This window comes from Pinus tabuliformis, chromosome 3_1 (genome assembly GCF_031772625.1).
Source record: "Pinus tabuliformis cultivar Carrire ecotype Pingquan chromosome 3_1, CPIR1, whole genome shotgun sequence".
Taxonomy (NCBI): domain Eukaryota; kingdom Viridiplantae; phylum Streptophyta; class Pinopsida; order Pinales; family Pinaceae; genus Pinus; species Pinus tabuliformis.
In genome coordinates this window covers 67,737,112-67,881,290 of record NC_142301.1, presented here as the reverse complement: position 1 = coordinate 67,881,290, position 144,179 = coordinate 67,737,112, and the positions used below count along the sequence as shown (strand labels likewise).

Below are 144,179 nucleotides of genomic sequence, written 5' to 3'. Positions count from 1 at the left end.
AAATTAGGCGAAGAAGGTAAAGGGTCAACAAAAGGTTGGTGATGTTGAGATGGTGAACTCTGTTGAGGTGAAGCATTCGGTTGAGGTGGAACAATTGGAGTATTTGGGGCCAACGAAGTTGAAAATAACCATATTGGTAATCCTATTGTAAATCCAGGTAATGAAAAAGTAGCCATATAAGGAGGACCAACATTTCCAAAGTAAGGAAAAGTACTAGGATTCTCGTTAGAGGGGTTCCTAGGTTGGTAAATTTCGGAACATTTGCCATTATATTCAACTTCAGTGAATTTTATTAACAATTTAAAACTAAAATTAACAATTCACAATTCACACCTAACAATTAAAATTCACAAATCACACCTATGGTCTCTAAAAGTAAAAACAAACAAATTAACACGCACTATCAAATCTAGGAGTCAAACCACACACAAACAGTAACTTTCCGGACCGAAAACACTAGTTGGTGATGAAATCCAACATCGCAGAATTCAGTACAGAAATGGCGGGTGGAACAGTTACCCCGGCAACCTGCTTAACGAATAGACTGGCACAAGTTCCTCCACTTTAACCGTCTCGAGTGAAGTGAACCCCCCAGAAAATCCAAGTGAGTCTAGCCGACGTCTGCTCCAGGTACAGTGGGATCTTCCCACCACTGTCACCTTAGGAAGAATCCTAAAGAATATGGCCACTAAGGTTACCAACTGAAACAAATATACCTGGGGGAACAGTCTACGATCCGATACGCACGCAAGGGCAGAGTAGAAAGCTCAATCCCCTTGAAGGCTCCTTGACATAATCCAAGGTTTACCAACAAGTGACCCCAGGCTCCTCGACAATGGTTAATCCGAGGTTTACCGTTTTTAATACGTGAATATCTGGTGTCGTTCCCAATGATAAAGGATTGATTCCCACACTGGTTCGGACACGATCTCGTGCTTCTCCTTTAAGAGGAGCTTTCCCAGAGCATAAATGCAACAATTGGATTTATCCTACCACAAGATAAGCTACTTGTTTGGTTTTACTGTCTTGGAGAGTTAATTACTCTCCTACTCCAAGACACTAGCCTAATCTATATTGGTGTATCAGAGCCCTAGAAATGTAAAAATTACTAGATGAATTTTAATTAAGCGCTGTGTTATTTAGGCTGTTATTACTCAAAGGGGTAAATGGATACGAAACCAATGGTGTTATGACCCGACTCAAAACTGAATGCAATCGAATATGATAATGTAATCCTTTCAATTCGATGAATCCTAACTAAAGTAAGGAGAGAGATTCCATTCACTTCCAACAATGCAAAAATTGATCACTAAGAGAAAATATAACAAATTCTCTAATGCACTAATTTCATCAAGAAAAACTAATGCAAATCAATTCCAAACCATTTTTTTTTTTTTTAACAAAGCATGAAAAACTACTTAACAAAAATCAATTTTAAGATCTATGAAAATCTAAGAGCAAATCTAATGAGGTAAAAGCTTACAAAATAAATTCTAGGATGTTTTACTCAGTTACAATTCAACCAAGGACTAATTCATGCAGAATCATAAACTAGTCAAAAACAAAAAACAAAAAGTTCTTGTTCTTTTTCTTAAGAATGAAATTCACAGCTTAACCAACAAGCCTTCTCGAAATTCCGCAAAGAGACAACACAACGGTAGGTTTCTCACAAAGGTGGATTTTACGAAAGGTCCGACTCCTAAGAAGATTGAAAAGACCAGGGAGATCCAAGGTTTTTACAACTTCTAAAGCCAAAGTCACTACAAGACCAATGCAAAAATCAAACCTAGGGCTAGAATCTCTATGAACTTCACTAAAACCCTTGACGCTAATGAAACAAGCTTAGATGAAAACTTTTGACAGGTAACCAGTGGATCTGGGCAGCAAAAAACAACTAGAAACAAAATCTAAAAGGTAAAAAGGAAAAAATGGAAATTTTCTAGACTTTTGACAGGGTACGCAGGCAGCCTGTTTGCACAGGTGAGGCCACGCTCTGTGTACACAACAAAAGTGCGTACAGGTACACACTGTGCTTAACGCAGAGGGTGCGTACTGCTCTCAAAATCAAGAAAAATAAAAAACTGATTCAACCCTAAGCTACTCCACCCAAATTCACAGTCAATCAGTCAAAAACCAGAAAGAAATCGACTTTTCTCAAATCAAAGTATCAATCAAAAGATAAATCAATCAAATCCATGGATTCCCCAGCGGAGTCGCCATTTTGTCATGCGGAAAGAGTCAATTTTGCGGACAAAACCGACCTCCCTAGAAGCTAAGGCTTTCTAGTGACAAACAAAACAATCAAGCACTATCTTTCCCTAAATATGCATTTAGAATAAAAGCAACCAGGTGTTTAAGGCTTACCTCTAGTCTAACGCTTGTTTGCAGCAGCCAAGCCTCTCCGATCCAGATGAGCTCCTCCTTCTCTTTGAAACCTGCATTCACTAACAAGCAAAAGATTACATAGCACCTGAATAACTCATATAATAAAACATATTCATCATAAAGACCAAGGAGTTTATGAAAAAAATTATATATAACAACTTGTTGAGAAAAATGAACTTAATTGTATTAATTGGAAACAAAAGAAACCATTACAACCAGTGCCTTGGTGTTGTGCAGGTCCCTCCCAGGGTCCAGCAAGAGTTCTCCTTTACTTTGATCAGCTCACCCACTTCCAAATGAAGCTAAGAAAGGATTGGAATCTCTCCTCTCAAGCTCTAAAAGGGAGTCCTAATTTCAGCAGCATCTACCCTTAGGAATGTTCAGCTTTCAACCTCTCCTCCCTCTGGCCCAATGCCTGTATTTATAATGCTTTGGAGGAAGTTAATCAGGTCCACCATCAATGGGATAAGCTCCTCTTTCAAAGGGGTAGCTCCCCTCTTCATGGGATAAGTTCCTCTTTCATTGGGATGCATGAACCATCTGGAGGCGCTCAATACACGTCAAACCATCTTCTAGAATGCTCTAGAATCGACCACAAGTAACTTTTTTGAAGTAAAACTTGCGCCTTTTGACCTTTACAGGAGTACGCACCCACCCCTTTACAGACAGAGCGTACAAGTACGCAGGTATTATGAACTTGAGGTGCGTGCCCGCAGGTAAGAGTAAGAGAAACTGCGTAACCAGAGTTATATTGACTTTTAAAGACTTTTCTCTCTTTCTTGGAGTTTGACATGAGGAGCAGAGGTATAAGACTTGCCAAGGAGGACAGTATGACTATTGATGGGGCCATACTGACTGCAAATAGTCATGGTGACAAATTTTAGTGTAACACGCATGTACCTCCTTTTAAATTTAAAGTATCTTGATTGGTTTACATATTATGACATGGAAATTACATGAAAATTTCATGGGCACTTTTAGAATGAAATTTCCTCTAATGGTTGACCTCTTACCTCGAGATGAAGGACCCAGATTTGATGCATTTGGTCAAAAGAAGCATACTATTCAGATCCCTCGGAGATTATTGGGATGATGGAATGTCATTAAGAGTTTCAGGCTAGATAGCTTATTTACTACAGTAACTAGAAAGCTGCAGTGGCAAAGGGAACAGTTAGGATTGCCACGGCATGATCTACTTTAGTAAGAGCACCCAGATAGGGTATCTGGAAATCATCTGATCAGCTTATGGTTGAGCAACATGTGTTGAAGTAACAACAAGGTACAAATAGTTATGGAACAACTAGTTATGGTTTGAGATATGTCTCAAACAGTGAAGTACAGCTGCAAGGATACACAGATTCAGATTAGGCAGCGTTAGAGAAATTTTGAGGTAAAAAATGGGCCTCAAAAAAATGTACAACAAAATAAACTTTATAAGAACCAATATAATTCAATATGATGATGTCAACCATCATTGGGGGATGATTCACCATTTTTGGAGTAAAAAAAAAAAAAAAAAAACCACTTTTTCAATTTATCTCCTTACGATTTTACTCAAATTTCAAGCGGGAGCACTCGTTGGATGTGGGATTTAATATTTCATCCAAGGAGTACTCATGTTTCATACTTCAGATGGTGATCCAAACTTATGCAGGAACACAACAAAATACATATATACACATAAACACGGAGATGCAGCAGAAATACAACTTTATTTCATTAATATCAAAGAACTGAAATATGCTTACATACAGAAATGGAAATAAACTAGCTCATCTGATGGTAGCTTATCTCTGAGAAGATATGTAGCAGTTACATTCCTCTGAATTGTGTTACAATGAGGCTCAAATGCCTATTTATTATTGAGAAACAATGCAAAACCCTAAACATCCAAAAACCTAACCCTAGGAGATGAAGTGCCAAAACTGTGGGCCCCGTTTGGGTAAATTGGTACATCAACTTCCCGGGGTCGTAACTTTGGCATACAATCTCTGTTTGGCTATCATAATACCTTGTTTCAAATATCTTGAAGAGGAGGCCAAAAATAAACAAAAAAAAATTGGACTTTTTTGGTCTCTTCGTTTTCCCTAAAAGCGTATTTTAGTCCCTCAAAACAGCTCTGAAAGTTTAGGACCCGAAAAAACTACCAAAAATAGAAAGTTGTACGATAATTAAGGAAATTGAAAATAAACAACAGTGGGGGTCCAAGTGGAATAGGCGGGTTGCCACCAATATCAACCTGGATCAGTCCTCCCACCTTAGGAAGATATGGTCCCCATGTAGGTTTTAACCCCATATAGAAATTACCTACATACGAATTCTAGAACACAGAAAATAAGCAATGCGAGAGCATAACACATAAAACACATATACACAGAGATTTTCCCCTGGATCCCAAAACTGGGACTACCAGCTTGATTTTTCATTATATTCCTTTCAATGTTACAATACATATTTATACATGCCGAAGCATCCAATACCATGGACCGAAAACCATCGCGTCCAAAACCATGGACCGAAAACCATCGCATCCAAAACCATGTGCGAAAATCATGTACAAAACCATAGGTAGGTCCGCCCAACCTAACATAGGGTCCAAAACCAAAATTTTCCGGGGCGCTGCCCCGGACCCCATAGAGTGGGGTTACCTGCACCCCTCAAACCCCCTGTGACTCCCCCCGCTACGCAATCAACGCAACGAAGGGGGGTTCTGCCCCCCTTCTAACCCCCTGGTTAACTACGTGGGCTAGTCGTGCAAAGAATATAACACAACCCAACATTCTCCCACTTGTTGCTTTCTTTCCACAAGGGACCACAAGAGAGCTTAGTCATTTACCCAACCCTGAAACGCCCATTGTTTCTCTACACCAAGAGAACTTCTCAGAGCTCACTAATTTTGTCAATGCATATGCAGTATTCTTCAAAGTGTCCACCTTTACCAACAACACCTTTTTGTCTTCTATCATATCCCTCACAAAGTGATATTGAACATCAATGTGCTTTGTCTTTGAATGATAAGCAGGGTTCTTTGCCAATAAAATTGCACTTTGGCTATCACAGACTATCCTTATAGCTCCCTATACTAACCCCATACTTGAACACAATCTCTACAACCAAATTGCTTCCTTGATTGCATGTGTGGTTGCCAAGTATTATGCCTTTGTAGTTGATAGTGCCACTATAGATTGTTTCTTACTCATCCAACTGATTGCACCTCCAAATAGGTTAAACACATACCCACTTGTATATCTTCTCTGATCCAGATCTCCAGCCCAGTCCGCATCAACAAAGCCACGGATATCCAAAACTTTGTCCAATCCTGGTCTTCCTTGGTAGCACAAACCATAATCACTAGTGCCACACAAATACCTGAAAACTCGCTTCATTGTTGTCCAATGCTCCTTCCCTGGTTTTGACATAAACCTGCTCAATACTCCCACTACATGTGCAATGTCTGGTCTAGTACAGATCATCGCATACATCAGGCTACCGACTGCACTTGCATATGGAACATGGGACATATCCTCTTCCTCTTCTTGTGCCTTGGGACACTGTTCAACAGATAACTTTACACCTATAGGAATACGAACCGTCACTAGTTTACTATCCTGCATATTAAACCTCTGCAATATTGTCTCGACATACTTCCTCTGGTTTGACCAGAGCTTCCTCTTTGCCTGATATCTTTTAATTTCCATGCCAAAAATATAGTTTGCAGCACCAAGATCTTTCATGTCGAATTTGGAGGACAATTGGGTCTTCAAATCCTGGATAATTTCTTTGTCATTTCCAACCAGCAACATATCATCCACATACAAGACCAGATAAATAACACGGTCACCAATTAATTTAAAATACACACAGTGATCTGCTTTGCTTCTGGGGAAGCCAAGTCCCCATATAAATGTATCAAATTTCTGATACCACATCCTTGGTGACTGTTTGAACCCATACAGAGACTTCTTTAACTTGCATGCCAGTTCTTTCTTACCCTTCACAACAAAGCCTTAAGGTTTCTTCATCTAGATCTCCTCTTCCAGATCCCCGTGAAGAAATTTTATCTTCACATCCATCTATTCTACCTCAAAATCAAAAGTAGTAGCAACAGATAAAAGTAATCTAGAAGATACCTTGGCAACAGGAGAAAAAATATCACCAAAATAAATTCCCGGCACCTGGGAATAACCGTTTGCTACCAACCGAGCTTTGTATTTCTCCACCTTTCCTTTTGCATTTGTCTTCTTCTTGAACACCCATTTGCTGCCAATGGGTTTCCTTCCAGCCGGCAACTCCACCAGATCCCAAGCCTCATTTTTGTGCAAAGATGCCATTTCATCAACCATGGCCCCTTTCCAGAGTTTTCCATCCTCTGAATCTATTGCTTCCTTCACAGTTCTGGGATCATCATCAGTAATAGATAAAGAAAAATTTGAATAGAAAGCAGATGGACTATACCTTTCTGGCTGCCTTCTTTCTCGAACTGATCTTCTCACACCCGGAGTTTGTGGCTCTTCATCTTCTGATTCTTCCTCTGTTGTAGAGTCTGATTCTTCCTCCTTTAGCTCAAACTCTATCTTCTCAGGTTCCTTTGGTTGGACTTCATGTTTAATAACATCTTTCACCTCTCTGAACACCATATCTTGGTTGTACACAACCTTCCTTGTTACTGTGTTCCAAATCTTATAATCCTTTAAACCATCCTTATACCCAATAAAGATGCACTTTTCAGATTTACTATCCAACTTGGTTTTTTTCTCCTTTGGAACATGTACATATGCATCACATCCAAATACCCTCAGATGTGAAAGAGAGGGTTTCTTACCAGTCCATACCTCTTGTGGATTTTTATCCTCCAACGCTAATGAAGGTGATCTGTTGACCAGGTAACATGTTGTCTCCACCGCCTCTGCCCAGAATTCCTGTCCTAACCCGGCACCACTAAGCATGCTTCTTGCCCTTTCCATCAACGTTTTGTTCATTCTTTCTGCAACTCCATTTTGATGAGGTGTATATGGAGTAGTCTTCTGCCGTGCTATACCACACTTATTACAGAATTCTTCAAATTCCTTACTGCAAAACTCTCCACCGTTATCTGTCCTCAACACCTTTATCTTCTTCTCTGTCTGGTTTTCCACCAGAGCCTTGAATTCTTTAAACTTGTCAAAGACTTCAGATTTCTTCTTAAGGAAATATATCCATGTATTCTTTGAGAAGTCATCTATAAATGATACATAGTACACAGACTTACCCAGTGATGGAACCTTCACAGGTCCAAACACATCACTATGCACAAGCTCTAATATATGTTTCTCCCTCTTACCACCAAAGGGAAAACTCACCCGATTATGCTTCCCATATACACAATTTTCACAAAAATCAAAATCCAGAGAGCTATTACTCATACCTTTACCATCAAGTATTTGAAGGCCCTTCTCTCCACTATATCCAAGCCTTTGATGCCACAGCATGGTCTTCTCTCCAGAGACCACTAGATTTTCTACTCCACTTTCAGGAACCACAAAATTGTTGCACCCATCAACAGTCGTGCTACCTTGCAGCTTGTACAGAGTTCCAATCCGAACTCCCCGCATCAATACCAGTGCTCCCCGAACCATCTTGCAGGTATCCTTCTCGAACACTGTTTTTACACCTGCATCATCCAACTTGCTTACAGAAATCAGATTTCTAGCCAATGCAAGAATATGCAGAACACCCGAAAGTGTTCTAACCCTTCCACCTTGCAACTTCAACTTTACTTTTCCATGACCAACGATTCTAACCTTCCTATCATCCCCTAAGAAGACATCACCACCATCGTATTTCTCATACTCGTAGAACCACTCTCTATGGGAGTGAAGTGAAAGGATGCACCTGAGTCAATCAACCATGCCTCATGATCTACATGTGTACTTGACGAAGCCAAGTACACATCCCCACCTTCATCTGAGGTTGTTTTCGCCTCTACAGAAGGAGCATCATCATATCCCTTTCCTTTATCAGGAGCTTTAGATTTACAATCCCTTTTGTAGTGCCCTTCCTTTCCGCATTTCCAGCACACCACCTTTACAGGTTTTCCTGGAGATTTAGATCTCCCTCTAGATTTAGATCTCCCACTCGATGACTTATTTTTGTTTCTGTTCTGGGACCATCCTCGTACAGACAAGGCATCACCATTCTGGCTCTCCATATTTTTTCGTATCATCTCCTCCGTCAACAAGGATGAGACTATTTCATCAAACTGCAAGGCAGTTGCATTGCTACCTATTGCAATAACCAGACTATCCCACGAATCTAGTAGAGAACACAACAAACTGATGCACTTATCTTCATCTGAAATTTTAATATCAACAGATGCTAACTGACTTACCACAGTATTAAATGCGTTCAGATGCTCTGTCACTAAGTCTCCATCTTTCATCCTCAGGTTATACAGCTTTTTCCACATGAACAGTTTATTCACCAGAGACTTAGATTGGTACAAAGTCCCTAACTTGTCCCACAAAGCCTTCGCCATAGCTTCCCCTGATATATTCAACAATACTGAATCTGAGACACACAATCGTATTGTGCTCTTTGCCTTCTGATCCAACTTCTTCCATTCTTCATCGGACACTCTCGTTGGTTTAGTACCCGGATCTACCGCGATCCACTGATCTTTATCCACCAACAGATCCTCCATCTTGAGTTTCCACAACTCAAAATTATGACCATTAAATTTCTCGAACTCTATCTTTCCACTGCTTGCCATCTTCTTTCACCACCAGAATCGATCTCGCAGATCTCCCACTGAACAGGGTCTACCATAGGCCCGAGTGAAACCCCTCAACAACAAATGCATCCCCTTGAAGCCAAAACTGCTCTGATACCAAATGTAGGTTTTAACCCCGTACAGAAATTACCTGCATACGAATTCTAGAACACATAAAATAAACAATGTGAGAGAATAACACATAAAACACATATACACAGAGATTTTCCCCTGGATCCCAAAATCGGGACTACCAGCTTGATTTTTCATTATATTCCTTTCAATGTTACAATACATATTTATACATGCTGAAGCATCCAATACCATGGACCGAAAACCATCGCGTCCAAAACCATGGACCGAAAACCATCGCGTCCAAAACCATGTGCGAAAATCATGCACAAAACCATAGGTAGGTCCACCCAACCTAAAATAGGGACCAAAACCAAAAATTTTCGGGTCGCTGCCCCGGACCCCATAGAGTGGGGGTACCTTCACCCCTCAAACCCCCTGTGACTCCCCCCGCTACACAATTGGTGCAACGAAGAGGGGGCTCCGCCCCCCTTCTGACCCCCCGGTTAACTACGTGGGCTAGTCGTGGAAAGAATATAACACAACCGAACACCCCATTAGGTTGAGTGCCTCCATGAGATGGGGAAACTTCTGCTGAACTTGGTCCCTGGTGAGCCACTTGCCTTGGGGCAGGATTTGGTCAACTTTAACAACCTGATACAGTTGGATCTTCTGTTGGTGAGTATTTTTCATCTGCGTGTCCATGATCTGATCAGTTGTGGCCTGTTACATGAAGTATGGGTTTAACTATGTTGGTGTGAGTTGTTCTGCAATGTCTAATGTGTCCAGTTTTGGTGGAATGTATGGTTGAAGGCGGTCCACGTTGAACATTGGGTGCATGTCAATGAATGGTGGAACATTGAGCTCGAAAGCATTGTCGCCTACAGCCTTAGTTATGGTGTAAGGCCCATATCGGAGTGGGTGAAGCTTGCGGTGGGGCTCAACGAAGCGCTCCTTCTACAAATGTAACCAAACTTCATCGCCCACCTAGAACTTGCGTGGCACCCGATGTTGATCATGGCATTGTTTGTACTTAGCATTGGCTTTGTCCAATATGTCATGGACCTACTGGAGGATGTGTTGAATGCACTCAATGAAGTTTTTAGCCCTGTCAGCTTCGAATTGGACATGAGTTGAATCTGCCTGAGTAGTTGCAAATGTTATGGCCACATCAATGGGACATAGTGGTTGGAATCCCAACCCCACCTAAAAGGGGTTATGCCCAGTTGAGCTATGGAGAGCTTTGTTGTATTTATGTTGGACATAGGGGTGGCTATCGTCCCATGTGCGTGGATGCTTTAAATTGTACATACGCAGAATGTGTACGATCATCCTATTGACAACCTTTGTTTGGGGGTATAAATTCATGGACTTAGTGAGCTTGGTATCCAACATCGACCAGAGACTTGACCAAAATGTACTTAGGAACTTGTTGTCTCGATATGAGATAATGGAATGTGGGATCCCAAAGTGTACCCACACTCATTCAAAGAAAAGCTTAGCAGTGGCTTCTGATGTGACACTCTTCTTGCAAGCCACCAAAATGGCCATCTTAGAGAATATGTCGACGACCACAAAAACACAGTCGTTGCCATGCTTAGTAGAAGGAAGGCCCAACATTTAATCCATGGAGATGGATTCCCAAGGTCAACTAGGAGTAGACAAAGGAGTGTATAGGCCTCACTTCTTAATGTTTGGTTTGGCAATGATGCAAGCAGTGCAGGATTTGATGTACTTCCCACCATCATGTCTAAGGTTTGGCCAATAAAAATACTTCTACAACACTGCCATTGTTTTCTCTACCCTAAAATGTCCAACAACCCGAATGTAGTGCACCTCCCAAATCACCTTGCCACGCTCGCTTGAAGTAACACAAAGGTGTCCCAGGTGGCATAACAGTTCATTTTGGAGGTGAAAATTTGGGACTTTCTTGCCTTTGAGGAGCATCTAGTATGTGTTGTCAAATTCTAGATCGCTCTTATAAAGATGCGTCCACCCCGCAGTCTCGTGCTCACAAGAGTCGAGCACAGTGGTCAGCGCCATGACTGGCAGTCGACTAAGGCAATCTGTAACATTGTTGGTGTTTCTCTTCTTGTACTTAATGTTCAAATGTAACTATTGTAGGTATGTGGACCATTTATGATGGTGATCGTTCTGCAAATTCCCTTGTGTCTGTATGAACTGCAGGGGTCGGTGGTCTGTGTGGATGACTGTTTCCTTTCCCATAATGTAATGATTCCATTGTCGGCAGGCCTGCACAATGGAATACATATCTTTGTCATAGGTGGGATACTTTCGGACTGTGTCTGAAAGTGTCTCACTGTGATATGCCATGGGATGCCCCTGCTAAGTAAGAACTGCACCAATAGCATAGTCGGAGGCATCTCTCTCGATCTCGAATGGTTGTTGGAGGTATGGTAATGTGAACACTGGTCCAAAGCAAAGGTGATGCTTCAACTCGACAAACTCCTTATGTAGGGATTCAGACCAAAAGAATTTTTCTTTTTCTCCTCCCTTGGTGACTTCACTCAAAGGCTATGTGATATGAGAGAACCCCAACACAAACCTGCGGTAGAAGTTGGAAAGACCCAAAAAGTTGCGGAGCTCTGTTAGAGTGGTTGGGGCTGGCCAATACCGAATGACTTATATCTTGGCTAGGTCCACATGCACACCCCACTCATCAGTGATGTACCCCAGATATTGAACACGGGTCATACCAAAAGTACATTTCTCCAAATTGGCACACAGCTTGTGTTGTTGCAGGGTTTGGAGGGCCTGTCGAATATGGTGGAGGTGCTCTTCCTAACTCTAGCTGAAGATCAGAATTTCATCCAAATACACCACCACGAATGAGTTAGTGAAGGGCTGCAAGATGTTGTCCATCATCCTCATGAAGGTTGTGGGGGCATCCGTCAACCCGAAAGGCATGACCAGCCATTTGAAAAGGCCCTACTTGGATTTGAAGGCAGTCTTCCACACATCGGAGGGTTCGATCAGTACCTGGTGATAACCAGACTTCAAGTCAATTTTGCTGAAATATTTGGCCACCTCGTGTTGATCCAAAAGTTCATCAATCTATGGGATTGGATACCTATTTTGGACAGTGATCTTTTTCAATGCCTGATAGTCAATACAGAGTCTCTAGGTCTTGTCCTTCTTTTGTACCAACACAATCGGACTCCCAAAGGGCGGTGAACTTGTCCTGATGTGCCCTTTCTGCAACAGCTCCTGAATCTGCCTCTTGATTTCATCATTCTTCATAACAGAGCGTCGATAGATCAGTCCATTGGGTAGCGACGCGCCCAGGGTGCTTGACCTAACAGTGTAGAGGTACCCTTGTGGGTGAGGTGAATATGTCTTGTACTCCTCCACAACCTTGTCCATCTGCTATTGTAGTGTGGAGGAGCCCTATCTAGAGGTTGTGGCCATAATATTTTTCTTGCCCTAAGGGCGAATCATAAGGAAAACAAATTTCCCGATCTAAGAAACGATCTTATTGCATTGCTTCGCAGTGATCAAATAAATGGAAGTAAACAGTGCTACCTTTGGTATCTTGTACAACTTATTGCCCAAAGTTATAATAACAGTGCGAGGCCTAGACTCATACACAGCGTGTCGCTTCCACAAGTATGGTTGGCCTAATAATACATCACAAACATCAAGAGGATCAACATCACACAGTACCTCATCTGTGAAGGGCTTCATGTTGTAGGGAAGGTGGCATTGTTCACTGACATGGAGATCTTACCCTTGGTGAAGCCACCCGATGGTGTACAGTTGCAGGTGTGGTGTGGTCAGTAGGCCCAACCACTTCACAACCTCTACTTAAATGAGGTTCTTTTGGCTCTCGTTGTCGACAATGAACTGCAGCAGAGAACCCTTCACCCACATCTGTGAGTGGAAGATTCTCTTGCCCTCCTCTGGATCTTCGAGCTCATCCTTCTAGATCTTGGTGGTGGCAATAGTGGCACTAGGCTCTAAATCGGTAATTTCCCTTTGCCATTCCCTTTGTCATTCCCCTTGTCAATTTCTAACTCCGAGTCAGAACATTCATCTAATTCAGAAGCATTCTACTTGACCACCAATGACTGTTTGGCTCAACACTCACTTGTGTTGTGAGTGGGGCTCTTATGGAATTCACACCATTTCCATGTGTCCTTCTTTGTCTTTGTGGCGTTATTCTTTGCTTGTGGCTTCAGCGAGTTGTTCTGGGTCGCCTCGCCTTGGCTTTGTCCTTTGTTATGTGGTTTGGGGGCACATTTCCCTTGCTTCATATTTGCAAATCCAAAGTCTCACCTCTTCTATTTAAATTTATGCTCGATCTTGACAGCGCATCGATAAGCAACGCCAAGCAAGGAGATGTCCAGGAACTCCATCTCATCCTGGATGTACTTGTGTAGGCAGTCGCAGTACTTGAGTACCAAATGTCACTCAGAATCCTTGATACCCAGCTTCGTACGAAGGGTATGGAAAACATTTGTGAACTTCAATACATCTTCGTCCCTTCCCTGCTGTAGCATGGTCCACTTTATATATTTATCATCATAGATCTCGACATGGTAATATTGTTCCTTGATGGCGTCTCGAAAAGAATTCCAAGTGGTTGCGGCTGAAAACAGTAAGGATTCCCTCTCATCCTTTTGTTCACAGTAGGTTTCCCACCAGTCCTTGACATGTGGGGTGAATTTGAGGAGTGCAAATGTAATCTTTTCCCGATTGGAAAAGTTATGAACTAAAAAATATCCTTCCAACAGATTTAAACATCTATCTACGACATCTGCATCTATCTGATCTTCAAATCTGGGAATTTCATAGTTAACTTGCACCTTAAAAGGAGTGTCGCCTCCAGAGTGGTTGTTGGATGAAGATGTGTCGCATGTGGGTAGTCATTTGAAGGGTCTGGGAAAAGTTATCCATCATCGCGTTCCTTTGTCGCTCGAGGGCTTCCTTGAGCAATATTTTGAAAGGATCTCCTACCCCCTCATATTTCTTTTCTTCCGCCATGGGAGGTCGTTGGGGTTTGTGATGTTGGTCTTACAAAGATTCAGCCAGTTCGAGCCCTAACTCCCTATACCCTGACCTTGTTGGGGACATGCAAAGAAAAATAGAGAAAGAGTAAACTGCTCTGATACCACTGATCCGAACTTATGCAGGAACGCAACAAAATACAGATATACACATAAACACGAAGATGCAACAGAAATACAACTTCATTTCATTAATATCAAAGAACTGAATATGCTTAAATACAAAAATGGAAATAAACTAGCTTGGGTGATGATAGCTTATCTCTGAGGAGCGATGTGGCGGCTACATGTCTCTAAATTGTGTTACAATGAGGCTTAAAGTCCTATTTATTATTGAAAAACAATGGAAAACCCTAAACATCCAAAAACCTAACCCTAGGAGATGAAGTGCCAAAATTGTGGGCCTCATTTGGGTAAACTGGTACATCAACTTCCTGGGGTCGTAAGTTTGGCATATGATCTCTATTTGGCTATCATAATACCTCGTTTCTAAGATCTTGAAGAGGCCAAAAATAAACTAGTAAATCAATTTGTGACTTTTCTGGTCTCTTTGTTTTCCCTAAAAGCATCTTTTAGTCCCTCAAAATGGCTCCAGAAGTTTAGGACCCGAAACACTGCAAAAAATAGTAAGTTGTGCTACAATTAAGGAAACTGAAAAGAAACAACAGTGGGGGTCCAAGTGAATAGGCGGGTGGCCACCAATATCCACCTGGATCAAATGGACCCTACTACATGAAAAATGTGAAATCTCTCCTATTTTGGAATCCATTTCAGAACATCTAAGGCTTATTTTGGATCACAAGGATGAAGTTTTGTGGCATTATCTGAAGAAAATACAAGGATGAAATCTGAGGCTAAATGGAAGGACAAAATCTAAGGATGACTGAAATTTTTGAGGCACCGAGGGTAGTTTGCCCAGGTGTGACCAGGGCTATGTTACTAGACAATTTTACTTTATGTTTGACTTGAAGAATCATATGTATCTTTGTTGAACTTAATAATTTTTCTAAGGAAAAGGTTGTTGGGTTTTTCCCCCATGTGGGTTTTCCTAGGGTATAAGTCTTGTGTCTTTTGTTTGGTTGTCTCTTTATGATCCCACTGGCATTTTGTTTCTATTCTGAGATTTACTTTGTAATTGTTTTATGATGAATGTGAGTGCAAGAAGGATTAATATAAGAAACCATAAGAATTAATTATTAGATTAGAAGATCCTATGAAAAATCAACAGTGACAATCAAATAGACATAGTAGTACTTGGGTGAAAGTTTCTTGTAGAAATGGAAGAGTGGATGGTTAAAGATCACACAGAATTTAAAGGAAACACAAGACAAGGAAAAATTTATGTAGGTAAGGCATGACACCAAGGGTTGAAAGTTGAGGAGCATGTTTCTTAAAAGTGAACCCAAAGAAAAGTTCATTGAAGTTGGGAAGTTGCACCAAGCTAGCAATCAAATATTGTGGTCCATTTGAAATATTGGATAGAAGATTACTAGTTGCATGCATGCTTGTATTGCTTGCTTCCACAAAACTGCATATGTCATTGTTAAAAAAGCATGTGCATGATCCTAACTATGCAATTGACTAGAATTTGATTAAGGAGACTTTCAAGTGCAATTAATGGGTATACTACACAAAATTCATGGTACTCCAAAGCATATCCATACATCAGGTAAAGGTCCAATGGACCCACTACAACCCTCAAGAATTGACATGGGAATTGGAGGACACAATGTGAGAGACATACTCACCCTTTTTTCTCCGAGGAAATATCAGGGCAGATCCACCCAAAGAGATCACTTCCCTCTGGCTTATTAGAAGAATCTAACCCCGAGGGCCTCAAGGAGAATTGACCCTGTGACCTCCCATTAAGGGGGTGCTTTTAGTAATGGGAACTCGTCTAAATAAGCTAACCCTATGGGCTAAGGCATACTCACATTTATTTAGACACTATGTAAAATTTATTATATATAATAATAATATACATTGAGGACAGTGAAAATCTAGGGAGAGGAGAATGTGACATCCATGAGGAATGGCTAAAGGCTTAATAATGTAATATGTAAATGGTATATTGAATGACAATAAAAATGCATCACAAGCTACAAACAATTGAGGATGAAATAATGAGGGGCTATGACTCAACAAGAACGGAAAGTGGGCTTCAAGGCCTCAAAGAGGCCAAAGATATATAATATTATTTTATTGTGAACCTAAGTCCTTAAACCTTAGCCTAATTAAACTTTGCTTTATGTATCCCATGTTCTATCAACCTTGGGATTAACTGCCAAAAAAGAGATACATGGGCTTCTTATAAAGGCTCGTGGTCTCTCCCATGCATGCGAATACAATATATGAATTTTGGCCATGAATGGAGGATTGATGTTCATTCTCTCTGGAGTGATGTCCCTAAAGCCTAAGTTACTTTATGAATGTTGTAATAAAATATGGAGATGGATGGAGATGGTTCTTATGAATACTATAGGGGATCCCAGTTCTTGACTTATCTATGCTGATGAGGAAAGTGAGTTGGTGGATTGGGATTGTAGTTCATCAATGTGAGCTTTAGTTCCCATTTGGTTGCTTATTCAAATTATGTGGGTAGCTTTGTAGATAACTTTGAGATACTCCCTCCTTAGAAGCATCAACTCAAGAGGGGATAAAAGAGCGAATTATAAAAAGATCCATCTAATTATATATAAGTTGTGTTGTCTCATAGCAAAATGCAAGTGAGATATTTTTTTTACTTATTTTGAATGTGTTTGTGCCGTGAAGAACTACTTCAATGCAAAGTTGAAATGCAAAAAAGATAAATTTTATAATTTTATTTTCTTATAAATGGCTCAAATGAAAATCAAATTTTTTAAATACTTAAAATTGAGTATTTAGTATTTTTTTAGTTGTAAATTTGCCATAAAAATGATCTTTAAACAATGTTAAATTCAAATTCTATTAGCAATCCAAATCCATTAACCAATATAAATGTGGTTTTGTGGGTTTCTTGTATTATAATTCAATTGAGTAAAAATCAACATCTATTTCAAATACTTTTTTAGATATCTGATTTTTAGGAATGGTAAATTTTTCAAGAAGAAACAATTTTTAAATAAAACTAAATCAAAATTTTATTAATATTGATCAAGATAGGTGAAACAAACTCAATTTCTACCTTCATATGGTTGTATTAGATTAAATTGATGAAGTGGTGATACCTTTTTAAATTTTAAACATGATTTGTGTATTTGATATCATTGAAGTGTTGTTTAAATTTATGTATTTGTTCAATTTTATTATTTTAATATTTAATGCCCACATGGCGTAGAATAGATGGCAATGGGGTGTACTGTTAAGGAACTCTATGATGTGAAGGTCACCAGTTTGAAACTGTGTAAAAAAACCTAGTCATATTAAGGGTTGGTGTGGCCTAAGCCATGTGCGATCCCCAAGTGATTTTGACAGCTTAGATACCCCTAGGTCGCGGTTTCTCAAGCCAAAGGTTAAGCGTGTAGTCATCTCAATACTCACACAACTTAGCAAACAAAAAAATATATATATTTAATATTCTCCTAGGCACTATACATGATCTTTAAGGGAATGATTTAAAGTATGGTATATGATTGAGCATTTTTTATAATGCTTGATATTAAATACTTCTCTTGTAATTGGATACATTGTGTTGAATATCTTGAATTGTTTTTCATCCTATTTTTATATCGTATTAGGTAATTGTCATCCAAATATACCTTTTATTGGGCCATTTGCAATGTACCTATTAAATATTTCAAATTTACATGTCAATATTTGAAGTTAAAACATTTTCTTGTATTTTTGCTCTAGATTTGATATCTGTCTAACAAAGTAGGACTAAGGTATCCTTGAAATCTAAGGGAATATCACGTGATTGAAAATCTTTATTTTACCAAATTATATCAATGAAGTGAGAGCTACCCACTTTTGGATATTGGATTCTTTAAGACTAACCTAAAGTGAAGAAACTTGAAAATCCTTGACATTGTTTCCCAACCAAGAAGGTTTTAAGGAACAACAAAATGTTAAGTTACCACCAGCATCCCTTCTACAACTCATAGATTATCTTGTTCTTATCCTTATAAACTATCGTCTATAAAATATATCCAATCTAATGGGAAGTTGATTATTCAAAACGACAATGTCATTGAAGAACTTTTGTTGTATGCTTTATGAGTACCTCAACAAATTAATTTGTTGCATAAATCCACCTTAAAAGTACATCTAAACCACATGACACTATATTATAAATCAAATTAAGATCTACTCTATCCTTACTCTATCCTTATGTCTTACATAATTGTGTTATGGAAATAAAGTCAAGATATAATGTCTTTTTATTTGAGACTACTAAAACACTAACCCTTAACATAACAAATCCATATTTTGCATTAACACAGATATACTTACAATCTATATAAATAATTGGAACCAATAAAGACCTATTTATTATCTTCCATTAGTCACCCCAAATTACTATGTTATTATTTTTCATGTAAAACATGACTAAGGTTGTAAGTATGTTGCTTAGAAGAGTGCTTATCGTATATTAAAAATGGTTATATTGCATGAAGCGAACAAAGTTCCTTCTTAAGATTAATTACTCCAAAAGACTTGGAATATCAAATTATCCATTAAGGATATAAATATTATATTAAATATGTGAATAAGAATAAGAATGATGATGAATTACAATGAGAACAAGAGGCTTGCTTATATACCATGCAAGTGTCTCTTCATGAAGAATCATGTCTTATTAGACATGCCTCTTCAACCTAATTACTACTTAACTAATAATTAATTATGATTATTATCATTTACATTATATTTATATTATTTATATATTTTATTCGTTACATTGCCTCCTTCCTCAAAGAGCTTTGTCCTCAAAGCTTGTTGATGAAAAAAAAGCTTGATCTCTTTTTCGGATTTGAAAGTCTCTCTCTTGGAACAGTCATCTTCGTCGATACAAGCTAATATGATCTTCTTAGTGACAAACAAAATTGTCGCACTGAGAAGGGATGAAACCATCCCAAAGTAATCTTCTGTATAACATTCTGATCACTAAAATTTTGTAACGACTTGTCAGCATAAGACAGAATTGATGTTACGTCATTATTCTCTGAAACATTAATTTGTTGTCTTGGTTCTGACTGGTTCAAATATGTAGCATGGTTGATTCGTCTGTTCTCATGATTCGAATGCCGATATGGAACTTTTTTGGTTTGATTTCTCCTTACTGGGCATGTGCCAATTTTTATATTTTCTTCTAGCAAAGATGTTGTTGAGATGGTTATGGAACATTCACTTGGGATGTTCATTGTCTGAACTGCAACATCTAAGTGTGTCGTTTCTTTAACTGACTTGTCTTCTTGAGTTGTCATATTCACTCGATCGGTATTTGTTGTTTTGTCATCAACTTGAATTCCTACATTTGATGCTTCTTTCTCGATAAGTTGTTGTACCTTGTTTTCTAATGACTTCTTATCCTTCTTAAGTTTCTTAATTTGCGACAGTAATTTTTCGCTATGGTTTTTAAATCGAGAAACTTCTTCATTTTTGTCAACATTGATTTTGTCAATTTCTTTTTGCATATTTTGTAATACCTTTTTACCTTCTTGAGACATTACTTTTGAAATATCTGAGATATCTTTTGGTGTTACTGAATTTGGTTTTAGTGTAAAATCTTGGAACGTTATTTTCTTTTTCTTGTAAGAAAATGTTAAAAACTTCTTTGTATTTAGAATAAAGGAACCTAGAGTTTCCATCCAAGGTAACCCCAAAACAATGTCACTATCAATGTCACTATTGTAAAAATGTAAGGTTTTCACGGTGAATTTTGAGGTAAAAGTATAATCTCCAATATTTAGGTGTAAATTGCTTATATCGTATTGTTTGCCACAAATATTTGTTTCAACTATATTTGATTCAGGAATCACCAATTGGTTAGCACATTTAGGACTAACATAATTACTTCTTTCAACAGAACAGATAGAGATTATGGAGATTATGATGTCTCTTCCTGCAAGCGATCCTTTGATTTGAAATAATGTATCAACATATTTACCAAAGGTTTCAGGAAACCTTTCATTACTAGTCTCCATTTTACTCTTTAAGTATTAAATACATTTTTAAATCACTCTTTTTTTTTATAATAATTTTTTTTTATGTAAAACCCTTTTTTTTTCTTTTTTTTTTCTTTTTTTTCTCTTAATTTATAAAATATATTAGATATCATTTTTGGGATTCAACTGCGTTAAGTAAGTCATTCAAACGTATGACCATTTCCATGAGAGATAGTCGTAACTGAAAATCTAATAAAACTATAAGTGATTTAAAAATCTCTGCGTTAAGTAAGTCATTCAAACGTATGACCATTTCTCTCTTATAAAAATCTAATATATATATATATATATATATATTTATTTCAAATATTCTCTTCTTCTTCTTCTTTTTTCCACTCTTTTAATAATAAAAAATTATATAATAATAATTTTTTTATATATAATTATAAATTATATATATTATATAATTTTAATTTACATATATTATAAAATTATAATTATATAAAATTTATATATACTTTTTTGAGACCCACTTTTCCATGTAACTATATAAGGCTTATATAATATCTTTTTTATAATTATAATAATATTTTGTTCTCAGAAAATTTGGATGAGACGTGACTCTTGGTACGGTCACAATCTTTAGATTTGAACGATTAAAATTATTTATATCACACATTTTTTCTCCAATGTTATCAAAGTATTTTTACTTTTAAAATACCATGGGCAATTACCATGGGTTGTTTTTAAAACCACAGGCTTCTCACGTAAAAAGTTTTAAATATCACTTGGTATGAGATTTTGTACCCTTTTGTTTTTTATTTTACTTTTACCACAGGAAGTTTTTAAAACCTCTTGTAAAAAGTAATATTTACCTTTCCCGTAAGAGCTTTTGTATCCCTGTTTTTTCTTTAACTTTTAAAATACCATGGTCTATTACCATGGGTTGTTTTTTAAAACCACGGGCTTCTCCACATAAAAAAAATTTAAATATACTTGTTATGAGATTTTATATCCGTTTTGTTTTTTCTTTTACTTCTTTTCTCCTCTTCTTTTTTTTTATTTACTTATATATATATATATATATTTTTTTTTGGTTAAATTTTTCTTTTTTTATGGCCAAGCCTAGAAAAATGGAGAAAATGAGAAACTCCCAAATTCTGAGCAAAATGCTTCAATTGTACGGCAACAATGTTGACGAATTTGGATAGCCAAGGACCTAGATAGGAGAATGAGCTCTGTGCACCGGTTAAGCAACCTAGAGGACCGAACTGCTCTGATACCACATGAAGCGAACAAAGTTCCTTCTTAAGATTAATTACTCCAAAAGACTTGGAATATCAAATTATCCATTAAGGATATAAATATTATATTAAATATGTGAATAAGAATAAGAATGATAATGAATTACAATGAGAACAAGAGGCTTGCTTATATACCAAGCAAGTGTCTCTTCATGAAGAGTCATGTCTTATTAGACATGCCTCTTCAACCTAATTACTACTTAACTAATAATTAATTATGATTATTATCATTTACATTATATTTATATTATTTATATATTTTATTCATTACATTGCATGAATAGTACTAATATACTCTTCAAATATAAATATTCCTTGTTAACATTATATGTGATCTCTTCTATGAATTGGATGTAGAGAAACTCACCCACCTAATTAGACACTTTTTTAGGTCATTATTATTGACGGATATTTTGTCCCATCCAAGGTTGATATTATTACTATTAAACTACATAAAGATAAATAAATATCTAATTTAAAAATAACAAAAGGAGTTTGGATTTACCTAAATATACTTCTTAGTGTATTGATGGATATTTTGTCCTATTCAAAGCTAATATTATTCCTAAAAAAAAAAAAAAAAAAATTTGGTGTTTGGATTTTACACTTTGACATAGCTAAGTTTAATCATAGTTATACTAATATTATTTTTATAATTTTACTAGTAATGTTTTGTCCTATTCAAAGTGGACATTATTCTCATTCAACTACATAGAATAAAGAATAAAAAATAGTGCAACTTTACATTTTCATAAAGTTAAATTTGATCATAACCACTGGTAATATTTTTATGATAGATCAATCACATTACCAAATTTTAGACTCGTGTATTTAAAATACACTGCTCAAATAATTAGTCAATGTTTAATTGATTACTATTTTATTTACACATTCAAAAAATACTGTGACTTTACATTTTGATAAAAGTTAAATTTGATCATAGCTACTAGAAATATTTTTATGATCTACCAATCACATTACCAAACTAACCAAATAATTAGACAATGTTTAATTGATTACTATTTTGTTTATACATTCAAAAAATAGTGACTTTACATTCTGATAAAAGTTAAGTTTGATCATAGCTACTGGTAATATTTTTATGATCTACCAATCACATTACCAAATTTTAGACTCTAGGTATTTAAAATACACCACTCAAATAATTAGTCAATGTTTAATTGATTACTATTTTGTGAATTTTAGACTCTAGGTATTTCTAGGTATTTAAAATACACTTGGTCAATGTTTAATTGATTACTATTTTGTTTATACATTGAATGTATAGCAAAAAATAAGTTATACATCAAATGAACATGGACTAAAATTTTAACATGGAATGAAAATTTGGTATAAATTATATGTCAATTAATCAACATTGGATTCAAGACTAGATCTAGATCTAGATCTAATCTTATCTTTTGCTTTTTTTCTGTTGCTGAGTTCTACGGGCAAGGAAAATATGACTCCCAGCTTCGCGAAAATAGCTGCTAGCTCATTTCCGTCCGCTTCTGGAGGGCAAGTTCCTGCCCATATCGTTAGTGAAGCCCCAGCTCCCACTGTCCAGGTGGTCCAGGCCTCACTCGATGAGACTTTGAAGTTTTCCAAAAGTGCCCTAATCTATCGGTTCAATGGTTTTTGGTTGCGGCTGACAGCTCTCCACAATTGGATCTCGGAAGTATGGAAGCCTGTCATTTCTGATTAAATTAATATCTACCCCTATGCTAGGGGTTTCTTTATAGTAGATTTTGAAAATCCTGAAAGTAGACAATGTATTCTAAATTCCGGCCCTTGGTTTTGGATAAAATCAAGCCTATTCATGAAGCCATGGAATCCATCAACAGCAGTGATAACCTCAGCACCAGTTTGGGTGAGATTGCCAAGTCTACCCTTGCATCTCTGGAACCTCTCCTCGCTAAAAGCCATTGGAAATGCAATTGGGGAATTTTATTGCAGGTACCCAGAAACAGAGAAATATGCTAGAACCACCTATGCACGCATCCGTGTGGAAATGGACTTCAGCGCCGGATTCCCAGTTGAAATAAACCTAACAAGTAAACACTGTGTGGAACCAGAAACTCGATTATGAAAGCGTCCTCTTAAGATGTCGATATTGCTTTGAGACAGGCCATCTAGCCAAAAATTGCCCAAAAGCCTCCGAGAAAAATTCTGCTAGAAAAAACCACCACAGATCTACATGGTGGGAAGGAGCACAAAAAGAACACTACACTGTCATCAAAGAAGAATACTCTATAAAACACTCTAAATCACAAGAAATCGGGCAAGAAAGAAACAACTCTCAAAACAAGCAGGGAGAAGGCCCCGCCCAACAACAAAAAAGTGAACTCGACAACCCTTCAAGCATCAACAGTGATTAGGATTCGAATACCGCACAAAATAATCCTTCATTTAATAGCAAAGCAGATCTCCTAGACCAAACTTCTTCTCCGACTACCTTCAAAAGGACGAACACAATGGATCATGAAGCTAAGACACCAATGTCCCAAGAACCAGAAGAGATGAAGGAGATGCAAGATAAAGAAAGTTGGAAGACTGTAGAGAAAAAAAAGAAAGTTACAGCACCAATCTCGCCAAGAAAGACGAAGAGCCAGATAATTAAAAACTAAGAAAATTATAGGTCCGATAGACCAATTTGGTCTCAGTGGACGTTAACCACCATTATCATCATCATCATCATCATCATCATCATCATCATCATCAAAAAAAATTCCATGTAGATTTAAGTCAAATTTCCAACATCACTCTACCTTTACATATAATCAGGTTAAAAATGTTTATATTTAACATTTAATCAAAGCTTTTAATATCAATTTCATGTCAAATTTTGAATCCAAATAACTGCATACATCAATACATATAAATTAAGGTAAGAAATCAATTTCAAAAAAAAAAACTACATACAGGTTATAGGAAAATTGGATAGAATATCTATCCCTCAACAAAAACAGATGGGAAAATGTGATAGAATACATATCCCTCGACAAAATGAATAGTTCTAAATAGCTCTAAATGATAACATACATATAAATTAAGGTAAGAAATCAATTTAGAAGAAGAAAAGAAAAACCAAAAAAAAAAAAACCAACAACAACAAACAAGGTTATAGGAAAATTGGATAGAATATCTATCCCTCAACAAAAACAGATGGGAAAATTTGATAGAATACATATCCCTCGACAAAATAATTAGTTCTAAATATAGCTCTAAATGATAACATACAAATCAGAAGTGGTAAAGGTCATTTACCAACGCAGCAAAAAGCACAAATATTTCGAAGAACAATTATGAAGTATTTTGAAGAATAATTATTTTAAAGACTAATTATTTTAACCAAACTACAAATTAGAAAGAGCCATGACCATGCATTCATAGAATCATTATCATGGGTGAATTTTGGGTGCATCTTTGATCTGTAATGGAACACTCAGTTATCCAAAACGACACATTTCTAAATCATGCTTTTGATGCCACAATTGTCTTTCACGCTAGGTAAGGACAATCATTATCATGGGTGAATTTGGTGCATCTTTTGTCTTTAATGGAACAATCAGTCGTCCAAGATGACACATTTCTAAATCAAGCTTTAACGCCACACTTGTTTTTCACACTAACTTACAACGAGCATAACATTGCTTTTGCATCTGGGTCAGGGATGGAAATTGAGTGATCCTAGACCTTCACAATTTGTGCCTCGTAAAGAATATTCACTAAGATGTCCACAAAATAAAAATAAAAATATCTAAACAGCATGCACTCCCTACAAAAAAATGGTCACACAATCTTAGTTTCTTTGTTTAGCAACTATAATAAAACATAATTGTCTAAATGTTCTACAATTTGGATTTATTTTTACAACTCCTATCGAACGTAATTGTCTAAATATTTTACAATTCACACATCTTAGTTTCTTTGTTTGGCAACTATAATAAAACGGAATTGTCTAAATGTTCTACAATTTGGATTTATTTTTACGACTCCGATCGAACGTAATTGTCTAACTATTTTACAATTCACACATCTTAGTTTCTTTGTTTGGCAACTATAATAAAACGGAATTGTCTAAATGTTCTACAATTTGGATTTATTTTTGCAACTCCGATCGAACGTAATTGTCTAAATATTTTACAATTTTGATCTATTTTGGTCATATATTAATCTTTCTTTGTTCGCGATCTGCAAATAATTTACAAATTTGTATTTCCCAATGGTAAGACTGATTCTAGTCATCAAAGCGCGGAGGAACACATCCGATTTAACAAGTTGCTATGCTCAGAAAAATTAGAAATTTATAATATCTTTTTGGAGCTACAAACTCTTAACGACTTCAACTCCTCTAGTAAGAAATTTAAAGATTTCCATTCTTCACGAGGTCTACTCCAGATTGTTCTGCTATTAGGAGGAAAAAATCAAGTATGAGATAAACATATTTCTGAGCGATTAGCATTGACTGTTACTACATATTCTACATATTAACAAAGACCAAAATAGGCAATTATCATGCCCTTTTGCACTACAAAGATTACCATGCCATCTTGCACTGCAATCATGTCATCTTGCATGCTCCAAGCCATTCCACCAGATAGAGAAGTCTATGGCTGGGAGGCAAGGAATCACTGCGGACTATTATCCCTGGAACAAATAAAGAATCGATTCTAGTAGCAAAGCGAGCAAGTGTGATGGCGGAACCACTTATAATCAGGAAGGGACTGAATAGGACCAATCCCTGAAATAGCAACATCCTGCATAATATACACAAGTAAATCCATTTCAGATCAAACAATGACTGAACCTAAACCGTTCTGCATTCAAGGAAATTTTCCAGTGAATGAAGGCATTCTGCAGTTCAGTGCATAACCCTTATTGGCCTTCAAGAAGAACCTTGCTGATGTCCACGAGTTGGGTAAGATAGACGGAACTTTAATACAAATAGTACTCATTTACTGGAATCTTGATTTGTCCCCTCCTTTAGCTTAAATTTTTTATAAAACTTTATTCAAATCTAACCAAGAAATCTCGTACCTTATCAAATATGAAACGATTTACGACACGCTTAATTGTATCAACATCAACGGCATCTATTCTTGCAAAATACTCTGCAAATGGGATCCTTCGGCCATAAGTAAGCAACTGCAACAGAAACAAGCAAAATCGTCAACAATGAATAGCCACTAGGAATATTATAATTCAAGTAAAATACTTGACCAAAGCATTTACTTTTGACAAATCATCACAAACTGAAGAATACCTGACGGCCAATATCTTCTGCAACAGGGCTAGTGCCATCAATGTGAAATACCAAACATGATTTCAGCTGTATACAACAGAAACATCCATACATCAATGAGCTTCGGTTTGATTCTCAAATAGCAGCTTAGAGCTTAGGACTCATGAATATACAAGGGGTATAGATATTCACTATCCACTATCAATGTCTATACTTCTTAAATACTTCAAACATTGCTGGAACAAAAATTCATCAAAATATTAACAAACCAAACACAGAAATTCCACACTAACGATAAGAATGTCACCAATGATTTAATTTGGTGCTTGTTGTAAACTTTTTTCTGACACCCGGAAAATTACAAATTTTTAAAAATAAATTAGCCAGTTTACCTGTCAGCTATATATATTTGGGCATATATAAAATTTCATGGCAACATGGTTGCTCGGCTAATTTTGAATATTTTAAATACGTAATTTTATTAAAAATATAAAATTATATTTTTATTAGAACTATTTTTATTTAAAATTAAAAATTATTTGAAAAACTTGTTGGACTTGTCACCCATTTTTAAGTTTGACATCAAAGCACGGGAGGAGCCTTCGAGGTATTTTCCCTTTGTGATGAAATGGATAAGTCAAAGATAAATATAACAAGCATTGAGATAAGGAAGGGCAAGGTTAACGTCCAGGCAGTTTTTAATGGCAAAGATTGTCACTATGAAATCAACGATTTTCATTTCATTTCGGACCCCCCAAGTTCATCCGAGCTTTAACAGCTTGGGGGGGTCTGAAGTCTTGTTTTGACAAAACCATCCTCTCATACATGGCATCATCTGGTGAATTTCGGTCCCCCCAGGTCTAAAACCATTTACCAAGCAGCACCCCCTCCGAAATCAGCTTATGGTTTCAGTAGAAAGGTTGGGCAGTGTTTTGTCAAATACGAGCAACAGGAGGCAGCCGAATAATTTAACTTTCGCATGTATTCTCCCATGGTGTGCCATGCTCAGACTGTTATGGGAGATACCCAATACAGCGTCCCTCATTCTCCTTCGTCAGCTGTACATAAGGCTTTGAATGTTGCTAGTTGCCGCTATGAAAACCAACACTGCCCGAGGCAAAGAGGTGGAATGGATTTATGGATCCACAATTGAGGATGTTATGATTGGGTTCAAAATCCATTGTCTGGGTTCACATTCTGTATTCTGCATACCTGAACAGCCAGTCTTCTTGGGAACTGCACCAGCAAGAGTTCCAGACAGTCTTGTGCAAATGAGAAGATGGGTTACTGGGCTGCTTGAAATATTCTTAAGCAAATGATACCCCTTTCTAGGTATTGACAGAAACATCATGATACACCAGAAGATGGTGTATGATTATTTCACTCTATGGGGATTCCTGTCAGTGGTAATGTTCTTTTTTACAATATCGCCAGTTTTAAATCTGTTAAGTGACAAATCATTCTTGCCCGAGATTTCGAATCATGCCTTCGCAATTGCAGTTGCACTGTTCATTTCAATCTATGGCTTTGAGCTTTTCGAGTTTCTTCACATTGGCGGTTTTGTAAGAGAATGGTGGAATAACCAAAGGAAGTGGCCGATCCAGGGCTTATCTCCATTATTATTGGCCACGTTTCTTTCACAGTTTTTATGGTTACCCCCAAGAGAAACAGTAACAAGGACAATTCTTATGAGTGATTTCTCATTTGATTCCTATTCATTATTCATTATACCAAACACAGGTCAACGTCAGATTGAATTAATTGCTGTCTTAGTCATTCTCAGAGCCATTTAGTTGATGAACACCTAACTAAACTGTGTGATTTTCTGCTTGGGATTGATTCTGATGAAAGCAATAGAAATCAAAATGATTCTTCTAGGGATCCAACTATAAATCATAACATGGAACCCTCCAGCATGCCGGAACTAACAAATATGATTACAACTCAACCTAGTGCATCTGTACAGTTATCTTCTTCTATTGCTCCAAACCAGGAATTACAATTATTCCCACAGTTTAGCATTTTTGCAGGGGTTTCTAATGCAGTTGATAACCTTGTTCCAAGGCCTGCTGTTCAGCAAACCTCAGATTTTAATCACATAAATGCCCATGGAGCAATTTCCTTATTCTTTAGACTTTCAGAATTTCAATTGTGATTGGTTCAGCGATACTGAATATCCACCATTGCATCCTAGAGCTGAAACTTGGGTACAAACTAAAAATGAAGTCACAGTTGCATGCCAAGATTGGAATTATGTTACTGCCCAACCTGTAACCCAAAACAGAATCCTGGTAGCCATGATACTGAAACAGTTGTACTTATTTCACATGGACAACAGCCAGAGTGGGCAGTTCCTATGGCTCCTCAGGCAGATGTGAGTGATACCAAGGGACAGTTTTGTTCAGAGAAAGGCTTTGTGAAAATGACATTGCTTTCAAGGATGATCAGAATGGATGTTTGGAGAATGCAAAGAGTGCAATGTTAGAAAGTTCTGTTTCTATCCCTGATTTTTAAATTTTGTTAGTCCACTAGATGCTGTGAATATTGTCACTACCTGTAGTAATGGTGAACCAAGTGTACACATGGGGAAAGAGGGCATATTGTGGAGGCTAGGAACTTCAAGAGAACAGAGGATCGAGAAGCTGAAGGTGCTGATCCAGAGAGTCCAGATAATGAAGTTGCTGATCCACATTATGTAACGGAGGCCAATGAATAATTTTGCAGGCCCAGCTCACACCGCCACTGGTTTGCTCATTTGGTGCCTTGGTGGCAGTAGCAATTTGCTGCTACATTCATGTAACCAGGCCAGACCTCTTCCAGGAAAAGGGATCTGTGGCTTTGCAAGAGAAGAACCATGCTTAAAACAAAATCTAAGGTTTTTGGCACTCCTGGAAACATTGAAGATGATCCTACTGTTGACATTATTGAAAACATTTTATGTTTCAAGTTATCATCTTCAATAAATGTGTTTAAAGGGAATAATGCAGTGCCCAAATTGCAGAGATATTGAAGAGGGGCAGTGGCTTTACGCAAATGGGTGTAATTCACATGAAGACATTCCATTTGAAAACATAATTTATGAAGACGACTATGACATTTATGGTGTTTCTGAATTAGTATTTTCATATGAGCATATTGATCCGATTAATTGGTGCCCTTATCAAGGTTCATATCCACAGTTTTCAGTTTCTTTAGAAGAAGCAGAATCTTTGGCAAGTGGTTATCAAGATGTTGTTGTCATGTTGTATATGAAGAGGTTTCAGTCACCTGCCCTTTGGTTCTGCTAGTGAATCTAGGCCATTAAGGCACCAGCTTGGTTATGATTTCATGATTGAAGTTGTGCGGTACATAGAGAATGAAATTGTGGGAGTAGAAACTACTGAACCTTCAAGTTTCGCATCTCCAGATTCTAGGAACTCTTCTCATCCTGTACTGCCAATGTTGAGTTGCATATGGCTTAAATTCTGAAGTTATTTCAGAGGCAGTGGAAGTGGAAGCCTTTCAAAGTCGTCTGGATTGGGTTATGCAGAAAGCGCCAGTTTGCCTCTATTCTAGAATAGTTTTGGGGGAAATTAGTTGATTTCCATGGGCAACTGACAGAACAACAAAGATTGAAGATTGTGCTCCTTAGCATATTTTCAAAGATATACAAGGATCTGTTATTTTCTTCTGAGGATAATAGAATGATTCACAAAACATGCTTTTAAGAACAACCACAAGAAAGAAAATACAATGAAATTGAAAGTTTTGAACACAAACAACTTTATCAAAGTGAAGAGTATCCAAGAGATGGTACTGGCCATTCTTCATCTTCAACAAGTACACTCTTTTCTCAAGAAAGTGAAGGACCAAAGCTCTTAGTAATTGGCAACTTCATAGGGAATCCATTGGAACATACATGGTGTTGTATGTTTGGTGATATTGAAGTTCCTGCAGAGATAATTTGGGAAGGTGTTCTTTCCTGTAAGGCCCCTCCTCATGTGCCTGGAAAATTACCATTCTGTGTAACATGCGGTAATCCAGAAGCTTTCAGTGAAATAAGAGAGTTTGAATACCGTGTAAAGCCTCACAGTTATGCTAGTGAGAGTGTCCCAGAATCTATAGATGAAAACCAAGGCCATGAGGAACTTCTGTTGCAAGTTAGATTTGCTCGCATGCTTCTCTCTAAAATAAAACCAAGTTCATCATTAGACAATACTGTGAAAGAAGGTGTTGCAGAATTCAAAGATGCTATTTTTTTTGTTGGAAGCAGTAAGTGACGATCAGTGGGAACAAATTGAGTGTGTAGTTGGAGATGGCGGTGAGCCTCTTGCATATACAAAAGAATGGCTTCTTCAAACTTTCCTAAAGGAGAAACTATGTCAGTGGCTTAGGTATAAAAATAATGAAGGGGAAAAGGGTGCCTCAGTTCTTAACAAGCATGGGAAATGTGTCTTACACATAGCATCTGCACTAGGTTATGAATGGGCAATAACTCCAATACTAAATGCTGGTGTTGGGATTAACTTCCGAGATGCACATGGATGGACTGCAGAGGCATCACTAACTAGCCATCTATCTACGCTTACTCTTGGTCACAATGAGTATCCTTAGGCATCCAATCAGCAGGTCAAACAGTGACCAAATAAACGGGCAGAGATTGAGATATTTTTTAAGCTCAAAATCAGTTACAACATTCAGTGGCAGATATTTTGATTTTTTTTAGCATCCAAAGGACCATAGCTGGCAGTCTAATGAACACTTGGCAGCCAAGAGATTCTGAAGATGATTCTAACCACTCCAGCAATACCTACAACTTGAGACACTTTGCAACAACTTTCCAGATTCTAAGGCAGAGAATTTGCAAACAGTTCCAAATTTCTTGCAGACTATTCAGAGATTGTTTTATTTTTAGTATATTATTCAGGATTTTATTCCAGAATTATTGTAACAGTTAGGAGAGATTTTGTCTATATATTATTTCATTTGTAATAAACAAGGGTTGGCTTTTGATGCCAAAACCTTTCAGCTTTGTAAAACTTTTATTTCAGAAATCCTAATTGAAGCATTCCAAGCTCCAGTTAATGACAGAAATTGTGTTTCATGTTGTTTTTCCAGTACTTTCATACTCTCTTTCTGCACATGTTCAAGTTTGCATAGAAGATTCTGGGTAAGAATAGATTGAGTATCAATCTTTCTGAAATCCCCTGCAAAATTATAATCATTTAAAGAGATCAGTTTATTGGACTATTTGTCTGAGATAGCTCCTCTACATATTTACTAATTATTGCCTTCTGTCATCCTCTGCAATGTGTTTTGTTGGGCTGTAGAAGTTTTCTACACGCATCCAAATTTGCCTGATTGATTAAGTATTCAGTTTGACTGCTTAATTATCAGGAATATCCTTATATTCTTCTGTCAAATTCCTTATATTCTTCTGTCAAATTCTTTATAAATTATGCTATTCTGTCAGGCTGGAAGCTGACACTTTGAGGAAGGACTCTGTAAGAGGGGTATTTATTCATGAACAGAGATTGGTTAATCATCAGCAACCACCCAAATTTAATCATAAATCTGGCCACTGTGCTTCATAGGCTGCTGTTCAGTGACAGTGAACAGCATTAAACAAGGCCTCATAACATTGAGGGAGCCCCCTCTGGTTCAAGGGCCAGCTTGAACCTAAAGGCTGGTTGAGTTGGTTTCCTGGCGTAGTTTTTGCAGCCAAGAACTGCCTACGAGAAACAGGTACAACAGTTCTCACATGCAATCCAAAGTCACATTCAGTAAAATCCAAATCCACCACTACAGCAAGTGAAGCAAGTCTGCAATCACCTCTAATTACATCTTAAGAAGTTCTTTTAAACTACGACATATTCCAGGCAATCTCCAAGGATAGAAAAAATTACTCCCCATAACAAGCTTCTTGTATAACATTTTTTAACTCAATTATGCCATGGAAAGCAACTTCAAGAACAAGGTAAATAGCTATTAACTAAAACAATCTGTAGATAAAAGCAGGCTGCCGAGATACTTATAAAATCTTATATCAACAAACAAACAAAGAAAATAATGGTCACCTGATTGCGAGCTCGAGCAACATCAACTTCTGAAACTTCATATGTCAATCTGCTGAGCTCATGCATTATTGTATATGACAACTTCTCCAAGCAATCTGGCTGAAAACATGAAAGAACAAATTCAGCAACATCATAGGAACGAAAAATGTGATAAAGAATTTCATGCATTTTCACTCCTAATGAAACCAAACAAAATTCAAAAACTAAAATAGAGATAACAAGCACCAATAATGAGTGAATCTGACAAAAACAAAAAACTAGAAGGAAAACATACGAGTAAAATTGCAAGCCCTCTGATGAAAAATTAAAAATATATGCACAACATTACAATGCAGCAGTTGTAATTCATATGAGAGAATACAGATAGACGAAAAGTAAGTTTGTTCATAGTTTTCATACGTAGCAGCAGTTTGATATTTACAAAATTTATCTCCTACAAAGTGATACGATATTAGCATAGCTACCAAACACAATAAAGCTTGCCCTGCATAAAATTGTAGATAGCTGAGAGACTCAAAGGCTTGAAGCAAAAGGCAACAAGCAAATAAATTACAATGGCCCTCCAGGCGCTTTTTAGTATGATAATGAGGCTACTACACTGAAACATGTGTTTCTGTTTTAATAGAATCCCTCTCAAGTTTGCACAAGCATACAGAGTCAGGTATCATTTAAGAGAACGATGTGCCCAAGAACAAGGAATATTGAGGTTATGTATCATTGAAAAATATATTAAATTTAAGATGCTCACATCAAAGTTTATTATAGGAATTAAATTTGATCACCCGGCCGTCTACCCTAAATCTGAGAAACATTGAAAATGTGGATATAATTCAACACAATGTATCGGAAAAGCTGGACTTCCTTGTAACTTCTAATTAACTAAAACAAATGTATTGTTCTACACTGCTGCACATAGAAACCACATCATTGCAAGTGAACATTTTCGCATTGCACAATGCCACACATCAACAAAGAACTCAGAGAAGGATGATACTATTATCCCACATAAGATTTGAAAGATTGTTTTAAATCTATGTTGCATGAGTTTCCTGGAGGCAGGAGCATTGGGAGCAGTGATAGGAGTATCTGGTATGGTTAGAAGTTTCACCCAAATTTGCAGGATGCAGCAGGTTGGAAGCAGCAATGATATACATTAAAAAATAACTTAAATACTTCGAAAAAAAAATTTAAATATGACATAAAAATGATTTTGGGGCATTTTATGGATTTACATAATATAATAAAAAAATATAATTCTATTAGCTAATATGATATACTTAATATAAAATTATTTTAATAATGTAAGTTCTAAATCTATTATATAATATTATTTTTTTCCAGAAAAGACATAATAAAAAAAAATATATATATATATATATATCCAAAAAACAGAATATACGTTGTGAGGTCCTATCCGGACTGGTCTATCCATTACATATAAACTATGACCATTTACAACTGCCAAATAATGAATCAACGATCTTCCAGCCCAGAAGAGAAAGACATTTAGTACAGGTTGATCAGGATTCAGAAATGATACTCCATGGCCTCCGTCTGTAGGCCACCCCAAAATTCATTTAGACTGAAAGTGCCAGGATGCAATTGTAGAGCTTCTTTAGATAGCCGATCCGCCTTTTCATTTAGTTCCCCATATATATGCTTGAAAGAGGTCCACTGAAAAGAATAACAGATATCATATTTCATGAAGAATTTGAGCAAGAGAAGGAATGTTTACTCCTGCCGCTTTGCAGGCCCAATCTATGACTAGTTTGGAGTCCCCCATGATCTGGAATTTATATACTCCCTGATGATTTGCTGAATAGAGAATGGTACAAAGAGCAGAGAACTTGGCCTTATCATTGGAGCCTCTTCCTGGCGTGTATCTGATATGAAAATATTGTTTTTGATTTAAATATAACACTACTCCCACTACACACTTAGAAGGAAATCCTTGACTGGCTCCGTTAAAAAAGCCCCAAGGAATTTGCTGATCCAAATTAGGCATGACAAGGATTCTGACTTTTTTGCATTTAGGATCAGTTCTGAATTCCTTGCACATAGTTTCAATGACTCGTAGAGAAATTTCTGCTGGAATGTGCTTGTCCCAGAAAGTGACTAAGTTCCAGGCCCACCAAATGACAGACAAAAACAGACAGGAGAACTGCAAAATCTTTTACTGCAGCATCCTGTAACCAGTCCAATACACAATCTGCCAGAGATGCTTTGTTCCACCTTGCCGAGACTGGGAAGAATGCATTCTTAACCAGGGCCCAGACCTGGGCTGCATAAAGACAAGATATAAACAAATGAGCCACTGATTCTTCTTTAATTTTGCACAGGGAGAACCCATTTGACCCAGCCAGACTCTTTTGAGGCCATTATCCCAAGTGAGAAGTATATTATTTAAGGCTAACCATAGCGTAATTGTTAAGAGCATGTTGAGTGGGCCTATTAGTTAAGAGCATGTGTTCCCCACTAAGCAGTCACAGGTTCAAATCCAGAGGTGGGTAGAGTATGTATGCCTTTGTAGACTTTAGCAGTCAAATCGCTGCGTGGACGTTAAAGACAAGATATAAACAAATGAGCCACTGATTCTTCTTTAATTTTGCACAGGGAGAACCCATTTGGCCCAGCCAGACTCTTTTGAGGCCATTATCCCAAGTGAGAAGTATATTATTTAAGGCTAACCATAGCGTAATTGTTAAGAGCATGTTGAGTGGGCCTATTAGTTAAGAGCATGTGTTCCCCACTAAGCAGTCACAGGTTCAAATCCAGAGGTGGGTAGAGTATGTATGCCTTTGTAGACTTTAGCAGTCAAATCGCTGCGTGGACGTGGGTCCCTTGTCCCACAAACAAATACACCAATTTGGTGTCTCACTTACCCATGAACTTAAAATTGGATTATTATTATTGTTGTTGCTGTAGTACATTTTAAAGGATTGGGATGTTTCCACAGAAATGTCATCTCCGGAAAAGGAGGACTCCATTTGGGCTTTCTATCCAACTTTGCCATGAAGCCTCCAGAAACAGAACTTTTCGACCAAACAAGACGATCCTCAACATCCTCAGAAGTCAGATAAAAGAGGAACACAGGAGACCAACGAAAGAGTCCCATTCATGAGATTCTTCCACAGCGAGCCCAATCTCCCGAGCAGATTTCCAAAACCCTACAGCCCATTCCTGAACAGGCTGGGCTTTCGCGCCGGCCAGTACAAAAATACCAGCATTATGGAGAGAAAATTTTAGGTTATGAGAGAATCTGTAATCATCCCCAGCTCCAATCCAAGGGCCATCCCCTATTTTTACGTTTTTCATTGTTGAAATATGTAATTAGGCTCGGTCGTCATAAATATGAAATGTACTCTTGATTCATGTATATTGTAAAAAGAAAGAAAAATTATTATTATTATTTTTTGTAGCATGGGTTTCATGCTCAAGGTCAATTTATTTGTAAGTCAGGCACCCATTGAGTGCTTCTAGGGTTTGTCTTCGAGTCAAGAAGTCAATAGAGTCATTGTCATATATGAAAGACCGCATTGGGTGTGTTGTATCATGTAAAAAGAATTTATTTGAGTCAAAATTGTGTCAAAAAGACCCTCCAAGACAAGTTGGCCTCACGAGAGGCATTCGACCTCATTTGAAGCACACACAGAAGACATGTGAAAGGGTAAGAAAAGAAGTTCAATCTTAAGGAGTACAAAAAGGCAAGCGAAGTTCTAGAAGGACGATGGAATCAAAATCTTTGGGTCTCTCTCTCTCATATGCAACAAAGTTCTGAAGTTGTGAAGTTTTTAAGTTGCATCAAGGTCGAAGCTATGAAGCTACATCTATGTCGAAGTTGTGAAGTTGCATCAAGGCCGAAGCTATGAAGTTGCATCTAGATCGAAGCCGTGAATCTGCTAGGTCGAAGTTTGTTGCAGGGCGTTGTGTAAGGAAAGTTCGTCAAGAAAAAACGTCGACTTCGTCTAGGAGGGGTCTTTGTCGAGGGTATTAGGTCTTGGAATTCGTCATTTGAAGATTCTATAAGACGAGAAGAATTCTTGTGGTTTTTCCTCTCAAGATGAGAGGTTTTGGCCCTGGTTAGCAGCCTATATTTTGTGTCCTTTTATCTTATTGATCTTCATAGTTTGGTAGCTATTTGATGATAAGAACACGATAACAATCAAGTGAAAGGAGAAACCAAATACAAGTACAACAAGTTAAGTAAAAGAACATCATAAGCAGTTATCAAAGTCAGAGAAATCACCCTAATTTGGCTGCCCTAGATTTCCCAACATGGTATCAAAGCTAAGGTGACATCAACAAGAAGAGGCAGCTTGAAGATCATACAATTGAAAGAAGATACACAAGGACTGAGCACAAGTAGACCATCAAGTAGGACTAAGAAGCATCAAGGACATCAAATCATCAAGGAATTCAAGAAGCATCAAGTAGGAGTACTCATCTCAAAGATCACATCATCACAAGGAGAAGAAGACCTCAAGGACCTTACCTCCACTCAGAGAAAGAAGGACCACACATTTGAAGCATTTTTGAAGTCTCCATTTTCTACATTCTACATCCGAAGGAAGCTAGAAAACGCATTACCATCATCATCAAAGAAATCAAGGTTATCTCCCTCTCACTGAAGAAAGGATCACTTTTCAAGCATACTTGAAGGAACACATCTTCATCAAGAAGGCATCCTCTATTATCAACATCATCAAGTTGAAGATATCATCATCAAGGACCAACTTCACTTTGACAAGTAAGTATCTTTATATCTATCAGGGCAGGAGGTAACTCCTCAAAATGAGATTGTCTTATTCATTTAGGTTGTCCATTATTATATACAAGAGGAAGTGACTGTTCAGTTTCATCTCCCGGTGACTTTCCATTTCCTCTATTATTTATTTACACTTATTTACAATTGTTCACCCTGTTGAAGTTTCTAAGTTTACTTAGTTAGAAACCCTTCATGCACTTTATCTGATTTATTCCTACCTACTTGTTATTTTTCCTTAACAAGTTATTTATAAGGTAAATACTGAAAATAAACACCAGTGCATGCTCAACATATTATAGATCGGCAACTAAAAAAACAAGAACAAACACACCATATGACACCATTATTTTTGGACTAATGTCCCCGGAAAAACCCAATGTGGGAAAACCGGTGTAGCTATCTGAGGGTTTGCTTATTAAGCAATATCAGAGTACAATCTGGGTGCCGAAATTGGCCTACCCAACAGAGAATTTCCTTAGCAGTAATACCTCTCTGTTTCTAACAACTCTACTGGCTAAAACCCCGGATAATCCTCCCGACAGCTACTCAGCACCAATCTGCCCCAAAAACCCCAGCGTCTGCCCAATCTGGACTGCGTCAGCCTCTCCTAGTCTAGTGTTGGCCCTGCGTCAGCTACATTGGCCCCTCTGGTGCTTTGCACAGCACTTAGCTGCCTCTGCGTGGCCCTGCGTGAGCACTAGTTGCTCCTGCGTCTCTCTCTCTGGTGCTCTGCTGCTATCCCGGCACTATCTCTACCTCTTTGTCTCTCTATACTCAATGCCCCTCTGCTACTCTCCCGATCACTGATTCTATCTCTCTTAGCAAACCCCACTCTAGAGAATAGAATCACTGATCACTCTAGTGTATTCTCCAAGTGACCCTCAAGCCTCCTCTTATACTTTTCCTGTTAACATCTCAACGGCCGAGATTAAGTCCCTAATCAACGGCTAAGATTAGATCTGGTTTGATCCATGTCTTTTGGACCACTCTAACACACATTCATATTAATACACATTAATATTTTATTTTCCCTAAGTTTAGACTTAGGGACTCCATTAAAAATATTAATTATTTTTATATCTCCTGATCTGTTTAGAATTTGCCCAAACTCTTTCTGGGTATTGGAGATCACCTCTCCACCAAATTTCGTGGCTAGAGCACATCCGATGCTACCCCAAATCAACACACCCAAACCCTATGATTAGGTGTCAACATTTCCCCCCTTAATCTGAAGGGATGTTGGTGAGTCCAAGCATCGTTCTGAATCTTTCAAGCTTTTCTCTTCCAAGCGCTTTGGTGAAGATGTCTGCAATCTACTCATTAGTGGAACAATGGCGAAGATGGATTCTTTTGGCCTCAACATGATGTCGAATCAGATGATATTTTGTATTGATGTGCTTCGTTTGATCATGGAACTTTGGGTTCTTGGCCAAATTTATTGCCGAGGTATTGTCAATCATGAGTGGAGTCGATTGTACTTGTTTTACCTGCAAATCTTCCAGAATTTTCTTGAACCACGCAATTTTTTTTGTTGCCTCGACTGTTGCCACATATTCTGCCTCTGTTGTGGAATCTGCTAGAATTGATTGTTTGCGTGATCTCCAGGAGACAGCTCATGATCCAAGAGTCATAGCATAACCTGAAGTAGATACCCCAGTTTCTTTATCTCCATCGAAGTCTGAATCAGAGTATCCAATTAAGCTTAAGTAGCCCACCTATGTATACTTGAGTCCAAAGTCTTGAGTTCCCTTCAAGTACTTTAGAACTCTTTTTGCAGCAGACCAATGTCCCTCACAAAGCTTTTGCATAAATCTGGAGAGGATTCAACCAGCAAACGAAATGTCTAGTCTGGTAGTAGTGAGGTAGTTGAGACTTCCTACAAGCTGTCTATACTTTGTTGCATCCTCAAATTCTTTTCCTTCAATGGATGTGAGCTTTAAGTTTTGTTTCATTGTAGTCAGAGGGTTGTATTTAGCGATGCCAAATATGTTCAACAGATCTCCAATGTACTTCTTTTGAGAAAGGAATATGGACTTCGGATGTTGAATTACTTCAATACCAAGATAGTAATGAACATACCCCAAATCAGTTATTTCAAAACCTTTCCTCAATTCCTTCTTTATGGATGCAATGTAACTCTCATTGTTCCCTGTCATCAAAAGATCATCTACATATACCACAAGATATACAATTGTTTTGCCAACTTTCTTGACAAAAAAAGTTGCATCATCAAGATCATAATGTTTGAAATTGAGTTTCAAAATATGCTCAGTTAGTTTTTCATACCAGGCTCGCGGTGCTTGTTTGAGACCATACAAGTATTTCACAAGTTTGCATACTTTATGTTCATGTCCTTTCACAGCAAATCCTTCAAGCTAGGACATAAAAACATTTTCTTTTAGATCTCCATTCAAAAAAGCAGTTTTTACATCCATTTGATGGACTTTCCAACAGTTCTGAGCTGCTAGGGCAAAGAGTGTCTGGACGGTAGCCGATTTTGTTGTGTGGGCAAAAGTCTCCTCATAATCGACCCCTTCCTTCTGTGCAAAACCTTTTGCCACAAGCCTAGCTTTGTGCTTGTCAAATGAGCCATCAGCTTTATACTTGTTCTTGTAGACCCACTTGCAGCCAATTGATTTAGTTCCTAATGGAGGATCAACCAGCTTCTAAGTGCCATTCTTTGTCAAGGCATCATACTCCTTTTGCATTGCTTCTTTCCATTCATCATGAGAAGCAACTTCTTTGAAGGAAGTTGGTTCAAAATCTGTAAACAAATTCAATTCACGATTATAAGAAACATCCATATCAACAAGTGAAACAGAGTCATCTACATCACCTCCATTCTGTCAGGTTGAATTTATAGTTTCTGTCTTTCCAACCTCATCAGGATGAACACTTTCAAGTGTCTTTGTCAGCCACTTTGGGGGACCTTTCTGAGATGGTTCAGGCTGCTCCGTTGATTGAGTTGGGACTGAATCAAGATTGAGTCTCCCAATTCTGTCAATCACATCACTCAAAGTATCATCCGTTGTTGGAGTTTCATGCGGGGGAGAGAGTGCTTCAGAAGAAGATTCCACAAGTTGATCTAGTATAGGAATCCCCCCTTCAAGATGTGGAATCTGATTATCAAATTCTTGAAATGATTTTGCATTTGCGAATCTATCCAAGCGATCAAGTTGCCGCTCAACAACATTGTCAGTTTTGGATGATTCAAGAAAGATTACATCTCTAGATACAACAAACTTTTTATTGACTTCATCATAGAGACGGTATGCTTTGGAGGTGTTTGAATACCCCAAGAAGATACACTTACGACTTCTTGCACCAAGTTTGTTTCTATGTACCTTTGGTATCAAGGCATAACATGTGGAACCAAAGACCCTGAAATGCTTTACCGAAGGAATGTGCCCATACCACATTTCATAAGGAGTCTTGTTTCTAATAGCATTAGATGGACATCTATTCTTTACATATACAGCACATAGAACTACATTAGCCCAAAACATCAATTTTACATTTTTGAAAAACATCATGGAGCACACCATATTTAAGATTGTCCTGTTCATTCTTTCAGCGACTCCATTCTGTTGGGGATTATAAGGCACAGTTGTTTGATGTTTGATCGCATGTTGGCGAAGATAGTTTTCAAATTCATTTGAAGTGTATTCTTTTCCATTATCAGTGCGAATAGAGCCAATATGAGATTGTGCATCATTTTCAATCCATGTATGAAAGTTCTTGAATGTTTGAAAAGCATCAGATTTGTTCTTCAATAAATAAACCCAACACATTCTGGTGTAGTCATCAATAAATGTCATCATATATTTATTCCCATTTGCAGAAGGAATAGGCATTGGACCACATAAATCTATGTGCTCTGGAATGTGAATCATGAAAACACTGTTTGCTATGCTTTCCTAGAATGCAAGCATCACATTGCTTAAGTTTCCTAGGAATTGTAGGCAAACCAGTATCACCATTTTTCTTCAACAAGCAGAGGCTGTCATAGTTTAAGTGTCCATATCTAGCATGCCATAATAAACTTTATGGAAACGTACCTTCTTCATAATGAGAATTGTATGAGAAATTTTGTGCACGAGCAGAGGTACCCTGCAGCTTGAGAAGCCTTTCTTCTTCTATCCCCGTCATGACAAGTGAGTGGTCTGATGCTTTTCTCACCTCAAGCTTGCCATCAAACATATGAATGGAGTGTCCTTGCTGGCAAATGTGGACCAAGGACAGCAAGTTTCTCCTCAGCTGTGGGAGATATAAAACATGATGCAGAAGAAAGTCTGGAAGACCAGGCAATTTAAGCCTAATTGTGCCAAGCCCTGATGGCTTGAGTTTTGATTTGTCTGCAAAGTATACTACTCCATCAACATTGTCAGTAAATTCTTCAAAAAAATCTCTTCTAAAAGTCATGTGGCAAGTTGCTCCTGAATCAAGTAACCAATCATTTTTCCAAGAAGCAAGTGAAGCATTAAATAAGTCTTCATTTACTCCAATATTACAGTGTGCCACAACATAGTGAGCGGATTCAGGTGCTTTACCTTTCTCTTTGTCATTAGTTTTACCTTTGGGTTGGTTTCTTTCCTGCTCAATTCTGTCCCAAGACAACTTGCATGTGGATGCATCATGTGATCCATCTCTTTTGCAGCGTATGCAGTGCAAATCTGACTTTTATCCTTGAGAGTGTCAGCCCCCCCCCTGCTTCTAAAATTTCTTCCTCTTCCTCTTCGACCACCTCTTCCTCTGGAAGAATCTTGAGCAAGATTCTTCTCTCTATGTGCAAGACACATAGCCTCTTCAGAACACTGAGGAGTTGCCTTCTTCCCAAAAGCTTTCTCTCTTTCAACGAATTTTTTCAAAAGGGAGTCAAAGGTAATATCTTTGAGGTTTCCATTTGCTTGTAATGACTCAAGATAATTTGAGTAAGTGGGATAAAGTGCCTTGAGAAAAGCTATCAGGGGAATGTCTAGTTCAACATTAGTGACTTTGATATCATGCATAATAGATTTTACTTCTAATGAAAGAGCAGGAAGATCATAATTTTGTAATTCAAGGCTGAAAAATTTAATCATGAATTGAACAACTTCAAGTGCAGAGTGTGAGTCATAGAGTTCCTTCAGTTTTTGTAAGGCTTCGAAAGCATTTGAAAATGGCAAAATATGGCGACTCACCTCTTCATTTACTGACGTTGCAATCAATGCATAAGCCTTGTTGTTCTTATTTTCCCAAATGGCGAATTCCTTGTGTGAGGTAGGCTGTTTTTGCTCTTTTGTCTGTGTGTCCAACACACACTCCTTTCCACAGCCCATTAAAAATGAGAGTGTGTTTGATTTTCTGAGACCATTCAGGATAATTTTCCTTCCCATTGAGGACCACTTCCACAATAGATATTAATGAGTCAATTTTAAAAAAAACCTGTGAGCTATAAAAAAAAAATATTTATGCTACCAATATATAAAATATTTTTACTTCTGCATGTAATAGCAATATCTTTAAGAAAAAAAAGTGCAATTCTGATCAAGAATGCAGTTCTGGTCAAAAATGCAGTTCTGGTAAAAAAAAATCATCTTCCAGCATGGCTTTAAAGGACTCCATCTTCATAAAAATCTTCAGAGATTCTTCACAGTCTTCTCTGCAACTTTATAATACTAAGGACCGAGTACCCAAATATTTCAGAACCAATTACTACATATTAATTCTAGTATCTTGTCTTCAGCCTTCGAAGAGGCTTCACAATAGAAAAACAACAAAAAAATACTAAATGAGTTTAAAAGACTGTACAGGCTAGACATAGGCCTGCAACATCAAAACTAAAACCACCAGTCTGCTTGCTTGTTATGTGTTTATAGTAAGCCTCAGATGTGAGAACCAAGACTACTAATAATAATAATGGCATTTGCAATTACAATGATTTGGTGAGGAACCGCAACATCTCCAAGGTGCCTCCCCACGCCTTCATTCAGTTCGCAGCTCCGGGTGCTGTGAAGCAGGCGGTGAAGCTCAGTGAACGTGGGAAGCTCATATTCCGAGGTTGTCCTCTAAATCGCAAAGAAGGAAAGAAACTCCCCTCCTTAGATTTTCTTCTGTTCAACTTGAAATCGGTTCACTGCTGAATCTCAATGAATTCGCGGTGGCCTGGAAAGCACCCACTTCTGGTGTAACTGATTGTGGAGTCGTGCTGGTATGCGGGCGGTATGGTGGTATGCGGAAGCAGCAGCGTAGTCGTGCTGCGTATGGGAGCGAGGTTGAAGAAGGTATGCAGGCGATATGGTGGTATGCGGAAGCAGCAGCAGTAATACAGTGAAGTCGTGCTGCGTATGGGAGCGAGGTTGAGGGGAGAGGCCGAGGGGCTACCAGCGATACTACTAGGTAGCAATTCAATGAGATACCACCAGGCCAATGGAGGGTCGGAGGATCGACTGTTCGGAGGGAATAGAAAACGCCAGGAGCAGGAGCAGATGTGTCAATGCTGCAAAATAGGCAAAACATAGGCAGAAGTGAGTTACAAGGGCAGACTGGAATGCCAAAAATGGAGCTAGCTCTGATACCATGTCAGGCCAGGAGGTAACTCCTCAAATGAGATTGTCTTATTCATTTAGGCTGTCCATTATTATATATAAGAGGGAGTGACTGTTCAGTTTCATCTCCCGATGACTCTCCATTTCCTCTATTATTTATTTACACTTATTTACAATTGTTCACCCAATCCCTTTGATTAGGTGTCAACAATATCTATGTCTGAATCTACTATCAAAATGACTTCATTCTATAAGGAAAGCAATAAACTTGTTGGGTCATCAAATTTCCTTGCATGGAAGAAGAGGATAGATTTGATCCTCATAAAGAATGAAGTTGTTGAATATATAAAGGGGCTCCATCTCGAAACCATCTTAAAGCAAGCTCAAGCATTATCAAAGTATATGAAAGGGGAAATAAGGGCTCAAATAATCCTTATAGAATCAATCAAGGATTCACTCATCCCTTATGTAGCAAAGATGGAGACATAGAAAGAGATCTATGAAAAGTTGGTAGAATTGTTTTCCGTAAGCATGCAAAAGAAGTTATATCTTTGAGAACCGAGTTATACAAGATGAAGGTATCAAAGGAAGAAGAGACATAGCCTCATATCTTATGAGGGTGTCAGAAATAAGAGACCAACTACAAAAGTTGGGGGAAATAATGTCCAACAAAGAAATGACCACCGTTGTGCTCAATGCACTACCCAATGAATGGGGTAATTGAAAGAAGGAAGCTACTCCATTCAATGAATTTAGGTCATTATGTAAATTTGAGGAAACTAGGTTGAAGGCAAAGAGCGATGTTGGATCAAATGAATAAGTTCAAGCATACACTGCCATGGCCAAGAGAAAAGGAAAGTTTGGTCCTCATAAAAGGAAGAAGATCAATATGTCAACAATACAATGTTATGAATGTAACGAATATGGGCACTTTAAATGAAATTGTCCTAAACTTAAGAATGCCAACAAAAAGAGAAAAGAAAGAAATGAGGCCCATGTCACTGAAGAAGTGGAAGAACCTGAAAAGAAGAAATCAAAGGAGGAAGTGAAAGATCTCTACTATGACTGAGATAATCTCCTTCACTTAGTTCTTTTCAGTTTTGTAGAAGATAGCAATCATGATAGGAAGCATCTCTAGCATTAAGATGCATTAAGAATTGAAATAGAGATGACATTGTCATAGAAGCTTGAAAGGATAGTTGAAGTAGAAGTCTACATGGTTGTAGCAGTCATCATGATAGAAAGAAAGTAGTTCATGGCATCTCCATTAAAAGCATATAAGGACAACCATAGTAGCAGTATGTATGGTTGGAAGAAAGTCATCTAGCATGATAGAAGATAAAGAAATCATCATACATCATCATCATTAGGAAGGAGCATTTGCAGGATGAGGATAATCAAGATCCTCCATTGGAAACTTCATTAGAAAGTTCACCTCTACTTGGAAAAAGAAAATGTCTCACTGATAATCTATGGTCCACCTTGTGTGGGATCCACTGGTAAGGTATGATGACAAAGATGTGCAGCATGTTGAGTTGTTTGAAGTACTTTCATCTTCAAGCAAGGAAAAGGAAGTTGCTAGAAGGAAGTCTAGATGACCAAAGAAGGAAAAGGTATGTATATATTTGATAGATAAAGTCATGTCATCGTATGGTTGCAGATAGCATGGTCGAATGTTCGATTTCATGAGCATGATCAAAGAAGAAGGATCCTTTCCATTAGAATGAAGCATAAAGGCATATAGATAATGTGCCTTGAACTCTTCTACATATCGATAAGATGAAATCAACATAATATGACCACATATGGAAGATGAGGTGGTTGATAATGATGGTTCCTATGATGAGGAAATTGTGTACGGAAGTTCTTGAGAAAGCAATATGCGAAGAAAGGAAGAAGAATTCGTGAAAAGATGCAACTATAGTAAGATAAGATAAGTGATCAACATCCAATGACTAGAAGAATTAGCTATGACATCTCCATAGAGAAGGTATGAAGACCCTTGATATTGTATGTCTAGGAGATAGAGTCATACATGTGCAGATGTTGATGTTGCATAAAGTTGATGTCATGATGAAAGGCCATCATAAAAAGGTAATCTTGATTTAATGTTAATTTTTTATTTTTGAAAACATTTGGTTGGGTTGTTACAGGGCTACCAAAAGTGAGTTGTAGATGTCACCTACAACTAGTATTCATGTGATTGGATGGAATATCTTGAAAGAAACATGACTTGGAAGAGGTAGTTGTATGAAGAAAAGCCAAATGTGGACTAGAAGATCACTTTCCGATGAAGAGAAAGATGGCATGACTATTGGTTCAACCCTATGATTCGTTGAAGGAAAGTGATGGATGGTCAATGCCCTACAAAGAAGATCTATAAGATGAAGGCTCCATGATGAAGAAGTTGAAGTTCATGACATCGAAAGGAGAAGCCCTACAAGTAGCTGATAATACCATGATCTCCACCAAAGAGCAGAGAGTTGTTGTTGGAAATAAGTCCCTAGTTAAGAGGGGGCTTGAGTATATTCTTTTTATAGGAACAAGTATATCCTCCCTAGTTGAGAGGGAGAGATAGACACATCATTCTTCTCTTCATGTTATGAAGAAAGAACGGAGGATTAGGTAAGCATCTAAGATTGACTTCGATACTCTTTGAGGATGTGGTAGGGCATCCAATAGCCAAGAGTAGTCGAAGAGGAAAATCCTTGAAGATGTGTTATTCCAAGGCAGGAATTGTCCTAAAAGGATAAACACTTTGAACACCTGTGTGGGGTATGTGCCTTGAGAGACAACGATTTAGGTGTCTATAAATCATTGGTCTCACCAGCATTGTGCTTTGATCTTGTGGAGAGATAGAGTTGTTAGTCAAGGCCTTGCTATGTGACAATGTTGGTTGATACGATGAGATGCAATGTGTGCATGCATGTAGGTTCCACCAAGTTTTGGGGATAAGGGAGGATGGGAGGGGAGAGATGCATATGGGGGTTGTTGGAATATTCAACAATACTGAGGGGGGTTGAACCAGTATTGAGCACTTTTTAACAATTTCAATCATATTATGTAAACATTAAATAATGAACAACACCATTAAACAATGCATAACATCATAGGAAGTACACACAACTTTTTAAGGTGGAAACCCTTCTAGCAAAAAAACCACTAAACGCTTTTAATATAAGTCTTAAATATTACATCAACAGGAAACTCCAACTTCCAAGATTCTCCAGCAACTACTAGGAGGCTCCAACCTCTTGGTTTTATCATCTCCAACTGATTGACTTCGATACTCTTTGAGGATGTGGTAGGGCATCCAATAGCCAAAAGTAGTCGAAGAGGAAAATCCTTGAAGATGTGTTATTCCAAGGCAGGAATTGTCCTAAAAGGATAAACACTTTGAACACCTGTGTGGGGTATGTGCCTTGAGAGACAACGATTTAGGTGTCTATAAATCATTGGTCTCACCAGCATTGTGCTTTGATCTTGTGGAGAGATAGAGTTGTTAGTCAAGGCCTTGCTATGTGACAATGTTGGTTGATATGATGAGATGCAATGTGTGCATGCATGTAGGTTCCACCAAGTTTTGGGGATAAGGGAGGATGGGAGGGGAGAGATGCATATGGGGGTTGTTGGAATATTCAACAATACTGAGGGGGGTTGAACCAGTATTGAGCACTTTTTAACAATTTCAATCATATTATGTAAACATTAAATAATGAACAACACCATTAAACAATGCATAACATCATAGGCAGTACACACAACTTTTTAAGGTGGAAACCCTTCTAGCAAAAAAACCACTAAACGCTTTTAATATAAGTCTTAAATATTACATCAACAGGAAACTCCAACTTCCAAGATTCTCCAGCAACTACTAGGAGGCTCCAACCTCTTGGTTTTATCATCTCCAACTGAAAGGATGCGTCAACACCCTGTATTTACCAACTCCAACTAGAAGGATGCACCAACACCCCAATTTTATCAGCTCCAACACCCTACAACATCAATCTACTGCCCTAGCACCACCTTGCCACCCTGAAGTGTTCGTAGGCTCCAACCTAAAGGAGACTCCAATCCCCACCTTGCACCACCCTGCCACACTACTCAGCACGCTAGAGTTTCTAAATCATACTTTGATACAACAATTGTCTTCTGTTATATATATATATATATATATATATATATATATATATATATATATATAATGATGATAATTGTAACAATGATTAGTTTATTCCCCGGATGCGGGTGATAATGTGGACGGGACGCGCGTTTAATGGAGGCCACATGCCAGCCATGCGCTGTCACAAGGGTAACGCATGCGAGAAGACCTGTCTTCGGCCGCTAAGGAATAAATGGATTGATATTTTCCAGAGGCAATTCAATGCTCTGTCCGGCTCTTTGGTTCGAATGGAGAGTGCAGTAATGGCGGATGGGTTTCGAGGTGGCGGCAGGGATGTTAAAAGCCGCGGTGGGTTGGCTCTCTGTGCGCCGGTTCATGCTCAGTGCATGGTTCTCTGTGCGCCGGTTCATGCTCAGTCTATGGTTCTCAGTGCGTCGGTTCATGCTCAGTCTATGGTTATTCAGTCTATGGTTCTTGCCGTCAGGGCCGATTCGCTGACTGTTTTGGGTAGTCCTAAGCCTGGTCGGTTACTCAATTTCGAGTTGCGCTATATTCTTGGTGACCCTGCAAATATGGTTAGGCCTCGACAGCGAATGCTCAACCGTCGAGGTTCCTCCCGTGGCGGGTCTTCGCGCCCTCCAGTAGATGCTCCTTATCCCCATTGTTGCCACTGCTATTGCCATCGAACCTCTGAAGCCAACCCCCTTCAGTCTAGCCAATTTCTGGACTCAAGTTCTCCTGATTCGGCTTCCACGCCTGCCTTCGGTTCTGCCATTTTCAATTTTAGCAGTTCTCTGAATAGACCCCGAATCAGTGCCCATGTGTCGGTTCTCTTCCTCGAAGACTCTCCGGATGGTGGCGACTCTCAAGACAGTAGGGGGAAGCATCCTGCTGGCGGCTCAGAGAATGTCATGAAGAAGCCTGCGGATGTTCCAGAGAATGTCTCTAATCGCCCTCTGGCTCAGGAGGCGACGACCAGCAAAGGGGACGACGTCAACATGGACACTGCTCCCACTGCAGCGGAGGTGGAGGATTATGGATGGTGTCGGGTGGTCGAGGAGGCGCCGGACGAATAGCTGCACATCTGTTTGGACTCTCGGCCTCCCTCGCTGCTCAGGTTTTGTTTTGGTCTTATTGTTCATGTTATGTTGGCACATAGTCTGTTTATGGTATGTTGGTTCAGGGATGGGTCTGTCCTCCCTGCGCAGGATTATGCTGAAGTTCTGTTGGCGCCCCTGCGGGGGATGTAATGCTTTGGTCTGGTGCCCCTGCGAGGGTTGCTTATTTTTGGTCTGGCGCCCCTGCGAGGGTTGTTTATCTCTGGTCTGGTGCCCCTGCGAGGGTTGTTTATTTTTGGTCTCAGCTGTTCCAAAGTGCCACAACAGGCCTCTGGTTCTTTTTGTCCTGAAATGATGTAACTGTTTTCTTGTTCCTGTATATAATAGATTAGTTTTAACGAGAAAAAAAAAAAAAACAATGATTAGTTTATTAGTAATTAGTACTAGATAGGCATGTCTAAATGGGACATGACCTTCCATGAAGAGGTACCTGCCTAGGGTATATAACCAAGCCCTCATTCTCATTTATAACATCATTCTCATTCATACCTTTTGATATATATTCTTGTATCTCAATGGAGATCTTTATATTTCAAGTCTTTTGAAGTATTTAACTTGAAGTATGAACTTTGTTCGTTACATTGGTATCAAAACCACGTTGGCTAATCACCCAACCTTTGGCCATTAAGTCTCTGACAACCTTGTTTTCGCCACAATTAGAAGCGTTTCGCTACCAAGCATTTGAGATTCTCCATTTTATCGTCAGAGGCCCTTGGCCATAAAATTATTTAAATATAGAAAGAAAGAAAAAAATACATATATATATATATATATAAAAGGAGCGAGAACCAAACAAACAAACCAAAAAAAAAAAACTTGTACATAAAAATAAAAAAGAAAGAAGTTAAAAAAAAATACATTAAAAACAAAAATTATTCAAATAAAAAGAGAATTAAAAATAAATAAAAATATATTAAAAAAATTCAAAGATTTAAAAAAAAATAGAAATAAGAAGAGAAGATGAGTCCTAATCAACAATAACGTATATTGAATACCCATGAATTCATAAAAATTGCAAATTATGTTGTCCAACATGTGGAAAATTATTTAATGCAGAGGAATGCCAAGATGGTGTACTGATGCAAATGACAAAACAAGAGGAAAAACTTGCAAAACGGGAACAAAAATTAATAGAAAAGGATGAGGAAATTTTGTGTCTAAAGGACCATAGCCAAAAATCACTTGTGAAGGTCAAGAAGTCCAAGGAAAGAAAGAAAAAATTTGAAGAAGAAAAAGAATATATTGAGAAGAAATTCAACGAGATTCTATTAGAGAAGGAAGAAGAAAACTAGCGCTTAAAGGACATGAATCAAAGGTTATTAGAACAAATTAACTGTTTAAAAGATAAGAAGTTTGAATGACAAGGTAAAGTCGACTCGGAAAATGAGGAACTCTTACGTCTCAAAAATCATAATCAAAGTCTACTCACTCAAATTACAAAACTTAAAAATGATAAGAAATCATTGAACAACAAACTAGAAGAACTCAACACAGAAAACATATCTAAGTCTTCAGACGTAGCTGACCAAATTGAAGAAAGAGGAATGAATACTAATCCAGTCAATATCGGAACTCAAGAAAATGACAACCTAGTTGAAGGCAAAACATATTCAGAGGTTGTAGTTTAGACGATGAAAAACCCAAGTGAAGATTTTGTAACCAACTTGACGGCATCAGAACCTAAAAGTAAAACATATCTAAGTCTTTAGACGTAGCTGACCAAATTGAAGAAAGAGGAATGAATACTAATCCAGTCAATATCAGAACTCAAGAAAATGACAACCCAGTTGAAGGGAAAACATATTCAAATGTTGCAGTTCAGATGATGAAAAACCCAAGTGAAGATTTTGTAACCAACTCGACGGCATCAGAACCTGAAGTAAATCAGAATCTTGCCTCACATATGATAAGGGAAAGACAAACCAAAAGAACTCCTTATCTACACCCAAATCACAAGAACAGACATCTCAATCAATCTACGAATTCGTATCACTCAGAACATAAACAACAAAATTATGTTCCGAAGAAAAATGATGTCAGCACAATCCAGTCTGACGATAACAAGTTATCTCAGTTATCAAGTAATTGTCAAGTTTCACAGAAGATTAATTTAAGATGGTCTGATCCCTTCTCAGTGCGACAATTTTGTTTATCACTTAGAGCATCATACCAACTTGTATCAACAAAGATGACAGTTTAGAGACGAAAAGAGATTCGAAACCGAAAACCAGATCAAGCTTTTTCATCAACAAGCTTTGAGGACAAAGCTTTTTTACGAGGAAGGCAATGTTATGAATAAAATATATATAAAAACAATATAAATATAAATAATGACGATAATTGTAATAATGATTAGTTTAAAAGTAATTAGCACTGAAGAGGCATGTCTACATGGGACATGACCTCCCCTGAAGAGGTACCTGCCTAGGATATATAAGCAGGCCTTCATATTCTCATTCATACATTTTAATATATATTCTTGTATCTCAATGGAGATCTTTATATTTCAAGTCTTCTAGAGTATTTAACTTGAAGTACGAACTTTGTTCGTTACATATTCCACACTAGGTAAGGACAATCATTATCATGGGTGAATTTGATGCATCTTTTGCCTTTTGCCTTTAATGCTCTGTTCTAAGGCCTGGGCAGAACGCAAAATTCAGAAAAAGGCCAAGGGTTGAATTCAGTTTTATTATTTTGCTATTCTGTGGGCGCTATTCACTGATCAAAGATCTAACCTAAAGGTATTTCGCTGGGAAATGACTCTTTCTAAGGTCTGATCTTCGGCCTATGCTAAAGGTTATTCATTGTGTCTTCTTTGGCCCCTTTCAGGCCTATCCAAATCTGAATTTTAAGGCAAATCCGAACTGTTCTGACTCACTCCTGATGCTAACGTCTGAGGCATTTTGGGCTACCTCAGAGGCCAAACTTTGGTCCCCCCCTCTGAGGTCATATCTCTGATACAGGGGTGCAGGTCCTGAGGCTAAATCTTGTCCTGAGGCAGGGAATCACTTTAATTGATTTTCTAAGGCAGTCTGAAAAGCTTTTGTTGGCGATTCTGAGCCCTAATCCGAGCCTGTCTGAGGCATCTTTTGTTGGTTTCCTGAGGCTATTTCGTTTGGGTAAATGGCCAGTTCTGTGGCCTAATCCACATTGAATATGGAGCTTGATTTCAGTACTGTTCTAGGGTTTCTGGACATAAAAGATTATATTTTTGTGACTGGTTTTGTGGTTATCCTAAGGCAGCCGTGTTCAGATGTCTAAGGCCCTCCAAGAGAGGCTTGCTAAGCATCCTGTGGGTTAATTCGGACCTGATCTGAGGGTCACTTAACCCACTGTCTGTTATAGCTTCAAGGGTTTTGTTTTGGCCCTGTCTGAGGCCTAAATTCAGACCTCTGTGGACTGCCAGTCTAAAGCATTGAATGCATTTATCTAAGGCTGATCCGAGTTCTGGGCTGAGCTTTTGGAGCATATTCTTATACCTCTTTAGGCCTGTCCAAGGCACTTCTGTGGCTGATCTTGTGAAGGCCTTTTAAGGTGCTGATTGAGGCCTCACTCTATGAGAAGGTTTAAGCCCTAGTCCAAGACTGAATCTGAGGTTGATATACAAGAACAAATCTGATCCGTGTTCACAGTGGAAGTCTGCTATCTTGAGTCAGAATTGTATTTCTCTTCAGGTCATTGCTGAGGCATCTTCGAGGCAAGATTAAAAGTCATGGTTAAGGAGCAGCACTTATTGAATTGATAGCTGTAGCAGAGGTGAAGTTTGGACCTATTTATTGAAGGCATCAGTGACATCATAAAATATTGCAAACAGAGGTATTATTTGTCTGTACTGTGTTATGAATTTGAGTTATAATTCATGAAGGTCTGTACAAGAATCATAGCAGAGGCAGTTCTGAAGTTTGAAAGTTTGACAAAGTCTGGCATACTATTGCACATCATTAGCATACATACAGCAGTAAGGGTTTCATCTCATCATTAGGCAGAAAGTTCGATCAGAGGACAGAGATAGTAATGCTATTGCTCGAGTTATGTCATGAGTGAATGACGAGTCAGTTTCACTGCTCCTAAGGTTTGAACAGAGAAAGAGGTTTACTGGTATGAAAGTATTGATGACCTAGGACTTGTGATTGGAAAGTGTTGTTGATGCGGCTGTTGGGTTGAGGACCTATAGGCTGCACCCATTAGACATTGATATATATGTTACAGAGATTAGTGCTGCTGCCAAGCATTTCAAAAGCAGTAATATATTGCTAGTTGTTGGAAATATGGTAGCCATGGTCGGTATTTTCACCTTCAGAAGAAATGGAAATTTTAAATTAATATTTGCCTCCTAAAATATTCAAGTTCACCTCCTTTTTTTTAGGTCGGCTGGGCCCCCTAAGAGGCACCCATTCAACCCCCCCTTGAAGACTATATAAAGGAGACCCTCTCTCCTCATTTGACACATCAAATTTGACTTGGTTATCTCTGATTCAGTGAAGTTGGGAGCAGAAAGAGGGGGGCGAAAATCTGGAGGGCTTGGACATTGGTTTGGAATTTCTCTTGTTCTTGGGTATTGGTTTGGCTATTATCTTGATGGTGGTTCTGATGTATTAACGAATATTGAACTCTCTCTCTCGTAAGGAATAATTTCTGGGTTTTTGCCTTGTGGGTTTTGCCCTGGCCTCAAGGCCCCCAGCCCTCAGGCCTAATTTCTGTGTCTCTTGTCTCTTTGTCTCATGTTTATTTCTACTGCTCTTCATGTTTATTGGTTGATATTTTTCTTCTGTATAACTGCTTAATGATCTTCATTGAATGCTACGTGAAACTAATGCTAACTGATCATTGGAAGTAGTTATCTGTTGATAAAAAAATTAATTCTAGCATGTGCCCTAGAAAATCAACATGGTATCAGAGCCAATCAAAGAGCAGTTAAATGGATAAGGACGAATTTATCTCTGTGACTGTGATCCAAGCTGATCAAGTTCTTATGGAGGGTTTCTAGGCTGTGTTCTGGTTATGATTTTCTATGGTTATACTGTGGTTCTGGCCAAGCTATTACAGGCTAAAGAAACAGGGCTGAGTCCCTTGTGATGGCTCGAAGAGAAGGCCAAGACTAGGCCGAGGTGTCCTAAACTAGAGTGAAGTAATTATAGTGGCAAACGTGTCTGAGATAAACAAGGGTCCAAGCTGCAGAGGTCTCTGATTTTAGGCCAAAAATCTCAGAGGGATAAGTGCCCAGAACTGAGGTCTGCATCTAAATTCAAGTAAGTTTGTCATCTAAGAGTGACAAGATCAAGATTGAAGTCCAAATAAGAAGCTTAAAGTTCTGTGTTCTATGCAAGAAAGGACAATTCAATGCAAAGTTGTGATTAACCCGAGCTAATGAGGTCTGGGTTTCCTGAAAATAGCCTCTCTGTGGTGTTATGAAATTATGCAAGCTTCTCTGTGTCTTTTTATCCTCTGTGAAAATTGCAGACCTGGAAAGACCTATGAGGTACTTACTTCACTGTGAAACGATGTAAACCTAAGGCACATTGTACTGTGGAATTACACGAAATCTGAGGCATATAAGTCATCTCTGAGGTGTCCAAATTATTGACAAGTCTGAAGCCTGTGGAAGGGGTTCAAACTTCGAAGTTTGTCCGAGCTATGGAGAAAAGATACTAGACCTATTCTCTGAAGTATGACTAGAAGTCTGAACCTAGTCATAATTTGAAATTGATCCTAAAATCTGTGCATCTGTCCAAACTAGAAAAGGATCGAAGTCTGCATAATAATTCGAGCTCTGTGATGGAGTTCAGTATGAGCATCCAAGCTCTGTGATGTGATCCGAGCCTCTGTGACAAGCTTAATCCGAAGTTTTATGATTCAAAGCATGATACCATTCAAGGAGATTGAACCTAAGCTACCTTCTGTGTTCTCTCTAAGTGATCCGAGCTCTATATATGTGGCATTTATCTCTGCTATATGGGCATGGTGTGCAAGCTCCTATGATATGAATTTCTATGGCATTTATGTGAGCTTCTCTGTTTGGTATGCAAGCTACCTGTGGCAACTCTTTTGCATATACTCTAAATCTCCCACTCTCCATGAAATCCATGCGATCCTGTGGATCCTTCTATCCGGCTATATATACTTGTGGAACCATGCAAGTTTATGAAAATCTGAACCTAATCAAGCTCATTACAGTGATATCATTATTCCTCTAATAAAAAGATCCAGTCCAGTCATGTGAATCTCTGTGAATCAGATTTTACTCTCTCTCTGAGATTCATCTCTGTGGCATCATAATTCGAGCTCTGTGATGGAGTTCAGTATGAGCATCCCAGCTCTGTGATGTGATCCGAGCCTCTGTGACAAGCTTAATCCGAAGTTTTATGTTTCAAAGCATGATACCATTCAAGGAGATTGAACCTAAGCTACCTTCTGTGTTCTCTCTAAGTGATCCGAGCTCTGTATATGTGGCATTTATCTCTGCTATATGGGCATGGCGTGCAAGCTCCTATGATATGAATTTCTATGGCATTTATGTGAGCTTCTCTGTTTGGTATGCAAGCTACCTATGGCAACTCTTTTGCATATACTCTAAATCTCCCACTCTCCATGAAATCCATGCGATCCTGTGGATCCTTCTATCCGGCTATATATACTTGTGGAACCATGCAAGTTTATGAAAATCTGAACCTAATCAAGCTCATTACAGTGATATCATTATTCCTCTAATAAAAAGATCCAGTCCAGTCATGTGAATCTCTGTGAATCAGATTTTACTCTCTCTCTGAGATTCATCTCTGTGGCATCATAATTCGAGCTCTGTGATGGAGTTCAGTATGAGCATCCCAGCTCTGTGATGTGATCCGAGCCTCTGTGACAAGCTTAATCCGAACTTTTATGTTTCAAAGCATGATACCATTCAAGGAGATTGAACCTAAGCTACCTTCTGTGTTCTCTTTAAGTGATCCGAGCTCTGTATATGTGGCATTTATCTCTGCTATATGGGCATGGTGTGCAAGCTCCTATGATATGAATTTCTATGGCATTTATGTGAGCTTCTCTGTTTGGTATGCAAGCTACCTGTGGCAAATCTTTTGCATATACTCTAAATCTCCCACTCTCCATGAATATCCATGCGATCCTGTGGATCCTTCTATCCGGCTATATATACTTGTGGAACCATGCAAGTTTATGAAAATCTGAGCCTAATCAAGCTCATTACAGTGATATCATTATTCCTCTAATAAGAAGATCCAGTCCAGTCATGTGAATCTCTGTGAAATCAGATTTTACTCTCTCTGTGAGATTCATCTCTGTGGCATCATATGCCACTCCTGCAGAAGTCCTGTGACATCAAGATGATCCAAGTTTTGCGTTGATGAATGATGATCCAAGTCCTATGCTGATCCAGATCCTGACCGCTCAAGCCAAGGATGAGCTTCCTCTCTGAACTCTCTAAGGTAAGTATTGTCATCTCTCTGTGATTATTCAAGAGAAATGATCCATGACTGTCCAACATGCGAACCTAAGGAATCATATCTCAGATCAAGATATCCAAGTATGGCAATTCACCATATTATTTAAGAAAGGCCGAATCTAGTAAAGTCTGATGTAGCCTGAGTATACCAAATCCCTTGTAACTTGACCAGAGAATATTGATGACGAAGTCGATCAGAAGTCTGAGAAAAGGACCGAGTCGCTAAGTAAGGCAATCAACTTCAAGATGATTGTGGCATCTATAGATTAAGGATAAAATCAAAAATCTTTGAAGACCAAAGGCATATCTCTATGATCTGAGAAGTCTGAAAATAGTACGTGTCTTTTTATATATAAGCATAAGCACAGTTGAATCAGCCGACCTGATTGATCTGATTGAGCCAACCTGTCTAATCTGTCATATTTATTATAATAACAAATAAGGAAGGCCACTGATTTCGAATCTTAAATGCCACTTTGGATAAAATATTTTTTAATCGAAAAATCTACGGTATGTGAAGTTTGAACCCTAGCTAGCTTCAGAATTTGATCAAGTACAAACCCAAGATCTGTTGACAAAATCCTAGTTGGGATGTCAAGGATTCACCTCCTGTTATGCAAGATTTCAGAACCCCTGAGAAGTTGCATTGAAATAAAGTTTGTATAAAAGTATGTAGGTTCAATGTGTTGCGATGGGTGGCTCTGTAAAGGACAAGTCTCCAAAATAGCTTCTATTAAAGGATTTCTTGATTTGTTGCATGCATTAAATGCAAGCAAAGACAAATAATAAAAGGGCAAAGCCTGAAAGTCTGATCAATCTATTGCTGAAGATTTGAGTGTTGATGAGATTGCATTACTGTTCAGTTTCTCATCATGATTTGAGTTTGCAAAACCCTAGTAAGGATTTGAACAAGAAAGCCCTAGGGGTTGTGAAACCCTAGGATTGCCAATGATGATGAAGTTGCAAAAGGAATTGCAAGGATGAATGTTACTCAAAACCCTAGGAACAATTGATGAAGATAAGCTTTAGGAGATCATGAGCGTTCAGAACCCTAACCAGTCAATTGTTAACCCTATTTATGATTGATGGATTAATTGCTTCCGCCTAAAAAGGAAACCCTAGCTCCTAAAAGATTCGACATCGTGATGATGAGGTTGATTTGCAAGTTGGATGCACGAAGGTTAAAAGATTGAGAGGGAGTTGTCATGACCTCAAAAGATAAGTATCTTGTATTTCTCTTACTGTTTTAATCATTATTGACATTGAATTGTTTATGGTTTGTAAACCCTAGGTAGGGTTTGGAAGAAAATCTAAGGCGTATGGACCAAATCTTAGAACTGATTATGTTTGTTTGGAAGAAGAAACCTTAACTTCTTGTTGATGATGATATGATGATTTGATGATGTAGATTTCTTGATGATGACTCGATGATGTAGATGTCTTGATGATGGATGATGATTTGATGATGTAGATTTCTTGATGATGACTTGATGATGTAGATGTCTTGATGATGATATGATGATTTGATGATGTAGATTTCTTGATGATGATATGATAATGTGTATTTCTTGATGATGATATGGAATTCTTGATGATGTGGATTCCTTGTTAATGACATGGACTGCTTGATGATGTGGACTCTTTGATGATGACATAGATTCCTTGATGATGTGGATTTCTTGTTGATAATATGGACTTATTTGATGATTGAACTCCTTGATAATGTGAACTTCTTATGATATGGACTTCTTGATGATGTGAAATCCTTGCTTTTGATGGTGATGTGGACAAGTTCAACTCTTTGATGATGATATGGACTCCTTGTTGATGATATGAACAAAGTTAACTCCTTGATGATGTGAATGAAGTTGATTGAAGATCAAGCGGGCGCTAACACACTCTCAAGAGATAAGCACTTTCTTGATTGTTTCTATTATTATTTATGAGTTTCTTGTCTCTCTATGTTTGTTTGTATTTGTTCTTCCATAGCCTCCTAGTGAGAATTACATGTACATGATCTAGTATGTCAAGGTTGTGGCAATCATTGTAAATATGGAAGAACAAAGTTACAAGAATACTCGTGATCAGTTGGGCTTTGGACTCAGAGGGAGCACACAAGTTTAGCCTAATTGAAGCATGTTTTGATCCATGATTATAAGAGGAAGTTGATTGAAAGATTGGAAGTATGAACCTGATGAAACCCCTGCTTAGGTAGTGGCATAATGGACTGTGAGTCCTTGGACACTTGCTTGAGGAAAATTTGAAGAAGTTGTGTAACTCTGTTGCTGATTTGATTAATCCCTTTGATTGGTTCGTTGAACCACCTGATACATGACATTTCTATATTTTGGGAGTTGTGTTGGACTGAATAACATGTATGTTCCTACTACATGTAGCACAGTTGAAGTTGGAAACGTAGCTGATTTGTGAAGTGGTTTGGCTTCGGATGTTGTTTGCTAATCTATTGTATCTTGTGTTGAAATTAATTATGGTATACATGTTTGTCGATGTGCAAATTGCCTGCTTCTGTAAGAAGCCACTTGTTGTCTGTTGATTTCGACCATTGTTGATGATGCTTGTTTCTATGAGAAGCCACGTGTTATCTGCTAGATTCAACCATTGTTGTTGATATTATTGTTAATGCCTACTTCTGTGAGAAGTCGCTTATTGTTTGATGGATTCGACTATAGCACACTTTTCTGTTGCTAAGCAGAGTGTTGATATTTGCTTCTATGAAAAGCCACTTGTTATCTGTTAAGAAGCCCCAGCTAAGGTTGAACAAATAGTTGTATATTGTTGTCTACTAAAATGTTTGATAAAGTAATGGAAACCACCATGGCTACTTGTTTGTTGTTGAGTTGGTTGTTGATGATTATGTGAATGACTAAGAATCCCATTGGAGAGAGAGATTTCACTAATAGCAATGAATCTTCCTTAGGTTGTAAGTCGAGACACCTATGGATTGGTCGGGAAGATTGCCACTCCCTTAGGCTATGGGTCGGGAGACCAGTGAGTCTAGTCAAGGAACTTGGTTTCTTAGGCACTGAGTTTGTGATCTCTCAATTAGGTTGTGGGTCAGGAGACCTTGTTTATGGTCGAGGATTGAGATAGGGATTCCTCCCTTAGGTTGTGGGTCGGGAGATGTACCCTATGTATATGACTGAGATAGGGATTCCTCCTTTAGGCTGTGAGCTGGGATACCTTGTGGTCAGGGAGATGTACCTTGTGCATATGATTGGTTTGGCCTCAATGATTGATCCCACGGGTTAGTGGGTTACTAACTTGGATGCCATGGGGTTGTGGATTTTGGGATATGTTGGATACTATGTACCTTTCTTTATGATTGATGATCTCTCCCTTACGCTATGAGCCAAGCGACCTATGGATTAGTCAGCGAGATTGATAGTGACAGAGAGACTTGTACTTGATCCAAAATGGATCCTAAAAACCCTCTAAGTCTTCAAAATTAAAAAACTATCGCATGAGAAAAACCTTTACAAAAGGCATATTACACTATCGGGCAAGAAAAAACACGCAAAAATGGTGAAGACAGAGCCTATCGGAGGCCAAAACAACAATGCACAAAAGTCGCCGGATCTGGCCGATCAACGGTCCAGATCTGATCAGCATATTGCAATCAGCGGTGGCAGGCGGAGTTAATCGGGCGCGGCCTTATGGAAATCGCGATGGCGATCAAGCACGATTAGACGAGGACTGTCGATCAAGCGCGCAGATCTGACAGTCCAGATCTACCCGCACTATATCGCATCGCTCGTATGCATGTACAAAGGGACTTAACCCACGGCCCGAAGGATCAGCGATATGCGATTGTGATATCGCAATATCGCATCGCAACTACATAAGGGGTGATGCCAAGGAGGCCAGCGACCATGCGATGCGCTGATAGCCGATAAGGCCGATCGGCGCAATCAGCGATCGGAGGTCCAGAAGGATATGCGATAGCGATATAAAAGCGGACCCGATGAAGTTATAGGGCAGATGCGATAATATTTCAAGTCCGATAAACGGCCATTTTACAGGTTTTTCCTTTGTATTTGGGATTTTTCATAATAAACCCAAATACAAAGGAACCTGCGATTAAGCGACTTGCGATAGCAATCTAAAGGCGAACCCGATGGAGTTTAGGGTAGAGTTAATAATATTTCAAGTCCGGAAAAAGGCGTTTTGGCGAATTTTTACAATGTTGCTGTGTATTTCTTTGTGTAAACAGAGAACGACTGTTTTGGGAATTCTAATGCGCCGAGGGTCCCTTCCGTTACAAAACAGGTGGCCACCATACCCAGAGACGTTTAACAATGATTGTTTAACACTTAGAGGGGATTTAAGCGGACAGAGGCCGGGAGCCAGAGAGCCCGAAAGGGAAATCGAACAGACAAACGTCGATTGGCTTAAAAGCCACTGAATGATACAGACAGAGGCAGGCAGTGCTAAGACAGAGAGCGAGAGGGAGAGTCTATGTACTCATAAAGACTTGAGGGATCCAAGTAAAGCCCTGTTCTTTTATTCATGTTGTGTCGAGACTCAATTTGAGTTCACATTTGTAAAAACTCTGCTCTTGAAGACATAATAGAGAGGTCACTACTGAAAGCTGGACCAGGAGACGTAGCCCAAGAGTTTTGGGTGTACTCCTTGATTATTTGTTGTGTTATGTGTGTATCTGTTATGTTTCTCTAACTGCTTCATTGTCTAAGTAATATAGGCAAATCTTGCACATGAGTCTGTAATACCTTAATATTAGTCTAAGATCTCATTTTCAGATCAAGTGGTATCAGAGCTTTACGTTTGCTAAGGTTAGACAAGATTGTGCTGGATTTTTGAATGCTAACTAGGTCAAAGCTCAAACTAGAAGGAGAACTTGTTGAGGCTAATCCAGAGATTGGAAGAGTCTACTCTCAGAGGAGAATGGTCGGTCCCATTGGAATCAGAATCTCAGTTCATGGACAATTTTATGGCCATGCAAGCCATGGTGGAAGAGATGTATCGAGAATTTAAGAAGGGTTGAGGTGAAAGCACTTCAACACCCAAACAAGACAAAGGAGCAGAGGAACCTTCTCTAGATGCCCATCCAGAGGGCAAAGGGAAAGGGGAAAAGCCTCCTCCACCATCACCTCCATCCTCCTCATCTCCTAGCCCTGAAAAGAAAAAGAAGAAAACATCTTTGATTAAATTAGATGTGAAATTTGATTTGCCAATTTATGATGGAGAGTTAAATGTAGAAAAGCTAGATATCTGGATTAGACAGATTGATGTATATTGCAGGGTGCAAAGCATTGATTCAGAGAGGAGAAAGATTCAGCTGGCTAGCCTTCGCCTTGGAGGAACTACACTAGTGTGATGGGAAGGCAAGACACAAGCTGATTTGAAGAAGCATGGTAAAATTATTTCTACCTGGAATGAATTTGTTTTTTCCATTAAAAAACAATTCTATCCACTAGCTTATATGCAGCAAGCAATGATGAGTTGGCAAACTCTTCGCCAATTAAAGGGCTAATGTGTACAAAGTGATACCCAAGAATTTAAAAAAAGAGCTTTAACTCTAGGCATTTCTCTAGAGTCACCTGAAACTTTGTTGAAGTATATAGGTGGTATGCATAGCTATTTGAAGCACACCATTCTCATGTTTAATCCCACTAGCCTGGATGATGTTTCAGTTCAGGCTACACATCTAGAAGCTAGAGGCAAGAATGTGAACCCAGAGGTTGGGGGATCATCAAAACCCTCTGCAAGCAAGAACAAGGAAAAGAAGAAGCTGAAATGGAAGGAGAGGAAGACAAACGCTGTACAGAAAGACAAACCTTCATGCACTCACTACAAGAAGGATGGACACGATGATGAACATTGCTGGTCTTTGCATCCAGAGATGAAACCTAAGAAGTTCGGTGGTAAGAAGAAGAAGATTGTTGCTGCTATTCAGAAAGACTTGGGGTCAGACTCAGGTGATGAAACAATAGTCACAACCACAGGTATAAAAGGTAAAAATTCTGAAGCATCTACAAGTAATTATGCACAATCTATTGATAATGAAGATAATGAGAGGAAAAGACATGAGCTTTTTCATATTAGAGTTATTTCCAAGCACCAAAATATTGATACTTTATTTGATAGTGGATCACAAGCAATGTTGCTTAGGAGCGGGAGCGGGAGCGACCATTTTCAGAAGCTCCCGGTTTGGGAGCAAATCCGGGAGCGATTTTTTAAAAATATATATATATATATTTTATATTTTTTAATTTTTTATACATATATGTCAACAAAAACATGTAGAATGATGAATTAGACATAAAAAACATAAAAAAACATAGATTGATCATTGAACCATATCACATCAATCATCTAGAAATTATAATTGTCATCAACCATGTCCACAAGTTAGTAAAATACATATTACAACTGCAACATACTGAGTCTCGTGAATCATGATTCATCAAATTCAATCTTAAAGTTTCAACTTCAAGCGTTCAAAATTGAAAATTCAATAACATTTGTCATCATTGATCACCAAAGTTGTACTTGTAAGCTATGTAACTAAGTTTAACCATTACAAGAAGTAATATCTTAGATATTTCTAAGTCCTTACTTCTAACTGTTAACATGATATGAAATGTTATAAATTTATAAAATGAAACATGAATAATGAAATGAAATGAAACAACTTTAGTCTTTCATGAAGCATCATATTCATAATTCACAATCATTACCAATGAGTTATAATTGCCAAGGCCCAACTTCAAACTTCAAATTTTCATTGTCACAGTGATATATTGTCTACAAAAAATATCATTATGATATGAAAGAGTCAAGAGTCAAGAGTCAAGGACTCAAAACTCAACAGTCATGAAAACTAAAGTCTAATAGAAACTAAAAAGGACAAGTAAACTGTAAATCTACATGTGGCCCTTACCACGAGAGTCTCCAGGAGTATGAGCAAGTCGTGGTGGTCTTCTAGGAGTCTCCCGCACAGACCGACGACCAGAACTAGAACCTCCACGTGAGGGTGTAGATGGAGGTGGCGACAGCAAAGGAACAAGACTCGGACCTCGAGCACTGCTACTGGATGGTGGAGGTGGAGGTGGCATGGCTGCTGCAGCTGCTTCATCTTCATCCCTTACAAGTTCCTCTTCTAGTTCTTCAAGATGTACAATGCCATCCTCCAGATTGTCATCCTCTAGGTGATTGTCCCAAATTTTATATGTGGGATCCTCATAAGCCTGATCATAGTAATGACTCAACAACCTCAAGTTGTAGTGCACATAAACCAAGCTTTCTGCTCGGTTTTCATTGAGTCTGTTTCTTTTCACATTATGTATGTCGTTGTAGGTGCTCCAACACCTCTTTGCAGAAGAAGTATTTACAACCTGTGAAAGAACCTTTTTTGCCAATTTTGGCAAAAGTCCCTGGCCGCCATATGTTTCCCACCATGTGAGAGTATCAAATCTATCTTTGTCGTCCATTGCATGGAAGTTACCATACAAACCAGTGCCACTGAAGTATCTGCCTATTTCAAGGCGCACAGCTGCACATTCCTCCCTGTCAGGTACCAACTTTTCTAATGCTTCCAAATATCCTCTAGTTACCTCTGCATCTAAATGGGGTTTGGTCCTAACCCCACCCCCTGGTGCAGGTTGGCCCAACCAAGATGTAGAGTAGTATTTTGGCGTAAGGATATACGCCAAGCAATGTAATGGAAGATTAAGTCTATTCCACCGTTCACACACACAATCATGAATCAGATTGTACAAGTCGGGATCTCTATTATGAACAATATCTTTTATTTCCCCCAACATGGTATCCATCTGCTCATACACCTCGCCAATCACTGGTTTGTTTGTATCTGCAAACCGAATCATGTGATAAATGGGCTTGGTGAAATCCAATACTTGCCTCACACTTGTCCAAAACTGACCATCAAGAGCGGCCTCCTCCACCAGTTCAAAACCTTGCCTGTCAGCTGGATTTGTAGCCCTTTCCTTTAATACCTGCCAATGTGGACTTGATACCATGCTAGCCAATGACTCTCTTACCTTCAAAAGGCGCCTGAAGGTGAGGTAATAGCTACCAAATCTGGTCTTCGCAATCTTCAAGAACTCCAATCTCGAGTGACTGCGGAAAAGGCCATGGGCAAGGATAATTTTGTGGGCGAATGTTCGCCCTTTGGCGAAATTAAGGGGTTTTAAATTTTTAGTGGGCGAATATTTTGTATCATAGTACATTTTTACAAATCACCTCAAATAGCCCACCTTATTTTAAGGGAGAGGGTAAAAAAGGTAAATTTAGCCCTTGAAATTAGGACTTACAACCTTCCATTCGCCCATTTTCAAGAATAGGTTTTATTTAAGTGAATCCATTCGCCCATTTTCAAGAATAGGTTTTATTTAAGTGAATCCTATGGGCCAAATACCATATTTATAAAAGAGGTATGGTAAATTAATAAAAATATAAATAAATGAGAGGTATGGTAAATAAATAAAACATTTTTTATATTTACTCCATAAGTCACCTTATATACATGTTAGGGTGTAAACAAATAAAAATATAAGTAAAGTGGAGGTATGGTAAATAAATAAAACGTCTTTTTATACTTACTCAAAAGGTATGGTAAATAAATAAAAATATAAATAAACTAGACATATCGTAAATAAATAAAACCTCTTTTTATATTTAGTCCATAACCCTCGTTCTATTTATGAAGGCTCAAGAAAGAGGTTTTATTTAAGTGAATCCTATGGGCCAAATACCATATTTGTAAAAGAGGTATGGTAAATTAATAAAAATATAAAAAAACGAGAGGTATGGTAAACAAATAAAACAATTTTTTATATTTACTCCATAAGTCACCTTATATTTACGAACACTCAAAAAATGGATTATATTTAGGTGAAACCTATAGCCAAAATACTATGGGACAAATACCATGGACTAGATTGTTATTAATACCATGCAAAAAACCATTATTAACCCTAATATTAGAATTAATAAAAATAAATATGGCACATGGTATTGACCCATGGTATTCACCAAAATGGCACATGGTATTGACCCATGGTATTCACCTGGAATGTAGCCTATTTAAATGGGGGAATTAAACCAGCATGTAGCCTATGCTAAGATTCACTAGGACTTTACAAAGTTTTATTATTTAGTGAAAGACTCGCCAAGATCTTACAAGATTTTATAATTGAGTAAAATATTCGCCATGCCTGGTGAGAGATTCGCCAAAAAATTATATATACATATTATATTATTGATAAAATCGCCTTCCATTTTTCCTATATACCATGGAGATTCGCCCATTTATTATATTTATAAATTTAGGGGGTGTTCTTAAAATTTTCCTTGGCCATGGGTATTGGTATGATTTGTAATAAATTTTATTATTTGTTTGCCTTTCTTGTACAAATCACCAATCCATTGGTATTGTGCATTTTTGTTTTTGACAACATCATGCATCAGAAGGTTCAATGTGTGAACCAAACATGCAGACCAAAATATGTTGGGGTATTTATCCTCAATAATTGCTCCCGCTACCTTACAATTAGGAGCATTATCAGTGATGACTTGGATGACATTGTATGGCCCAATACGGTCAATTGTTTCAAGTAATGCTTCTGCAATGTTGATGGCGGTCCTGAACTTGTCTGAGTAATCATGTGCAGTTAGAAAGATGGGACCACTAACAGACACAGCAAGAACACTTATCAATGGCTTGCCTTTTACATTTGTCCATCCATCAGATACAATGGACACCCCATGGTCAGTCCAAGAACTTGTCATTCTATTCAAAGAATGTGATATTTTTGCTTTTTCATGATCAAGGCCAACGGTTCTTGCCTTGTCATACCCAGGGCTCTTGTATCCTTTAGGGGCATCATTTATGGCAGAAACCATTTGGTGCCAATAAGGTGAGCGAAGAACATTGAATGGTATCCCACATGCATAGAGAAACCTGTAAACCTTTGAATCCACATCATTCCTACACCCCTCATCAAGGAAATCTGATATGGTTCTACGCCTTAAAGATGATGACCTTGTGCCTCCATATCCACTGCCTTGGGAGGATGCTGAAGGAGTTCTTTGTGATTGTGAACTTGGTTCAAAGTAACCCCTTGATTTTTTTGATTTGTATTGGGCTTCCTCCTCTTCCCTTATGTATTTGGCTCTATCCGCTGATGACACCGCTGGACAAGTTTTGATTCCTATTTGTTTGTCTCCATCCCATGGCCTTTTCCCGCAGAGGTGTCTTCTAGCACGGGTGTATGAACCTGTGTAATCATTGTTGCAATGGGGGCAATGAAATTTAGTGGTTCCACCCTCTCTCCCTGTTTCAGCGCTGTTAACGTATTTCCACAATGGGGTTTGGTCTTGTTTAGTTTTTTGAGGGTCATGTTCACCCTCCTCCAGCTCCTCCTCATCGGGGTTTTCATCAATTCGACTTTCTCCAGCGTCTTCATCCCCCTCTTCAGTTTGGCCCCTCCGTTTCCTACTCTCCAGCACCATAATAACCATAAAAGGGACCAAGAAGAGGAAAATGCCAAGAAATATAGCCAAGTCCTTGGTGTTTGATGTTTGTAGGGTTTTGAATCTGCAAATTAATTTAATTTATTGGGATTAATTAATTTAATTTAAATTTATGATTTTAAAACTAAATAAACTAAATTAAATTAACTAAATTACTACCTAACTAAATTAAACTAACTAAACTAACTAAATTACTAAGTTACTTACCTCTTTGTGGCTTGCTCCTCGCTCCTCGGCACTTGCTCCTCGCTTCTCCTTGCTCCTTTGCTCTTGCTCTCCAAGAAACTCAACTCAATGAAGTGATAATGAATTTTTTTTAGGCCCATTGGGCTTTTAAAACAAAAAACTTTTTTTAAAATTTAATTTTTTTCGGGTCCGCGGAATTTTTTTCCGCCGGATCGCTCCCAGCGCCGCCCGAAACGCTCCCGGAGCGATTTTTTAATGTTCGGGAGCGATAGGGAGCGATCGCTCCCCGATCGCTCCCAGGCTTAAAATTTCGCTCCAGGAGCGACAGAGCGATCGCTCCCTACAGCGATCCCGAAAATGGTAGGGAGCGGAAATTTATTTTCGGAAGCGCGCTCCGAAGCCGCTCCCGCCCAGAGCACAATTCGGGAGCGAGTTCGAGGGGGGGGGGGGCGCTCCCCCGCAACTCTGATCACAAGTAAACTTGATTCCTGAAACAATTGTAAAGAAGTTGGGATTACTAACAACACCTCACAAAAAGCCATATCCATTAAGTTGTGTATGTGATAAAGCAAAGCTACAAGTGATAAGACAATGTAAACTTAGGTTTGCTATTGGGTCAACTTTTGTAGATGAGGTTGAGTTAGAGATAGTTCCCTTGGATATATGTGGTATTGTTTTAGGAAGTCCTTACTTGTATGATAGAAAAGCCATTTTCTATAGAGCTAGAAATAAGTATCAACTCACTAAAGATGAAATAGAATATATTGTAAGAGCTCATAAACTTAAAAATAACTATTCTCTCATAAACTCAGGGCAAATGAAAAGAATTGTAAATTCATGCAAGCAATTTTTACTAATGGTTGTAAAGGAAAAAAACCCTAATTAAACCAATGTATTTGAAAGATGTGATGCTAAACAGAAAGTTGATTTAGTTAAAGTTGTTTCAGAATATGATATCCTATTTCAAGAACCTAAAGCTCTGCGACCCAAGAGGGAAATAGTACATGATATTCATTTGCAGCAAGATGCTCCATTACCTAACATCGGAATGTATAGGTTATCCGCTTTAAAGAATGCAGAAATCAAGACGCAGGTACAGGAGCTACTCGATAAAGGGTTCATAAGACCAAGCACATCACCATGTGGATCTCCAATCGTACTGGTGAGAAAGAAAGATGGTTCGTGGAGGATGTGCATTGACTATAGAGCACTGAATAAAATAACGATCAAGAATTGTTATCCTCTTCCTCGCGTTGATGATCTATTAGATCAATTGAAAGAAGCAATTTACTTTTCCAAGTTAGACTTGCGTAGTGGCTATCATCAGGTCAGAGTTGCAGAACAAGATGCATGGAAGACTGCTTTTAAGACAAAGCAAGGGCTGTATGAATGGCTAGTTATGCCTTTTGGCTTAACTAATGCTCTTGCCACTTTCATGAGAGTTATGACTAATGTACTCAAACTTTTTATTGATGATTTTGTAATTGTATATTTAGATGACATTATTGTTTTCAGTAAAACATGGGAAGAACATTTGAAGCATGTAAAGCAGACTTTAGATGTTTTGAAAAGAGAAAATCTCTATGTGAAGTTATCAAAATGTGAATTTGGCAAAACATCTTTAAATTATTTGGGTCATATTGTAGGGGATGGTGAATTGAAGATAGATCCCTCTAAGGTTGAAGTCATTGTGAACTGGCCTAAACCCAAATCTGCTATAGAAGTTAGGAGTTTCCTAGGAGCAGCACAATATTGGAGAAAGTTTATTGCTAACTTTTCCTTGATTGCAGCTCCCTTACATGCTTTAACAGGATTGAACAAGGTGTTTCAGTGGGGAGGCAAACAGCAGAAAGCCTTCGACACCTTAAAAGAAAAAATTAGTACAACACTAGTACTAGCACTGCCAGATCTTCAACGACCATTTGAGATTGAAACAGATGGCAGTGCCTATGCCATGGAGCAGTGTTGATGCAACATGGTAAACCCATATGCTATCATTCTGATTCATTTAACTCTGCAGTAGTTAATTATCCCACATATGATAAAGAATTGTATGCATTAGTGCAAAGTGTAAAAAAGTGGAAACATTACCTATTGGACAAAGAAACAATTATACATACAGATCATCAACCACTTCAATATTTGCACTCACAAACTAAATTGCAGCAATCAAGACATTATAGGTGGATGGGTTTCCTACAGCAATTTCATCTTGACATCAGATATAAGAAAGGCATACACAATAAGGTTGCAAGATGTAGATGTTAAAGATGTATATGCAACCTTAAGTCATGGCAAACAAGTAGAAGAATTGGATTATTATGTTAAGGACCAACTCTTGTATCATTTGGGAAAGTTATGCATTCCACAAACTGAAAGAGTTAACATAATCCGAGAAGCACATACTTCTCTTATATCAGGTCACTTTGGTGTAAGTAAAACACTGGCATAGTTGCAAAGGTTCTGTTATTGGCCAAGAATGCATGAAACAGTTTCTAGATATATTAAAGGGTGTACCATGTGTGCTACAAGCAAGCCCAGTAATAGAAAATTAGGCTTGTTCACTCCACTTCCAATTCCTTCTCGTCCTTGGGAAAGTGTTTCCATGGAATTTGTTGGGGGATTGCCGAAATCTAGAAAAGGTCATGATTATTTATATGTTATTGTGGATAGGTTCAGCAAAATGTGTATTTTGATACCTTGTAATAAGCAGGTTACAGCTGAACAAACAGCGAAGTTGTTCTTTCAGCATGTATGAGTTCATTTTGGGTTACCCACTTCTATTGTATCTGATCGAGATTCCCGATTTGTTGCGAAGTTTTGGTCAAGTCTATGGGAGTTGATGGATACCAGATTGAAGAAGAGCACAGCATTTCATCCACAAACAGATGGTCAAACAAAGGTGGTCAACAGGACAGTGATCCAGTTGCTTAGAGGCTATTGCAGCAAGCATCCCAAGCTTTGGGATGAACATTTGTGTTATGTGCAACATGCTTACAACCATGCCAAGCACTCTTCTACTCAGAGATCTCCTTTTGAGACTTGTTTTGGTTTTACACCAAAGTCTCCCTTGGATTTTGTCTTTAGTAAAGACATAGCAATTGATAGACACAGCGGCGTGGACAAAGCAACCAAGTTCATTGAACAGATCTAAGAAATTCACCAGGCAGTGCAGGAACAGCTGGAAAGAAGCCAGGCCAAGTACAAGGCAAGGCATGACAAGCATCGAATTGAGCATAGCTTCCAAGTTGGTGATCAAGTCTGGCTGTACATCAGCAAAGACAGAATGCAAGGTGAAGGTAAGAAGCTAAAGCCAATAAGGTATGGGCCTTTCAAGATACTTGAAAAAATTGGTGAAAACGCTTTTCGCCTTGATTTGCCAGCTTACATGCATATCTATTCAGTCGTTAATGCAGAAAACTTGAGACTGTTTGAACCTTCATTGATTGAAGATCCCAAAGAGCAAAGTCAATTGCCTTCTATTGATGATCTGTTGCCTGAATATCTCAATGAGTTGCAGGAAGACACAGTTCTGGACAGAAAGGTGAGAACTACGCGCAGAGGGGATGTTGAGTACCTCAGAATCGGACTCAAAGGTTCAAAACCAAGCAGTGCATGATGGATAGAAATTGGACAAGTGAGGAAGCTGTATCCTCACTTGATCGATGCTTAAAAACCAACTTTTGGTGGTCCAAAAGCTTTTCAGTGGGAAGGCGTGATCCAAAATGGATCCTAAAAACCCTCTAAGTCTTCAAAAATCAAAAACTATCGCATGAGAAAAACCTTTACAAAAGGCAGATTACACTATTGGGCAAGAAAAAACACGCGGAAATGGTGAAGACAGAGCCTATCGGAGGCCAAAACAACAATGCACAGGAGCCATCGGATCTGGCTGATCAACGGTCCAGATCTGATCGGCATATCGCAATCGGCAGTGGCAGGCAGAGTTAATCGGGCGCGGCCTTATGGAAATCGCAATGGTGATCAAGCACGATTAGACGAGGATCGTCAATCAAGCGCGCAGATCCGACAGTCCAAATCTACCCGCGCTATATTGCATCACTCGTATGCATGTACAAAGGGACTTAACCTGCGGCCCGGAGGATCAGCGATATGCAATTGCGATATCGCAATATCGCATCGCAACTACATAAGGGGTGATGCCAAGGAGGCCAGTGACCATGCGATGCGCCGATAGCCAATAAGGTCGATCGGCGCAATTGGCGGATCGGAGGTCCAGAAGGATATGCGATAGCAATATCAAAGCAGAGCCGATGAAGTTATAGGGCAGATGCGATAATATTTCAAGTTCGATAAACGGCCATTTTACGGGTTTTTCCTTTGTATTTGGGATTTTTCATAATAAACCCAAATACAAAGGAACCCGCGACTAAGCGACTTGCGATAGCGATCTAAAGGCGGACCCGATGGAGTTTAGGGCAGAGTTAATAATATTTCAAGTCCGGAAAAAGGCGTTTTGGCGGATTTTTACAGTGTTGCTGTGTATTTCTCTGTGTAAACAAAGAACGACTGTTTTGGGAATTCTAATGCGCCGATGGTCCCTTCCGTTACAAAACAGGTGGCCACCATACCCAGAGACGTTTAACAATGATTGTTTAACGCTCAGAGGGGATTTGAGCGGACAGAGGCTGGGAGCCAGAGAGCCCGAAAGGGAAAACGAACAGACAAGCGCCGATTGGCTTAAAAGCCACTGAATGACAGAGACAGAGGCAGGCAGTGTTGAGACAGAGAGAAAACAGAGACAGAGAGCGAGAGGGAGAGTCTGTGTACTCAGAAAGACTTGGGGGATCCAAGTAAAGCCCTGTTGTTTTATTCCTGTTGTGTTGAGACTCAATTTGAGCTCACATTTGTAAAAACTCTGCTCTTGAAGACATAATAGAGAGGTCACCACTAAAAGCTGGACCAGGAGACGTAGCCCAGGAGTTTTGGGTGAACTCCTTGATTATTTGTTGTGTTATGTGTGTATCTGTTATGTTTCTCTAATTGCTTCATTGTCTATATTATTCGCAATCTTTTCGATCCGTTGCACTAAGTAATATAGGCAAATCCTGCACATGAGTCTGTAATACCTTAATATTAGTCTAAGATCTCATTTTCATATCAGTACTTGTGATCCATTAGACTGTGGGTCGGGAGACCTATGAATTGGTCGAGGAGATTGATCTTGAAGGAGATAATCAAAAGTACCTCCCTCGCTAAGAGCGAGTGTTGGAAATATGGTAGCCATGGTCGGTACTTCATCTTGAGAAGAAATGGAAAATTTAAATTAATATTTGCCTTATAAAATATCCAAATCGGACTCCTTTTGTTTTAGGTCGATTGGGCCCCCTAATAGGTACCCATTCAACCCCCCTTGAAGGCTATATAAAGGAGACCCTCTCTCCTCATTTGATGCACCGAATTTGTCTTGGTTATCTTTGATCCAGCGAAGTTGGGAGCAGAAAGAGGGGGTCGAAAATCTGAAGGAGAGCTTGGACATTGGTTTAGAATTTCTCTTGTTCTTGAGTATTGGTTTGGCTATTATATTGATGGTGGTTTTGATGTATTAACGAATCTTGAACTCTCGCTCTCTCATAAGGAAAAAGTTTTGGGTTTTCCCCTTGTGGGTTTTCCCCTGGCCTCGGGCCTAACTTTTGTGTCTCTTGTCGCTTTGTCTTATGTGAGAGGTGAGGTGAGAAAAAAATGTGTTTAAAATGATCACCTATGGAAGCACCAGTGCCTTATCCTTTGGGGAAGATGGAGTCAGGAGAATTTATGGTTTGGAAGAGGTTCACCCAACCAAAGAGGTCTTCAAGCAACTTTGCATGGCATTAGGGCATGGGAGCAACTGCTTGAGATCTTTACACTTCAATATGCAATAAATGATGACTTATCAAGGTATATTTTGACAAAATAACCTTTAGGAATATTCACCCATTCATACATGACCCATGCAATGATGCAACGCTATAAAGAACAAATTTCCCACAATTCTGAATAAGAAAGCAATAAATTCCAGACTTGTATAGCGAAAATCCCTGCAACATTCATGTGACAAAGTAAATGACAAGAATAAACATGAAAAAGATTACTTACTGTCATGAATAAAATATATATAAAAATAGTAAAAATAATATAAATAACAATGTTCGTACAAAGTTATTTTAATAATGGAACGAACAAAATTCGTACTTCACAGGGGAATGCTCTGATACCAAATGGAACAAACAAAGTTCATTGTCATAGGTTAAACACTCCAAAAGACTTGGAATATAAAGATCTCCATTGAGATACAAGAATATATATTGAAATGTATGAATGAGAATGATGATACTATTGAGAATGAGGGTCATGTATATATAGCCAGGTAAGTACCCTTTCACGAACGATGATGTCTATAGAAACATTCCTCTTCACTACTGATTATTAGTTAATTAATCATGTTTATGTCTATTATTATCTATATTATTTTTACTATTTTTATATATTTTTTATTCATAACATTGCCTTCCTCCTCAAAAAGCTTTGTCCTCGAAGCTCACTAATGAAAGGCTTGATCTCTTTTTCTCTGTGTCGAATATCTTCTTATCTCGAAACTGTCATCTTCGTTGAAACGAGACAATATATCCTCTGAGAGATAAACAAAATTGTCGCGCTGAGAATGGATCTGACCATCCTAAATTAATCTTTTGCCGAATCTTGTGGTTATTGGATACTTCGTGTGAATTGTTTTCACAAGACTGAATTGTACTGACATTAGTAGTCTTCGGAACATAAGTTTGTGGTTTTTGTTCAGAGTGATACAGATTGGTAGATTGATTGAGATGTTTGTTCTTGTGATTCAGATGTAGACAAGGAAAACTTTTGGTTTGAATTTTCCCTATCATGTGTGTGGCGGTATTCTGATTTACTTCAGGGGACGATGTTGTTGAGTTGGTTACAAAAGATTCACTTGGGATGTTTATCCTCTGAACTGCAACATCTAAGTGCATCTTTTCTTCAACCTGTTTGCCTTCTTGTTGAGTTATGATATCCACTGGATTAGTGTTTATTCCTTTCTCTTCAACTTGAACTTCTACATTCAATGCTTCTTTCTCGATAAGTTGTTGTACCTTGTTTTCCAATGACTTCTTGTCCTTTTTAACCTTCTTAATTTGCATCAATAGTTTTTCACTATGGTCTTTAAGTCACTAAACTTCATCAATTTTTTCAACAGTGATCTTATCAACTTCTCTTTGCATATTTTGTAGTACTTTTCTACGTTCTTGAAAAATTACTTTTGAGATATCTAGTATGTCTTCTGGTATTACTAAATTCGGCTTCACTGTAAGATCTTGAAGTGTTTTTTTTTCTTTTTGTAAATTGGTTATTTCATATTTTTTGTTGTTATAACAATCTAATTTTTCAATTATATTTGACTCAGGAATCACTAATTGGTTTGCGATTTTAGGTTCTATGTAATTTTTATCTCTAGCTAGCGAGATCGCGATAGTAACATATTTTCCCGCAATAGACCCTTTAATTCTAAATAGCACCAAGGCATAGTTATATTTAGTTTCTGGAAATCATTCGGCCTTCATTTTTGAATTAGATGTCATCTTGCTTGTCGAGGTGAACTTTCTTCAATTTCACCCTTCCTTTAATATTAATACCCTTCAACTATTGGATAACTTCGAATAACCCTTTTCGTAATTCAAAACTTGAACTTTCAATGACTTGAACTTCCCTTTTTCTTTTCTTTTTTATTTAAATTAACTCCCCTTCTTTTTCTTTTTAATCCATTTTGCTCCCTTAAAATAACTTTAATTTACTTTTTCTTTTTCTGGATGACTTTAGGGTTTTTAAAGATAACCCTTTTAATCCTTCAAAAATTTTGAATTTAGTTTTAGGGGTTTAATTATTTCTTTTGTAATTTCGAAATACCCTTTTCATATTTCATTTGTAACTTTCTTTTTTTACCATGGTTTGGCCACTTGAACAACCCTTATTACACTATATAACAATATATTCAAGGGAATATATTAAACTCTTAAATAACCAATCATAATTGAAAATGAAAATGAAGTGACATCAGTGGTGAGGGGACAGGGTGATGTAGGAGGTGACAATTGAATTTGTGTTTAATTTTTTGTCTGACAAAATTACCAAATTACCTGTATGATAGATATAAGGGAAATTGCAAATTGAAAGGTGGAATACGACTCGAATAGGAAGGCAGACAACTTTAGATGATGAGTCGGTTGAAAGAAAGGGCCCTGCGGTTGCGTAGGAGGGACGTCGGCTTTGGGGGCAGAAGGCGACGATGAAAGAAGTGACTACGGGTGGTGGAGCAAGCTGCCGGAGGCTTGCAAACACAAGTGCGGATAGTGGTCGAGGGGGTTGTGTCAACTTGGGATGAATGCAGTGAAGCTATGGCAGCGGTGTAATCTGCCGGACTGTTATGGCAAAGGCAACTAGCATTAGCGATGGCTGGAAAGACAAGTGGATATCAGATGAGGAGGTGTCGGCTCAGACAGAAAGAAATGGTGGGTCGGTGTTTGAGGTGAGCTGCAACCCCTTCTTTTTTTAATTCAATTTTTTTTTATATATCTAATTTTCTTTTCTAATATATTCCTTTTTTCTTAATATTCTTTTCCAAATTTTTTTATATAACTTTTTTTTCCTATATATCTAATAATTTAACTCCTTTTTTTTAATATAATTTGACTCTTTTTTTAATTTCTTCTCCTTTTTTTATCAAATACTTGGCCAAAGGCCTAATAGCGAAATGGAGAACCTCCAATTACTTGAGAAGTGAAACACTTGACTTGTAACGGCAACAAGGTTAATGAATTTTGATGGCCAAGGGCCTAGATTGGAGAACGAGGCTCTAATACCAAAAGGGACGAGCAAAGTTCGTACTTCACAGAGTTATGCTCTGGGTAGCAAATGGAACAAAGAAAGTTCATTATAGCAAGTTAAATACTCCAAAAGACTTGGAATATAAAAATCTCCATTGAGATACAAGAATATATATTAAAATGTATGAATGAAAATGATGATACTATTGAGAGTGAGGGTCTTGTATATATAACCAGGTAAGTACCATTTCACGAATGATCATGTATGTAGAGACATGCCTCTTCACTACTAATTATTAGTTATTTAATCATTGTTTATGTCTATTATTATTTATATTATTTTCACTATTTTTATATATATTTTATTCATAACATGTACAAAAAAGTATATTCAATCATCATATTATGCCAATAATGAAGCTCCAAGACAAGGGAAGTAGATCCAAACATCAAAATGCATCCATAACATCCAAATTTGTCCTTCAAAGGGAATGCGAAGTTCACAAGAGCTACTAAATCCGAATCCAAGTGATGATGATTAGAAGAATCACCTCACTTCTATTTATACAATCACTAATGAGTTCAATTTGCAAATTAGGCCTATTTGAGCCCCAAATGATAAAATAATGAGCAATAATAACATCCCTTGGTGACAAGCCCACCAAGATAGCTCAATAACATAATAATAAGCCTCTCAAGAGGGTTGAATGATCAATAAACTCAGTCATTGGGCTTTTGAGGAGGCCTAATGAAGTCCAGAATGGACCTCAAACATAGTGGACATGGGGTTGGCCCCTTGTTTCCAAGCAAATCCCTGTGGTGCCCCAAGTGGTTGTGAGGGGCACAAGGACATCCTCATGGGTCTCCAAATCGATTGAAAATGCTTGTAAACCATCTGTAAGGGCTAGGATGATGTCATAAGCCCTCTGTGGTGCTCATCTGGACCCCAGATCATCTGCCAAGTGTATGATGCAAGTGTAGAGCCGGTTGGGCATGGTGAACCAAGTGCATCATCCTCATCCAAAGGTGTAACACGAAGAATCAATGAGTAGTGTTGGGGATCCATGAAGTACTTTCTGATATGGTGGAGGCCCATGGCTCTCAGCACTCACCCTACAAGTGCCAATGTGGCCCTTTGGAGGGCTAGGGCCTTGTATAGGGATACCAAGCCCCAAATGGAGACCCACCTGAAATCCGGCATAAGATCCAATGCATCCCCTTGCCCTTCAATACAACAAATCATCAAAATAATCAAGTAAAAGAGCTTACAAGTCATGGAACCAATGGGACACTTCATGGTGGCATACCCTTCCATAGTGGGCTTTGGCATGTACAGGTGTCTCCAAGCTCAACAGGGAGTTAATCAAGGACCCTATTAGGTGGTTTCAACCTTTAAAGGGGGTGATATGTCCATGGTATATCCTTCAAGTAGTAGGTGGCAAATGATATAGTAATGGAATGGAGTGGGGATCAAGGGAATCATCCAGACCACATGATGCAGGAGCATCGGGACGGGCCAGCAATGTGGGAAATTGCCCACATGTTGTGGCTTGAAAAAAAATCGTATTTCATTTGCTGTTAATGGTAGTATTACTAGGATAGTCGAGTTCACAGTTAGTTTGTTGTTGTAATAGATGAAATCTCTCCATTTAATATTTAATTTGTTAGGCGCATCTTGATATGTCTGTTGGAATAAACTTATGGAGATCACCTTATTTATTGTTAGAGTAATTAGTGGTATAACAGCCACTAAAGAAGGGCGATTCTGGTGGAAATAAATGGCAAACTGAAGATCTCTTGGAGCGGATCAACGCCGATTTCTCGTGGGCAATCTTGATTTAGAGCGCCTGAAATCTGGTAAATTGTTTAACCATGTGTTATATACCTGTGCTAACCACCGATTGTGGCAATTACAGCTGTGTTGGACCGGATTCTCGGGCGATCATCGAACCTGCATTAAACATCCAACTGAGATATGGCGGAGGGGCGTATTCATTGGAAGAAATTGCGGTCAAAGGGGAATGCGTGGATGCTCTTCCCAAACGCGCAAGATCCAATCACTAATAACCATTACGGTGGTGGGAATTAGTTCAAGGCCGGTGTTGGACCAACGTCTTTTGGTGTTTGCTGTTCATTTAGCAATGTAAATTGAGGACCTGCGTTGTCAAGAAATAGATGAACAGATGTGTTGTTTTTTCCTTTGTTTTGGTGTGATCTATTATGCGGGAATTAAAGCCTGTAATGTGCTTATTGTATCGGTGGATACGATGGACATATGAATATGTTTCAATTGGTAACTGTAATATCACTAACGCAGGTGGAAATACAACGTTCTCTGTTTTGTTTGAAACTAACAGGTGTCATATTTTTTATTTGCGTTGGGAAAAGGGTGTGATGGCAGCGTCTATATGTTGCTAATAAAATCCAGTTTGATGTGAAAAAAAACAGAGGCACTGTTTTGATAGTCCGGCGGTTTCAAGTTAAAGAAGATCGCTTTATCTTTACTGAAGTCTGTTGTTTAAAAAGAAACAGAGTTTTCTATGTTGGTAGATCGGCCTTTTAAATCTGAAGCAGATTGATATGTATGGTTGCTGAGTCCTGTTGCTTGTAGATTGAGCTTAAAATTTTCAGGTACATCAATTTTGGTATCAGAGCCATACTAACGGGTGTTTGCAGCAAAAGATGCCGCCAAGGAGAGGAATTGGTCGAGGAAGACCAGAACCTAATGCAGTCCTGATAGAAGAAGTGCGAAGACTGCGTGAACGAATGGAGACAATGGAAACAGCCCAGAGAAGAGCGCCTGATGAGGGGGCTGAAAGCTCTTCAGAAGAATCTGAGGAAGATGTGGAAGCAGAAGAAGAGAATGAAAACGTTAAACTCGTGAAGATGCTGGCGAAGGTTGGAAGCAAACCCAAGATAGAAATTCCTATGTACGAAGGGAATTTAAATGCCGAGGAGCTCATGGATTGGATCAGATCCATAGATCAGTATTTCGATTATGAAGAGGTTGAGGAGAATAAGAGGGTGAAGTTTGCAGTCACTAGACTGAAGGGCCATGCAGCCATCTGGTGGGACGAGTTACAGACATCAAGAACGCGGAAGGGGAAATCTAAGATCAAGCAGTGGGATAAAATGGTAAGCAAACTCAAAGCCAAGTTTTTGCCTAAAGACTATCATTTGAATCTTTTTAAGCAGATGCAAAATTTGAAGCAGAAAGGAATGTCTGTTAAAGAATATACTGAAGAATTTTACAGGTTAAACATCAGAACAGGGCATGTAGAAGATGATCTGGAGAAAGTAGCCAGATATGTTAATGGGCTAAGGTATGAGATCCAAGACGAGATTAGCCTGTTAAGTTTGAAAACTGTTGAAGATGCCTATCAAGCAAGTTTGAAAGCAGAGGAGAAAATATTGCGGAAACAGAGTCAAAGAAACAGAGGAAAGAGCTCAGCAAGAGGTAGAGGATCAGTCAGATCCAGAGGAACACAGCATCAGTTTGAAGCAGGAAGTTCAAGCAGCAGATCACCACAGATGGGTGACTCTAGTAGAGGAAGATTCGCGCCCAGAGGAAGAGGGCGAGGAAGAGATGTCAGGTGTTATACCTGTGGAGAATGGGGACATACGTCGTGGAATTGTCCTCAGAACAAATCAGCAAGCCAGAGAGGTGCAAATGTGGCTGAGGCAAAGCCGGAACCACCTCGACTTGTAGAGAAGGAAGAACCACCGGAGGAAGGTGAATCATTGCTGCTCAGAAGAACTTTGCTGAGATCAGAAAAAGAGATTGGAGAACCTGCGCAAAGGAAGAACTTGTTCAGAACTACATGTAAATCAAAGGGTAAGTGCTGTAAGGTTATAATTGATAGCGGGAGTACTGACAATCTTGTGTCTACAGAGATGGTGGAAAAGCTTGGGTTAACAAAGAAAGCGCATCCTACACCTTACAAAGTATCTTGGCTTCAGAAGGGTCATCAAGTCACCGTGACAGAGCAATGTAATGTGGAAATGCAGATTGGCACATACAGAGATGTGATTTTATGTGACATAATGCCCATGGACGTATGTCACCTGTTATTGGGGAGACCATGGCAATTTGACCGAAAGGCGATTCATGATGGAAGAAGAAATACATATACCATAGAAAAGGATGGAGTTAAGCATATGTTGCTGCCAGTGAAGAATGACGCTGATAAAGAGCTACCTAAAAATAGTATCATGTTGGTGAGTCGTAAGGAACTGCTACAGGAGGTTGATAAAAGCGAAGAGGTGCATTTCGCTATCGTGGGAAGACCAAAGGTAATTTTAACCTCCACAAATTTAAATGATTTGCCTGAAGAAATTCAATCTGTGTTAAATAGTTACATGGATATCATTGTGGATGAATTACCAAATGAATTACCACCCATTAGAAGTATAAGTCACCATATCGACTTAATACCAGGAGCAAGTCTACCTAATAAAGCTGCATATAGATTAACTCCTCAGGAAAATGCAGAAGTTGCAAGACAGGTTCAAGAGCTGATGGACAAGGGGCTAATTCGGGAAAGTCTGAGTCCGTGTGCTATACCAACGGTGCTTAGTCCGAAAAAGGGAGGAGAATGGCGCATGTGCACCGATTCCAGAGCTATCAACAAGATAACAGTCAGGTATAGATTTCCTTTGCCCAGGATGGATGATTTAATGGATTATTTAAGTGGATCCAGGTACTTCACTAAGATAGATCTGAAAAGCGGGTATCATCAGATCAGAATCCGGGAAGGCGATGAGTGGAAAACAGCTTTTAGAACCAACAGTGGATTGTATGAGTGGTTAGTGATGCCTTTTGGGCTCACTAATGCGCCCAGCACATTCATGAGACTAATGAATGAGGTTCTGAAAGAATATACAGGTAAATTTGTTGTTGTTTACCTTGATGATATCCTAGTTTTTAGCAAAAGTAAAGAGGAGCATTTGGAACACTTGAAGTTAGTTTTGAAAACTCTGCAGAAAGAGAAACTACTAATCAATCTGAAGAAATGTAGTTTCATGAAAGAGGAGCTGGTATATTTGGGATTTGTGATTTCCAGAGACGGTTTGAAAATGGATCCGGAAAAGGTACAAGCAATCAAAAACTGGCCTACTCCCAGGAGTGTCTTTGAGGTAAGAAGTTTCCATGGACTTGCTAGTTTCTACCGAAAATTTATAAAGGGATTTAGTCAAGTTTGTGCACCAATCCTTGAGACAATCAAGGAGGTCAATCAGCCATTTCGATGGACAGAAGCAGCTGATAGGAGTTTTAATCTGTTGAAAAGCAAGATAACAGAAAAGCCTATTCTAGCCTTACCAAATTTCGAGAAAGTTTTTCAAGTGGAAACCGATGCAAGTGGAGAAGCAGTTGGTGCGGTGCTAAGCCAAGAGCAAAGGCCAATAGCATATTTCAGCGAGAAGTTAAATGATGCAAAGAAAAAATCAGTGTTGTGAAAAGCGCGATTAAATCGCGCTTTTTTCCCCGCGTCGATTTAATCGCGCTTTTTACATGAAAAAATCGGCTATTTTTTTGCCGATTTTTTTCGAAAAAAGCGTGCTTTTAAAAAAAAGCGCGATTTTTTCCGAAAAAAGCGCGGGGTTGCTGGGACAGCACGATTTTATAATTTTTTTTTTGGTTTTTCATTTGGTCATTTGGGTTTTTTCATGCAATTTTTTTTGAAAGAAACAAATAATTTTTGAGTGGGGCAGCGTAATGATCAAGTCTAGGCCCTAGTATGGATATGCTATTCATGGTAATGTTAAATTCTTGAAGTAAAAGTGACATTCTCCTTAATCTTCATTTTCATTGTTTTACTTAAATTTTTAACATTACCATGAAATGACTCAGGATGTTTGAGAGTGGTTCCAGTGTCATTGGATTTCATATGGAGAAAGTAGAATTTTAGATTTCATTTAAAATCCAGCAGACTTATCAGTATTTCAGGATTTCAGGATTGGGAGATTGTAATGTTTCCAGGGGACACCACCTGCTCGGGCTACCCCTGCCACCAGTAGAGGACGTGATCTACCTCCTATAGCTCCTACTTCTAGTTCTTCAGCTTCTAGAGCACATCAGACTCCACTGCCATCTCCACCAGCACAGGCACCAGCATCTACATCTAGAGGGAAAGGGAAAGCTGTGGCATTTTCTCGCAAGAGGGGCAGAGGAAATCAATAGGATTAGACATCATTTTATTGTATATGACATTATGACATGATGAGATACATTATCATATTTTTTGTTGATATTTTGAGGCTGAGTTGGGACTCAAGAGTCAGGACTTACTATTCAGGGGATGATTCAATGTTATGTGTGATTTTAGCGCTAGAAATGATATTAAACATCTTATATATTAGTTTTTTTATCATATTTATGTGTCAATGTATTTATTTTATGTTGTAGATGGTTTAGATATTAAAAAAATTGAAAAAAATGAATATTTTTGTACCAAACGATTTTTTCCCGCTTTTTTCCGATTTTTTCCCGATTTTTCCGATTCGTTCCCCGCGCCGATTTAATCCCGCTCGCGCTTTTCACAACATTGGAAAAAATATTCCTCTTATGATAAAGAATTTTACGCTATTGTGCAGGCATTAAAAAAGTGGAGGCATTACTTGCTACCGAAGGAGTTCATCTTATATTCAGACAACCATGCTTTGCAGTATATTAATAACCAGCCAAAGCTAAATCAGAAGCACGCCAAGTGGGTGGAATTTCTGCAAAGTTTCACTTTTGTAATAAAGCATAAAAGTGGTAAGTCTAACAAAGTAGCGGATGCATTGAGCAGAGTAAGTTTTCTTTTGCAAGAATTTAAAGTGGGTGTTGTAGGTTTTGACGAAATGATAGAAATGTACAAGGATGATGAGGATTTTAAAGACATCTACACAACAGTGCAGAATCCAGTGTGCCATATCAGAAGTCAATGGATGGATTACCTTGTTCAAGGAGGCTTGTTATTTAAAAGCAACAAATTATGCATTCCTAAATGTTCAATGAGAGAGAACATCATTAAAGAGAAGCATAGTGGAGGATTGTCTGGCCATTTTGGACAAGACAAAACTTTCGCTCAAGTGAATGCTTTTTATTATTGGCCTAAAATGCAAACTGATGTTAAAAAGTTTGTTGAGAAATGCAGGATATGCCAGTATGCCAAAGGAAGGAGTCAAAATACCGGACTATATCAGCCATTGCCCATACCAGATCGACCATGGGATGCAGTGAGTATGGACTTTGTTTTGGGTTTACCAAAAACTCAAAGAGGAAATGATTCTATTTATGTTGTTGCAGACAGATTTTCTAAAATGGCTCATTTTATTGCTTGTAAGAAGACTAATGATGCCACACACATAGCAAATTTGTTCTTTTCAGAGATTGTAAGATTGCATGGTTTGCCTGTAAGTATTGTATCAGATCGAGACACTAAATTTGTAGGGCATTTCTGGAGGACACTTTGGAAGAAACTGGGAACTAAGCTCAGTTTTAGTTCAGCTTACCATCCTCAGACGGATGGACAAACTGAAGTTGTAAACAGAAGCTTGGGGAATATATTAAGAAGTTTGGTACATCAAAATCCCAAACAGTGGGATTTGGCATTAGCTCAAGCTGAATTTGCTTACAATGACACACCAAACCGAAGCACTGGAATGAGTCCATTTCAGATTGTGTTTGGAATGCATCCGAGAGGAGTAATGAGCTAAGAGACTTGGAGAAACAAGAAACCAGAAGTGCAAGTGCTGAAGATTTTGTTGAACAAATGCAGAAGCTACAGGAAGAAGTTAAAGGTAAACTACAGGAAAGCAGCAAGAAATACAAGCAAAAGGCAGATCTGAAAAGAAGAGGAAAAGAATTTCAAGTGGGAGATTTGGTCATGGCATATTTGAGAAAAGAGAGATTTCCTACAAAAACTTACAACAAGCTGAAACTGAAGAAGGTAGGGCCATGTAAAATCAAAAGGAAATTTTCAGCCAATGCATATGAGATTGAGTTAACAGAAGGGATCGGAATATCTCCCATTTTTAATATTGCAGACTTGTATCCATTCAGAGAGGCAGAAACAAAATTGCAGACTGAAGCTACAGGTGATGAAGTTCAAACTGTGGATTGGGCAGAACAGGTACCAAAAACATTCAAGAAAGAAGTTGAAGCTATTTTAGATCAGCGGATATCCAAGAAAACTCGAGGGCAGACATATTTTCAATATCTTGTCAAGTGGAAGGAGCAGCCAGTGGAAGATTCCAGTTGGTTGACAGCAACTGAATTGCAGAAATATGGCATAACTCTTGAAAGTTTAAAGAACCAATCTTTTCTTCTTCGGGAGTCTGATGCAGGAGCATCGGGACGGGCCAGCAATGTGGGAAATTGCCCACATGTTGTGGCTTGAAAAAAAATCGTATTTCATTTGCTGTTGATGGTAGTATTACTAGGATAGTCGAGTTCACAGTTAGTTTGTTGTTGTAATAGATGAAATCTCTCCATTTAATATTTAATTTGTTAGGCGCATCTTGATATGTCTGTTGGAATAAACTTATGGAGATCACCTTATTTATTGTTAGAGTAATTAGTGGTATAACAGCAACTAAAGAAGGGCGATTCTGGTGGAAATAAATGGCAAACTGAAGATCTCTTGGAGCGGATCAACGCCGATTTCTCGTGGGCAATCTTGATTTAGAGCGCCTGAAATCTGGTAAATTGTTTAACCATGTGTTATATACCTGTGCTAACCACCGATTGTGGCAATTACAGCTGTGTTGGACCGGATTCTCGGGCAATCATCGAACCTGCATTAAACATCCAACTGAGATATGGCGGAGGGGCGTATTCATTGGAAGAAATTGCGGTCAAAGGGGAATGCGTGGATGCTCTTCCCAAACGCGCAAGATCCAATCACTAATAACCATTACGGTGGTGGGAATTAGTTCAGGGCCGGTGTTGGACCAGCGTCTTTTGGTGTTTGCTGTTCATTTAGCGATGTAAATTGAGGACCTGCGTTGTCAAGAAATAGATGAACAGATGTGTTGTTTTTTCCTTTGTTTTTGGTGTGATCTATTATGCGTGAATTAAAGTCTGTGATGTGCTGCGTGATGGAACATATTGTATCGGTGGATACGATGGACATATGAATATGTTTCAATTGGTAATTGTAATATCACTAACGCAGGTGGAAATACAACGTTCTCTGTTTTGTTTGAAACTCACAGGGGTCATATTTTTTATTTGCGTTGGGAAAAGGGTGTGATGGCAGCGTCTATATGTTGCTAATAAAATCCAGTTTGATGTGAAAAAAAACAGAGGCACTGTTTTGATAGTCCGGCGGTTTCAAGTTAAAGAAGATCGCTTTATCTTTACTGAAGTCTGTTGTTTAAAAAGAAACAGAGTTTTCTATGTTGGTAGATCGGCCTTTTAAATCTGAAGCAGATTGATATGTATTGTTGCTGAGTCCTGTTGCTTGTAGATTGAGCTTAAAATTTTCAGGTAGCTAGAATAAGGGAAGCCAACACCTGGGTATATGAGTGTAGGAGGGAGCAAATCGTGGTACATGAGTTATACTAGCCTTTGTTTTTCCACCCTTCTTCATATGCTTTTTGCCTTTGATTTTTCTTCATAATTGTTTGGGGCTCCAGGGGATGAAAGCATGATGTGTAATATATAGCAGTGGATACCCCCTTAAAGTGGAGCAATTATTCGCCCACCGAGGGTTGGGACAATCATGGGTTCCTTAGTGATGGAGGAGGCTCATCTAAGGCCCATAGGAACTAGGGTGATGGCCATAGATAAGGGGTAGAGCTCATGTTTGGCTTTTGCCCACGTGCTAAATTTGTATGTCCTGGCCATATTTTGCATTTTGTGGTACATTTCTTGTTGAGAGTAACCAAATTATGTTATTTCTTTCCTTTTTAGTTGCATCAACCTCCATGGCATCGTTCCTAGCCCGACCCAAGGTGTGAACAATGGGAGGGGGAGACTAACCCTATGTGGACCCAGTGGACCCATGTGGACTAGGATGGGAAAAGAGATGAATGGGGCTGACACAAATGGAAGGGAGTGATGTATATGGTGTCGGGAAGCAAGACCGTGCAATCAAAATCGGGGTTTCCCATGTAGTGCCAACCCTAAAGCTAATGGCCAGTAAAGGAGAACTCACGGGACTAGGATACAAGGCTAACCACAAAATCAGGCAATGGAGACAAGAGTACGTCCTAGCCCACTCTTTCCGCCAAATCCCCCCACCAATCGATGCCCAAAAGTGCCCGTGACAGGTAAGGAAAATTACTCAACTATACCAATGAAAAGCCATACCTTCAGGGTCAGGAGGCCCACCTTCAAACATACAATCATAACAAGTGGGCGAGGGACCACATGGCTGGCTCAGGTGGCAGAGATAATGGCACATCAAGCCATTTGGTGGCTGTAATGAATTGTTGGCTGCTAGCTGAGGACCATCTAGGAGAAAAAAATTATCCTATATACACTACCCATAGGTGGTGGGTAACACTACCAACTATTAACATAGTATGAGAAAGATAACCGGAGACAAGCATCACATAATCCTACATAATATGTAATCCACAGCCATTGTAGTAATTTTCTCATCATGTGCAGTGGCTCACCGATTGCATACATCTTTAATAATATGCATGAGCTCATGAGAAACTACAATGCTGAATAATTTTTATAACATGGTAAACATATGCTACTCCTGCAATTAACTAACATTGTCTGAACTTAAAAACACTGAAGAATTTTTCTAACACATGGTAAACAGATGTTACTCCTGCAGTTAACTAACACAGTCTGAACTTCAAGACTAATCAAACCTCCAATTTGAATCTCACTAGAATCTATAAACACAGTTAAAAAAGATGCAACACATAAATCACTGGCAAAACTCTTGTTACTACTATTCAATTACCGTTGAATAAAAATCTGCTACAGGAACACTTGCCCTCACTGCTGAATACTAAAATTAGTAATGCTCCATCACCATCTATTTATTGTTGCGTCCTCAGCTACAGATCATTATGATGTACGAAATTTAATGTTGTACGGATTTGTGTAATGTTGCTATAACAGAAGGTGCACAGATTTGCCATACATGCTCCAACCCGGTAGAAAGCAATCCAAGGTACACTCTCTAACAAACACTAACCTCTCTCAAGTGATCAGGACACTTCCATGGACAACTCCTTTTAGTACTCATCTGGAGGTGTTCAAAACATATAGCACTCTCCTGTGCCAATTCAAGATTCCAAAACATTTACAGGTGCTCTTTCTATGGATTGTCGTGGTAATCACCATCTAGGAGACTCAACAAATTGCTAAAAATATTTTGATGGCAGACTCTGTAGAATGACACCAACCATGAAGTGAAGGGAACAAAGTTCGTTCTTTAGTGTAAATACTCCAAAAGACTTGGAATATGTAGATCTCCATTAAAGGATACAATAATATATATTAAAATGCATGAATAAGAATGATGATACAATTGAGAGTGAGGGGCTTGCTTATATACCAAGCAGGTGTCCCTTTATGAATAGTCATGTCTCCTTAGACATGCCTCTTTGTTTAACTAATTATTACTTATTTACATATTATTATGTTTATTATTTATTATCTGTATTTATTACTTTTACATAAATTATATTCATAACATTGATAACTTTTTCTGCTACAAATGTCTTCTGCTTGATCTCTTTTTCTATTGCGAATGTCTTCTCGTCTCGGGACAGTGATCTTTGTCAATACCAATTGATATGATCCTCTAAGCGACAAACAAAATTGTCGCACTGAGAATAGATCAGCATCCTAAATTAATCCTTTGTCGAATCTTGGAGTGACTGGAAACTTGTAATGAATTGTTATCACTTGAGTGGATCACTGACATTAGTATTGTTCGGAACATCAATTTGTTGTTTATGTTCTAAATACATAGCTTGATTGAGTTATCTATTCTCGTGATTCGGATGTCGATAAGGAATTCTAATGATCTGATTTTCCCTTATCTTGTTTGTGTCGTTTTCTTGATTTATTTGAAGTGTCTGATTTCCTTTAGTTATGAAAACAGATGTTTGATTTCTGGATCTTCACTTGAATCTTTTATTGTTGGCACTACAACTTCTGAGTACATATTTACTTCAACTAGTTTGTCCTCTTCTTGAGTTGTGATATTGACTGGATCACTGTTTGTTCCTCTTTCGTGATAAGTTGTTCTAATTTTTTTTCAATGATTTATTATCATCCTTAAGTTTCTTAATTTGAGTGAGTAGACTTTGATTATGGTTTCTGAGACATAAGAATTCCTCATTTTCTGAATCAACTTTATTTGGTCTTCAAGCTTCTCATCTTTTAAACACTTGATTTGTTCTAATCACCTTTGGTTAAAGTTTGTTAAGCATAAACTTTCCGCTTCTTTTCCTAATAGACTTTCATTGAGTTTCTTTTCAAAATTTTCCTTTTCTTGTTCTAACTGGAGTTTCTTAGCTTTACATTTCTTCACTTGTGTAAGTAGTTTCTGATTATGCTCCTTCAAACATGAATTTTCCTTATTTTTGTTGGATATGACTTCTTCAAGCTCTTTCTGCTTCTTTGATATTGTTTATGGATTCTCTTGAAACATTAGTTTCACAATATACTTAAGATCTTTTGATGAAGGCATTATCAGTTCTGATTTCGTTGTCATGTCTTGGAACGTGACCATCTTCTTCTTGTAAGGGAACATCAAGAATTTGTTTTATGTGTTTAGAATGAATGTACCTAATTCCTTGAACCAAGGTCGACCAAAAATTATGTCAACCTCTTTGTTAAGCATAGTTACGACATGAAATTCAAATATGTACTCATAATGATCAATTGTCACTTGCAAATCATTAATTTCATATTCTTTTCCACCAAAAAGACCTTCTCGTTCGCCTATATTTGGCTCTAGAATTAATAGTTGATTTTCCAAATTAATATTAATGTAATTATCCTCAATATTTGGATTAACAGCGATACTAATCTCTTTCCTTTGGATACACCCTTTTAATGTAATTAATCTAAAATCTACAATTGGAATACCTTTATAGGAAAATCTTATTTCTTTTATTTTTGAATTAGGCTCCATTTTGCCTCTATTGATAATTTGGTCAAATGATTTATGCAATTTATATATTCTTCGTGTGATTAAGGACTTCTTCAAAATATAGTACGTCTCTTTCTTTCTTTCTTTCCTTTTGATTTTATTTTCAAATTGACTCTCGTATAATTTTTATAAAAATTATTCTTTCTTTCAATAATAATAGCCCTTTTTTTCAAGTTATAAAAAGCTTGAAACCCTTTGATACCTTTTTAACTTTATAATTTCCCCTAATAGAGCTCTCTTTTTTTATAATTTTTTTAACTTTCTTTTTCTTTTCCTTTTTTAACTTTATTTTGTTCTTTTTAATAAACTTTTTTTCTATATATATTTATAATATTTCTTTTTTCTTTTTTTTCTTTTTGAAAAGTTACAACCCTAGTGAAACGTGGCTATTCACCTCTTTGGGGTATAATATAAAATATATGTCCACTTATGTGCCTTTGACCCGGTGAATTTTCTCCACGTAAAAAGTAAAACTTACTATTCACATATAGAGATTTTGTATTTCTTTGTTCTTCTTTTACCTTGAAAAGAACATGGGCAATTACCATGGATTGCTAAAACCACGAGCTTGTAAACCAATTAATAAAGAATCAATATAATTTTTATCTACTCTTCCTTCTCTTACTTGTAGTTTTAAAAATATTTGGAAAGATTCCCTTTTGACTTTATCATGCACTTTTTATCAATATTGTAGAACCTTTATATATATATGAATGTTCTCCTTCAAAATTTATATATATGAATGTTCTCTTTCAATGGCCAAAAGCCTTTTTTTAATTAAATAATTCTTTTTACTTTTTAACTCTTTTCTTTTATAATCTTTTTTCCAATTCTTTTTTTTAAAGTGGCCAAGGGCCTGACCGAAAATGGAGAAACTCCAAACTCTGAGCGAAACACTTCAATTACACAACAACAAGGTTGACGGGAGGTTGATGGCCAAAGGCCTGGTGATCAGCCAACCTGGCTCTGATACCAAATGAAGCGAACAAAGTTCGTTCTTCAGTTTAAATACTCCAGAAGACTTGGAATATGTAGATCTCCATTGAAATACAATAATATATATTAAAATGTATGAATAAGAATGATTCAATGATGATACAATTGAGAGTGAGGGGCTTGCTTATATACCAAGCAGGTGTCCCTTTATGAACGGTCATGTCTCCTTAGACATGCCTCTTTGTTTAACTAATTATTACTTATTTACATATTATTATGTTTATTATTTATTATCTGTATTTATTACTTCTACATAAATTACATTCATAACATGAAGTTGCAAAAATGGATGAAAATCCTAAAGTCTCATAAAGTGCTCACACATCCTGTGGATGCTATCATTGATTTGAATGGTCATTTTATGGCAGATTCAACGACTCTGCATTACAGAACCACTGGCTTTTGCTTTTGCATATAGTTAATTTAAAAATGATTGGCATGGTCATTTCATGGCAGGTTCAAAGGCTCTGCATATATCAATTACAGAGCCACTGGTTTTTGCTTTTGCATATGGTTAAAATTTAACTAAATTTTTTTGTCAAACTGTTCAAAGTGGCCCTCAATCTTCCATTAGGTATAAAACCTAATTAAAGATCAAAGTTGAGATGACTCACTGCATGGAAATAATAAATACCATGGTAGCATGGGTTTATATCCCCCAACCCCAATTCCAGACCAGGAACATCTATCCCAGGCCCAAATTCCTCAGAATGGTGCCCTATAGGCATCCTATGGACACACCCTGCATCCCTCAAAAAAGGCTAGAAGGGATCAATAAATCCTAAGGTGATCCTCATAGTGAAAATTCAAGGAAACATGAATTTTTCTGTGATATTTTGATGCCAAATTAATATAATTACTTCTGTTATGTTCAGTTAACATGTTTTTGGAAACAATTTTCACAAAATGAGATCTTTGATAGTGACACTTGAAATAAAATTACAAAACATTATTTGGTTAATGATATTGATAATAATATGTTTTTTATTTTCAACTTTTAAACTTTACTGTTATATACTCCCTTGTTCTATTTGATTTAATAACATACGGATGTATGTATGCATACAGATACATGTCAATCACACCATACCCTGATAAATCCAGATTTCAAATATGGCATCACTGTACCTGCACATGCTCTAGTACCTGCATCCTTGAGTAATACTTACAATAATAAACTAGCCTCCATGCCAACCTTAATCATTAAGCAATCAAATTATCAAAATCTACAAGACCTGCGAAAGTGCTTCATCATTCAAGCATACAATGAAGCTGAAAAGTTTATATGCTTATTAAAATAATACAGCATGAGACAAATTTGATAAACATCTGGGATATGTTTTATTGAATGTGATTCATGCACTGTACATTAACCTTTAACTATTTCACCTTTCTAATCTCCCACCAGTTTTGCACTGTTATAAGAATAAAATTCAGGATAGAACTTAGAAGTCTTACCTTGGCTATAGCATGAACACCAAAAAGACCTGTATCCTTGTAATTTGTGTTGAAAGCCATTATATGGTCTGCAAGATCATCCGTCGCAACCTTTCGTGCAAGTTCCGACCTATCAACAAAGTATTGAAAATTTGCTTTTGTACAAATTTCAGATGTAATAACCCAAAATAATGCAGTTCAATTGTCCATTGTAATTAGTACTCGTAATAATATAGCAAATGTCAAGTTTACCCCATGTTTGCACCGGCCCCAGCACTTTTGTTCCAATTCCCCAACAATGTTTGCAAAACCATCAACGCAATAGAATCCGGATCTGTCCAAGAAGCTCCCTCAAAAGCTACAGCGACATGTGCCAATGGCATATCATCATTTACTGTTCGAACCTGAGTGGCAATCAAATTTAGGGTGCATTAAGCACTCAGAAAAGGATGGACTTTCTATGAAAATTCTGTATCCATTACATAACCATGCCTTTTGAACAAATAATACAATATTCAATGCCACTTATCTGACCTCAGATCCAGTGAAGACAGCCCGTTCTCTCTCCACCAGATCTGCTGCAGTTATAGGATCAGTAGACAGGTTTGTGAACAATCTTTTCACTTGTTCCACAATTTGTTCATGTTCAACAGCACCAGCTGCAGAGACAACCTGCACAATCATTAAGTATTTAAATTTTTCACATTTGAATCAAATGCTACCTCTATGTAAATCTGCATTTATAGATATATAAAACTTTTGAATCTTTCATGTTAGGGTTGCCTAAGCAGCTGCTGCAGACCTCCCAAGTGGTGGTAGACTTTCACATGAGCCCCAAGCTTTGCCAGCTCAAAAAAAATCATATAATCATTTAATAAAACACCCAAATATTTGATGAAGGGAATTAAATCAACTAGCTCTTGATTAGCATTTTCCAAATGACTCATAACTTTCAAATGGAACAGTACATAGACTGCAAAGACGTAGGTAGACATACCCAATGTACCAAATCTTGACTCAAGAAGATGGTTTACCATGGCTGTTAACTATTTCTGTGAACAGAACAAAACAAAACTGAGAGTGCTTGCAAAGAAGCAGAGTATACAGAAAAATGTGCATACCATTCTAGGACCAGAGTAATGGGTGGAAATGTACTGGTACAGGTCATTCCTGGATATAGTCCTTATATTTTCTGCTGGCCCCAAAATAGTTCTCCCAAGTGAGCAATGTCGGAATGCCGTTGAGTGCAAATGATCAAAAATCACCTCTTCTGTCTGACTCTCCACCTGCCACATTTACCACAAAATGATCCCACTTATCCAGATACTTGTCTAACACTAAGTTAACATCATTCCCGGTATAATGTACCGTTTTGGTTTCAAAGGACAATATCAAACACCAAATGAATGACACAAATTAAAAACTCACATAAAGCTTTGCATTACTAATTAAAAAGTTTGGGCATTGCAATCCAGCTAATAAGGGTTTGGACGGTCCCATTCTACATCAACTCTCCATCTCATTAGAAACCATTATAGCTAACAATGCTAAATAAGAAATCAAGCTGAAAAAGTCCTTACAGTGCATTAGTGTAGCAAAATATTTTCCTAATGTCCAATTAATTTTCATTAGCCAAGGAGATTGAGATGGTTTAATACAGAGATCAACAGCACATTAAACCATTTATCAGGGCTTAATTCTTCTTGTGTTCTGCCCCATCCAAATGGCACATCAAAAAAGGGGGATGAAACCAGCTGCAAGTCCCAGGTAAATTTAGCAGAATGGTTATGCCTCAGACCTAGCGCCTCAGACCTAGCGCCTAAGCTGAAGTGAGTCTGTGTTCACCATCGTGCGCTGCAAGCTCTAGCAACAGGAATTTTTTCAAAGCAACTTCCAAAAAAAATTACAAGTACAACTAATAGCTGTTTGAAACAAACTAAGGCTGCTTTTGATCTGTGATCCCTCAGCCTAAGGCCAAGTTGAATCACCAGCACAGACCTTAATAATCTTGTGGAAATTAAAAATATTTATCTCTGTTTTTTATTTCACTGTGCATTATTTATGATCGTTTAATACTTTCAGTGTGTAATTTAAAGAAGCAAAAACAGTGCCAAAGAAGCCAAACACATACAAAATATAAACCTTCGGGAAAACCAGCAAAATATACTCTTTGTTTGGCCTTTACATACTCAGAAATTATTACAAATAGATGCTATATACTCTCAGACAGATTTTGTGTATTCTTACTCCTTTGGCTGTGTTTTCAGATTGCAGTTTGGCTCTGAAACAATCATAGTTCCCTGCAGATAAACTCATACACTCCTCTTTGTCCTCTGATATACCTCTTTATTACATTCCTCTTAATCAATTCAATTTCTCCAGGAACACCAAAAGACCCCAATTATCCATTGCCAGGATCTTTGTAGCCATAGCTTCCAATATTCCCTGCAGTTATAACTGTCCCCTCCCAAACAGAGAATGACACAATTATTCTCTTTCAGGGTTACTGTCACCCACATGGATGCCACATGGTATTCTTATGATTCAGTGGCTTCCATGTTGGCTGCACGGTAAATGTCACCATTTTGTATGGCCATGTCATCTATCAGGTAGGATTTAAATTTTAGCTCCTCTTAAGCTTTTATACACAGGCTGCTTCTTGTCCACAATGCAGAGGGTGGAATGTAGAGTGCACATATCTCAAGCTCCATGCACTACCCTCCATGGTCTTTGCTTCTTATGTAGAGTGCAAAGCACAGAGGGAGGAAATAATACCAAATGTAAAGATCCAATCGCTGTAAAAATGATAAAAATGGCAATGAATACAATCTGCTTCAAGGGTCTGTGGAGCATTGATGCCGGCCAATGCATGACAGGACATTGTTGGAGTCTCTTCTAGCTCTAGATCTTGTGACGGTTCCAATTCTTGACCTTCTTCCTCTTCACAGTACACGTAGAATAACTTCTTCTCACCACATTTATGCCCCTTATTGTACTTGTTGTCACAATTGAAACATAATGCCTTTTCTCTTCTTTCATTAATTTGTTGAGGTGTCAACCTTGTTGGATGAGTGATGTTAGAAGAGGGAGCATGATGTTCTCTATAGTTGTTAGTGACCACTCTTCTAGTAGCCAGATTTTTACTTTCAACTTTGCTTGCCAGACTGAAAGGATGCTCTAGTGATTTAGGTTTAAAGAGATGCACCTGAAGTTGGATGTTTTCCTATAAAGTTCCCATAAAGAGGTCTAACAAAATATCCTCTGAAATGTTCTTTATCTTGAGACTCAACTTTTGGAATTGTTGAATGTGTTCTGTAATTGGACCTCTTTGCAGATTTACCAACTGATAAAAGAATGTATTGCTCTTAATATCCCCATAATGTGCTAACAGTTCCTCCACAAACATGGACCAAGATACAATAGAATCCTTTATCCTTTCACAAGCAATTGATACCATACAAATTGATCTTGTTCTAAATACAAGGAAGCAATAGCTACCTTTTGTAGGGATGATACTTGGTGTAGATCGAAGCATTGCTCCATCTGGAATATCCATGTTATAGGATCTTTACCATCAAACTTTTCATATCAGTCTTCAGAAAGAAATAGTTTCTTGGTGCCACGTTGAACCTTTGATGCTACTGATCTTGGAGTGATGAATGAACATGATTCTGTGCTTCAATGTTTGTGCTCTCCAATTGTGATAAAATACACTTTTCCACCATGTGCATCAACCTTCCTTGTACCCTTTTCACATTGCCAACTCCATGTGCCTTTTTGCCTAATCTTTTGTGCTGAGTGCAAACCAAAAAGCTCCCCTTCGACTTCCTCATTAGATCTTTCACACTGATGTGTGGGAGCACATTGACCATCATCCAACTACAAGCTAGGGCATGACCCTTGATTATCATGACCAGCCTCCTCCAACAACTAGCATGGTTGTTGTTTAGTGTGTTTCTACTCAAGCTTAGGCCATCCGTGGTTATGTTTATGACTATGGAACTTTGGTGGAGGGTTTTGGATACGCTAGCCCCTATTTTTTGCACTTGCTCGTGACACTGACTCCTAGATGGGGAAGTTTGGTTTGTGCCATCCATTCCTTTTGAGTTTTCCATTTGCTCATGAAGGTTGTGTCAACAGCCCACTTTTTTGTATTAAAGCTTGTACATATTGCCTATTAATAGAGTTTAAAGGAAGATTTATTCAAAACAAAATGACGCCAATGGGTTGTGGACCGTGGTTTACCCATTTAAACAGTGGCATGTCAAGTCACCCACTAAGGTTTGATTCTATGAAGGCATGAATAAATTGTTGAGGTCCTAAAAGTTCCAAATGATTTTGATAGTGACAAGCCCCCCTCCCCCTCCACCCCCACAAGGTTTGATTCCTCACAAGCATGAATAAGCAGTTGGTGTCATGTACAAGTTCTAATGATTTTGACAGTATCAATGTTAAATCTCCTAATACCAGCCCAGATTTTTTTTCTCACGGCAATTATTTATTCCCAGCAATTTATTTAATTAACCAAATAAATTTTGAATTACCAAAAAAATAAATCATTGGTATTTTAATTTTTAATCTTTAGAAATACATGCAACGAAAATAAAAATTAGGAGAGATCAATCACACACTGCCATACATAAATATGCATAACAATTCTTCGTCATTCATTAATCTGGAAAATCAGGTTCAGACCCACATAGAATTACAAGAAAAAATACATTTATTGGAACCCATAGCTCAGCCCCAGCTGGATGAATTTGGCCCAAGGAACTCAACCTCCTGGAAATCGGCCTCTGAAGAAACTGGGCCTGGAGAATTTCTGCTCAGCGATTTGCCAACAAATCAACCTTGTGCCTTCCCTTGGAACTGCACTCGAATCCTCCTGCACTCTTCCTCCTCTGCGCTTCAGTCTACTGAGTCACTCGCACTAGAGAAAAATGCTTTCTCTTATTGTGTCTCCTCTCTTATGTCTTCACCTCTCCCTTAGGCGTCTTTTTATAATCTTCATTAGGCCCCAATCCCTCACCCTAATCTCCCTTCTAGAATATCTAGGATATCAATGGTTGAGATCATTTCTAAGTCTCTCAAATAATTAAACTATTTATCCTTAGAAAACGACTTAATAGTCCACAATAATTAATTGACTAATTATTGCTTCTTTCCTAAGCTGGACTTAGGAAAGAAAACATAAATCACTTACTCCACCAAACAAGCACCTAAAGAGACAATAAATCATCTTCCACATGCTAAGACACCAAGCCTATGCAAAAGACCTTCTAAAACTACCACTAGCTTCAACACTCCCTCCTAGCAAGGAGGTGATTCTCCACCACCCCCAGCTTATCTCAGTACTTCACAAATTTCCCTTTCACTAAAGGCTTAGTGAGAATATTTGCCACCTGCTTCTCTGTGGAAATGTACTGCAATCTCACAGCACTTCTCTAGACTCTGTCTTTGATGAAGTGATATCTAATCTTGATATGCTTGAACCTGCCATGAAACACAATATTTTCAAAGAGTTTATTGCAACTTTCATTATCACAGTGAATCATTGTTGGCCCCATCTCCAGACCAAATAGTCCTGCAAGCATCTTACGAAGCCCCACTGTCTCATAACTCGCCATACTCATTGCCATGTACTCTACCTCTACTAAACTAAGTGCCACTAACTGCTAGTTCTTGTTGTACCACAAGATCATGGCTAATCCCAAGTTTAAACGACATCTAGATGTGGAATTTTTATCCACAACACTCCCAACCCAAATAAAACTTGTGTACCCTTGCAGCTCCACTGCACCAACTCTAACATACCTCAGTCCAAGATCCACCATACCTCGCAGGTACCTCAGCACATGCTTCGCTACCACCCAATGAACTTGTTTCCGCTCCACCATGTACCGAATGAATGTGTTCACAGGAAAACAGATATTCAGCCTAGTGTTGACCAAATACATCAAGGAACCTATCCGCTACCTATACATTGTAGGATCCACCAACTCACCTTTAGAAGCATTCAGTTTCTTCAAGTTAGTGATCATCGATGTAGACAAAGGCCTACAATCTTCCACCCTTAACCTCCTCAATATCTCAATTGCAAACTTGCCTTACCCAAGGAAAATCTCCCCTAGTTGTTGCCACACCTCTAATCCCAAAAATTAGTGCATCAAGCCAATGTCCTTTACCTCTAACTCCAAAGCAAGATCCTCCTTATACATCCCTATGAGTTTCTTTAATCCTGTCTAGAAGAAATCACCCACATAAAGTACCAAGATGAACGGCTCACCCTCAACAAGTACATAGTACAAGTTAGAGTTTGCCTCACTTTTGGTGAATTCCAAACTAAGAAGATGTCCATCAATCCTGGCGTACTATGTGCATGGAGGCTGCTTCAGCCCATAAAGAGCCTTCTTCAACCTGCATCCCTGAGACTCTCTCACATGCACTTCAAAACCCTGAGGTTGTTCAATATACACCTCCTCCTCAATCACCCCATTGAGAAAAGCGGTCTCCATCTAATGTATCCTCCACCCCATCTCTGAAGCAATGGGCAGAGCTGCTCTAATGGATGCATATTTGACGACAAGTGTGAATATATCCTCGTAATCCACTCCCTCATGTTGGGAGAACCCTCTCACCATGAACCTTGCTTTGTACTTCTCAACACTACTATCAACTACATGTTTGATCTTTTATAGATCCATCAAGAAGTGACCATTGACTTTCCGTCTGATCTCGACAATATGTCCCGTACATCGTTCCTCATGACAGAGCTATACTCCTCCACCATGGCATCCCTCTAGACTTGCTCATATGCAGCCTCCTCAAAAGTGGAAGGCCCAGACTTATCGATGCTCCTCGACAAGGCCAAATAACTAGAAAATATCGTTGGTGGTCTAATCTACCTGAAAGTGTTGCTAGGAGCCTCCACATGCTCTTCAGCATCCCTCAAAATTTGTTTGGCCCATCTTGGCCTCCCCCTGGTAGAGCTCGAAGGAACATCTCGCTACTCCTCCAGATCTACAAGCTATGTCATTGTTGTTGGTCCCTACTCAACCTTAGGATCCTCTCGCTCCCAATCTTCTACCCCTGCTAGCTCTCTCTCATGAGAGCTCCTAAAGGTCTTGCCCTCATCAAATCTAACATCCTGATTGATTATCACTTTCCTCTGCCCTTGAATGTAGATTTGATAGGCCTTTGAGACCTCACAGTAGCCCGCAATTATGCCCCTTTCTAACAAGGACTCCAGCTTAGTCCTCTTCTTCGTGGGAACATGGGCATACATTGGACTACCGAAAATGCGCAAATGGATCATATCTGGTTTCACTCTTGTAAACATCTCCTCAAGAGTCATGTCCTCCAATATCCTGTGAGGACTCTTGTTCTGCACATAAACAAATGTATTGCAGCCTCCGCTCACAAAAACACAGGCAATTCATGGTCATGTTTTTCCTCTCGACAACCCCCCATTCTGTTGAGTGTTTGAAGGTACCGTGAGCTCTTTCTTGATCCTTGTTGCTTTGCAAAAAACTTGGAACTCATTGGAAGCATACTCGACCCCATTATCATATTTCAGCACCTTAATCTTCTTTCCGGTCTAGTTCTCCACAAGAGCTTTAAACTCTTGAATCCAACCAAAGACCTCACCCTTGGTCTTCAAAAAGTAGATCCAAGTCTTTCTGGAAAAATCATCCACTGATGTTGCAAAGTACAAAGACCTATGATCAACTCCACGAACATAGGACCACAAATGTTTGAGTGCACCAAGTCTAGCACTCCCTTAGACTTGGACTTGCTGTGAGGAAACGCGGCCTTAGCTTGCTTTCCAAGTTCACACACTTTACACAATCCTTCTTGCTCCACCCTGATCTCTGGAAAACCTGTAACCATTCTCCATAACATAGGAAGAGCCCTATAGTGTAGGTGTCCCATCCTCCTGTGCCAAATCTCACTCTGGTTGTCACTCTCATGTATGAGAGCCTTCACCGACTGTCCTCTCAACAAATAGAGATTCTTCTCCCTTCTCCCAATTACACGCTTCTTGTTGGGATCAGTTCCTTTTGGCCCAACAGCCACTTCACCTCCCATGAAGCTAACTTCTAGTCCTTTGTCTTCTATGGTTGAAATTAAAAGGAGATTCTTCTCCAAACCCGATATAAACAATACTTCATTCACCTCCATGATGCCACCTAAGTCCATCTAAAACTTAATGCTAACAATGTATTTTCGACTGTATACTTGGCATTATCACCAAGCTCTACATGTATAGACCTAGGCTCCCTGGTCATGCTAGTGAAAATGTCTCAAGATCCCGTCATGTGACGAGATGTTCCATTGTCCACAAATCAAACACCTCACATGACGATTCCAAAAAGCATGACACCAAGGCAAAGTTCTTCTCGAACTTTTCAACCATCTCGTCCATCTACGCAGTGGTTATCATGGTTGTCTTTCCCTTGGTCTTCTTCCTCTTTCGACACTGACTAGCAACATGCCCGAACTTGTGACATAAGAAGCACTTGACTTTGCTCATGTACTTCTCCTTTTTACTCTATGAAGGTCCACCTTTTACCTAGCAAGGATCCCATCCACAAAGGTGATCCAATGCTTAACGCAACCCTTCATAGCTATCGTCATCAGCTCTGAATCATTCACAGTTTCCCCAATAGTTGAAAGCTCATCAAAATACTGGATCCTCATGAGGTAAGATGTTACAGTCTCTAATCTATTCATCATGATGGTGTTTAATTTCCCCTGCAACACCATCTTCTTGTTTTCATTTGTGCTCTAATAAAGACCGGTTAGGGCTAACCACATTTGACGTGCCGCGTCCTTCCCTGATATGCAAGGAATTATATGATCCCTCACACCATCTAACTTATACACCTGGCTTTCATATCCTTAAGATCATGCTCGAATGCTAGGGTTTGGATCTGAAGGAACCTGAATATCTGTGTTCACAAAATCCCACAAACCATTCATTTTTAGAATCATGGTAATCTGCTCCTTCCTAGGAGTGAAGTTAGCAGCCCCATCCAACATATCTTTGTATCGCAAACTACACAGTGATGCCATCTTCACAAATCGACCTTAACCACAAAACTGCAGCTACAAAATTTAAAAATAATTATGTCGTTGTAAAATGAATAAACTCGGTGCTACAAACCCTAGTGATCTCAGATCTCTCTCTCGGAGTTATCTAGAAAGTTTTGATACCACGATAAATCTCCTTATACTAGCTCGGATTTATTTTCTCATGACAATTATTTATTCCCAACAATTTATTTAATTAACCAAATAAATTTTGAATTATTGAAAAATAAATCACTGGTATTTTGACCTCTACAAACATATGCAATGAAAACAAAAAATTAGAAAAAATCAATTACACATTGCAACAAATAAATATCCATAACAATTCTCTGTTATTCATTCAATTGGAAAATTTGGGTTTTTGACCAACAGAGAATTAGAAGGAAAAATACATTTGCTAGAACCTGTAACTTAGCCCCCACTATATGAACACCTCCTGGAAATCAACGTCTAGAAATCAGCTTCGGAAGGAACTCGACCTAGAGAATTTCAGCCCAACAATTTGCCAGCAAATTGATCCTGTGCATTCCCATCAAGTTGCCACTACGCCTCAAGAAATCTGGCCCTAGCAACTCGGCTTCTCCAATCAAATCAACCTCCCACTCTCTTCAACAACTCAACCCTACAATCTCCAGAAGTTTGGCCTCCTAGATACGCCCTAGAATCTTCCTGCACTCTTCCTCCTCTACACTTCAGTCTATTGAGCCTCTCGCACTAGAGAAAATCGCTTTCACTTGTTGTGTCTCCTCTCTTGTGTCTTCACCTCTCCCTTAGGCTTCTTTTTATAATCATCATTACGCCCAAATCCCTAACCCTAATCTACCTTCTAGAAGATCTAGGAGATCAATGGTTGAAATCATTTCTAAGTCAATTAAATAATTAAATTATTTATCTTTAGAAAATGACTTAATAGTCCACAATAATTAATTGACTTTAATTATCATATTTTTCCTAAGTTAAACTTAGGAAAGAAAACATAAATCACTTACTCCACCAAGCAAGCACCTAAAGAGGCAATAAATCATCTTCCACATGCTAAGACACCACACGTATGCAGAAGATCTTCTGAAACTACCACTAGCTTCAATAGTCAAGCCACCCACTAATGTTTTATTCCCCAAAGGCTAATAAGCAATTGGGGTTTTCACAATCTCACGCCATCCATTAAGTTTAGATTCCCCATATGCATGAATAAGAAATTAAGTTGATGTGCACGTTTTGGAAGATTCTAATGGCATCAGGACACCCACTAGGGTTCAATTCTGCTAGAGGCATGAATAAGGAGTTGAGGCCATATATCTTCCTTCAAAGCATGAATAAGGAGTTGAGGCCATATAATTTCCTTCAATGCATGAATAAATTGTTTCATCCATATATTCCATGGAGGCATGAAAAAGCATTTGGGAGCATGGATTTTCTTTGCAGGCATGAATAAGCGTTGGGAGAATGTATTCCCCTAGAAGCATGAAACGCAGTTGAGGCCATGGACAAGTTGTTAAAATTGGCAACTAGGGCCAAACTCCATGTGAATCATCTTATTTATGGCAGCTGATATTTTTCTTGGATCCCTCTCATCAAGAGGTGTAGGATTGATCTAAAGATCATCCGATTCCGATAAGTATTCATGGAGTTATGAATTTATTTGTGTTAATAGACAATTCGTCAAGGTCGGCCAGCAACCAAATAAACCCCACATGTGCTCAACGTTTTAGTATAAAAGTAGATGACTTGATAACTGCATTTATGGCATGGCACAATTGATGGGACAGCAGCAAAGGCATGCTTACAATGAAACAACAGTATGGTAAGCCAGGTGCAGTAAGCACATGGGACAGTCACTAGCTTGGTGCAGCTATGGCACATGGGACAATTGTGGCAGCATGGTGCAACAATGACACATGGGACAGCAATGGCAGCATAAGGTGCAGCAGTATGATGTGTGCAGCATGGTTATGAGGTCCAGCATAGTGATGGTGAGTTCAGCATGGTGAGGAGCAGCATGATGATGAGGAGCAGCACAATAATAGGTGCAGCATGGTGATGGAGTCACCTAGGAGAATCAGTTAAAGCAGCTTGTCTTCAACCGAGTTCAGCTACCTCATGTATCATCTACTTAGAGATGATCTATGCTCTTATTTAGATAAGTCAAAGTGTTGACTTCTGTTGTATATGCACTATCTCTCTCTCTATGTGTTGAACTATTGAAGAACATATAAGAAGAATTGATCAAGGGTTTCCCCACATTGGGGTTTGTCCCTGGCTAGCGCCACATCTTGTGTCCTCTTGTCTTGGCTTGTCTTCTACGATTTATGTTTATGTTCTATCTATAGTTTACTTTAATGCTGATGTGATTGCTAATCTAGAAAAGATATTGAGCTAACTGTGAAAATTGAAATAAATTGCTCTAAGCATAGAACATAACCTAAAATTAACACAAGTCCTAGTGAGTTTAAGAGAAGAGAAACCCCCGTAGCCAAAGGAAATTCTTTGTGATTGATGGGTCACCTTTTAAAGCTCGTCTTGCCTTGGCACCACTAGTGATGACTAACAACATAAGGTCATATTCAAGCCAATATTGATGTTTCTACAAATCAAAGGAGGCATTTTTTTATTAATATAAATATTACATATAACTCTACCTAGCTCCACTAGGTCGAACTATTGGAATTATGACAACAAAATAAACAAGTAAAAATTCTATGGTAAAAATCAAATTCACTTGAAGTAAAAGTTTCATGATTCATGTAACATCAATGGTTCATTTAACAGTGGCAATTCTTGTAACACATGCAATGGTGCTAGTTATGTTGAAGACAATTATATATCTATGTAGCTCGAGAGGCATATGAAATTTTTTGTAATGGTTGTTGTGATACGGTTGTAATCTTTATCTCTTAGCAATAAGAATATTTATACCTTGCCCCGTGGATGTTTTACCCTGTAAATATGTGTCTTATTGTGAGTGTTATTCTTTTATTTTATTTTATTTTTCCATTATTTCTTTGTAACCAATTTGTATTTCAAAGTTATATGATTCGATGGGCTCACATATTTAACAACATATCTGGCAAGTGTTATCAAAAAATTATTTTTGTAACAATTATGTTAGAGTTTGGTGTTTATTCCAAAACATCAAATGGCAAAGACTTCGAATGCAAAATTCGAGGTGAAGAAGTTCAATAGGAAGAGTATCTTCAAGTTGTGTAAGCTCAAGATGTGTGATCTATTGGTGTAACAAGGACTACAAGGCATTAAGAGAAAAGAAAAAGAAACCTACAACTATGAATAATGAGGACTAGGAAGATCTGGATGCAAGAGCCTTGAGCAACATTAGGTTATGTTTGGCAAATGTTGTTCTTTTCAATATTGTTGGAGAAGAAATAGCAACAGGCTTATGGTGCAAAATGGATTGCCTTTACATAACAAAATCCTTGACAAATCGAATCTATTTAAAGAGGCAATTGTATAGTTTACGAATGGGAGAAGGTACCAAAATTACTAATCATATAAATATTTTCAATATTCTTATATGCAAATTAATTTGTGTGGGTGTAAAAGTAAAAGATGAAGACAATGCAAACACATTATTATGTTCATTGCCTAAAACTTGGGATCACTTAGTCACTACTATTAGTTTTAGCACAACAGACACTCTTGATTGTGATTTTGTTCTGGGAGCCTTCTTGTCTAAGGAGGTGCAAAGGAAATCCAATATAGAATATTCTACAACACAAACAATGGTGGCTAGGGTTTGATCAAAAGAAAAAATGGGACAATTTGATAAATACATCGAGATCTAAGTCAAAATGCAAAAAGGGTAAGCTTAAATGTTGGTATTGCAATAAATCAAGGCATCTGAAGAAATATTGCTCAAAGAGGGAAGAATTCCATGATGACTCCATAAAAGAAGCAAATACGATTGAGACAAGTTCAGGTATGGTCGATGAAGTATTATCTGTTTGTAATATCTCAGAATATCATGAAGAATGGTTATTAGATTATGTGCTTTGCATCACATGCATCCACATAGAACTTGGTTTTCTTCTTACCAAGCTATCGATGGCAATATTGTTCTTATGAGAAAAAATGTTTATTGATAGACTAATGGGATTGGGAGCATTAAGATTAAAAAGTTTGATATTATTGTAAGGACATTGACAAAGGTAAGACACGTATCAAAACTCAATAAGAATTTAATTTCCTTAGGAATTTTGGAGTTTGGAGCTACAAATTTGTAGGTGAAGATAGAACACTGAAGATGTCCAAGGGTGTTTTGGTGGTAATGAAGGCTACAAAGATTGGGAACCTTTACAAGTTGAAAGGGATTACTAAAATAAATGAAGCATATCTTAGGAAACAAATGAATCTCTTGGTTTATAGCATTAGCAATTGCGTCATATAAGCAAGAAAGGGCTAAAGGTACTGATAAACCGCAAGTTACTTCCAAAATTAAAATCTTTGAATGTAAATTTCTACAAGCATTATGTTTTTGGGAAGCAGTGTAGGAAAAAGTTTATAATAGGAAGTCATACAAGTAAATGTGTTATGGAGTATATCCATTCATATGTTTGTGGCCATCTCCTACAGTTTCTTTTGAAGGATCATTATCATTTGTGACATTAATAGATGATCACTGGTATCGAAAGGCATAAAACCATAGTTTACACTTCCCAACAAAATGGCATGGTTGAATGTATGAACATGACTCTTCTAGGGAAAGAAAGGAGCATGCTAGGTAATGCCATGTTACGACAAAAGTTGTGGGCATAAGCAATCACTACAACTTGTTATCTGGTAAATTGATCACCATCAGTTGCAATACACTGTAAGATTCTTAAAGAGGAAATGAGAGTTGGTTTGATTAAATGGCTATAGAGGGCGAGATGGTACTCTAGATGGACCTTGAGGTCCTCCCATAGTCATTCTTGTGACTATTCAAATCTGAAATTATTTGATTGTGATGTTCATGCTCTTATTTCTAAAAATAAGCATTCTAAGTTGGACCCTTGATCAAAAAAGTATATCTCGTTGATTATGGTGATGAAGTGGATATAGATTGTGGGATCCTATTGCCCATTAGTAAAGATATAGTATTTGATGAATTTCCTCTTAAAATTAGACATAGTAGAAGTTGAAATGAAACAAGAACAAGGACCACAAAATCAACAAATTCAATTGGAGACTCAACCATCTTCATAAAGTGTTTAGCAAGAAGAAACTTTTGAAGAAGACGATGAGGATGTCAAAAATATACAAAAAAATGTGGAGGTACCACAACCAACTCTGAGGAGATCTACACACGCCAAAAATCCTCATAGGAGTTATGAAGATTATATTTCATCAATTGACTTGATTTATAATAATTGGGAACCTTTTTGTTATTAGGAAGCAACGGATGATACTAGAAGTGCTAAATGGAAAATAGCAATGAAAGAAGAATTGGGTGCCTTAGAGAAAAATAAAACAAGGGACCTGGTAGAACTTCCAAATGATAGGAAATGAGTCTACAAATTGAAAAGAGGTATCAATGATAAATTTGGAAGGTATAAAAGCAGGGAGTTATCTATAAGTGGGACTTTTTGGAGTTTCTAACAGATTTCTGGCCGTAATCAAGCGAAAAAAATTGTGGTGAAATCTTGAATTGTGTTGTTTAAACTAGTTTTTTTACTGCATATATGGATTCAACGCCCTCAAAAACCCCTGGGGCACTTCGATTGTCAAAAGTTCCCCCATCAAACTTGTGATTTCAATGAATCCCTACCAAATTCTAGACAAATTAGTTTCGAAAATAAACCAAATAACTTTTCCAAAATTCTTACTTATAGACAACACCCAAAAGCAAGATTGGTAGCAAAAGGGTATTCTCAAACAAAAGGTATTGATTTCCATGAAACTTTTTCACCAATTGTTAGGCTTGTTTCTATTCGTATAGTATTAGCACTAGTTGCTTTACTTGACCTTAAGTTAGAGCAACTAGATGTTAAAACAACATTTTTCCATGAAGATTTAGATGACAAAAAAAAACGAATAGCCAAAAGGGTTTGATCAAGATCACAAAGGAAGATTTGTTTGCAATCTCAATAATTCATTGTATGGCCTAAAGCAATCTCCCAAACAATGGTACAAGAAGTTTGATTCCCGCTTGGTGAGCCAAAATTCCACGAGAAGTGAGTATGATCATTGTGTTTAGTTCAAAAGCTTATAAAATGGTATATAAATTATCTTGGTGTTATGTGTTGATAATAGGCTTGTAACAAGTAAAAGCATAGTTGAGATCAGCAGGTTGAAAGCCTAGTTGGCTCTGACTTTTGATGTGAAGGATCTAGGAGCAGCAAAACAAATTTTGGGCATAAAAATACGCAGAGATAGGAAAAATGGTGGTAAGCTATCTTTGGTTATCACAACCAAAGTATGTGGAGAAGATACTTATGAGAACAAATAATGTTAACTTGTAAATATCACTTTGGCTTCCACTTTTAAGCTTACTTCAAGTTTATGCCCTAGTAATAAATAAACAAAGAATTATATGTCTTGTGTACTTCATGTTAATGTAGTAGAAAGTTTAATGTATGCAAAGATATCTACAACACTAGATATTTCACATGCAGTTAGTGTTGTTAGTAGATACATGGCAAATCCATGTAGAGAGCATTGAGCAGCGATGAAATGCTTCAATATCTTAAAGGAACAAGTGATTATCATATTACCTATAATGGTTGTAGTGATTCAATTGGTGGTTGTGTTGATTTAGATTTTACAAATGATTTGGACAAAAGGATATCTACATAGGTTATGTATTTTGCAAGCGGAGTAGCTCTTAAGAAAGTCCATACTCAAAAAAAGAAGTGCAAACGTGTTTACAAGACTAGTATTTTCTGAATTCAGGCTTTTGTGATCCATAATGGATTAAGAAAAGTCTTTCAGTAGAAATCACATGTTTCGAACCAACCAGTGATGGTGTTTGGCTTCTCTTGGCCTACAAAACAGGTGATGAATGGGCTTGGACAAGACATCAAATAAATGTTGTCGAGATTGGAGATTATTGAAATTATGACAACAATTAAAAAAACAAAAATTCTATGATAAAAATCAAATTTATTTTAAGTAAATAATTTGGCTTCTCTTGGCCTACAAAACAGGTGATGAATGGGCTTGGACAAGACATCAAGTAAATGTTGTCGAGATTGGAGATTATTGAAATTATGACAACAATTAAAAAACAAAAATTCTATGATAAAAATCAAATTTATTTTAAGTAAATAATTGGTGGTTCATGTAATGGTGGTCGTTCATTTAACAGTGGCAGTCCATATAACACATAATTGTGCCAATTATGTTGAAGATGATTGATTATATATCTATGTAGCCCTAACAGACATATGAAAAAAAAAAAAAAAATTGCAATGGCCGTTGTGGGAAGATGGATGTTTCCTTCACAAAATATGAAAGTTTTACCATGTAAATCCGTAACTTGTTTTAAATGCTATTCTTTTATTTTATTTTAATTTTCATTTATTTCTTTGCAACTAATTTGTGCTGCAAAGCTGCATGACTCTATTGGCTCACTTATCTAACAACGTATTTAGCAGACAACGGCAAGCCCCACCACCAGTCAGGACAGAAGGTTTGTAGGCATACGCGGTTTCTCACGGGCTTCTACGTGCGGACAAACCGTTCCCTGCACTGGCACTTGCCATATCTCAGAGGGGCTGAAGCCTCAGAACCACCTACTAATGGGTGTGACCCCATGGTATTCATTGATGCTGATCCTCTCGTCACAACATAGGGCAAGGTCTCGGACGACCTCCTGTGTCTGGCTGGGTAGTAGGATAGTGTTTATTGCTATAGCACAAGCTATTGTCTTATCTGTCTGTCACTGTGACTCTGTGACTAGGACATTGCAAGGGAGGTGTTTCGTCATGAGCCAGCCATTATTTTATTTTTGAGATTAGGACATGCTGATGGATGCTGCGCACAGAGTTTAAAAGAAGCAGTAATTCAAAAATATAATGGTTTGAAAGAATTAACAAACAAAAAAAACTTTTTAATCGATGGGTGGGTACCTCTTCCATTTCTCTGAGAATAACATCCCGCTCGCGCTTAATGGCGCTTTCGTAAAAACAAGAGTTCTGCAGAATATCAGACAATATATCGAGAGCGACGAATACATCATTCTTCAAGACCTTGGCAAAATAAGTAGTCTGCTCTCTGGAAGTGTAAGCGTTCAAATGGCCCCCCATGTTCTCAATCTCTTCTTCGAGAGCCCTGACGGCCCGCCTCTTGGTTCCCTTGAAGATCATGTGCTCCAGGAAGTGAGCCGTCCCGTTCGTTCGGGCTGTCTCGAAGCGGCTCCCGGCATCGATCCAGACGCCCACGGTGGCTGTCTCGGCGCTCAGGTGGGACTCTGTGGCGACTCTCATGCCATTGGGGAGAGTCGTGATGCGTGTGGCAGGATACGCGAGAATGGGCGTGTGGTCCAACAACCTCGGCTCCGGAGAACCGTAACGAAGAAACCGCTCGTTTGGATTAATATGATTATCGATGTTTTGTAATGACTGAACTTCCTCCTCTGCAAGCGCTGCCGGGACGTGTGCTGAGCGTGCTGAAAAAAGATTCCATGGACGCTTTGCAACCCTCTGAATGAGCTTCGTCAACATGTTGTTGCTGCTTCCCATTGTCTGGCAAAACCCTGAACCCTCCCTAGAACCCCAATCTATTACTTTTGTTCTTCTGCTGCATTGCCTGAAGGAACTCGAGAAAACTTCCCTCAGACCAGAGTAGGGCTGGGTTCGTGTTTCAGACTGTTAAACTCCTGTTGTTCTGTTGTTCTATAATTTATACATGCTCTCTTATTCTTATGTTCCAATGAGCGAAAAACCCTACCCCTTCCCTAACCTGCGGCAGAAGATTTTAGATTTTTTTGTTGCATTAATTTGGACCGTAGTAAATAGGAGTTAAAATTATTTAGGCTCACATAACGTATGTTATAGAATAACATAATTTCCAAAACCTTGTAATAACTTAAACCCAAGTTCCCTCACAAAATCATCATATCTTATGGGATGAGCTAGAAATCCTTAAAAGACCACGGAAATTTTTTCAATGGAGTATGGAAGTCTCCAATCACACACATGTTATGGGTCAAGTATATATGTAAGGTAAGGGTTACCTTTTTTTTAATTCTACAAATTATATTTTATTGGTATATTAATGAATATGTATATTTTATTGGTATATTAATGAATAAAAAATAAATAATGAAGTGTTTGAGAAGTTTGGTAAATATTTGGATAAATAATGAAGTGTTTGAGAAGTTTGGTAAGTATTTGGATATTGATGTGGGTGGATTGCACGCAAGTGCATGATATGACGGTCGGGCGGGTCGGTTTGCACGCCCTCTGGCCGGTTTCGACTCTTGCGGAGGTTGCTGCTGCAGCGCATGTTGAGCCATGGTGATGGCGATTATAGTCTCGATGTGACGATTGTCATTCTGACACGCATTTGTAATATATATGTAAAAAAGAGGACCCATAATGCTTCTAAAGGGAACTAGCCCCTCCCATTTTGAAAAGATTGATGTGGGTGAATTGGACGAATAATAAATGTAGAATTGAATTTAAAACAGATTAAAATATAATTTTTTTTATATACCGATTATATTTCATTGCATATATTAATGGATAAGAAATAAATAATGAAGTGTTTGAGAAGTTTGGTATGTATTTAGAGATTTTATTTTTTTATCATTTTTTTTTAATTTAAATATTATATTTCATTTGAATATATTAATGGGTAAGAAATAAAATAAATAAATAATGAAAATATTAATGAGTAAGAAATAAAATAAATAAATAATGAAAATATTAATGAGTAAGAAATAAAATAAATAAATAATGAATATTTGAGAAGTTCGGTAGGTGTTTGGAGATTTTAAGATGTAGATGGATTAGGCAAATAATAAATGTAGAATTGAAAATAGACTTTTAGCCTTAATCATGGATAAGAAATAAATAATAAATGTTTGAGAAATTTATGTAGGGATTTGGAGATTCCAAGATGTGGAGTAATAAATGTAGAATTGAAAATAGGTTTTTAGCCTCAATCATGAATAAATCTATGTAGGTAAAAAATAGTTTTGAGTGTTGCTTTTTTTAACTTATATATAGAGGGTACTTAAAAACATATATGTAACACTCTCCTCCCATATTTACCCAAGTTAACCTGTTTGCTGGGGTAAACATGTGACGATAGGCTACTATGATGCGATTCAACTCCCCATGTATAGTTAAGGAAGTGGAACAGACCAAATCTTTCTAACCTTACACATTCTTGTACTATGTAACAACCGCCGCACCCCCCCCCCCCATTTATAGGGATGAATAGTTAATATTTGACATATAAATAGGGACCCTTTTAAATTTTTAGCTTTTGAAAATAAGCGCTAACTCTAAAAAATTGCCTTAAACCTTTAGAATGCAACCCATACTTAAAACTTTTATCACAAATCGCATCTCGCAGTTTTCCATGTGACAATTATAAACATCCTAAAGAAAATCCCGAAATGCAATATATGATAAAGTCTCGACTGCGATTTTCTAAACGCGACACTCTAAGGATATGCGATCGCAAGTCGCAATTTAATAAAGCATGCAATTGTGTTATCCCTAAAAAATTTGTGAAATGCGATATTGCGATGTTTCGCAATCGCATTTCGCATTATCTCCAAACAGTGCTATATTGCAACGTTTGAAAGTCATGATGCGACAAATTAGGCGTGAAGTGTGGGAAGTTATTGAGTTTTAATGAAATATCAAGTGGGTTGACAGAGCAATTATTGTTTAGCAGCTCGAGGAGAGAAGTTAATGTTTTCAAGTCATGGCTAGTTAATATAGAGATTGCATTCAAAATCTTCCCATGATTCAAGTCATTTCAAAGAGCTCTTCAACCTTAATTGCCCTCTACTGTTTACGCTGATATATCTCTCTTTCATTTCAGGGAAGCTTCAAAAGAGATGTCCTTACGGAAAGTAATGAAAAAACAGAAGCAACAGAGTGTTTTAGAGTCTGAGGTTATAGAGATGTCGCCCATATTTGCTGATACGGTTTGCAGTGTTGATGGAGGAGCAATGGTGTGGGAAGTTATCTATAATAGACTTGGAGATGAGCGGCCTAAAGTTACTATTATTAAGGCAACAGTAGATTCAATAAAACCCTCGGGAGTTCAATTCAAAGACGTTGCTTGCTCTTTTCTTCACAAAATAGGAGCAAGAACCAAGATACTACCATACACGGATATGGTTAGATGAGTTGTGGAGAATGTTAATATTGAAGACAGGCAATTCAAGAATTCAAAGATGGAGCTGATGGGATCATTTAAAGCTGAAGATTTGAAACAAATGTACCATCTTCCTGACCCTCAAGATATATATGATAAATCATTCCTGGCCAAGTTCGCAAAGCAGAATGAAGAACCCTTCAAGATGATTCAGGGGTGGAGAGTCCTAGAAAACAAATTCAAATATGATAAGACGAGTATGTACCCCATAGCTTCTTTAGCAAATCCCCATAACTATGTAGCCTCTATGTTATGTAGATTGTATGGAATGCCTAATAATACCAAGTTCTCTATAGAATGGGTCCCTTTAATCGATGCATGTATCAATTCTCATATAATGAATTGGGCTACTATCCTATCTGACAACTTAGCTACGGCTATTTCTGAATATCGTCAAAAGAGATCCACCTCCACAGAAAACCTTCCTCCATTTTATATGAGTGCTTATATCATGGACTCTATTTGTTTTTGTACTAAGTTTCTAATTATGGGTTGGAAATGGACCTTGCAAGACCCATACCCCATCCATCTCAGTCACAAACAAATGTGGGAATCCCATTTTATACCCCATTTTTATAAGATATGCCACGGTGTTATGCTACCATTACATCAAATGATTTTTGATAAAAAGGCCCTGAGATTTTCTAAGGAAGCCGCTACAAACCTTCTCGTAGTAGGCAAGTACTTTGTTGAACAATGGTTCACATATATCAGAGTTTACGGCAGTACAACAGAACCACATGTACTTCCCTTGTATGTCTCCGACAAGCTGTTAGCTAGAGAAATAGCTCACCAAACTGTTGGAAAAGGCTTAACCAAGACTTTGAAAGATAGCAAAAAATCACTATGGCCACCCTTTCCCATCCAGTGTGGTTCTTTTTCATTGGCGAACTTCAACCATGCAAACAAAGAATTACTAAACATAGAGAGCCTCAGGCTGGCTACTCTGCCAAAGAGGCAATTTGACCCAGAGAAAGTAGCACAAAATGTTACTACGTCACTAAAGGTCAAACCCTTTATCCATGAAGCTCATGAATTTGAAGATTTATTACAATCAGTTGAATCATTCGAACAAGCATTCGATTGGGCGAAGGTGAATTTGAATCCTAACGACTTCGAAAGGTTTCAGGAATTTAGAAATCAGAGGCTTGAAACAATCCCATTGCATTTGTTGAGAACTGATGACAAACCTACGCCCAATGTGACCATTAACAGTGAGGGACCAAATTCTTGCATAGAATCTCAGGTGAATGCAGCCCAGAACACAGGGAAGACACAGGAAACAGAGGCTATGGTAGAATCTAACAAAAGGTCAGCTGAGAAACAGGTCAAAACTGACCTAACTCAGGATACCCGTCCCAAAGGCGAAAGCAGCGATATGGAGCAGGAATGGAACCAATTTAATAAAAAACTCCAAGATACTACCAAAGCAACAGATGTCCAAGAAATTACAGGATATCATACTCCACAGCAAACTCAGAAAGTTCCAGAGTCTGAGCCAATGAACGAGCAAGGGGAAAATTCACAGAATGCAAAAATCATACCTACATTTCCAACATCTAAGATTATCCTAAAGGTTACATAAATACCTCCTTTAGATGTATTCTACAGCCCACTGCATAAGGTTGTAGTAAGAAGACAGAGGAAGAGAAGGAGAGTGGAAACACCTGAAATCCCACCAGGGAATGAACCAATGGATATAGTCTGGAAGGATATTCCTTCAAATCCAACTGAAAATTTAACTAGGTTGTCACAATTTGCAAGGGCATATGCTATTGCCACCATTGATAAGGCCATTGAAGTATCTGTTTTGTTAAGGGAAAGGGAAGAAAGGATAGCACAGCTTGAGCAACAGTTGGAAATTGAGAAAACAAATGTGAACAAGCAAGCCACAGAACAAATAGTCCAATTGCAGCAAAGTATGGAAGTACTTAGGATAAGCCACAAAGCAAATATCTCAGCAAAGAATATGCAAATCCAAGAATTGCAAGAGGCTATGGCGAAATATAAGGATGTCCCCATTGTTGATGAGTTCATCAAAGAGGCATTGGAGCTAAACTCCATTCTATCAAAACAACAAGATCTATTATGCCAGAAAATGTCCCATATCACCCCTTATTTGAATACCAACAATCAATTAACAGATAAGGCAATTGATCAAATAATTAAGTTTAATGACTTAAATACTAAGATCTCTGACTACATTGAATGGAAAGAATCTAAAGAAGGAAGAAGCGCTAATATGCCAGAGATTGAAGAAACACACAAAGACATATTATTCACAGATTGGGATGCACGGATTAAGCAGGCAGAATTGGCAGTAGCAAGAGCAGCAAGAGTGGCAAAGAATATAATAAAGGCAGTCAATCACACTTTGCACACCATCAACTTGATAAAAGAAGGTAATCCAAAGTCACTTGGAGATTTGAAAGACTTGGACAAAAACTAGAAAGTAGAAATGGAAATCCAAAGAGAGGCAATCACGAAATTATCAAAGACCGATTGGGAGGCATATTGGAAATTTCTTGTCAAACCTCACAGCCAAATTATGACACTGAATTGTTCACTCAATTCAACGCAAAGGATGTTGCCACCTCTTACAGATGCCATCTTTGCAGGACAGGTCAAAACGCAATTCGGAGCACCTCCTCAAGTAAAACCAATGTCTGACATATGCGACCTCAAGGAAAAGTTGGCAAACAACAAGACATTTTCATAGCCTCCAGTCATCAAATTGATTTTATTTTTAGAGTTAATTACTATTTAAGAGGAAGGTTGTTTAAAACCTCCTCAGATGTTTTGTAAAATCTATTTTTAAACTTTAGTAAGATAGTATTTATACCCTTCTCATGCATTTAGAGAAGGGTCCAGGATTTTATGAAAAAACATTTGCAAAGAATGCACTTTTGTAATTTTGTAGATGCCTTGATGAAATTATGGAACATGGTCATTGCTTTTGAATATCAAACTACTTTCCTTTGTTGATGCACTTCTGTATGCTTGGAGAATAATTTGGTTGTAGAAAGGAGCTGATCTATGTTACTAGTCAAACGAAAAGAACCTCACACATATGGTACTTTTATCTTGTATGATCAGTTATGTTTTATCAAATTAGTGATAACATTTCGTTTCATGAATTATATATGGAGTATGTTCTTTCTGTTATGTGTTAATTGCACTATTGTATGATACTTCGCTGAAAGCATTTATTTTCATATATGATCATTAAATATATGCGATATAATTTTCACATTTCTTTGACTAACTATTTAGTCAAAGAAATTATCTTTACATGTTATCATCTCTGTTTAACACGTGAATGATCTTTATTACCACATACCAAACAAATATCTTTTTCAGATTGCATATCGCACAGAACACACCAGGTTTATATTAGATTAAGTTAATTAGAGATTTGCATACTATAATAGATCATTTAGTTATCATTATTCTTATTGCAATCACTTGAAAACCACCCATCATCATTTTCAAACCCACACTGGGAAACTGGTCCCATCATCCCCAGTCAGAGCCACCACACCAAACGAAAAAGGAGTTGCTTTCAAGGTTCAGACTGGGTGGTTATCCCCCATGTTAGAGCAGCAGAATTTTGAGGCTTCAACATTTTGGCGCTAGAAGGAGGGCCATCCGACTATGAATGGCATATAAATCTAAAGATCAATTGAAAAACATTCATAAGAGTCAAAACCCCTCCACAACTTCTACATCTTCTAGATCTCGTTCAAAATCTTTGGATCAGAAATCTGAAGTTGTAGAAACCTCTCCCTCATCTCCTAAAGTATTAAGACAACCACCTTCTTCAGATTACACTCCTGAGTCTCCCGAAGTTCACTCCTTAATACAAAAATTGGAACAGATATCCATTTCTGCTGAGAAACCTGAAAAGCCCGAAGCTTCTGAAGAAAGTGTCACTTCCCTATTACGAGATACTGGTGTATTAACTCGACTACAAAGTGAAAATCTTGGAGTAACCCCTTTTGAGTTTCCCATTCATTCACAACATAAGAAAGTTGTCACATCAAAATATGAATCAGATACCAATGAGATCACATCACCTTTCCCTCCATTTACTTCCCCATTCACTTCTACTCAATCTGCCTCTTCTCAACTATCCATTTTTTCGACTCAAACAATTAGTGCTGCTACCAGTAGTACTAGTCCAGTAGTAAGTTCTTCACCATCCCTATCTACTTCTGGATTTGCCTCCTCATCTTTACAACCTTCAACACAAGTTATGGCCAATCAACCTGCTCAACCTTGGACAAACCCTGGTGCTGTATTGGTTGCTAATCCAAATGCTCTCCCAGCAAACCCAGAAAAATGGTTACCTAAGTATAATCCTGATGATGGTCTTCCTGCTGAAGAACATCTAAATAACTTTATGTTAGCCATGAACCTTAATGGAGTTGCACATGAAGATGTTGTTATCATATTGTTTCCTTATACTTTCTAGGGATCTGCAGGATCCTGGTACTTTTCCCTTCCAGCAGGCTCAATAAGAAACTAGGACACTTTTGAAGAAATATTTCTTGCAAAATTTGGTGATGATAGAACCGTGGCATCTTTAATCAATGATCTTTCCAACCTAAAAGCAAGTTCAGATGAAAGGATCAAAGACTTCAACTCCATATTCAACAAGTTATTGAACAAAATCCCAGCTACCTCTAGACCTGCAGTAGATGTACAAATAGAGTGGTACATATCCTCCCTTCCCTCTAATATCGCAATTTTTGTAGATAGAGCCAATAAGGCTACCCTTGTAGAAAACATGAAAGAAGTGTTGTCTGTAGAAAGGAGAATTATTGCCTTAGAAAAGAGATCACAGATAGAAGAAAGGAAATCAAAGAAAGTGACATTCAAGGAAGATTCAAAAAAGAAAGCTCCAAAGGACCCTTTCGACCTTGAAGGCCTTCAAAAGGTGCTAAAGACCATGTCAAATGAAATGGTCGAAATCAAGAAACAGGTTGCAGAATCATCTGCTCCCAAGAAAGCTTTTCGCCCATTCAAAATAAATCCTTCTTCTACATCCCAACCACCAAATACTATTTCAAACGTTGAATCCGATCAAGAACCATAAGAAGACTCAGCAACCGAATAAGAAGTTGAAATTGAAGAAGAAGTTGAGTTAAATGGAATGTGGGATTTTATTCTGCCAACTGAAGAGGAAGCAGAAGCTATGCTAGTAACTACAAGAAGTAAAAGCTCTACTGATACATCAACAACAAATCAAAAACAGAAAGTTGCCTTAAATTTTTTTGTCTTGCCTTAAAATTATTTAGGTTCACATAACGTATGTTATAGAATAACATAATTTCCAAAACCTTGTAATAACTTAAACCCAAGTTCCTCACAAAATCATCATATCTTATGGGATGAGCTAGAAATCCTAAAAGATCAGGGGAATTTTTTTCAATGGAGTATCACACTCATGTTATGGGTCAAGTATATATGTAAGGTAAGGGTTAAAAAATAAATAATGAAGTGTTTGAGAAGTTTGGTAAGTATTTGGAGATTGATGTGGGTGGATTGCACGAATAATAAATGTAGAATTGAAAACAGATTAAACTATCATTTTTTTTACATATAGATTATATTTCATTGCATATATTAATGGATAAGAAATAAATAACGAAGTGTTTGAGAAGTTTGGTATGTATTTAGAAAAAAAAAATTATCATTTGTTTAATTTAAATATTATATTTTATATGAATATATTAATGGGTAAGAAATAAAATAAACAAATAATGAATATATTAATGAGTAAGAAATGAAATAAATAGATAATGAATGTTTGAGAAGTTGGTAGGTGTTTGGAGATTCCAAGATGTAGGTGGATTAGGCAAATAATAAATATAGAATTGAAAATATATTTTTAGTCTTAATCATGGATAAGAAATAAATAATAAATGTTTGAGAAATTTATGTAGGTATTTGGAGATTTCAAGATGTGCGTGGATTGGAGTAATAAATGTAGAATTGAAAATACGTTTTTAGCCTCAATCATGAATAAAGTTATGTAGGTGAAAAATAGTTTTGAGTGTTGTTTTTCTTACTTATATATATAGAGGGTACAACTTAAAAACATATCTGTAACACTCTCCTCCCATATTTACCCAAGTTAACCAGTTCGCTGGGGTAAACATGTGACGATAGGATACTATGATGTGATTCAACTCCCCATGTATAGTTAAGGAAGTGGAACTGACCAAACCAAACCATTCTGACCTTCCACACATGCTACAAAACCTCTAGGAGCCAACCAACCTTTCCAAGTGATCAACCCTTGAGACAACTTGATATTTCACCGACCTAGACCCCCAGCCGCTCCCACAGCAAGGGCATACCAGCGGCTATGGACTTTTTCAGTTGGTTCTGACCCAACGACCTTGGATTTTGTGCCACTTTCTTAGGGCCAGGACTCAGGCCACTGCTTAGAACTTCATTAACACTTAAAAAATGATTAATAACATTGAAATAAGAGTACTAATGCAAACATTTGATCAATTACTTAATTGGACCCCTACTAGCCATGACAGACATTTCGTCAAACATGTCACAAATTTGCATTCTATAGGTCATAACAACATATCTTAGCATAGGGGTCTCATACTTATCTGAAAATCACAAGGAAGCACTGATGCCTTATCACAATAGTTGCATTGTCATATATTAGGTTATATATTCGTTGTCCATTCATTTGCAAATCAAACCATGATGGGAGCCATACATCAAGCATGTCATAAATCACGCTCATAACCAGCATATAACCAACATAAATAACAAGGATATCATAGCCATAAAAACCACATATAAACAAGTATATTTTCCCATCAAATATAAGAGGAAAGAAGCTCTTATTAACATATGTAAAATGCAACCAAGTATGGGACTTCCACATACCACCTAACCATAGATTGGTTGAACCAAATATTTCTTTCAACCAGTCACCCCCGTGCCATATTCCAAGCATGAATGTGAGATCTCATGGAACAAATCCAACAAAACCAAACCAGGGCTTCCAAAGACCAAACCACCTCAACCGTCAACCAATAATTCCACCTCACAATTGGACATCACTAACCATCACCAAATCAGTCTCTACCCAAGTTGGCCAAGGATCTAGAGCGTGTGTTCCAACCAGGGCTTCCAGGACTAGTAACTCAACCCACAGTTGTTGTCGGGCTTCCAAAGTGTTTGTCCAACCAGGGCTTCCAGGACTAGTAACTCAACCCACCAAGGGCTTCCAGAGCGTTTGTCCAACCAAGGCTTCCAGGACTAGTAAATCAACCCAAGTTGTTACAGGGCTTGCAGAGCGTTTGTCCAACCAAGGCTCCAGGAACTAGTAACTCAACCCACAACTAAATGAACATGAGAAGCAACCATAAAACAAAAGGAAAGAAATCCACAACACCATGGTTATCTAGGAAATAGAAAGGCTAGGCAAATCCACCTTCAATCCATACATTCCTCCATACCAATGACAGATCATAACCAAGAAACCACATACATGTGCCATGCATGCCAAAATTAGTAAGGAAATCATACATGCAACTCGATACCTACAAGCAAAACCCGTTGTAGTTATTGATCCCAATGTCTTATTGCACTTTCCTGCTCTTCCTTTCCCTTCTTAGTCCAAAACTCCAAGTATGCCACACTCCTCCAAGAGTGCTCCAAGAAAACTCTAAGTGTCCAATAGTATGAGAGAGAGAGTAGAATAGAGAGCTCCAAGCTAAAATTGACAAAAGCCATGAACTCATCCTAAGAAGCCTTTTTATCATTGAGGCCTCTATTTCTTCAATTTCCATTATTTTTCCTTCGTTTTCCTCCTCACATGCAACATGTGACCTTTCACCTTCCTTTTCTCTTAATTTCCATTTTTTCGTAAATAAAATGCCAATTAATGCCATTTTGTCTTTCCAAGCCTTTGTCATTGTATTTGCTAATTTCCATAGCCATTAATTATTCACAAGTGATCACCATCACTATGTTTGCCATGTTAGATATACTGAGAGGGCGGGTGAATCAATATTTCTTTTCAAGTGTTACTTTTACCAATTAGATCATTTATATTTAGAACACAAAATGAACAATAAGAATAAAAGCTCTTATTAATTTCATTTTCACAATAAATCAAGTACAATTTATATAGGGCTCCAACCTTAGATGAAGACACCGATTTTCAATCTCGCAAGCTCCAACATGTTGCCAAGCACCAACTTGGACTTTTGTGAGGCTCCCACCTCTAGGGCACCGACCCTATCTTCTCAAGGCACTGACCTTGCATTTAGAGGCTCCAACCCCTAGGGCACCAACCCTTCTCTAGTACAGACTCTGATCCTCTAGGGCTCCAACCCTATCTTATCCAAGGCACCAACCTTGAGTTTAGGAGCACCAACTCCAAGGACACCAATCTTATATTTGCCAAGAACCAACTTAGAATTTCCAAGTCACCAACCTTGTCAATTCTAAGACAACAACCCCAAGGGCTCCAACCCTATAGCTTCACTTTGTCAAGGTATGTTTGGTTGTACTTCGCGGCTCCCAATGTCTTCTTCAATGAGCCCTGCCTATCTTCATATTCACCGTAGTCTCGATGTTATTTCATCAATGACAACCTTGTTTTCTTAGAAGGTGTCACCACTGCTCTTCATGGTACCCAGACAAATTCTCCAATTCACCTCATGATGGTTTATGCATCATGGTCTTCAATGGTGTCCCCAAGACCTTCAAGATGTCTTCAATAACTGTTTCAAAGAGACAATGTTCCAATGCTCAAAGGTTTCCCTTAGAATTGCACAACAAATCTTCAAGGCTCCAAGATACTTCTCCGAAGATGTTCTTCTAAACTCTCTTCAAAGGTGCCCTCAATGTATAGACTTCAAGATACTTTAATTTTGCTTTAATAGGGTTGCTTCATAGTGCTCTTCGGATGTCTTCAATGACTACTTCAAGGTGACTTGAACAAGTTTCTAGGCCTGCTAAAAAATATATGGTGGAGTATGCTTCTCAGTAGATGCCCAAACTCCCTTAAGTGTCACCTATCCAAAATACTAGAAGTTTGTTGCTGCCTTCAAAAATTGTTCCAAAATTTTGCTCCAAAGGTGTCACAAAGGATAGCCCAAACTTGGTTTCAAAGAGGTTTGAAGTATATTAGTCTTGTGATTCGAGCTCACAGTTCAAGCCTCTAATTCAGAACTTTCAATAAGGTTTATCCTCATTTTCATTTTTCAAATTGTTAATCTCTTCTATTGCAACCATAAGTTTAGTGAGGAGATCTTCTTCATTCTCTTCATCTTCTAGGTCTTCTTTAGCCTTGATGTTATCACTCTTATCTTCATCTCCCTTTATGGGCTCTGGATTTCCTTCTTGTTTTCCATCATTTTCTTGACTAGAGATCATTGTCAACGATCCTTTTGAGTGAAGATCGTGAAATTTATCCCATATGCCTTTTGCTAATGAACATTTTTTAAAATTGGCCTTCATAAATTCAGGTAGCCCATTCAAGACTGTTTTCATTGCTCTTGTATTATGTTCCTTGGATTCTCCATCCATCGTGCTATTAGCAATCACTGATTTCCAGACTTCAATGCCTTGAGTCTTTGAGAAATTCCTCATTCTTGCCTCCCATATATCAAAGTTTCCATTGAACAATGGAGCCTTCACAAATTGATTGACTTCAATTTTGGTGGTTGAGGGAGGCACATCTTTAGATGGATTGGAGACTTTCTTCCTTGGCTTCGACATTTGTGTTCTAATGATCAACCTTCAAGCTATTAGGCTTTGAGTGAAGGTACTGGCTCTTATACCAATTGTTGGAAATACTAAGAGGGGGGGTGGGGGGGGGGGGTGTTTGAATCAATAGTTACTTTCAATTGTTACTTTTACCAGTTAGATCATTTATATTTAGAACACAAAATGAACAATAAGAATAAATGGTTTTATTAATTTCTTTTTCACAATAAATCAAGTACAATGTATATAGGGCTCCAACCCTAGATGAAGACACCGATCTTCAATCTCTGAGGCTCCAACCTGTTGCCAAGCACCAACTTGGACTTTTGTGAGGCTCCGACCTCTAGGGCACCGACCCTATCTTCTCAAGGCACCGACTATTGATTTGTGGTAGCATTGAATGTGCTCTAGCCATGCAAATTGGTGGAGAGTCTAAAGCACATGAGATATCCAAGACCCAGAAATGGTTTGGGGAAATTCCACCCGGTTAGAGAGATATTACAATAATTAATATTTTTAGTGGAGTTCCTAAGTCTAAACTTAGGAAAATTAAAATATTAATGGGTATTAATATAAAACTGGGTGAGAAGGTTCTAAATGACATGGATCAAAGAAAATCTAATCTTAGCCGTTGATTAGAGACTTAATCTTGGTCGTTGAAGACTCAACAAGAAAAATATAAGAGGAGGCTTGAGGGTCAGTTGGAGATACACCAAGTTGACCAGTCAATTCAATTTTCTGGAGAGGGTTTTCTGAGAAAGTCGAACAAGTGATCTGAGTTGCAACGAGGGGCAGTGAGTACAAAGCAGAGAGACAAAGATAGTTCCAGAGGGTTAGCGCAGTAACTGAGGAGGCTACGCAGAGGCAGCTAGAGACTACGCAAAAGCTGAGGGGCCTGCGTGGGTGACGCAGAGGGCCAGAGAAATTACACAGAGAGGCAGAAGGCTGACACAAAGGGTTCTAGAGCTACGCAGAGGCTAGCAGGGTTGAAGCAGAGCCTTGGATAAACACCGAAAGGATTTTTGTGGGGCAGACTAGTGTTGAGAAGTTGAATATCTGTCTTGAAGAAGAGGTATTACTGCTATGTAAAAATCTATGTTGGGTGAGCCAATTTGGCACCCTAGTTATACTCAAGAAATCTGCATAATAATAAAACCCTCAGAACTGCTGCACTGGTTTTCCCGTATTGGGTTTTTTCGGGGACGATTGTCCAAAAATAATGGTGTCCCTTGTGTGTTTGTCTAGTGTTTCAGTTATTGATCTGTATATGAGTTAGGGTTGCATTTGTGTTTATTTTCAGTATTTATATGAATAAATAACTTGTTAAGGAATAAACATGTAGGTGAAATAAACCAGATAATGTAGCAAGGATTTCTAATGGGTAACATTTAGAAATTTCAACATGGTATCGGAGCGTTATAGATCACAGGACGATTGAAGGCACCATCATAATCAGAAGTATTTGCAGCAGTAACAACTATCCCGAGAGACAAAGGTACTCATAAGCAGCAGAGAAGGAGTGATGCAGAGGGCTTGTGTCATCATTTGGAGCCAGAGAGAGGGCTAGCGCAAAGGCAGAGAGAGACAAAAGAGGCTCACGAAGAGCCACGTCATCCTACTCAACCAGGTAGGCTTGATGCAGTTGGCCAGAGGAGTGATTCAGCCTTTGTCGAGATTGCGCAGAGCTAGGAGGCTCAGTTTCTTCAGTTGTCGGGGCCTAAGGAGCTGTGGGCAGACTGTGGATTAGGAATTTGGTGTGGTGTTATTGTTGTTGAAGCAGAACAGTACCTAACAGGATAGAAGCAAGGTAGAGGGAGTCGCTGCCTTGATGGATTTCTAGCTAAGAAATCCAGATCCGAGTTGCAGTTTCAAAGAGGATTGGAGAGGAGCAGATCGACTGTTGGCGGGAAGATTTCTAGCAGGGAAATCAAGACACAGAGGGAGTCTAGGATATAACTTCTAAGAGGGAAGTCAAGACTTAGAGGGAGTCCGGAAGAGGAGCATAGATGGAAATGAACGGATTGAGGGATCATGACAGGTTGGACAAGACCTCCAATTTTGTCATTTGGAAGGCCAGGATCCTGTCTGTTCTGGATAGACATCGCATCAAGGGCTTCGCCCTAAGAATTGTGGCTATCCCAGTAGACCCAGCTGATAATTAGAAGTATGACGATGCAATGGCGAAGGCAAAGTGCATAATTCTTAACGGAGTAAAGGATCATGTCGTACCACATATTTCCGAGAAGAACACAACAAAGGAGATGTGGGATACTTTGACAACATTGTATCAGGGCACTTCCGTGCAGCGAAAGATGCTATTAGAGAATCAGTTGCAGTCATACCAGATGCAGAAGGGGGAGCAGATAGATCTATACCTCCTCAGGTTGCAGATGATTTAGGACCAACTTACTTCCATAGGGGCCACACCGGATCAGGAGTTCGTGGTGAGGACCGCCCTGAATGCAATCTCCAAGGAGTGGGAGACATTTGTCCAAGGCATTTTGGGCAAATTTATTCTTCTAGGATGGGAAGAGATGTGGAAAACTCTTCGTCAAGAAGAGATCAGACGGTTGACCAAGGCGGGAAGTAGCAACAAAGGAGGTAGAATCAAGAAAGAGGAGGAGGAGGATGTGGCTCTAGCATCTATGGGACAACAAGAGACGAGGAAGAAGAAGGGCATCTCCAAGGTAAAGTGCTTCCATTATGGGGAGTCGGGTCATTATGCAACTCAGTGTCCCAGGAAGAAGAATAAAGGAGAGGCTTCTGACTCCAAGGCAGCTTCGACTAAGGTGAAGAAAGAAGTCAAGACTGATGATGATTGTGCCATGAGTGCTCATGCACCTCTAGAGAAGAGGTGGGGGGTCATCGAGCTATAGTCAGGAGGACTACAGAAGATGAGGGGCAGGATCCTTGAGGTACCCAAACTCTTGGATGATATTCGGCTACGGGAGCCCCGAATGACAGCAGGATGATGGATGTCGGTAGAAGCAAGATGCGATGGAGCGACAAGGTAGTGCTAGAGTGCAGAGGCTTGTGGCAGCACAATGGGGGTTGCAACAGTGCGAGAGGCACATAGATGGTTGCAACAGTATAGAGAGGCACAAAGGTGGTTGCAGTAGTGCAAGAGACACAGAGGTGTTTGCAACAGTGCAAAGGTAGCAAAGGGAGCATAGGATAGAAGCCGAGGTAGATTCAGCATCAAGAGGCTTTTGGACTGACAAGGATGTCAGTATTTGGGTAGATCAGTTACTTACTTCTCGGTAAATGAGTTGCAGTGCAACAATGGCAGTGCTATGGGCAACATGTTGAGAGGGAGCTGCAATACATATGTAGCAGTGGCAGTGGTAGAGCCATGGGAAGTAGTACAAGAAGCAGCAGTGCAGTGGATGTTGGGCAGCAGGCCAAGCATCAACATAGGTACCGGTGCGGAAGGATTAGTGTGATGTTCAGTGGTGGAACATTACTAGAGCACATTCCTCGCTAAGAGGGAGTGTTGATTTGTGGTAGCATCATATGTGCTCTAGCCATGAAAATTGGTGGAGAGGCTAAAGCACATGAGATCTCCAAGACCCATAAATAATTCATATTTTTAATGGAGTTCCTAAGTCTAAACTTATGAAAATTAAAATATTAACGGGTATTAATATAAAATTGGGTGAGAAGGTTCTAAATGACATAGATCAAGCCAAATCTAATCTTAGCTGTTGATTAGAGATTTAATCTCGGTCGTTGAAGACTCAACAGGAAAAGTATAAGAGGAGGCTTAAGGGTCAGTTGGAGATACACCAAGTTGATTAGTCAATTCGATTTTCTGGAGCAGGGTTTGCTGAGAAAGCTGAACAAGTGATATGAGTTGCAGTGAGGGGCAGTGAGTACATAGCAGAGAGGCAGAGATAGTGCTAGACGGTTAGCGCAGTGACTGAGCAGGCTACATAAAGGCAGCAGGAGCCACGTAGAGGATGAGGGGCCTGTGTGGGTGACGCAGAGAGTCAGAGAGTTGATGCAGAGAGGCAAAAGGCTGACGCAGAGGGTTCTAGAGCTACACAGAGGCTAGCAGGGTTGAAGCATAGCCTTGGAGAAGCGTCAGAAGGATTTTCGTGGGGCAGACTAGTGCTGAGAAGCTGAATATCTTTCTCTGAAAAGAGGTATTACTTTCGTGTAAAAATCTCTATTGGGTGAGCTAGTTTGGCACCCTAGTTATACTCAAGAAATATGCATAATAATAAAACTCCTAGAATTGTTGCACCAGTTTTCCCGCATTGGGTTTTTCCATGGATGATTGTCCAAAAATAACGGTGTTCCTTGTGTGTTTGTCTAGTATTTCAGTTGTTGATCTGTATATGAGTTAAGGCTGCATTTGTGTTTATTTTCAATATTTATATGAATAAATAACTTGTTAAGGAATAAACAAGTAGGTGAAATAAACCAGAGAATGTAGTAGGGATTTCTAATGTGTAACATTTATAAATTTCAACACCGACCTTGCATTTAGAGGCTCCAACCCCTAGGGCACCAACACTTCTCTGGTACAGACTATGATCTGGTTTCTTGAGGACTCTGATCCTCTAGGGCTCCAACCCTATCTTATCCAAGGCACTAACCTTGAGTTTAGGAGCACCAACTCCAAGGACACTAGCCTTATATTTTCCAAGCACTAACTTGGACTTTGCAAGGCACCAACCTTGTCAATTTTGAGACAACAACCCCAAGGGCTCCAACCCTATAGCTTCACTTTGTCAATAAATGTTTGGTTGTACTTCATGACTCCCAATGTCTTCTTCAATTAGCCCTGCCTATCTTTTTCTTCATTGTAGTCTCCGCGTTATGTCATCAATGACAACCTTGTTTTCTTAGAAGGTTTCACCACTGCTCTTCATGGTACCCAGACAAATTCTCCAAGTCACCTCATGAGGGTTTATGCATCATGGTCTTCAAGGGTGTCCCTAAGACCTTCAAGATGTCTTCAATAATTGTTTCAAAGAGACAACGTTCCAATGCTCAAAGGTTTCCCTTAGAACTGCACAACAAATCTTCAAGGCTCCAAGATACTTCCCCCAAGATGTTCTTCTAAACTCTCTTCATAGGTTCCCTCAAGCTATAGATTTCAAGATACTTCAATTTTTCTTTAATAGGGTTGCTTCATAGTGCTCTTAGGATGTCTTCAACAACTACTTCAAGGTGACTTGAATAAGTTTCTAGGCATGATAAAAAATATATGGTGGAGTATACTTCTCAATAGATGCCCAAACTCCCTTAAGTGTCACCTATCCAAAATACTAGAAGTCTTTTGCTGCCTTCAAAAACTATTCCAAAATTCTGCTCCAAAGGTGTCACAAAGGATAGCCCAAACTTGGTTTCAAAGAGGTCTGAAGTATATTAGTCTTGTGATTCGAGCTCACAGTTCAAGCCTCTAATTCAGAACTTTCAATAAGGTTTATCCACCAAGTCTGAAGTTTAAATGCCACCACAAATCTGCAATACAAGTGTGCTTACCACAGGTTTGTTGTCCAGTGTTCGAGCCTTTATTTCTAGCCTCAATTTGCTGACAGTCTAAAGGTAATCCGAGCTACAAACTAATGTGACTGCCCTTGAATTTCAGCTTCTCCACAAAATGAAGTGCAGATCAACCGAGCTCCTATAGTCCACACTTATCACAGGCCTGAGGTCTGGAAATTATCCACAGTCACTAATCCGAGTTTGAGCTTCTCCAACAGGTAGTTGTCCTCCAAAACTAGTCTGAGGTTTGCACTAGTCTATTGACCACAGGTCTGAAATCTGTTGTCTGAGTTTCTCCTACAGATGGGTCTACAATCCAAGGTTACAGGTGGCTGTCAAGGGTGCAGAACTGAGCACACTTCTTATCACAGGTCTGAGACAGCTACAATTCCAAGTTGTATAGATGATTAATTCAGATTTTAACCCAAGCAAATATTTCTCCAAAATATCCTCCTCGGTCTCCTTGTTGTCCTGTCTTCTTCTGTGTCTTATCTCTGAAATCTTCACTGAATTGCTTGCTAAAATGAGGTGTCTGAACTCATATTAATATTGGTTGGACGTTTAATATGAATGGACGTGTCTTATGGAGGGAGGCTGACATGACAGGCCTAGCACAGGTCGGCTTAAGGACCAAATTAATATTCCTAACTTAAAAAATTAATATCTCCCAAAATATTTGGAGTTTCAGGCCAAGTAATAGCTCATTTGAAAGCTAAAAATATGCTCTAAAGGATGGTGAAGGTCTCATAGAGAAATTTTGTCTCTAAGGTAGTAAAAATTATTTTTTAATGTGACTGGTCATTTATTAGTGCATAATTTGAGGTAGCGCAGTTAGGCTTCTTCATGGTTTGGATTCTTGTTAGGCTTCTTCATCATAGCCTTATAATGTCATCAAGATAGTGACATGCCATTAATCATATGCAAAATTGACTTTTCCATGTCATCATAAAGTCTTCCATTATCAAGATCATCTGAGGTAAGAACATCTAAGGGTATGGCTTCATCATCAAGCTCACCAAAGGTGCATGATTAGCACGTCTTCATTAATGTCTTGATATCTTCAAGAGTTATGACATCATTTGGCATCTCAAGAATATTTGTCATCCTGACCAATAGCATATTGACATCAATGACAACCTAGATTAACATGCCCAACATTCAGCTTGGAATACATGTCCCATGACCATGGTTATTATTTTTCCTTTATTAACTTTGTTACATGGATTTTTTTTCTAGGGTTGTTACAATATCAATGATATAAGGAAGCATTTATATTGCAAAAGAGGTTCATGTATGAACAAGAGTTTAGAGGAGAGACACAAGTTTTAAATTTTAAAAGATCAATTTACTATTATTTGTTGTGAGGGATTTTTGTCTTGTTTATTAGTAAAAGTCTTTAGGGCTATAAAAAGAATTGTGTTCCAAACTTTGAATGTTGTCTTGGAGGCAGTAAGGAAGAATGTAAAGTAGAAAAATAAATTGTTAAAATATAGTTTTAAGATTGTGTTGTCAAGGGCATAGTGACATATTCAATAGCAAGGGATTCTCTCCTATGGAGAGTCCTAATTGAACTTCACACTATTTGGAATTGGGAACCCATCAATATTTTGTACCAATAGCCACTACTATCAAATGTGGAATGGATGGTAGAATGCAAAATATTGAATGGTTATAATCTACATGCAAAATACAAGCTTATCTAACCTATCCTAGTTGGGAGCATATTTTAACTAGTAAACATAGTTTTTTTTTTTTTGTAACCCAAAGGAACTTGGCAACTTGTGTGACATGGGGCTACCAATAAACCTTTGGGGGCCTATGGCATATCCTCCTCTCCGCAAACTGAGTCACAACTAGTGAGATTTGAACCTTGGATCTCTTATTTACCAAAGACTCACATTAATTTGATCACCAATTGAGTTGCCCCCTAGGACACTAATAAACCTAAAATGAGTTTTGCATCTCTATTGATATTTTTAAAATGATGCTCCCATAAAATTTGGTAGTAGACATGTTGAGAAAAGTGTTGTCATTGATGTCAAAGGTTAGTCATTGATATCAAGCCCAAGGAGAGTGTCAAGCAGGTTCGTAGTTGATAATCATTCATGTCAAAGTGGATACAAGCTTAGGGGGAGCTTGTTGAGATTGTAACTTATGAGTTTTTGTGTTTATTAATGGTTGAATGTATAATTTAATAGACTATTTTTGAAGGCATGTTGTATGTAGGTAAGTTGCTCAAAAACATAATCAAAATGCTTGGTTGGATAGATTTTTCATAGATCTTTCCAATGATATATGACACTTAGCCAAACTCCCAAGGATTGAGGAGAAAAAGGGTTTTGAAGTGAAAGCATGTTTAGTAGAAAGAGGAGGATTCAAATAATTTGGGGGCATCCGGGAAATCCAATGTAGAAATTTCTTGTAGATTCAAATTGCTTATGTAATTTTCTAAAACAAAAGACTTGAATCTACTCTACTCATTAGCAGAAACAATTAATCGATCGAGAAATCACGAAGCATACAAGAGAAAGAATTCAATCAACACATTACACAATGATTTCCGAGGGAAAGCCACAACTAACTACCCTTTCTATTTGTATATTACATTAGTAAGAAAATATGAGAAGATTACAATGCTTTTCTCAATCCTGAGCAACCCCTGCACTATCTCTACCTGTCTCACAACTTCATAGACAAAACCAGGCCAATACTTAACCAATTTTTTGCTTGCCCAAGTCCCTATTCCCTTGCGTTGCTTCCTTGGGAATTAGCCCCCTATTAATTACAGAAATTTCTCAATATGAATTTCGCAATCCTCATAAGCCTTCCTATCACTGCATGCACCACTTGTACAATTCAGATGATTATACAACTGATATTACACTACCCTTGAACTCCAATCTCAATTGGGTAACTCCCAGATCTGACATGCATGAGTTATTTATGAGTGAATCATCAATTAACTGGTTGGACACATGAAATGACACCCCACTGTCTGACCTCCTACTAGTTCCTCCATCAGTTGGAACTAGTTTAACGGACTTTAACTCAGTTAAACTGAATTAATTGATTATAACTCAAAATAAACTCAAACAGGACTCCTATAAAGTAGGGGACACTCTACATGACTCAAGTTAGACCCTCAACTCGAATTAATTAAGCCAACTAAGTCAAATTAACTTAGTTAACTCATACAAGTTGTCTTGTGATGTAGAATTACAATTTTATTCCTAATTTAATTCAAGGATAAAATTAAATCAAGATATTTTTTTTTCTTGTTGCATTTTCAACATTCCCTCTCAACAAGAAATGGATTATCAGATACCCCAATCTTGCCTCTATGGAACCCAAATTTGCCTCTTAACAGTGCCTTAGTCAAGATGTCTGCAACCTGTTCCTATGTAGCAATGTACTGCAACAACATGATTCTCCTCTGCACACAATCTCGTAGATGGTGATACCAGATGTTGATATGCTTGGATCGACCATGAAAAACTGGATTATCAGAGAGTTTGATACAACTATGATTGTCACAGTAAATCACTGTAGGATCCCTATTGACCAAATAACCCAACAAGGATCGTCCTCATCCAAATAGCTTCGCAAGCTGCTTAACTAGCAACCATGTACTCTAGTTCTGGTGAACTGAGTGCAACTGGTCTTTGCTTCTTGTTGTACCAAGAAACTGTTGTTGACCCAATACTGAAGATTCCCCCTGATGTGTTATTCTTGTCGGATGAACTCCCTACCTAATCTACATCTGTGAATCTTTACAACTTCACTCACTTTGTCTTTTTGTACCAAAGACCAAACTAAGTGGTGCCTCTTAGGTATCTCAACATAGGTTTAGCTTCCTTCCAATAGAGTTTGGTTGGCTTAACCATTGCTTGACTCAGTTATTTAACTACAAAACTTATGTACAGTCGTGTGTTCACCAAATACATAAGTGAACCCACAAGTTGCCTGTAAATAGTAGCTTCCACTACTTCACCTGAAGTAGCATCTTCCTTCCTCCAATTTTTTGCTAGAGGAGTCTCCATGGGTTTGTTGCTCTTCATGTGGAACTTCTTCAATATCTCATTGGCATACTTTCCCTGAGAGACAAACAATTCCTCATCTCCTTGCCATACTTCCATACCAAGGAAATAATGCATGAGCCCCAAGTCCTTCATCTCGAATTCTCTTGCAAGATTTTACCAACTTCTCATCACCTGTTAGAATTAAATCATCGACATATAATACTATAATCAATAATTTACCTTCAACCATAATATGGTAAAGGTTTTCATTTGCTTCACTTTTGGTAAAGCCAAACCTGGTGAAATAGTTGTCAATCTTGGTGTACCAAGCATGGGGTGTTTGTTTCAATCCATACAACGCTTGCTTGAGTATGCACACATATGAATCTCTGTTGAAGGTCTCAAATCCTTCTGGCTGCTCAATGTACACCTCTTCCTCACTCTGTCGAGGAATGTTATCTTCACATTCATTTGATGTATCTTCCATCCCATCCGCATTGAAAGTGCTAAAATAGATCTGATTGAAGAGTACCTTGTTACTAGAGCAAAGGTCTCCTCATAATCAATTCCCTCCACCTGAGAGAACCCTATAGCCACAAATATGGCCTTGTGTTTCTTGATACTCCCATATGCTGATTTCTTTACCTTGTAAAGCCATATGGGACTCACCACTAACTTGTCTATTGGTCTTGGTACCACTTCCCAAACATTGTTTCTGATAATGGAGTCATACTCCTCTACCGTGGAATCAACCCATATTGGTTGTTGCACTGCTTCCTCGAATGAGGATGGCTCAATCTCTACACTCTCGCTCATCAGAGCCATGTAGCTAGTGTACTGATCCGGTGACCTCCTATGTCTATGTTGTGATGTGGGTGCTCCCACATTCTCTTTAACACCATGCATCAATATGTCAACTTCTCTAGTGCGCTTCCTTCCATCTCTAGAAGTCTCTACATGAGTAGGTGCTTCCACTCTCTTCTCCTTTGCATGTGGCTTCTCCACATCATCCTGAGGTTGTTCCTTTGGATCTAAAAGCTCCTCATGTGCATGCAACTAAAGCTCCCTCTCAAGGGAACATCTTATGGCCTTCTCTTCATCAAACTTCACATTTCTACGAACCATTGTCATCATGTGAGATGGCAGGTGCACTCGATAGTTGTGAGGTGTATCAGTGTACCCCCACAAATATTCCCAACTTAGTTGTCGGTTCTAGCGTTTTCCTTGCATCCTTGGTAACATGACAATAAATTGATGAACCAAAGGTCCTGAAGTGTTCCACATCTGGTTTCTTACCTTAAAAATCTTCTTCTGGTGTACTCATCCCAAGAATCTAGTGAGGACTCCTGTTCTGCACATATACAACTATGTTACATGCTTCAACCCACAAGTGAAATAGTAGGCCCTGATCATGTAACATTGCCCGTGCAACTCCCAAAATAATTTTGTTCTTCCTTTCAGCCACCCCATTCTACCGTGGTTTATGGGGTGCTATTAACTCTCGTTGAATGCCTTTTGATGCACAAAATTTCTTAAATTCATTCGACACATATTCTCCATCGTTATTGCTCCTAAGAGACTTCACTTTCTTGCCAATGTCTTTCTCAACAAGTGCTTTAAATTCACAAAATTTAGAGAACGTTTGATCTTTCTTCTACATGAAGAAAATCCAACACTTACGTGATAAATCATCTACAAATATTACATAATACCCTGTGCTTGGCCGTGGAGGCTATCGATGCTGAAATTTCTGAATCTAACACATTAGAAATCCCTATTGCATTATCTAGTTTAATTTCTCCTACTTATTTATTCCATTAACAAGTTATTTATAAATATAAATATTGAAATAAACAAAAATGGAGCCTTAACTCATATACATATCAACAATTGAAATAAATGAGACAAACGCATAAGGGACATTGTTATTTTTGGACAATCGTCCCCAGAAAAACCCAATGTGGGAAAACCGGTGCATCAGATATAAGGGTTTTATTATTATGTAGTTTCTGAATACATCTAGGGTGCCATAAATGGCTCACCCAACAGAGAATTCCCTCGGCAGTAGTACCTCTCCTCGGAGACAGATATTATGTTTTATCAATCATTGGATGAACGATCCCACAGCAAATATGGCAGCTTCCACTACTCTGTGTCACTCTACTAGGGACTGCGTCACCCTCTCAGCTCACTAGCACTCAGTCTGCCCCACGAAAATCACCCAGCGCTGCCTCTTGGCTCCGTGTCAGCTCTGCTAGCCTCTGCGCAGCTACTAATGCCTCTGCATTAGCCCTCTGACCCTTTGCGTCACCCACATTGGCCTCCTCAGCCTCCGCATAAGTCCCAGATGCCTCTGCGTCAGGCTTCCCAGGCTCTGCGTTGTCTCTCTAGCACTATCTATGCCTCTCTACTATGTATTCTCGGTATCATGTTGAATTGCCCCTCACTGCAATAGATCACTAGCTCGATTTTCTCAGGAAAACCCCGCTCCATAAAATTGAACTGACTGATCAATTTGGTGTATCTCCAACTGACCCTCAAGCCTCCTCTTATACTTTTCCTGTTGAGTCTTCAATGACCAAGATTAAGTCCCTAACCAACGTCTAAGATTAGATTTGGCTTGATTAATGTCATTTAGAACATTCTCACCGAGTTTTATATTAATACCCATTAATATTTTAATTTTCCTAAAGTTTAGACTTAGGAACCCCATTAAAAATATTAATTATTTTAATATCTCTCCAATTAGGTGGAATTTCCCCAAACCATTTCTGGGTCTTGGAGATCTAATGTGTCTTAGCCTCTCCACCAATTTTCATGGCTAGAGCACATCCAATGCTACCACAAATCAACAGTCGAGAACAATCCACACACATTTGAGTGAACTCTTTCAAGGATCACTTGCGCTCAACTATCCTTATCATGAAAGGTGGCTTTGGTGTACTTCTCCAATGTACACCCTTTGCATGTATCTCTCTGCTCTAGTGCACCCTTGGGAAGTCTTGTAGAAATTTGTTGCATGATCTTTAAAGCTCCATGGTGAAGATGGTTCAATATTCTATGCCATAATTCATCGGTGTCTCAGCTCTACACCTTCTCTGTGTTTGTGCTCAATGCTGCACAATCTTTTACATCTAATTTGTATAGGTTCTTCACCCGAACCCTGATCTGCTTCACTTGTCTTGAGGCTAAGGAACATACACTTCTTTAGATTGAGTGCAATCTGGTGTCGACGACAAGTATCCAGCATTAATCATAAGCTCTCAGTATGTTTCTTAACCAGGCCAAAGACGATCCAATTGTCAAGATAGACTTCCAAGAATTTATGTATAAATTCCTTGAATGCAGCTACCACAATGTGGGAAAATATTGTCGGCGCGTTCTTCAGCCCAAATGGCATCACCGTATACTGAAAACAACCCCATTCCGTAGCAAACATTGTCTTTCTTTGATCTTTCGGCGCGATCTTGATCTGATGGTATCCAAAGAACCCATCCATAAAGGAATACGCTTCCTGCCCGCCCACATTTTCTAAGACTTCATCGGTAAAAGGTGTGGGAAATGGATCGTTAACACAAGCATCATTGAGTTTCCATAGATCCACGCAGATGCGGATCTCACCCTTCTATTTCTTCTCCTGTACCACAACCGAACTTACCCAATCGGACTCCTCAACTGGTTCAATGATCCCGGCTGCCAGCATCTTGTCCAGTTCTTCTCGTACTTTTGCTTTGTATTTTGGATTCAATCGGTAAGGTCGCTGCTTTACTGGCTTCGCATCAGGCTTCAAAGTTATCTTCATCATTCCTAGTTCGCCTCGAATCCCTTTCAGCTCTGTAATCTTGGTAGGGAAGAGGTCTCGATACTCCTGGAGCAGCTCGACGACCTTTTCCACTATAGCGTCGTCCCAGTAATCCCCAAGCGTAGCATACTTCGGTTCTTCCTTTGTTTCGATATTCACTTGTTTCGTTTTTAATGGTGCTGCGATGTCTGGATCTTCTATTTCGGGGCCGCGCACTTCTCGACTTTCTTCGGATTCTGGTATATTGATATTGCGCGGATCATCCTCATCACCTTTTTCTTTTACATTGTAACATTCTAAGGCCCAGCTCAGCTGTCGCGACCAGTCTAGTGGCACGACTTCTTTCGGTTCTAATGGTAGCTTGAAAATATCGGTCTTTACTAGCTTTAGTGTGTCGTCCACTGTATCCATCCATTGATCTTCAAAAATAAATGTTGACAGAAACCTTTTGCGCAAGATGTCCCACTCCCCTGTGCCATGTCGGAGCTCTGTTTCAGTATACCAATTCCTTGGGATGACATCCAAGGTATGATAAAATAGGTGCACCCATTCTGGTTGCGGCTCCTCGCCATAGGCTTTGGTCCATTTGCTCAGGTGTATGTGTGGATTCTCTCGTCCATCATATTTCTCTATTAGTTGGAGCACTGGCTTCCCAAATCGTATCTGCATCATGTGCTTACAGCTTTGCCAATCTGCGAAGGTTCCTTCATGTGTACCCCACCATCGCGTCGGTGTCACGCGCAATGCCCATTTGAGTGCATCAAATCACTGGTACTCTGGTACTGCGCTCTCAAACTTCTCCAGGAATTCATTTACTATTGTGAGCCCGTCATACACCGGTAGCTCGCGGTCCTGAGCTTTAACGCAGTACACGGATTTTGTCAGCATATTGCAGTTTAAAGTAGTTGCCCCATTCATTCTGTTCCGCCATTGCTCGTCTTCTTCCTCCAAATCATCAATGTATGGTTCCGCGTAACCCTGTGAAATTCTCTGTTCCTCCATTGCCTTACCCTTTATTGGCCTTTGTGCAGCAATTTGGTAGATGCAATCCAATGCTTCGTCCTGCTCGTCGTCACGCACAGGTTCCGTGTAGCGGGGTCCCTCAGTTGGATCTAGTGGAACAACTACGTGGTGTGACTTTTTCTCAAATATCATCTTCCTCTACTTGAGATTAATAATCCCATTCATGTCGATGGCCCAGTCTATTCCCAACAACACGAGGTACGGGCTTTTTTCATCCACTATCTCAATAACTTCAAAGTTCGTTCTAGTGCTTGCACCATCCAGGTCTATGGTGATTCCTTGCAGCCTACCCATGGGCAAGATCTTCTGCTGATTTTCCATCCGTAATTGGATTGGAGACCATTGGAGTGGGGGCTTGCCGATACGCTCCCACGTCTGCTTAGGCAAGACGTTTGCATCTAAACCGAGGTCCAAAATGATCTGATCCATCTCATAGTCACCAATCCACGTTGTTAATCGCATTTCTTGTCCGGTCCATGACATATGGCTCCCCATTCATCGGACTATGCGAGGTTCTCCCCATCCTGCGTATCTGTTAATTACCTCCTACAGTCCTTTCACTGCCCTATTATCGTGAAGTAACTTCATGCAGGTTTCTAGAAAAGTTGTCAACATCGAGGGACCTTTATACGGCTCAGATTGATCCCCTTCAAAGGTTTCATCACCCCTTAGTACCATATTTACTTTAGATTCTTCATCACGTGGTTTGGCCCTTATCATCTGCACATTCTATGTCGTTGTAGGAGGTGATGTCCTTTTTTCACGAATCTGTGCTAGCATCATAGGGCAATCTAGTAGTTCATGGTCGAATTGCTCGCAATAGGGACATGATATTTGAGTTGGATTTGTGCAATCCCGCGCGTAATGTCCTGGTCCTCCACAATTGTAACAAATTAGTTGTCCTTGACCCCTTCCTGGTCCCATTCCACCCCGTCCTCGACCTCATCCTTGGAATCCACTGCGCGCAAACGTTGCACTTGGGTTTTGACCTCGCCCCTCAGTCTGCATTCGGTAGGTAGATGCTTGATCTACCAACATCTGGCAATCCCTTTCCTCGTGACCCACTGATCTACAAAAGTTGCAAAAGAGCTACTGGGGGTCTAATTATATTTCGGCAACAGGTGGCAATTATCCGTGTTGTGTTTTCCTCCTACTTGACAGATTGCGCACCAGAGCGGGGCGATCACGCTCGGCCCTGCCTGTGCCTCTAGTCGCAATGGTGTTGGTCCCCCCGTGACCACAAGATTCACCATGACTGGACAATGGTCTTTATCATGTCCCTGGCCCCTACACTTGATACACCAAATTTCTTCCCAAACTTCTGGTGCCTGGCCTTGTTTTAACTTCTATATTTCCAAACACAAATTTTGGACCTGTGCTTGGATTTACTGAAATCCCAACCTTGGGTCCTGTATCGAGGTTTCGTGCAGCCGCATTGCTGCCTCGAGCACTTCTGCTTGGGTTGAGATCTTCTGCTATGACAAAGACGATTTCAGATATGGCGTTAGTGATGCAATGAACCAAGCACGGTGTTGTGCATCCGTCAGGGTCATGTTGGCCTCGCGAATATTGATTTTTAACCTTTGATCTAGATCCCACGGGGTCTCACCAGGCATCATTGTGATCTCTTTGAATCCCACGACCGACTTCGATTTCGATTTTGGCTGGTTGAACTCCTTTTTTAATTCCGTGTGGATGTCCGCTATCCCTATCATTAGGTTGATGCCTGAATAATTCATATACCATGTTAGCGCTCAATCCTGCAGTGTGCTAACTAAGACAACTTTATTGATACTATCATCTGTGATCTGTTGCGCATTCCATACTGAATTCAATACAAACCGAAACTTTTCTGGATCTTCACTACCTGCTCCTTTGAATACTGGTAACTGGATGGCACTCGCCATTACTATCGTCCTGATCTTTCGTCGCTCTTTTCTCTAGCGTCCTCGCCTTTCACACCAGACACCCCTTAGGCAGATCCCGGTCCCGACAACGGAACCATTTGTTAGCTTATTGGGGCCTAACCCAGGTTCGGAAGAATTATTTAGCCAAACAAATCCCGCCGCTACTAGCCCTTTCGGCAACAATCCGCGAAGCGCGGACTGAGGTCTCACCCGAGGTAGCAGGGAAGGGTGTTGGAACCAGGTTTCCGCACCCTGGGGATGTCTTGGGTGTGGTTTGGGCCTCACGTGCTGTCCTGCAATCTCGTGCTACGCCAAATCCGCGCGGATGGGAATACCCTTATCGCGCTTATTACATATTGAATCCCTTATTACTATTTTGATCTAGGTAACGCGGTCTTTAAGCAAAAATTTATTACTTTTTGGTTACTTCGCGCATCAAGATTAACCCAGTTCACATGTATTCAGTAGTAGCAAATGTAGAGATCATAACAGTTCATTTATTATAAAAGAGTAGAGTTGCAATTAACACAGAATTCAGAAGAAACTTATCTTTATTACCAATCCTCAACAATACATCCAGTTCCACCCTGCACACTCAGCTACAGGGGTCCGCGCACACAGCTGCGGACTTTCTAGGCCTCTGCACACACAGTTGCAGAGCCTCTACCTTCTATCCTACTCCCTTGACTCGGACTTACAGACGCTTCCAAGCTATTTCCTTTAAGAACCTGTTACATTCTTCCAAAAGAACTACTTTTCCCTCATAGAGCCACGCTCTATTTATACTTTCCCTTGGCCCATAGTCCCTCCGTGGGCTGACTCTATTACTATTTCTTTACATTATTTTCGGGCATACTACCCTTTGACCAACCTCCTATAGTTCGTGCTCCGCACTTTCCGCGAAGTCTTTTATCCTAATATTACCCAAAATTCTGGGCTATGCACCCCATACTCGTTCCGCAGGGCTTGCGCTACCCAACAATTGTAGATATTCTGTTCCTTGTAGCGTCTCATCTTCATTCTCAGTAATACAAGCTTCTTTTGATGTTACTTATTCAATGTCCATTTTCCTTCTGTTCCAAACTCGCACCTGGACTGATTTATTCATGATTTCTTCTATGTCTAATGTTAGATAACTTTCATCTTATCTTTGCATTGGTAAATTGGATTTGTTGTTGAATAAGTCATCCATGTTTCTTTTGTATCCAACACCAGTTAACTGTCATCTTATCTTTGCGTTGATAGATTAGATTTGCAAGCTTCATTTACTTGCTGCAGCTGGCCATCATATGTTATGTATGCATCTGCTGGTGTGGTTAGTATTCTCCATTCATTCACTTAATCTGCAAACTATTGAGCATTAGTGGTCTAAAGCCTTGTAGGCTAAGGGTGTTCATGCATGTCTGGAGTGAAAACAGAGTTGAAGTGGTTATCTGGCTTGAACCAAACCATCATCCATTCCAATAGTTCCTAGAACAATATTGAAGATTATATGTTACCAGGCATCTCCGAGCTACAACCTAGGAGAGTTTCTTGGAGCGATAACATAATTGGCACCGTTGCTGGGGAGAGGAGATTGAAGCTCAGCTTCCCTGGGAGACAACACAGATCCAACTTTGATGATAGACAAAGTCTGGACACATTTTTGGTTGTAATCATCTATCTGGCAACTCTATTGGAGGCCGAACCTCTTGGCGACTCCACATCATAGTTCTGGCTCAGTTTGTGAGGCATACTCAGAGAAATCCTTAAAAGTCACTAGCTGACCTAGTACTTGACCTTGAAAATATCATCAAAGAAAGAAAGGTATCATAGAAAGGAGCATCAGGATGAAGTAAACCTAAACAATCCTCTATATCTCTGCAAGAAAGGCTTGTAACAAAACAAATACATGTTGAATATATAACCTCTAACACTAGCAGTGAAGAAAAACTTTCAGAGATTCATAAAGCTCCTTATTCTTTAGGTTCTCCTTTTACTTTAAGCCCAAAGGAAACCTTACCTTCTATCCATCATAATCCTTTAGCCCTATCAGTCACTCCTTAGCTCTCTATCATTCAGGCTGCTAGTACTCTTTTATCCACCACAGCCATGGCAAGTGCACAAGCACCCACCAAAATGGAGAGAATCATAGCTGCTAGGTATGGACCTCTGGTACTACCCACTCCTTTGAATGCCATGCCTACTGGAGAATATCATAAATACATGCCTAAGTTCACTGGGACTGAAGGGGTTACTGTTGAAGAACATCTTGAGTCATTTTATAGCTATGCTGATAATCTAGACATTAGTGAAGATGATGTGTGGATGAGAGTATTTGTCCAAAGCCTAGATGGAGAGGCCAGAAAATGGTTCAGAGAATTGACCCCTAGATCTATAACAGATATTGAGGCCTTAGATGATGTATTCCTAAAGCATTGGGGGGATAAGAAAGATCTGCTCTACTACCATACTGAGTTTGGGAACCTGAAAAGGGAAAATGGGGAGTCACTTTCTGATTTCAATAAAAGGTTTAACCGCATGTACAACAAGATACCAGCTGAAGTGAAACCCACCCCTACCTCTGCTAAACTCACCTATGCCAATGCCTTTGATTCTGATTTCTGTCTACTATTGAGGGAGAGAAGATGTGCTTCTTTGGCTGAAATGCAGGATGCAGCCTTGGAGGTAGAATCCAACATCATGGCTACAAAGAAACTCAAGGGACATGTTGACTGGAGGAGACAGAGGGGTGAATCTTCCTCATCTTCAGACCCCAAGATAGATAAGATAACCAATATGATAGAGTCACTAGCCTCTAAAATCTCCAAATTAAAGGTTGAGCAACACCCAGGGAAAGGAAGAGTTCCTAATACCTTTGCTCCTAGAAATCTGAATCCATATAGAAGAGCCAATGAGCAGTTGTAGATTATGCAAAGGAGAAAAGATGCCAATGAAGACTAAAGGGTGAAGACCCCTTTCCAAAATGTAGTCATGGAAGAGGAGCAGTTCGAAGAAGATGATGAGATCCATTGTATGGAAGACAAAGGTAGTGCTTCCTTTTTGACCTTGGCTGCCTATGAAGAGTCGTTATTCAAGGACCAGACCAGCCAAGAATGGGATGGTGGGGCTGTTCTGCAAACTGAAGATCAGCAAAGATATAATCTGAGGTCGAAGATGAATAATGCCAAGGAAACCCCTGTTCAAAGAGTTGTTGTCCCTGCAATGCAACAAACTAACAAGCAAAAATGACCAACAGCTGATCCCATCATTCTCAAAGCTCCAACTCAAGAGGTAAGAGGCCTTAACAAGTCCCCTTCTCCCTTCAGTTTTGAATCAGAAATCCAGAAGCTGAAAATATCTATACCTCTGGTGGAACTAGTGAAGAATGAAGCCTTTAAGAGACCCATCCTTGAGGCCCTTGAGCTTAAGGCCACACAAGCATCAAACGACTATGTGAATTTACAAGATGACAAACCTGCAGTTGTTCTTAGCCCAATGACTGAACCTTCTGATGACAATTCCCCATCATTCTATGTCTCCTTTACTATTCATGACAAAATCCTTCACAATTGTTTGCTGGACACAGGTGCCAACCATAATCTAATGCCCAAGGCTATCATGGATGAGTTAGGCCTTGACATCACTAGGCCTTATCATGACTTGTTTTCTTTTGATTCTAGGAAGGTGAAATGTTTGGGATTAATCAAAGATCTAGCCATCACCTTGTCTCAGCTACCTATGAAGAGCATGATGATGGATATTGTGGTAGCATATGTTCCCCCTAAGTTTGGCATGCTTCTTTCCAGGGGATGGATCAAAAGATTGGGTGGAACATTACAAAATGATCTGTCCTATGCTATTGTCCCAATTTTTGGAGGTGAGAGTAGGAGATTATACAGGGAAGCTCAGTTAGCTTATATCATCAGTGATGAGAAGAATCCCACTAATCACCCCATCTATGCTATTGACACTAATTTTGGAGCCTGTATTCTCCAAATTGAAGAATCCCAGTTGGCCTCCATGCAACTCAAGAAACCAGTTTGTCAGATGGAGGAAGAAGGCCCACAAATTTGGGACATGTTCTTTGATGGAGCTTGCTCTAGGGAAGTTGCAGGAGCGGGTGTAGTTCTGGTATCTCCCACACAAGAATGCATACATTTATCTTTCAAGCTGACTTTTCAAGTCACAAATAATATAGCAGAATATGAAGCTTTGATGTTGGGCTTAAACACTGCTAAAGAAATGGGCATCAGAGGTCTAAAGGTGTTTGGAGATGTAGACCTTATCATTCAACAGGTGAATAAGACATTCCAGGCGAGGCACCCCAGGCTGAAAGCATACAAAGATGAGGTATGGAAGCTCAAGGATTTGTTCAATAGCTTTAGTATTTCATACATCCCTAGGGCTAAGAATCAGCTTGCTAATTCCCTTGCTATGTCTGCTAGTATGTTTGTTCCTCCTTTACCCCCTAGATTGACTTATGAAGTCCAAGTAAAATACAGACCGTCATTGCCTGATAATGTCAAGTATTGGAAAGTCTTTGAAGATGATGATGAAGTCAATAGGTTTCTACAAGTCATTGATGAATTCTCTGAAATGCAAATTGATCAAGAGAATGAAGCCATGGAGGAATGCCATCAGTCCCAGCTGAGAAACAAAATTGGTCAAGACAGCATTGTACAACTGCCTAGTAACCATATACCCAAAGGGCTGGTGCCTCTAGAGAAGTTGTTTGATCATAATGATGTACCTTATAAGCCTGCCCAGAAAGAGAATGAGTCTGCAGTCCATAGACATAATATAGGGAGCCCAGATCATCCAAAGTACATAAATTTGTCCGCCCACTTGTCTGTTGCCCAAAGTTCTGAATATTGCACCCTGATGAAGCAATTTGCTGATGTATTTGCCTAGGAGTACAGTGACCTTAAGACTTATGACAAAAACATCATCCAGCATAAGATTCCACTGGAGAAAGACACCATCCCTTTTAAGTAGAAGCTGAGACCTATCAGCTCTCTATTACTACCTTTGATTGAAAAAGAAATTAAGAAACTGTTGGCTGCCAAGATCATAGTTCCCCTAAGGTATTCAAAATGGATAGCTAACTTGGTGGTAGTAAGGAATAAAAATGGAGAAATCAGGCTTTATGTTGACTTCAAAAATCTGAACAAGTGCTCTAAGAAAGACAACTACCCCCTGCCCAAGATGGAGCATTTGCTACAAAGGGTCTCAGGGGCTAGAGTCATGTCTTTCTTAGATGGATTTTCAGGTTACAATCAAATTGTTGTACATCCAGAAGATCAAGAGAAGACTACCTTCACTACTCCTTAGGGCACTTTCATGTACTCCAAGATGCATTTTGGACTGATGAATGCTGGGGCTACTTTTCAGAGGGCCATGGACATAGCCTTTGTGGGAGAGAAGGACAAGTTTGTCCTTATTTACCTTGATGACATAACAGTTTTTTCCAGCAGTCACAAGGAACATTTGTAGCATTTGAAGAAGGTGTTTCTGAAGTGCAGAAGGTTTGGAATCTCAGTAAATCCCAAGAAGTCATAGTTTGCTCTAGAAGAAGGAAAACTTTTAGGACATATTGTTTCTGCTACAGGTGTCAAGATTGATCCAGAAAGGGTTCAAGCAATATAGACATTGTCCATCCCAAGGTCAAAAAGGGACATTCAATCTTTTCTGGGTAAGATTAACTTTGTGAGGAGGTTTATTCCAAATTTTGCA

General features: G+C 38.6%; 1 protein-coding gene across 3 annotated transcripts; it reads right to left on the bottom strand.

Moving 5' to 3' along the window:
• Nucleotides 1–25,910: 25,910 nt before the first annotated feature.
• On the bottom strand, nucleotides 25,911–109,939 carry LOC149185817 (putative mitochondrial-processing peptidase subunit beta, mitochondrial). 3 transcript variants are annotated; one of them, XR_016255664.1, is made up of 10 exons: nucleotides 109,191–109,939; nucleotides 93,156–93,320; nucleotides 92,569–92,706; nucleotides 92,287–92,438; nucleotides 92,056–92,164; nucleotides 32,927–33,025; nucleotides 26,892–26,957; nucleotides 26,666–26,773; nucleotides 26,170–26,385; nucleotides 25,911–26,035 (listed from the first exon to the last, which is right to left on the bottom strand). XR_016255664.1 is itself a non-coding variant. In XM_089410805.1 (9 exons), exons 1-9 carry the CDS (start codon nucleotides 109,800–109,802, stop codon nucleotides 26,299–26,301), a joined length of 1,536 nt encoding a protein of 511 aa, XP_089266931.1. In that variant the 5' UTR covers nucleotides 109,803–109,939; the 3' UTR covers nucleotides 25,911–26,298. The 3 variants fall into 3 exon arrangements, 1 of the variants encoding a protein (XP_089266931.1); XR_016255665.1 differs by having other exon boundaries at nucleotides 25,911–26,032; XM_089410805.1 differs by having other exon boundaries at nucleotides 25,911–26,385.
• Between the last annotated feature and the right edge of the window lie 34,240 nt (nucleotides 109,940–144,179).

Bases quoted from the DNA above. Each gene is read 5' to 3' on its own strand.
- LOC149185817 (XM_089410805.1), bottom strand. From the start codon at position 109,802: ATGGGAAGCAGCAACAACATGTTGACGAAGCTCATTCAGAGGGTTGCA. The intron at 33,026-92,055 runs GTAAGACTTCTA...TCATGTTTTCAG, and splicing joins GTGTTCATGCTATAGCCAAG to CCAGATTGCTTGGAGAAGTT. The intron at 26,386-26,665 runs GTACGAGATTTC...TATATTATGCAG, and splicing joins ATCGTTTCATATTTGATAAG to GATGTTGCTATTTCAGGGAT.